The following is a 118,967-nucleotide window of genomic DNA, read 5'->3' as shown; positions in this document are numbered from 1 at the left end:
GATTCTCTGTTCAGTGTTCACACAGTTTTTGTCAGTTGCAGACAGTCCCCATCTTTGCCGGGAGTGTACCGGTAGTACGCACCCCCACTCTGTGAGAGCAGCTGACTGGCTGCAGTCCTGATAGCAAGAGAGCTAGGGAGGGAGGGAGGTGGCCCTCACTGTGCCTCTCTCTCTCTTTCTCTTCCAGGAAAATAAGGGAGGTGAGTAGACAGAAACAGATAACAGTTACACAGACAATCCATGTACCCTACGTCAGCACTGAGATGACGGCCTCACTCACAGCTAGCAAGCCCCTCTGGCAGTATGCAAGCCCCACCTGGCAAGAGCTATCTGCTTATCTCAGTTCAGCGGAGGTGGGGGGGCCCAGTTCTATTGTGGCCCGCACATCCTTCCAGTGGGCTAGGCAAATGTCTAGGGGAGAAGAAAGGGACTGTCCCATAGTGTCCGTCACAGTCAAGTCAACAATGAGAACAATTCAGACATGCACCAGGGGCTTCCACATCCCCATTAAACAGACATACACCAGGGGCTTCCATATTCCCATTAAACAGACTTACACCAGGGGCTTCCACATCCCCATTAGTCAAACATACACCGGGGACTTCCACATCCCTGTTAGGGCCCAAAATGTCTCCTGAGACCCCCATGATCCTGGCTCATCAATGTGTCCGCTGGCTCCCTGCCACAGGCACTGTCCATTACCGGATCACATCACAGACCTTAGTGTGCCTCAGAAAATGAACATACAGAGTCACACAAAGACAGGGACAGACAAAGACACATAGAAACTTACCAGATGGTTAGGAACCCCTCAGATCAGGGTCTGGGGGTCATGAAGGGTCCAGGACAAGTCCCCAAATGTTGTGGCTGCATCGTGAGACCCCCAAGCAAGACCACCACAGAGCCGATATCAGATACTAAACACACAGGGGTTTACTGATAACAAGCAAACCCAGGCTTGGTCCGTGTCCAACACTGGACACAGCGGGTGGAGGAGGACGGCCCTGAGCTCCCAGGGTGAGGGGTTTTCAAAGGGAAAAACCACAAGCAGGGTGGTACAAGCCTTGGCATCAGATGATTGGGTGAGGGTATGTAACCTTTGAATTTACTGGTTGGGGGTTACAATTATATTTTGGAGGCAATCCTGGACAAGTCCAAGGCTTTGTCCTTGAGCTGCCATGGGGGCTGGCTGGCCCAGCACGTACTGACTGTGGGGGTTGACTCAGTGGCCCAGGCTCTGTCCTTGAGCTGCCATGGAGGCTAGCTGGCCTTGCGCGTTCACATTGACCCATGCACATAGCTCTAAGCTGTTGAAGAGTCCCAGACAGTAAACAACGGCTGAACCTTGAGCAGTCAGAGTACGTGCAGAAAGGGAGCTAGTGCAAGCTACTGCAAGGACTATGTTTTGTTCATCGGCCTCCCAGAAACTGCTTGCTCAAGTCTCAGGAAACTGAAATTGAGGCCTGATCTCTGAGAGAAGACTGAGCAGCCTGTTATGGCATCTACTTGGGCCTTTCATTATGACTGGACCAACAGGAAATGCGAAAGGGGACAGATGAATTGGTCTGCAAGTGGGAAAATGGGCCACATCTACCCTCATTCTGCTCCTGGTTGGAGCTGGTATTGCTGGAGCAACAGCCACAAGAACATCTGCCCTCATAGTCGGTGATAGGAACTTTAGAGAATTAAGTAAACATGTGGACAAGGACTTAGGAATATTAGAGAACTACACTAGTAGTTGAAATAGTTCTACAAAATCAAAGAGGCTTACATCTTCTCTTGATGAAACAAGGATTATGTATGGCTTTAGGAGAAACCTACCATTTCTATGCTTAATAATCAGGTGTAGTTAGGGAAAACCTCAATGAAAGGGGGGAAAGGAGGCATAGATAAGATCATTGGTATTAGTCTCTGTTTACCTGGTCCCCGTGACTGACCACCTTACTGTCAGCATTAGCCAGACCATTAATTCTTGTTCTGATTGGGCTAATGGTAGGACCCTGCATCCTCAACTGCATGACCAACTACATCAGAGAATAAATTCAGTTAAGAATGTCAGTCGAGCCGGGCGGTGGTGGCGCACGCCTTTAATCCCAGCACTCGGGAGGCAGAGCCAGGCGGATCTCTGTGAGTTTGAGGCCAGCCTGGGCTACCAAGTGAGTTTCAGGAAAGGCGCAAAGCTACACAGAGAAACCCTGTCTCGAAAAATCAAAAAAAAAAAAAAAAAGAATGTCAGTCGAGAATGTGATGCAGCAAGACAGTGCAGAGGTTCCTCCATCTTGTATTCTTGCTGAGGCCATTCCATGTTTAACTAAAATCTGGTCTCCTTGATGGAGAATCTCATGAAAAACTACCCAACTCTATTCTAGGAACCAAAGATCAGGATGTCCTAGCTAACTTAGCTTCTGTTAAAATGCCTGTTTGTGCAGAACCTCCTCCAGCTAACCACTTGCTAACTTAGCTTCTGTTAAGCTGCCTCTGTGCAGGAGCCCCTCCAACTAACTGATAATCTTAGCTTCCGTTAAACTTGCCGGTTTCAAACTGCTTGCTTCTGCAAACCCTGCAGCATCTGCTGAATGAGATGCCAGGACATGGTTTCTGCCTTTAAAAACCCTGTGTTCTGGAAACCTGGAGCTATACCCAGGTCCCCAAACACTTGGGTGAGGTCCCAGCTGGCTAGAATAAAGACTTTCAATTGGCTATGTACTGTGTCTGAGTAGTCATCTCTGGTGAGCAACCTATAACAATTGCACAGATGCCTGCAACATGTATTATGGGGGATGGAAACAAATGGATTTCTGGTGTTTGCTGGCTGTCAGTTTAACCAAAAGAACATAAGCTCAAGTTCAGGGCATGACTCTACTTCAAATGAATAAGGAGGAGAGGAATGGAAGATAGCCAACACGATCCTCTGTCCTCCATTGTATACAGGTATACAACACTGTCACCCTTACACATGTGCATATGCTGCATTATTACACACACTAATTTCAACAAAGCCAAGATGGAGATACACACCTTTAATCCCAGCATCAAGAGGCTAAGGTGGAAAGACTGCTACAAGTTGAGGCCAATCTGAGATAAAGAGTACATTTTAAGCTAGCCTGAGTTGCACGGTGAGACCTTGTCTCAAAAACTAAAACATATATATGAAAAACCTTAAAAATTCAAAAAAATAAAATGGGGCCAACAAAATGGCTCAACAGGTAAAGATGTTTGCTATCAATGTTAAAGATCTTAACTTGATCCCCTGAGTTTGGTCCCTGGATCCTAATCCCTGTGGTAGAGGGAAAACCAACTCCTTCAGTTTGCCCTCTGATCTCAGTTTGTACACTGTAGCTCCCACACAAAATAAATAAATGTAAAAAAATTAAGACAGAATATACCATAGGAGTACCAAGATAATAACCATATTTATTTTTATTGTTACATTGGAAATGAAAATCAAGTGTGAGAAGCTGCAAACGTCTACAACTTCAGAATAATGAAAAAGCAATGGAGTCATCCATCCTAGGTTAAAACTGGCTTTCACTCTACAGAGCACAAGGACTACAAAGCACCATGGGTATTAGTGGTGAGATTACTGTCAGCATTTGCCATCTGCAATTTATTCATCAATGAGGAAGTTTAAAAACAAAGGGAATGCCTAGTCCTGATTACCGTTTAACTGGGTACTGATTAACACTTAACTGTCAGGTATAGGTGAGAAACCATCAGCAATTGTCATAAATCTCTAGAAACACATAGGATTCCAAAAAGCAAGCCCCAAACCAACACTGTTAGGCAATGTTGGAGTTTATTTTTCCAAAGAGATCCTCATTTCATGATCTTTTCACAAACTCCTTCTCTTGCTGGATTGCTAGGGGAAAAAATAGAAAAAAAATCTTTAGAAGGGATTTTCTTCTCTTTTTTTCTTTCTAAAAGATGGCTTTACTAAGTCACTGAAAGCTGATAAACATGCCTTATATTTAGAATGCAAAGGCATTAACTACTTATCCTCATAATGGAGGTGTGTGTGTGTTAGAGCACCTGAAGACCTTATTAGAATCTATATATTCTCTATATCTACTCTCTAGATTTAAGTGATAGATTTAGAATATTGTTAAAATATTGCTATTTTCCACTGAGTGTTCTAGGAAGAGGAGTAAGTGAGATTTTCCTTCAGTTTTATCCTTATACAACTAGAAGTTAGACCTTTTCAGATGATTTTGTTCAATTTTTGAGTTTTCTAACAAGACAAAAAGTGCCACTCAGCTTTTAAAAGTACGCTTTTAGTTTCTCTAGGAGGCGGTTATCCTGAAGAGCAAACTGATCCTTTGAATCTGAGAAACATAAACACACACAAGCTCTAAACTTATTCTTCCATTTCATTTTATAGCTATTTATAGAAGACCAAAACCACAGTTTGCATTATTTTTATGGATGAAATCATAGATTTAAACTGTTGCATCTTGAAAAAATGTCTAATTAACATTTATAATAAAATAAAAAACTAGGCAAAATCAAGATTATATAGCGCCCATCCAATATTCCAAGATTAGCTTTAATGTAGTTTTAGTAATTTTGTAAGAAAAGATTAATCTATGATAGCATTACTAATGCAACCTAGCATGAAAACCATGTACATTATCCAAATAAAAAAGCAACTATTTGATATTTCAATTGCTGAATTAATTATAAAGATTCTGTAACTACTGCATACATTTTGGCAATTTTAACTTTTTGGTTTGTTAAGTGAATACATCAACTTTCACCACTGTTCACCTTAACTAGAAACCTCCATGACTTACTTTCCTTTGGTGGGAGAGTATTTTTTTCTTCAGTATTAGTTTTCTTCAGTCTTGTTCTGTCAAATCTTTCCACTTCTGACAAGTCTAGGTTATCACTCATCTTGACTGAAAGAAAGACCAACAACAAAAAAGTTACCTACTAGATCTATGATCAGATTGGGAATAACAGTTAAAATTCATAAAAATTCAAAATATCAATGAATATTTTGCATGGTGACTTTCAACAAGACAGCAACCAATCTTAGAAAGTCATGTTTTTTTTAGAGTATTCTGATTGCAAAGCATTGGTCCATTTCTGGTGGCATTAAATGACAGCAGATGAAGATGCTCTAGAAAGCAAGATTCTCCTAGAAACCCAGGGCAATAAGCAAGTTAGTAAGTAAACAAATAAATAAATAAAAGCCCAACTTTTAAAATCCTAGCAAAGGTAAAACAGAAGTGATGAGCATTGGCAGATAGAGAGAGAAGAGCAAGCCGGGCGGTGGTGGCGCACGCCTTTAATCCCAGCACTCGGGAGGCAGAGGCAGGAGGATCTCTGTGAGTTCGAGGCCAGCCTGGGCTACCAAGTGAGTCCCAGGAAAGGCACAAAGCTACACAGAGAAACCCTGTCTCAAAAAACCAAAAAAAGAGAGAGAGAGAGAGAGAGAGAGAGAGAGAGAGAGAGAGAGAGAGAGAGAGAGAGAGAAGAGCAAATAAAGGGTTAGATTCGACTAGCAATGGTTTTGTAACAGAAGACAGGACTATCTGAGCATCTTCACCTTCTAGTCAGTTCCTTTTAGGGTATTTGGGAATGCGGGTGAGCATCACACACTAAAAGAGTGGCACACAACGCTGTACAAATTTCCACTGAATGTCCAAAGTCAGTAGATTAGAGCACTACAGTAGGAGTGAGGAGGATTTAACCTAGTCACTGTCAATTACAAGTCTCAATACCTTCTTATAGCCTTAGTGAATGTGTAAAAGAACAAAAAACCCAGCTATTTCAGATCAAGACTCCAAAACTTTAGTAGAACGTGGACCGCCAAATACAGCTGAATCCTATTTCCAAAGATAAGAAGGCAGAGCTCTTCAGTGAGTGCCTCCAGCAATCTTAGCGGGAGCAGGACACAATGTAGTCACCAGGGCAGTCCGGAGAGCTCTCTACCCCACCCCAGCCCCAGATCCGAAGCTTCCACACGTCTCAAACCACCCGGTTCAATCGATGGTATCTTAAGGTCCTTCCTTACTGGGTGAACAGTGCCAAGGTAAAAGCTGGGGAAACTGGGATTCACACGCTTGTAACTGCAGGGCGGGGCAGAGGCATTTGTCTGGATTGGGGCATTTGTCTCGACTGTGCCATTTACAAATAACTTGCCACTGCCCAGCGCCAGTCTAAGGGGCAGAAGGGCAAGAGCCAGCTTAGAAGGCCATACCCCCACCCCCATGCACACATGCCTCAACTCTCCTCCTGGCCTTTCCCCTTTCCTTGGAGTTGCCTGTCCCTTTGGGCCTTCTAAGGTGGGACCCCAGGATCCCGCTCTGTGTGCTGAAAAGACTTCAATGCAAGAAACAAAGACGCTGTGAAGTGGGCTTTGAGATGGGATTCCACCCCAAAGTGCTACCCGGCTGTGCTGCACCAGCTAGCCTCATCTTTCCCCTCCCCCCTCCCCCCTTCCCCCTCCCCTGTTCACTTCAAGGCGCCAGTTAGATGAAGAGCTAAGTCTACCTCTAGGTTGCAGGCCAGATTGGTGCTGCACAGCACAGTTTCTCATTTATAAGCTCCATAGCAAGGCCCGGCCCGCCCCGGGCCCCACCTATCACTCTGTAATTGGATAGATGACCATAACATCATACCCCAGAGTCACACACACACCTCTCTGATTGGATGGCAGCCCTGGCTTGCATCACCCCCTCCCCAGCTTTTAACTTCGTGGGTGCTGGAGTTTGTTCAATTTTAGGACCTCTGTGCTTATAAATGTAAGTATTTAGACTGTATGTAGCTGGAAGTTTTCCTGTGTCCTGCCTGTTCTGCAGTCACTGGGACAAGTAAACACACAGAGGCTTATATTACTTACAAACTGTATGGCTGATTGGCTCAGGATTCTCACTAGCTGGCTCCTATAACTTAACCCATTTCTACTAATCTATAAGTTGCTACGTGGTCATGGCTTACTAGTACTTTCACATTGTGCTTCTCCTGGTGAAGGCTGGCGTCACTCCTACCTCTCCTTTCTTCTTTCCCTGTATCTCTTGGATCTTTCCACCTGGCTCCACCGTGCCTTGCCATAGGCTATTGCAGCTTTATTTATCAACCAGTCAGAGCAACACATATTCACAGCATACAGAAAGACAGACATCCCACAGCACTTCTCCTCTTCTGTCTAATAAAAAAGGAAGGTTTTTAACTTTAACCTAGTAAAATTACATATAATAGAACAAACAAGAATTACAGTTACAGTATCTAGTCTATTCGTATTTGGTAAAATTAAAGAAAATACTCTATCATGTATTCTATATTTGTGAGTCTAAGGTTTCATAACTAATTTATCTTTTATTATAACCAAGGAAAATTATAACTATTTAGTCTTCAACTACATCAGAGACCCCAGAAGGATATAATATTACCTAAGTAAACAGGAAGAGCATTATAAGCAACTTCCAAAATTCTGGAAATGACAAAGAAAGCTGCTTTCCTAGACTGTCATCCAAAGTTCCTCTGCAACATTGGGGCATCCATCTTCAGCCCATAGGCCTAGTCTCTTAGTCACTTTTTCCTGTGTCCTGTAAAGTGTCTGGCAGTCTTCTCTGTGAAGCAAGGACCTGAAGGACCATTTTACCTTGTTTTGGCAAATTCAGTGGTCATTTTCCTATGGGTCCTGTATGTTCAGTTCATACAACATATTATCAGCAGTCCAGGCAAGAGCAGTTTCTTGCCCAAATGGCTATTTTTGCCAAAAAGAAGATAAACTCCATATAGAGTGTCTTTGATGACAATCTTTCTCTTTGAAGTAAATTGGTGCTGCCAGGAGCAGACATAGCTCACTGTCCAGAAAGGTCTAAGTTTTTAAAACGTTTTAAATGCTATATTCTGTAGGTGTTTGAAGTGTTTGAAGATTACCTACCTAATTGAAATATATCTATGTATATCTAGAAAGCTTAGCCTAACATGACTATAAGTTTGACTATAATAGAAGATTAATTATTAATCAGTATTTCTTAATTATCCATTACAATTTAAATGAGATACATAAACATAATACCTTAAACAAGAGTAGAAATATATACAGAGTATAACAAAATTAACTATAAATTTGTAATGAACTAAAATCTATAGCAATGTAAAACATTTTAAACAAATTGTTGCTCTTTAAAAGTAGGTTCAATAATCTACCCTTTTATCCTATCATATCTATATTATCCCTTTTTCTTTTTTAGAAAGAGATTGTGTTTATAATCAACCCCCTTTAAATAAAAATAAACATTTATGAACAATATTTTAGGAATTTGGGCATAGCTTCTCACACTACTTCCTACTGGATGGGGGTGCTGACAATCTTATGGGGATCCTGAGAAAATTAAGAATTATGGTCAATTTCTGACTGGAATAGTCTGTGAGGCTGCATTGTCTGATCCAGTTGCCTTGAAGCTGTTCTGGATGTTGGATCATATGGGCCATGGTGTCATTGGAGACCTTTCAGGGGGTCTTGGTTGATCAAACCAAAGGAGCCTGGAAGCAATCCATAGGTTCTCATCTTCTGTGGAAACAAAAGCAGAACCTCTTTTCCAAAGCAGTGTATCCTTAGACATAAATTTTGAAGTCAAGATAACTTTAAAATATACATATTGGTTTAACTCAGCAGCCTTTATAATCAAATGTCTCTCTCCAGTTAAAAATCCCAAAGACAACACAATCTAGACTCTCTGAGTAATTTCCATCTTTATGTGACTTATTTTTATATTACTTTTACTGTCTCTCTAAAGACTTTATTTTTTGAAACTATTTCTTTATATAACTGCATATATTCCTTTTCCTCTCTCTTCCAAGCCTATGTACATTTTTACATATAATATAAACCACTTAGGGTTTTATTCCATCTGAATCTGACTTATTGTGAATCTTTAATCCTTCTCTGACCAGGAGAGATTTTAAACTGCTAAACTATGTGTTTAGGACTGAAGTGGCAGCCTTGGCTGCTGACTCTGCCCATTTCAGCTTTTCAACATGGTGGAGGTAATTCACCTCCAGCTCTGGGAGCCATGCTCTCCATTGACTCTGGGAGGGTGTGGGTCTATGACTCCATCCAGCAGTATATAGCCCAGAAACCATTTTTTTTATTTGTAGTAGTAAAAGCTAAATCCACAACGCAGCGCAGCATATTGCATGGCTTGAAGACGCCTCTGTGCACCATGGCAGGAATCTGCCATGCTGCAGGTCAAGCCCGCACCCTGTGAACCTACCGTAGTGTAGCTCAAGCCAGCAGGCTGTGGCTGGCCTGAGAGACACATTAGGAAGCCGTTTTTAGCTCTGTTTTAGAATCATTTTTAAGTTCTCTCAAGCTTTAGGGGGAAAATCAAGCTAACACATTGGGCAGCCAAATGTAGCCATAAGTTTTTCTGTGTCCTGCCTGGCCCCACATGATCCAGAAAAATCTCTCTCACCTGCAGTCCTGCAGCTGCTTATAAAATAATCATTCAGAGGCTTAATATTAATTGTAAATTATATGGCCTGTGGCTCAAGCTTCTTGTTAGCTATCTCTTATATCTTAAATTAACCTATTTCTATTAATCTATTAGTTGCCATGTGTTCTGTGGCTTACCAGTCTCCTGGCATGTTGTTCCTCTAACAGCAGCTGGCATGTCTCCCCACCTTCTTCCTGTTTCTCTGCTTGAATTTCCGACCTGCCTCTAAGCTGCCTTGCCATAGGCCAAATGGCTTTATTTGTCAACCAATCAGAGCAACATGTATTCACAGCATTCAGAAAGATATCCCACAACAACTGCATTTGATAATAAAAACAAAGTCTTTATGATAGTCTCCATCTCCTTGTATAATAGTTGGAAATAATTACCATCTAAAAAGACAAATACATTAACCAGGCATAGGTGGATCTCTGAGAGAGTCCAGCCTGGTCTACATAGTGAGTTCTAGGACAGCCAGCCAGAGCTACATAGTGAGACGCTGTCTCAAAAAAAAAAAAAAAAAAAAACAGAAGGCAAATATTTTCTACTGTGTGAGAATTTAGATGAGAGAGGAATGTAGTTAGAGTTTTCCTGCCTTGCCTACAGTCAGGATAAATCTTTGTCACCCGCCAGTCCCAGAGTCGCTCAGACCCAAACAAGTAAACACAGAGACTTATATTGCTTACAAACAGTATGCCCATGGCAGGCTTCTTGCTAACTGTTGTTATAGCTTAAATTAATCCATTTCCATAAATCTATACCCTGCCACGTGGATCGTGGCTTACTGGCATCTTTTCATGCTGCTTGTCAGGGTGGTGGCTGGCATTGACTCCTTCTGCCTTCCTGTTCTTTCTTTTCTCCTCTCTGTTAGTCCCGCCTATACTTCCTGCCTAGCCATGGCCAATCAGGTTTTATTTATTGACCAATCAGAGCAACTTGACATACAGACCATCTCACAGCACAGCCAAGTGCAGACCATCTCAGACACCTGCACTCAGGCCCATGGTCCTAATCATCCTCTATGTGGACCTGCTGGGTAAAGCCACGAGGAACCCGAGATCGGGCTCCCACAGGACATAAATAACATCCCACAGCAGAGGAATTCAATGAAAATTGACTATTAACAAAATTTTTAGTAGCTTAGTTTAGTAGCTTAATGCCCCAGGGGTGATCAAAACTTTGTAATAATGATTTATTAAACATGCATCATATTTGATTCTACTAAATTTTGTTTTACAAAAATCAGCTCAAAGGAATTCCTTTCTTATTTCTTAAGTAACCTATCTTCCAGAAAATTATGTTTGAAATTTTATTTCAGGGCATAGCATACCAACTAGAGCCACTTGACTGAAGACTATACAATTGAACAAAAGTTAAATTCAACATTTAGTCTTGCACAGTCCTGTACTTTGAGCTGTTAAGCTCTAATATTTTAACATGGTTTCTACAATGGGATAGGAGCAAAGATTTAGGTAAAAGGTAGAACATTAAATTAGATAACAAGTTTGGTAGGTATCCAGATTAAATATATTCTAATCCTAGTTGTTTCCTAATTATATTTTTGTTTACTTATTATGTGTATGAATGTTTTGGCCACATGTATATATGTACACCATGTGCATGCAGAAACCTGTGGACACCAGAAGTGTGCATCAGATTCCCTGGAACTGGAACTGTGAACTGCCTGCCTTGTGGAGCCAAACCTGGGGCCTCTGCAAGAACAGGATGAACTCCTACCTGTTGAGGCATGTCTAGTCTCTGTTTCCTGGATTTAAAATCATATCACCATTAGACATATGGAACTACCTATTACAGCTATATAAAATAACATAATGAGTATGATTTTATGAATATGAATTCAATACAGATAATACATTTTATCTGGGAGTAGTTAAAACTCGAATGAATATACTTGAAGTTCTTAATAAATATATGTTTTTCTGGGCAATAGTGATGCATTTCTTTAATTCCAGCCCATGGGAGGCAGAAGCGGGAGGAGCTGAACTAGTTGGAGGTCAGCCTGGTCTACAGAGCTACTTCTAGGACAGCCAAGGCTACACAAAGAAACCCTGTTTCAATAACCAAAATAAATAAATAAATATAGGTTTTAATAAAAGAAAGAAAGGAAGGAAAGAAAGGAAGGAAGGAAGGAAGGAAGGAAGGAAGGAAGGAAGGAAGGAAGGAAAAAGAAAGGAAGAAAGAACTGGGAAGGACTTGTGCTTAATTGCATGCTGGTCTAAGTTAAAATAAACCAGTGGCTTCATGGACTACTATATTCAGTAATATTATTTCTTAGTATATGAGAAATATTATTGGGTATATTTTTATTGATTTTTCTGGGCACAGACTAGTGTAACAATTTGCCTCTCAACTATGGTGGTATTTTATTTGTACTGAAATGTGATTTTAATTGTATGTTAATAAATAAAGTTGCCCGTGGGTCAGAGCTATTAGCAAGCCATAGGAAAGCAGGGTGGTGGTGGCGTATGCATATAATCCCAGCACTTGGTAAGCAGAGCTAGGTAAGTCTCTGTGTGTTCAGGGATACAGCCAGCATTGGAGACACACGCCTTTAAGACCTACCTGGAGGGCTGTACTTACAGGCAGTGACGAGGACAGTCATGTGTTTGGGTTTACAACCAATGAGAAGGCAGAACAGAAAGACTATATAAAGACGAACACACAGGAAGTAGCCCCTTTTTTCGGAGAGGTCTCTTGGCTTAAGAGGCTAGCTGCAGGGTAAGGCTCTTAGCTCTGATCTCTTGGCTTTCTTCTATGCATTGGTTCTGTGTTTCTTATTTAATAAGACGGTTGGTTACATCTACACTCACCTCAATATTTCAGGCTTCTTAAACCTTGTAACAATAGACTTAAGAACCTTAGGGTTTGGGGCTGAAGAATTAGCTCAGTGGTTAAAAGCTCATGCTACTCTTACAGAGGACCCAAGTTTGATTCCCAGCAACCAAATCACATAGCTTATAACCACTTGTAACTTTAGCTCCAGGGTATCTGATACTGATTTCTGGACTCTGGTAGGACTTACACTCATACATGCACAGAGAGAGAGAGAGAGAGAGAGAGAGAGAGAGAGAGAGAGAGAGAGAGAGAGAGAGAGAGATTACAAATATAACTAAATCTTGAAAAAAGAAAAAACATGTTTTAAAATTGAGTTATGAGTGTGAAGCAGGGCTGAGGAGATGGTTCCTTGGGTAAAGGGCTTGATGCCCTAGAATGAGGACCTGAATTTGGATACCCAGCACTCACATAAGAGCCATATCTGGTCAGTAACCACAGTGTTGCAGGGGATAGAGGCAGGTAAATACCAAAGAATCACTGGCCAGAGAATTTAGTAAACAGTTCTTATTAACCATAGAACTTGGTTTCAACAGACCACTACCTACACTCTAGCTCATCCCATCCCCATCCCACAATAAATGAGTCCAAATCTCAGTGGATTTCGCTGAGGAAAATTGTGGAATATTCCTTTAACACTGTGCAAAATATGCTGTGATTGTTTTAATAAAGAAGTTGACTGGACAACAGATGGACAGGATAAGGTTAGGTGGGAAAACAAGACTAAGGACACTGAGAAAAGAAGAGTGCTCAGAGGAATCACCAGCCAGACATGGAGAGGAAACAGGAAGTGCAAGATGAAAGAGAGGTACCACCACATGAAAGAATGTAGATTAATATAAATGGGTTAATTTAAAATGTAAGAGTTAGCTAGTAACAAGCCCGAGCTATTGGCTGATAATTTATAATTAATATTAAGGCTCTTTGTGGTTATTGAGGAGCAGGCCGATGGGACAGAAAAGTCTGCCTCCAGAAAGTCTGTCCCAGAGAGTCTACTAAAGTAGTATTGGGTTCCTGGTTTGGAAATCCACTTGTGTTGTTTAATAAAGATATAACCTTTGAGAAAATGTGCCTTAACATTCTTAAACTGTAGCCTGGGAGTATTAATACACTTACAGTGGCTGGGGAGATCGTTCAATGAGTAAAATGCATGCACGAGTATGGTTTTACCCAGAACCCAAGTAAAAGCCAGATATGTTGGCATGGATTTGTAACTCTGGCATTGAAAAAGGTAGAGACATTAATTCTAGGGACTTGCTAGCTAGCTTGAACAGCAATCTCTGGGGACACTTTGAGACCTTGTCTCAAATAATAAGATTGATAACAACATTGAAGATACCTGGTGTTGACCTTTGACCTCCACATGAGCTTGTTTATGCACATATACACATAAATATAACATACACACATACATACAAATGTTAGGGTCCTGAAGAAGTCCCACAAAAGAACACCATCCACATATGCAATCAACAAGAGCATTTATTATTCCAGCATGCTGAGGCCTGCCATCCCATGCAAAGGCAAGATAATGAAGACATGGAGAGAGATGTGTGAGCTCCTTTTAAGCACAGCCAAGGGGAGGTCCTAAAGCAGTTAGGTCATTTTAGATATGATTGGCTTAAGCAAGTGGCAATCATATCAGTATGTCTTAATTGGCTAGGTCTAGTTAGGGGCTGGCCAGGGCTACAATTTTTCATTTGGGGGCAGGCCTCAGCAAGTCCCAGGCCTTGTCCTTATTTGGTTATCACCTTGAGCTGTTTATGGCTCAGGCTTGGACTGCACGTACCAGGTCTCCTTGTTCTTGCTGTTGGGGGTGTTGGAGATTAATTGTTCTTTGTTCATGGCTCCTCCTCAGAAACTGCCTGCCCAATCTCAGGAAACTGAAATTGAGGCCTGATCTCTGAAACAAGATTGAGCAGCCTGTTATTGGTCTACTCAGTCCTCTCAACAAACACACAAATAAAATATAAATTTAGAACACTATGTGGTACATTAGGCATTTTTTATTCACTTCTAACAGTTTCTTTATCTCAACTGAACCACTTTGGAAAGACAATCCCAGTTTGGTTCTTTATTTCAGGAACTTTTTATTCTGTATGTTACTTACTGAAATCTGTCTGCCTGTGCCTTCTGACTGGTAGGATTAAAGGTTAGTAGTCTAGGTACTATTTTTCTTAATGTATATTTGTGCTTTGCCTGCATGTGTGTCTATGCACTGTGTGCTTGCCTGGTGTCTGTGGAGGCCAAAAGAGGGCACCGAATCATCTAGATGTAACTGGAGTTACAAATGGTTGTGTACTATCATGTGGGTGCTGGGATTCAAACCTAGGTCTCCTGGAAGAGTAGCCAGAGCTCTTAGGCACTGACTTATCTCTCCACCTCTGATACTATTTTTACTGTTTTTATTTGTACATGGTTTAGCAAAGTAACTCAGGAGTTCTGTGCTGGGAGAACTGTGTGCTTATAGTGATAAATTAGACTGAGAAAAATATGAATTTTAATTAAAACTACAACTAAAATTCATAAAATATTGTATTTAATGCCTTACCCTGAGATGGCAAACAAGATTAGTGATTATTTGGTTGGGGAGACAATTTCCTGTTCATTTATATAAGAACCCAGGTGAAGTTGTTCACCAATATTTAGAACATAGATAAACCAGGCGGTGGTGGCACACACCTTTAATCCCAGCACTTGGGAGGCAAAGGCAGGTGGATCTCTGAGTTCAAAGTCAGCCTGGTCTACAGATCGAGTTCCAGGACAGCTAAGACTACTCAGAGAAACCCTGTCTCAAAAAACAAACAAAAGAGAGGAGCAGGGGAAGACACATATAAAAGGTTTACTCATGTTGCCACGATTCGCCTGCTGAGCATTCTTCTGCTCTAAGTGGTAAAAAAAAAATCATGAGCAGCCAACACTTTCTTATTAGATCTGAGGCCTGCTCCATAGGAGAGAATATATGCCTGTTAATATGCGCTGTAAAGATGGTCAAAGGACTGGAGAGGTCACAAGCCCTGGTGAGGGTTTACTACCGTCGTTTTGCTAAAATGAAATACAGTCAAGCTGCCTTCTAAATATTCATGTTTATACCTAAAGACTAATGTTGCTCTCACCCTCTGCCAGGAAAATTGCTTTTTATAGTAATCAGAGATTAATAGAGATCTGTACCAACCAAAGTGTTGAGAACAAGTAACTGTTGAATCTCACCTCTAAACAGGACATCTATAACATCCCTCACCAAGGCCAAAGAAACACCAAAGACCATGGGGGCAGAAACAAACCCCTTTATTCTCTAATTTGCCTTTTGTGAGGATACTTTACTATAGCAACATAAATAAAATGAGGGATGTTTATGGTAACATTCTTGAGTTGTTGACATGAAGGCACATAGAATAAGGCAGGAGGATTGTACTTTTGAGACTAGTCTGGACCTCATGATATTGTCTTAAAAACAAAAACAAACAAACAAACAAAACCCAGCCATGCCTAATGGCCCACATTAGTTCCAGGACTTAGGAAATATAAGAAAGTAGATTTGGGAAAATTAGAGGCCAGCTTCATCTACATGGTGAATTCCAGGACAGCCAAAGTGACATAGTGAAATACTACCTCAAATTTTTTTTAAAGAAACACAAAACAAAGTATTAGCATTCAGGACAAATCTCAGGCTCCCTTTTGTTATCCATGTGTGTATACGAATGTGTATTGTATGTGTACACCTGTGTGGATGTGTTATACCTTTTGGCATCCAGGAGACAGGTGTTCAATTGTTGAGAGCATTTAACAGTAATAGATTGTTATATTAAAGTCTGTTTTTGTAGAGCCCAGCCACTTTTGGGTCTTGGGGGTATAAATAACTTTTAGCTGTTACAGTTTCTTACTTTTTTTTTTTTTGTTGTTGTTGTTTTTGTTTTTTTGAGGCAGGGTTTCTCTGTGTAGCTTTGTGCCTTTCCTGGATCTCGCTCTGTAGACCAGGCTGGCCTTGAACTCACAAAGATCCACCTGGCTCTGCCTCCCGAGTGCTGGGATTAAAGGCGTGCGCCACCACCGCCCGGCACCAGTTTCTTACTTGTTACCGGATCTCTGGACTCCGGTTCTGTGGTGGTCCTGTACCATTAGCTGAACAGTGAGTTAGAACAGGGAACTGGGAAAAGAAAAGTTTGTGGTGCACGAGAACTTATTTTTGTTTTTTTTGGAATTGGAGACAAGGCAAAGATTAGGGCCCTGTCTGTGTGCACCTGAGAAACACAGGCAGGTAGGTCGAGGCACATGTAAGTTCCTATCTTAGCTGGAAATCTTTTCCCATTCTGGTGAGGTGGGTAAGGCTGTCCTCCCTATCCCTACAATAGGGAAACGAGGAGAGATGACATCCCAAAACTCCCAGTACTGAGTCAGTGGCTCTGGTGTCCAGAAGGAAAGAAATGGATCACTTCCATGCTGCGTTCTGGGTTCCCTGTGAGCCTATAGCCAAGCCTGGGTCTGCTGGAGGTCTTAGCTTGATGTTCCCATGCATCTTGGTGCCTGGGGGCAGTCAGCTGACTCTGTCTAGGCGGCACTTTCAACAAGGTTATTGATGGCCTGGCAGGGCACTCACTAGCCTGTTTTTCCACATTTAGAACAGGGACCCAACAGCTTTTGGGAGCCAGGTGTGCCAGCACTTGGCAATTTCATCCTCGGGCTTTTTTATCTCTTCCCTGGCACACCTTGAATGCCACAGATGACACTTTTGCCCGTGGGGTCAGGAGCCTTGGTCTCCAGATGTTTAAGTTTTAGTCAGGGAGGTCTGGGGAACAAGAGACAGATTTTTACTCCGTGTCTTGAATTTTTTTTCTTGATGATTACTGGCTTAAGGACAGCTTTTTGGAAGATCTGCCAGGAGGCAGACTATAAAGTGATCTCTGAAAAAAAAAGTAATCTCTGGATTAAGAGCCATCTTGATTACTGTAAACTTATTTGCATGGATCTTAGCCTGCTTCCAGACCGGTCTGTGCCTCTCACTGCAGCTTGAGAACGAGTGGGAGGAGTTAAGGCGAGTTAGGGTGAGAGTCAACAGAAGCAGCCCACCCAACAGTACAGGGCCCGCCCACACAACAGTAAAGAGCCCTCCCACTGCCAGAGAGCAGAAGGCAGAAGTCAGTCCGAAATGGTTGCACGTGGCAGAGAAAAAGAAAACATCAGAAATGGGGAGGGAGAAGGGTTCAGAGCTTTAGCAGAAAGCTTGGGGATAAAGTAACTCTTTTTATTTGCCTGTTCACTGGCAGAAGTTCCTGTGAAGCTGTTATGTGGCCAGATTTACTGGTATCCGACAATTTAAGTGGTATCTACCCCTTTGTCCCATGGCTGCAGCCGAGAGAAAAATAAAAAATTATACGCGGCACATGAACCACATGGTGGTCCGACGGCATTGACCTCCTCATCAAGAGAGAAAATGTGTCGTTGCTAGGACAGCCTAAGGACCATCTCTGGGGTATAGGTCAGGCTGCAGCCGCAGGAGGACTCACCAATTGCACGGTGGGGTGGGGTGGAGGATGTAGGGTGGGGTGGAGGATGCAGCAGCAGGAGTGGTGTGCGGGTCCAGTGGCTGGAAGCCACAGCCCAACAGAGGCTGGAGGGCGGCGGGGGGGGGGGGGGGGAGGCGGAGGAAACACACGGGACACGCGCCCCTTGTGATCTCGCTGGCTGGAGGGAGGCGGGGAGGGCGGTACGAGCGGCAAGCAGGGTCGCAAGCCCTTGGTGGTCCCCTGAGTCCAAAGAGCACCAATGAAAGGGTATACTGGCGCTGGAGGCTGGTGCTGGTTACCGCGGTGCTGCTGGTTACAGTCACGACAGAAGACAGAACCCAGTGGTGAGAGAGAGAGAGAGAGAGAGAGAGAGAGAGAGAGAGAGAGAGAGAGAGAGAGAGGTGTCTGGCTGGGACGCAGTCACCCACTGATGACATAATAAGGCGCCTGACAAGCCCCCTGAGCTGCGCATATACAGAATCCTTACAATACCCTTCTTGCACAGAGGCTAGGTGCCGTGCTCTATCACTCTCCACCTGACTCCTTTGGGACAGGAGCTTTCACTGAACCTGGAGCTAGGCTGGCTATCTGCAAGCCCCAGTGATGTTTGGGTCTTCCTCACTTTAAATTGTTACAGGAATCTGCATGGTCACACTCAACTTTTTACATGGATAGTTGGATCTAAACTCAAACTTCTGTGTTTGAACAGCAAGGACACTTAACCAATGAGTAACCTCTTCAGTCCTCAGTTAACAAATTTGTTATGATAAATTCCCAGAAGTGTTTCTGCAAGTTCAGAGGCCTGTAAATCACATAAAATTGAAATAATGAAATATTTCTCAAATATAATTTATGCTGTACAACTAATACAAGGTAAACTTCTAATTTTTACAAAGCAAATAAAATATGAACAAAAATATTAATGGTTATTCCCTTAACAATATCAACAATTTTCTTCTGCTTCTCCCCCCACATCTTTATTATTCTGAAAGTGTGTGTGGAGGGGTGGATGCAAGACACACAGAGAAAGAAAGCTTAAAAGTGAGTGTTGCTCAGCAAGTTTCAGGTTGTGAGAAACCTGTCTCAAAAAAAAGGGGTAGAGAGTAATAAAGACAGCAGGAGCAAGCCTGGTGGTGGTGGCAGTGGCAGAAGCGGCGGCAGCGGGCAGCAATGGCAACGGTGGTGGTGGTGGTGCACACCTTTAATCCCAGCACTCGGGAGGCAGAGCCAGGTGGATCTCTGTGAGTTCGAGGCCAGCCTGGGCTACAGAGCGAGATCCAGAACAGCCAGGCTGCACAGAGAAACCAGATCTCTAAAAACTAAAATCAACAAACAAACAAATAAACAAAATAAAATAAAATAAAACAAAAAACAAGCTGAGGCTGCAGAGATGGCGCCTCAGTTAAGAGCACTTGCTGCTCTTGTAGAGAACCTGGGTTCTGTCATACACACAACAATCTGTAACTCTAGTTCCATGGGATCCTGCACTCTCTCTGACCTCTGGGGGCACCAGGTACTTCTGAGACACGCCAGTTAAACTCCTGCATCTCATCAAATCATCACAATTTGGGGGAGCAAAAGCAGCAGGTGATGCTGTAGTTCGGCTTGAGTTCCACGAAAGTATATAGTCATCCGACACAGCTAGTCAGAAGTTACAGGCCCCCGGACTGTATGGAATCATCTTTGCAGGCCTCCTGGATGCAACAAACCACCTTTTGTGGGTCTGCTGAATATAAAGAACGACTTTTGCAGACCCCCATACTGTAAAGAGTGACCTATGCCGGCCTCCATACCGTAAAAAACTACCTTCGCCGGGCTGCTGAATGTAACGAATTACCCTTCAGGCCCCCTGAATGTAACGAACAACATCTGCAAGGGTTGCAGAAGGCTCGCTGAACGTTCCATTGCCTGCAAACACAGGGCGGGTGTAAGAACAGAAAGTTACATTTTCTGCCCCCGACCTCGTGATTTGATTTGGGAGAAGGCATTTCCTGTAAGGGTCCTATTTTCTTTGTGTGTCTTCTAGGAAGTGGTCGCAGGTCGCCATTGCTCGTTGCCACCTTCTTGGATCTCTAAGGTGCCAGATTGTGACTACACAGTTTCTCCTTATGGAAACTGTGTGAGGACAGTAGTGAAGAGTCACTGCCCTCAGAAGCCAGCCATGGGTGAGTTGGTCAAGCTTGAGGCAGAGAGGATTCTGCTTCCCGCTTTCAAACCCCCATGATGCCTTAGAAAATGGGTGCCTACTAGTGAGGACCCAGGCCTGTTGTTTTCAACTCACAGAGACCTAGTGAAGCTGCGTAGACGGGGATGGCCAGGGTCATGGCTGAGCTGAGCTCTTCTTAGAGTTTAAAGGGAAAGTTTTGAGACATTTGGTTTTCTGAGGTCCGCCATTTGAAGCCGAAAATTGTTTGCCGGCTGCGGCGTAGGGGTGGGGGTGGGGTGCGGGGAGGTGCGGGGAGATGGCGGGTGGTAAACTGAAAATTAACATTCATAGTGCAAGTAGTAGAGGGATGTGGAACCCACAGTCGCCCTTGAGTCCTCGCAGACACCAGGGGCGGGGAGACGGCTGGCGGCAAACTGAAAATTAACATTCGTAATGCAGGCAGAGGGACGCGGAACCCACAGTTGCCCATGAATCTTCGAAGCCACCGTTTGGCCCAGCTGGCCATCTATTCTAAAATGTCGAACATGTTGACTTGTTCACTTGAGGATATCTTTTCGAATATTATAACTGTTTGAATTTCAAAGCTTTACTGGAGCAGGTTTGGGTTTCGTTTCACTCCTGCTCCACTGTGACTTTTTAAAATTTCTCGAATATTTGATCTTGAAATTCCGTTTCGACACCATTCTCCTACCTTTTTTAAGGCCTTAAATGTTTCGTTTGCTTACCCCTTTAGTTTTGCCCCATCTCGTCGTGAATCTGTGATTTAATTTATCTCTTCATGTACCTCATTCTGAACATTTTCTTGAAATCCTTTCCAAATCCTCTTTCATTTCTTTTTTACTATGTCTGTTGTTATGTTGCTGATGTGGTTGTTCTTAATTTCTGGTACCACATTTTTTTTTTTTTGAGTTCTCAGAATTCTGCCCTTTTTATGTATTTTACAATTATTGGCTGAAGGTTTCATTTGATTTTATTTTATTGACAATAATACCATTAGATGGATTTCATGCTTAACTTTTAGTTGCTAATTCATTTCTTTTTCAGGGAACCACATATAATATACTGTACATTTTATTTTGATAGTAGGATGAATTCATCCCCTTCCAGGGGAGAATTTTGCTATTTTCTAGCAAGCAAGCAAACAAACAAAAACCCCTTGAACTGTGTACTGTGACCCATTGTGGTTGCCACAGGGCGCAGAACTAGGCCTAACTGCTAGGGTGAGGACTTCAGAGACCCTGAGTTGCCAGGTCTCTAAAGGCCCAGCCCTTAAAACCATATGCACACAGCTCCACCATGACCAGTGACTAGCTTGGCCAGTAGGCACTCAGATGTCGCAGGTGGAAGCCTCACTAAAAAATACTTTTGTTTGGGACAACACGCACAAAGCGAAACAAACCAAAGCCTGCAAATCTCCTAAACCTCATGAGTGTTTGAGTTATTCGGATGAAAATTTTGTCTGTCTCTTGAAGGATGTACCCACTTGATGTAATTGGTTTGGAGTTTTAGATTTTGGTACCACTATGACTTCCCTAGATGCTAGGAAGCATTTTCCCAGGGAGCTAGCTCTCTCCCAACCTTCAAAGATTAAGAGCTAAATCAGAGTGGTTTGTGCAGTTGGCTTTCTTTAGCAGGCACAAATTCACTTTTTTTTTCCTGTTACCACTATGGCTCTGTGGACATTTAGCATACATTGATTCACAGCGCTTCAGTGTCTTCTATGCCTCCTCAGGAAATCGACTACTGCTCTTTAAAATGTGCGCGTATGTGTGTGCATGTGTGCATGCGTGTGTGCCTCTGTGCTCTGTGTGTGTGCCTGTGCGTGTGTGTGTGTGTGTGTGTGTGTGTGTGTGTGTGTGTGTATGTTGCCTGTATGTATGTCTGTGAGCATCCTGCATGGCTGGTGATCATGAAGGCCAGTAGAAGGCATCAGATACCCTGGAAATGGAGTTACAGGCCGTTGTGAGTCGCCATGTGGGTGCTGGAAATTGAACCTGGGTTCTCTGCAAGAACAAGTGCTCTTAACTGCAGCCCTGGAGACTGCTGATAATTTTTTTTAAGACCCAAGGATTAAGGTCACTTTGAGTTTTCCCTTTTTTCCAGTCTTTGGCATGCAACATCTTACTACACTGTGAGTTCTTTGATATCTTGGGATAACTTTATTTTTTTAAAAAAAAGTCCACACTTTTCTAGGTGATGTAAATGGAAATTTGATGCAGTTTAGCTAGTATTTCATTGCTGGGAAACTAGTTTACTTTTTCAAACGCTTAGTTTGGTATATGCTTATGTTGTCTTCTTCCCTAATATTTATGAAATAAAAAATACATGAAATCTGCCTTCCAAGATTTTCGCACAGGCCTGTTCAGCAGCATATACTCAGTATCTCTTGTGTTTCTCTTATTTGATTGTACTGCCATTGTTCATCCATGACTTATGGCCCCATCCATCACTATTTGCTTCTTGTATGTGAGAATCTCATGCCTCTTCCAGCCTTCGATCTTTCTGTGATTCTAGCCACACCCATTCCCCCCAAAATATTGTGAACCCTTGCTTCCCACCATTCTCCTGACTTGTGTGAATATATGTATTTATTACAGGCAATGTTGTAAAAACATTATAAAGGGTAATTTTCAAAAATGAATATTTTTTCAAAAGATATGAATATTTTATATTTTTATTTTATTTATTTCAAGTGTATGAGTCTTTTGCCTGCACGTATATATGTGCAGCACATGTATGCCTGGAAGAGCCAGAAAGAGGTATTGGATTCCCTGGAACTGAAGTTACAGACAGTTATGTGCTGCCGTGTGGGTACTGTTAAGAATCGGGGTCCTCTGGATGAGCAACCAGTGCTCTTAACTGCTGAGCCACCTCTCCATCCCAGCATACTTGAATACGTTGTTAGTGAACTAACTGGTGAAGATAACTGCTCAGCATACTCACTTTTACTGTGCAAATAGGTGTAATGCTTATTGTTAAATGCCACTTTAAAAAACTCTTAAAGTGGAAAATTTGTGTTTTGACCTAAACCCACTCACAGGATTATTGCATACACTATAAAAATGTATGTAGAGTTTGTGTGTAATCCTGTGCTCAGTAGCATTTGTTATAGAAATTTTTATTTAGACCTTTTGGAATATTTGAAAATAGATATTTTTCAATTAAGAATATTAATTCTTTACTAAGCCTTCGGCCCAGTGAAGCTCAATTCTTGCTTCTTACTGTGGTAATCAAGTGATGGTAGCTTTAATTTTTTGTACAATGCCTTTAAAGGAATAGCACATTAATTTAGTAAATGACAAAGTTCAATTAATTACTATTATTTCTGAAAATTTAGCGATATGAAATTGTTAAATGAAAAGCAGGTCACAGGTATTTTGCCATATAATTGCATCTTGCAAACACATTTATATGCATAATGCACTCAATACACTGCAAATATACAGCATTTAGTATATTCATATACACCGCCTTCTCTTTCCCTCTTGATTGATTAATTTTTTTAAAGACTGAATCATTTATCATGCATTTGGTTCATTATACTCCATGATGATTAAAATAAATACCAAATTGCTGCTAAAACTTAATCAAATTAAAGTTTAATGTTGGGGTACAAGTACTTCATAAGTGGTACCCATATGATATAAGAGTCATGATATTTTGTTGCTTCCCTTTTTGAGACGTGAATGTTTTTACTAGATATTGCTATCCTTTTATATACCCTTTAATTATTAACTTTTAAATAATTATTATCAAATTTTATTTTAATTTCTTTATGTATTAGAATAGATATTCTTTTTTGTTTGGTTGGTTTTTTTTTTTTTTTTTTTTTTTCGAGACAGGGTTTCTCTGCGTAGTTTTGCGCCTTTCCTGGAGCTCACTTGGTAGCCCAGGCTGGCCTCGAACTCACAGCGATCCGCCTGCCTCTGCCTCCCGAGTGCTGGGATTAAAGGCGTGCGCCACCACCGCCCGGCTGGTTTTGTTTTTTTGAGACAGGGTTTCTCTGTAGCCCTGGCTGTCCTGGATATCTCTCTCTCTCTCTCTCTCTCTCTCTCTCTCTCTCTCTCTCTCTCTCTCTCTCTCTCAACCAGGCTGGCCTCATGGAGATCTGCCTGCCTGTGCCTCCCAAGTGCTGGGATCAAAGGAGTACACCATTATTACCCAACTTGAGAAAATATTATTATAATGGCATGCTCTTACCAACAGTGTGTCGTTCTTTGTATACAGCCTGTACAAGAAAGGGAGGGTAAATATTTGATTCTCCTCTTAAATTTTTCATAAAAGCAAAATGGCTTTCTTGTGTTCACCACATGTCACCAGTAAAGTTCTTTTCTGTTGTCTCTTTTTGAAGTATATTTTGATTGTACAGCTCTTAATGTAGTAAGGGCCTTCAAGCTTCTGAGTAAGATTTGACTTGTGATTTTGAAAAAAAAGTCACCGTTGCTACTACATTGTGGAGAAGAGAGTGATGAACAAGTGGGAGAGCAGGGGGCTTGCAGTAGGAAGGCTGTATAATCCAGGAGATAAGCAGTGGTGATCTGGCCTGGGGGCTTACAACGGAGGAGATGCGAAGTGGTGGGATTAGAGGTACACTTATTTTGAGGGGAGAGGAGGCATAAATTCTAAGTCAGTATTTACTGTTTTGTTGTGCCTGAAATGAAAACATAAAAAAAAAAAATAATAGCTGTGGCCTTGTGGAAGATTCTTGAAAACCAGCAAAGCTAAAGTGGTTCCAACTAACGTGTTATTTTCCATAGATGTACCCAGTATGCAGAAAATATACACTCACTGTCATGAAGTAATTCCCCCATCTCTGACCTGCGAATATGGATTATTTCGCTATGTGTGTTTAGACTCCAGATAGTTATCCTGGTTCCACATTATAAATAAGAGTGTGCGGAAGTGTTGGTAGACAAATGTAAAAAGACTGAGCTAGAAATTCTTAGGGCAGAAGAGGAAATGTTCCAGCTGAAAGTTTCACTTTACTCACAAGAACTTTAAGGCCAGAGGTGGAAATCCTTGGTGGAGGAGAAGACCCTGCAGAGATTGTGTCCTGCTGTAAGGTGCTGCATTCATTTCTGCTTCCCTCTGTGTCTTTACCACTGACAGCTTGCTGCTGTCCTTCATTCCCCATCTCCCATCTCCGACCCCTCCTTCTCCTCCTTCTCTTCTCTGTCTTCTTTGCCCTCCACCCTTTCCCTTTCGCCATGCCCTCCCTCCCTCCTCCCCTTCTCCCTCCACCCCTTCCCTGTCCTTTCCCTCTCCCCATGCCTTTCCTCCTTTCCCCTACTTTTCCTGCATCTCTCCACTCTCTTCCTCCCTCCTTCCCCTCTTCCCCATTTACTTCCCCTTTCCTCACTACTTGCTTGCTTTGTTTTTTTTTTTTTTTTTTTTTTTTTTTAAGGCAAGGTTTCACTATGTAACTCTGGCTGTCCTGGAACTATGTAGACCAAGCTGTTCTCGTAACTGTTTTTAGCCCAAACTAGCCCTGGCCATATTCTGTTAAGTAGACTGCCCTTGAATTTTAGGTCCTTCTTCCTCAGCCTTTCCAGTATCTTCATTTACAGTCCTGTGCCACCAGGTTTGATTTGATAGTATTTGAATCATCAGGATATGGGTCTACAGATTTCACTAGCCCTCCTTCCCTTTATCCTTGTATTCTTTTTCCCTCCCTCCCTCTTTTCCTTCCAACCTCCCCTGCTCTCTTTTCCTCTCCTTCCTCCCTGCCTGCTTTTAAATACTTCTTTTGACACGGTCTCCGAGTGTACTCTAGATTAGCTCCAAATCTATTGTTCTCCTGCCTCTCAACCTCATTAGTATTGTAGTTGTCTTTTGAAAAAATATCTTTAGTGGTTAAGCAAGGCTCATAGGGGCTCACAGAGACTGAATTGACAATTAAAAGGAGCCTGTATGGGTCTGATCTAGGTCCTCTGCATATAGGTTATGATTGTGTAGCTTGGTCTTCTTGTGGGAGTGGGGATGCCTCATCCAACCTTGATATGAGGGTATGTGCCTAGTCTTTTTTTTTTTGTTAAAGACAGGGTTTTTCTGTGTAACTCTGACTATCCTGGAACTTGCTCTGTAGACCAGGCTGGACTCAAATTCACAGAGATACTCCTGCCTCTGCCTCCCAAGTGCTGGGACTAAAGGTGTGCACCACCACCACCCAGCTGCCTAGTCTTATTATAACTTGTCATGCCATGTTTGTTGATAACCCTGGGAGGCCTGTAGCTAGAGTTTTCCTGCCTTGTCCACAGTCAGGACAAATCTTTGTCACCCTCCAGTCCCACAGCCGCTCAGACCCAACCAAGTAAACACAGAGACTTATATTGCTTACAAACTGTATGGCCATGGCAGGCTTCTTGCTAACTGTTCTTATAGCTTAAATTAATCCATTTCTATAAATCTATATCTTGCCATGTGGCTCATGGCTTACGGGCATCTTTACATGCTGCTTGTCCTGGCGGTGGCTGGCAGTGTCTCCTCCCGCCTTCCTGTTCTTTCTTTTCTCCTCTCTGTTAGTCCTGCCTATACTTCCTGCCTAGCTACGGGCCAGTCAGTGTTTTATTTATTGACCAATCAGAGTAATTTGACATACAGTCCATCCCACAACAGAGGCCTGCTCCTTTTCTGAAGGGAAACCGAAGAGGAGTGGATCTGGAGGAGAGGGGACATGGAGAGGAGATTGGGAGAAGTAGAGGGAGGGAAAACTTTGTAATGTATGAGAGAAGAATAAATAATAATAAAAGCAATCTTCTAATTTAATGTGCACACTTCTAGGTGGCTGTGTATTTGAATATGCGGTTCATTAATTCTACTCTTGCTGACAATATTTCAGAAAAAATGATGATTATCAAATTATATAAAATTGTATTTGCAACCAACAAGTGTCCCAAAGCCATGATTAACATCATCTATGAATAAAAACCCTTCAAAGGAAAAGAAAATGTCTTTAGTGGCATAGAGCACCTGCTGCTCTTGCAGAGGACCTGGGTTCAGATCTTAACACCCACATGGTGGTTCACAGCCATCTGTAATTCCAATTCTAGGGCATCAGGCATGCATGTGGTCCACATACATACATGCAGGCAAAACGCTTGTGTATATATATAAACTAAAATAAATTATTTTTAACTCTTTAGTTTTGTCATAAGGATTATTCTGGCTTTGTAAAGGAAATTTCTCAAAGTTCTTTTCATTATAATTTTTGGAGTGGTTCCAGAAAACTGGAGGTTAGTTCTTCTTTAACTGGCTTGTAGAATTCAGCTGTGAACCATCAGATTCAGAACATTTTTTACATAAATGCTTTTGATTACTGCTAATTATACTTTCTGTTTCTTCTTGATTCAAATTTTGTAGTTTGTATGTGTTCAGAAATTTCTCCATTTCTTTCAGGCTTTCCAGTTGTGGTATATAATCAGTCATAGTATTTTCTTAAACCCATTTGTATATCATTTCTAATGTCTTCTTTTTCATTTATTTAATTATTTGTCAGTTCTTAGGTCTTTTTCCTTTGTTAGTCTAGCTAAATATTTATTAGCTATGTCCTTTCAAAAACCTAACTCTTTTTAAATTGTTTTTTTTTATCATGCATGCCTTCTCCTTTTATTTTTTTTTAATTTTTTTACATACCATCCACAGTTTCTCCTCCCTCTTCTCTTTTTGCCCCCCCCCCATCCCTTCTGCACTCCCTGTTCCATCCACTCCTCCTCTGTTTCAGAAAGGGGCAGATCTCCCATGGGAGTCAACAAAGCATGGCATATCAAGTTGAGGGAGGACTAAGCTCCTCTCCTTGCATCAAGGCTGGGCAAGGCAACCCAGGATGAGGAATAGGTTTCCAAAAGCCAGCCAAGCATTCGGGACAGGCCCTGCTTCCACCGCTAGGAGTTCTACAAGTAGATTTAAATTGATCCTCTACATTACTTTTTAAATTTTTATTTTAATTTGTCTCTAATCTTTAAAATTTGCTTCTGCTGACTTTGAGTTTGCTTTGTTTTTAATTATTGTTTTTCAAACTGTGTTGAGTATAGCTAATCAATGTGTGCTGAAACTTGTGTCTTTCTTCTCAATTCCAGACCCAAATGATGAGACAATCCCTCTCCAAGAAAAGGAGAAGGATGAACTTTCCCAAGAAAGTTCTAGTAAGGAGAGCCCTCATGACGAATATCATGAGGACAATCTTCTATGTCCACAACTCCAGGACAGTGATGGAAACATTCAGATAAAGGATGCCTGCAGTGACCCTCAAATATTGTAGTAAGTAATATAGGCAAGCTGGCTTTCATGTAGTATCCCTCGAGATTGTACAACTTTTCCACTCTATAATTTTTCTCTTATTTCAAAACAAAGTGAGCAGTGATGAAAGTCTTGCTTAGAGAGCTGTTTATCAGTGAATCAAGATTGGTGCTTTTCAATAGACTGGTAGCAATTCTAAATATTTATAAATAGATCTTTCTATCAATTTCTCCACAGCAACTCTTCTCTCTTCCAAGTCAATGAAGATGATGGTACATGTTACGCTGAATGCCACGATATAATTTTTCCAGAGGACGAATTGAACGATAGCGTAGAGGACGAAGCCTTAGGGGGCTGGTTCAAGATCACAGTGAGTGTACTCATAGGTGAATAATGTGCAAGGGAGGCAGGTCAGGTGGTGTAACTTGGATCACATCTTCAGCAAAAGGAATAAAATGCCAGCAAGCTGGGTACAAGAAGGTAAGGTCACAGGAGGAAGCCGAAGATGGAGGTAACTCTAGAGAACATGGAGAAGCTCTCCCCCGCTTATCTCAGTGTGGTTCAAACTGAGATTTTGACGGCAGTGAAATCTTGTCAGACAGCCAGGTAAGTCTTACATAGTTTAGAATCACCTGGAAGCTTATAAAAGTGAGGTAAGTTTTGAGTAACTGGCTTTTATGGTTTGGAATATAAACATGGAAATATAGAGAAAGGACAATTTAAGATAGCTACACAGAGAAAGAAAGAAAGAAACTTGGGAAGGAGGGAGAGGAAGGGACGGAAGGAAGGAAAGAGAACTTGTGTCAATTGTCTCCACGTTACAAGTCTTTAGAAAGAGTAGGTCAGGATGAAACATTACATTTTATCTGCGTTCTTAATATTGTGTTTCTTTTCTCTATTATTCCTTGGTTTTGCCCACAGATTCCAAATGGGAGAAAGTACAGCAAGATGTGGATAATCAATTTACTCCAGAGCCATTGCAGTGTGGCCTTCACACCAGTTGATGTAAGAGATAACCTGAATCCCAGTGTGTGCACCCGGGGTAAAGAGGGGCCAGGGTCACTGCAGGATGACCTGCCTCCAGCATCATTGTTGTTGTCTCTGTTCCTTATAGTTCCAGTACAACAGAAACCAGATTCAATTCTTTGTCCAAAATCCCAGAAGCGCCTATGAACTGAAGAATATAAACTACCAGCTGAGTGATGAGGAAAACAGAAAGGTTGGTGTTGGTGGACTTCCGTTTAACTACTTCTTGCATAGATGAAGCCAGGCCAGGACTGAGTCTGTCTCTGGGACTGGAAGTCCTGATGCTTATCCTACCCTCCCTTTACACAGATTTCTATCTATGTTAATTCATCTACTGAGCCTTTATCTGTGCAGTACCAGTTAACATCAGATCAGATGAAGATTCTAAAGGTAAGTCAGACTCGAGACACTTCCTAGATTGCTTCCACTTCCTAGATTCCCCATTTCCCCAAGTCAGTGAAGTTTCTGTCACCAAGACCCCAGAGCCTCAGAGTCTCTCTCTTCATATCTGTCTCTGCAGCTGAGCATGAAGAAACGATATAATGTCTCCCGTAAATCTCTGTACCTCAAAAAGTTTCGCTTTGACCCAGGTAAGACAGGCAGCAATAACTGTAGGTCATAGGTCTTCTAGAAGGAAGACAATGGTAACCCCAGAAGGGGTCTGCACTGGTGCTGGTCCAGACAGACCTCTTTTCACCTACTAATTACTTTCTCATCACTTCCTGAAGACTTAATGGATCATGGGATTGACATATTTCTGAACCGAAGAAGCTGCATGACTGCTACCCTTCAGGTCATCCAAGAGGATTATCCTGAGGTGAGGCCATATAGCCAGTGATGATATTTGGTGGAGGGCTAGATAGGATGGAGCGCAGGGAGGTTTGTCTCTGAGGAAGTATATAGTAATGATAATGCTAAATCTTGCTCCCAAAAGCTCCTGTCCTTGAACTTGAGCAACAACAAAATATACTGGCTAGATGGTGTGTCTGAATTAATAGAGAGGGCCCCACAAGTCAAGATTCTGGACCTTTCAAGAAATTTGGTAAGAGGATAAGATTTGGGTTGCGGGTGGCAGGCAGTGTACACTGTGATGTGTGACTGCAAGAGGCAAGGAAGGTGCCTCTGTGTGAGGGTAGGGGCTCAAGGTGCGAGGTCCTAGATATATGTCTCTTCATGGGGCACTTTACTAGTTCTCCCCATTCTTTCTCAGCTGAAGACTGCGTGGGAGTTGGAGAAGATGAAAGGGCTGAAGCTGAAAGAGCTGTGGCTGGAAGGGAACCCCTTGTGCAGCACCTTCCCAGACCATTCTGCCTATGTGAGGTACTTCACGCCTGCTGACACCTCTTCCCTTTCACGGACACCATTGCCTCCTGGTAGCCTGAAAGATTCTCTGTGGGAGGAGGCAGGCCTGGTCCTCGGGAAGGATCATAGGGCCTGCCCTCTCCCCTCTCTCTGTACTCAGCTGTGCTCACAGGCCTCCTTGTCTCCTGCATGCCCACCCCCCCTCTATCTTGGGCCCTGTTTCCCTTGTGTGAGTTTTCGGCCTCCTCCAGCAGGCCCTGCCTTTCCTCATCTCGACAGCACCAGGCCTCCTCCCTGGTCCTGAGAGGAGCCTCCAGATCTTGTTCCTGAATGGTCCCCTCTTCTGTCCCAGGCTGCCCTAGAGGTTGTCCTGCCCTAGGCTGGGGCTGAGGTCTTAGGTGATGCTGATGTGGACATCGCTTCCTCTGATCTACTGCTGGGATCTCTGTGTTTTTTGGGGGGAAACCTGGGCTCTCTGGATCAGGGATGCAGGAGTGGGCCATGACTGGGGAGCTGAAGGCTCCTGTAGCAGGAAGGGAAGGCAGAGTGCAGCAGAGGTTGAGGAGACAGAAGGTCTGGCCTCACGATGCCTCCACCCCTCCTTCCTTCCCTGCCTATACCTATGGACCAACAACCTGCCTTGCTCATCATCCTACCTAGCATCTAAGGGGAGCCTTGGGTAGCCTGAGACAGGCAAGTTGATTCCTTGGATAGGACCCACATTCAGACAGGCACAGGTACACAAGAGTATTCAGGAGAGAACCAAGTGATCATAATGGGAGGCCATAGGGTTTCCATGCCATGCTGAGCTGGGAACTCACTCAAATCACTTCTGATTCTGGGGAATGACTCTTGCCTCCAGGGATGCTCTTTATCCTCAGCTCACTCGGGAAAATTAGAGGCTGTGTGTCCTGCCAGGCTCAGTAGGATGCTTGTTTTCATTCCTGCTTTGGGTCCTTGGACTAGCCCAGCAGGTATGAAGGAAATGCCCCTGCAGGGGAGCCCTTTTGTCCTATATGACCCTACACCTGCTGTCCCAGGCTAGACAGAACATCTCCCATTCCCTTCACATTGTTCCTTCTGTCTCCTTTGCCTTTCCTCTCCCGTGTCTCCCTCTTGTCCTTCGCCATTCTCCCCTTACCACTTCTGTCACCATCTACTATCCCCCTGCCATCTCCTCCTGGCCTCTTGAGCCCTGCCTCCCTCGACTCCATTTCCCAGCATTTCAAAGACACCCGGACCCCTGGCAAGGTCACAGGGCCCTGAGCTCCAGTTCTATGCCCTGCTCCTTTAAAGGCCTTCTCTGAAGACTCTGAGGAAGAGGGGGGATGCAGGGAGAGGAGGAAGCCCTGGGCCCTGGGCTCCCAATGTGGCTTCTTGTGGCCCTTGAGAAGGGGGCCAGTGAAATGTGGGTGGAAGTTACCCAGGCATGGGAGGCAGGTAAGAAGAGAGAGAAGAACAAGAGGGAGAACCAGGGGCAGGTGGGGACACAGGGAGAAAAGGTACGCTGCAAAGACTTGAACTGTCAGTCACTTCTTTTGGTTTTTGGTTTGTCAACAGTGCTGTTCTGAACTGCTTCCCAGAGTTGTTACACTTGGTAAGGTCCTAGCTTCAATTTGTCTCCTCTTCTTCAAATACAAGACCTTCATTCTTCCTGAATAACATGTGTGTGTCAGACTAGTATTCTTTTTAAGTGCTATGGATTCTTGAAAGAAAAAAAAAAACATGGATGTTTTCTTTCGAGGAGAGGGGAATCCCATAAGCAGAGAAAGACAGAAGGAGGAGGAAGGGGGAGATATCTTTCAGACATTCACTGTAATCTCACAGCCCATGCTATTTATTGGTCCATATCACACCTGGCTCTTATCCTTGTTCTTCGGGGTCTTTAGCTCCTAGGGCATCATATGCCATGTCCCTCTTCTGTGTTCCTAACTTCTTCTTTCCTGCAGGATGGCTGGAAGTTATTCCCAACAGTTGACGAAGACACCTTGGAAATAATAAAACCACGTAAGGTGAGAAGGGACCACCAAGATTCAAGGAGTTGCAAGTGAAGTTTTTGTCAACCATGTAGTTTAAAAGTGTCTTTCATTTCAGGAAAGCTATAGAGGATCTGAAAGTCTGAAGAATCTGGTCATGCAATTTATGCTTCAGTGAGTAACCCCAGGAGTATGAGAAAGTAGAAGGCTAGGCTGGGCTGTCTTAGCACAAGTTTGCTCTAAGAGTTTTCAGGTATCACTTGGGACTTGGACTAGAGGTAGACTGCTCCCTTGGCTGCCCTTCTCACAGGTATTACTTGATCTACGACTATGGTGATCGACGCAGTCTCCTCACTGCTTACCATGCACACTCCTGCTTCTCTCTGACCATTACCTTCAACTCCAACAAGCCAGACATGTGAGTATCACAGCTGAAGCTTTATTCTGGGACAGCAGGTTCCACCTCTAGCACACACAAGGGGGAAACACACCCATAATGACTGAAATACCTACCTACTTGTTCTTCTTTTTTCCCCTAGAAGAACTTTAGAAGAATACTGCAAGGATAGTAGGAATATGATGAAGCTCAAGGACTCCTGTAAGGATGTAATGAAGTTGTCAGGAAGGGAATGAAACGGGTCACGGTCCAGTGGGGTATAATGACCCCCATCTTTGATTCTCTACTTTACACAGATTTGCGGTTGCGGCTGCTGAAGCACAAGAAATGTAAAATTGTAACCTGCCTTCATGAACTGCCAAAAACTCAGCACGATTTATATTCCTGTGTAGTGGACATTTGTGCCCAGACAGTGAGTACCTCTTTCTTCCCTTAGGCATGATCAGAAAGGTACAAGTAAGTAAGAAGTTTTGGAAGAATAGTCAAAGCCTTAGTTTACCATTTTCTTTTCTTTTTTTTTTCTTTTGGTTTTTTCGAGACAGGGTTTCTCTGTGTAGTTTTGGAGCCTGTCCTGGAACTCACTCTGTAGACCAGGCTGGCCTCGAACTCACAGAGATCCACCTGGCTCTGCCTCCCGAGTGCTGGGATTAAAGGCGTGCGCCAGCACTGCCCAGCTACTATTTTCTTTCTTTTCAGGAAAAGATGATCTGCTTTTCTGTCAATGGGGTGTTCAAAGAAAGTAAGTGTTTGGGGGGCTCCTTTCTCTTAGCAGAGGTTCCTGCCAGAACCTTGCCAGCTCCCCACCCTCCTGTTCCCTTTTCGTTCTCTTCTCTTCCTTACTGATTCATTGCTTCCCACACGTTGTTTTCCACCCATGTCTGTCTGCCCTGCACAGTACAGGCATTATTATGGCTATAGAGCTTGATTGCTCTCATTTCAAGTCTTTACTTTCTGAACTGCGACCTATTAACCCTTTAGTTTCCTCATTTCCCCAACGCGGTTAATAATAGCCATTCCTTAGGCAGCTAGGACATAGGAATAAAGTGGATTAAATTTGTCAAGGACACTAGTCTACATTAAGGGGGCCCTATCATGGAAAACTGAGTATTTCTATTATTTCCCTCTTTCCCTGAATCTTCTCCTGACTCTCAGTGAAAATTGTCCCAGTATGACTTCCTTCTGAGTATCTGGTCAGACTCTCATTGGGGAATGGTGTGTGAGTTTTTAAATCATGTGCAACCCCAGTGGGTTTGTTTGTTTGTTTTGTTGCCATTGAAGTGGAAGGAAAATCTGAGGGATGTATTCGTGCCTTCACCCGGACATTCATCTTAACTACTGGCAGATATTCCAGGTGAGTACTATGTTATGCGTGGCTATAGAAATACCCATTTAACCAGTGGTGCATTAGTATACTCTTGGGAAACTCCCAGTACCATAGAGTGCAAACAAGTAGCTCTAAGAAGTTGTCTCAGTAAGTGATTATGAGCATGGACTGATTTTTTTTTTTCTTGACACTCACTAATTAGCTGTGTGACCTTGGGCAAGTTATTAGTCTTCTCTGTGAGGCAGTGTTCTCTGAAAATGTGCAATGTGCCAGTGGCCACTTCTTTTGCAAAGGGCAAGCAAGCTAGAGTTAAATCTACAATTTAATGAAGCTGATAGGAAATCTTTCAAAAGGTAATCCTATGACAGGGGAAATGGATATCAGCTAATGAAGCATGCAAAGAGAATAGGGGTTTGCTCTGAAAAGCCACTCTTCTTCCAGGCTTTGCATTGTGAATGATGAAATGATCCTGAGGAATGCCAGCCCTTCAGAGACCAAGAAGGCCTTCTCTACCACTATGCCCACAATCTTCTGTGCCCAAAGTCGTCAGCAGATGAAGGATTCCTCCACCCAGACTGATTTGAAGTGAGTTCTGGGAATCACTGGCAATAACCTTGAGTTAAAAGAAGTAGAGATTTAATAAAAATTTACAGCTATTCAGATGTTGTGAGGCCAAGTCATGGACCAAAATTTAAAAAATATGTGTTAATTGTATAGTGATTTTATAAGCAATTTAAAACAATGTAATGTTTATATCAGATAATGTGATATACTATGTGTCAAATTGTAAGGAATACATTAGAAGGTATAAATAATGAGATGTGTCAGCCTTATTTCAGGGTTAAAAATCTATATACAAAATTCAGTTGTGTTACTCTATTCTAGCAATGAACAATTAAAAAGTAAGTTTAGAGGGGCTGGAGAGATGGCTCAGAGGTTAAGAACACTGCTTGCTCTTCCAGAGGTCCTGAGTTCAGTTCCCAGCAACCACATGGTGGCTCACAGCCGTCTGTAATGAGATCTGGTGCCCTCTTCTGGCCTGCAGGGATACATGCAGGCAGAATATTGTATACATCATAAATAAATAAATCTTTTAAAAAAAAAAGTAAGTTTAGAAACCAATTCCATTTGCAATATCATGAAGAAGAAACATACCCAGGGATGTTTAGCAAAGATGTGGAAAAGTATTACAGAAATAAATAAAACTTAAATGGATGGGTATTTTATGTTCCTGAACTAGAACACCTAACAATATTAGGGGAGCAAACGCCCCAATTTTTTGTTCATGTTCTGTGCCCATGCAATCCATATAAAAATTTCAGCCACCGCCTTTGTAGAGACTTGCAGGTCAACCTGAAAATTCAAATGAAGGTAAAGTGAACCCATAATAGAAAAATAATCTTGAAAAATAAGAAGATACTTGGAAAACTCACTGCAAAGTTACTATAAACTTACACTAAAGTGTAAGGAAAAATGCTAGGTGCTATATATAGGTCCAAGAACAGATACATACAATAATTGACAGAGTTCAAGTCCAAAAATATGAAACCATGGATTTTCATATTGATAGAAAATTGATTTTCAAACCAAATACACCAAAAATACCAAGAGGGACAAATATCTTTTTCAGCAACTGGTGGAGGGACAACTCACAAAAGAATCACATATAAGAATAACTAGCGAGGCGGCAGTGGTGGCGCACGCCTTTATCCCAGCACTCAGGAGGCAGAGCCAGGCGGATCTCTGTGAGTTCGAGGCCAGCCTGGGCTACCAAGTGAGCTCCAGGACAGGCACCAAAACTACACAGAGAAACCCTGTCTCGAAAAACTGAAACAAAACAAAACAAAACAAAACAACCCCCCCCAACACATACACCAAAAACAAAAAACAAAAAATAAAATAAAATAAAATAAAAGTGGGTCTGGTGCCAAGTGTGGTGGCACACACCTTTAATCCCAGCACTCAGGAGGCAGAGCCAGGCGGATCTCTGTGAGTTCGAGGCCAGCCTGGTCTCAAAATGAGTTCCAGGCCAGTTATATAGCTCAATTGGTAGAGAGCTTACCTATGGAGCATACAGCCCTGGGATCAATTCCCAGCACCACATAAACTGAGCAGAGTTGTGCACACATGAAGTGCTAGTACATAGAAGTTCATTTTCAACTTCATCTGCATAACAAGTTCAAGGTATGTCTGGGTTACATGAGACCCTGTCTAAGAAATACGTGCATAAATCTCAAAAGCCAGGGCTCAAAACTGTAAAAGTCTCATAAGAAAACAGAGGATCTGTGTTATTGAATTAGACAATGGTTTCTGATATATAGCAACAAACATACAAAAAAATGTAAAATCAGATAAAGTAGATTTTATCAACTTTCAAATCATTTTGCTTCAAAAAATATTATCAGTGAAATAAAAAATGACCAAGAAGCTATTTCCAATTGATAACCTGTCCCAAAGAAAAAAAGATGGGTTTTCTCCAATGAAGTCTTATTGGCTTTATAAACCACACTTAAGGATAGACCCCATGCTCAGCAGTAAATGGTCAACACGAAACACTCAGTGGTGTATTTGAAGATTTTCTTTTGTCTCATATTGCTTTGTTTGGGCCTTTTTTTTTTAAATCTCATTGGATTGTTGCTGGTATATTATGGTTTCTGGTTGTTTTTTTTTTAATGGTGTGTGTGTGTTTCTTGTGCTTTTTCAGTTTTTTGAAATTCTGGTTTGTTAGTTTTTTAAATGTACCTGTTTTCCAAGTAGAGAGAGAAAGAAGACATGGAATCAGATGGGTGGGTAGGTGAAGAAGATATGGGAAGATATGGAGGCAGGAAACCATGATCAGAATATATTATATAAATTTTCAATTTAAAAATTCTAAAAAAAATGAAAGATGAATTCAATAAATCAGAAATATTTGTGTATGTTTGATAAAGAACTTGTCTCTAAAATACATGACAAATTCTTAAAATTGAATAATGAAAAGACCTGTATCATTTTTAAATAATTCACTACATTCACTTATATTTTGTAAATGCATGCTATGAGGACTGTGGAGATTGGAGGACACCTTTCAGAAGTCAGTTCTCTCTTTCCACCAAGTGCAGTTCAGGGAATCAAGTTCAGGTTGTCAGACTTGATGGCAGTGCCTTTCACCTGCTATCTTTGTTAAATTTTCCATTGTTGTGATAACGCATCATGACCAAAAGCAATTTGGAGAGGAAAGAGTTTATTTCAGTTTGCAACTCTCAGGTTAAACTCCCATCAGTGAGGGACATCAGGACAGGAACACAAAGCAGGAACTTGGAGGCAGGATCTAGAGCAGAGGCCATGGAGGGGTGCTGCTGGCTGGCTTATAACTCCTGGCTTGCTCAGAGCACCCAGGATCATCAGCTCAGGGGTGGCCCCATCCACAGTGAGCATGGACCTTCACATCAATCATCAATCAAGAAGATGTAGGCCAGGGGTAGTGGTGCATGCTTTTAATCCTAGCACTTGGGAGGCAGAGACCAGTGAGTCTGAGTTTGAAGTCAGTCTACATAGGGAGTTCCAGACCCGACAGGACTACAAAGTGAGACCATGACTCAAAAAACAAAATGAAATGAATAAACAAATAGGTCAGATAAATCTGAACTTTGTAATGAATGTATATAATTACAGCGCTTGGTAGGTAGAGATGGGAGGGGCAGGAGCTTAACACAATAGTTGTATACTACATAGTGAGTTCAAGGGCAGCAGCCTGGGGTACACAAGACCATCTCAAACAAAAGGACAGATCCACCGAAGCAGATCAGTAGTTACTATAGTATCTAGAAATGGAAATATAGGAGTAACTGCTAAAAGATAAGGGGTTATGTTTGTTCTTCATTTTCTATCTAAGATGAGGAAAACGTTCTGGAATTGGATAACTGTAACCGCTGTATAATATTTTGAATATATAGAAAATCACTGAATTGTTCACCTTAAAGTAGTAAATTCTTTTTTCGTTTGTTTGGTTTTTTTTTTTTTTTTTGAGACAGGGTTTCTCTGTGTAGTTTTGCGCCTTTCCTGGAACTCACTCTGTAGCCCAGGCTGGCCTTGAACTCACAGAGATCCACCTGGCTCTGCCTCCTGAGCTGGGATTAAAGGTGTGTGCCACCACTGCCTGGCTAGTAGTAAATTCTAAGATACGACTAAAATCTCAATTTAAAAACAATGGAAAATTTTGTAATTTTTAATTTCCACTTGTTATTTTCTTGGGCTTCTTTTTTAAGGTCTGCTATTAGGAATGTCCCTGTGTTTCTGCTTTGACTTCTTCTGGGCCTAAGTGATGACAAACATTGTGGGTTCCACCAGGTCTTTTTTCACCATTACAATAGTGCTAAGTCGGGCACACACGTCCCAGTAAATGAGTAGCATAGGTTAAGTGGTGGCACTTTGTGATCACTGCATCTTTCTTGTGTTAATAATGGATGTTACCTGTCCTTCTCTCCCCCCCCCCGCCCCCCCCCTGCCAGGTATCTTGAGGACGAGTGGGGCAGCATTGGAGATGATGAGGTCCTTGGTACAGTCCAGGTGAGGCCCGAGAATCAAGGGGGTGAAAGATAAATGTCCCTGGGCCTTCAGCAAGATGGAGTCCCAGTGCCTGCAGATGGAACTCAGGGTACCGGGCTCTTCTAATATTCCAACTCTTTTTCTCCAGACCAAGGACTAGCTCTCAAAAGAATTCTTCATGCAAAAGTCCTGAAAGGAGCCCTTGGAGGTCCTCTACATCTACATTATTGTTTCTGTTTCTTTCTAAACCCTCGCCCATGACCTGAAATAGAAGCCGACTTAACACACATAGGCCAAGAAATAGCCACCCCTGGGGCCAGTTGTTCTATTGCCCCACCCCCCACCCCGCGCGCCATTTAGTTTGCATAATAAAAGGCATTGTTGCATGTTGTGTCCTGTATTGCACTTTTCCTGCTACAGAGGAGCCAGGACTTAATGGCCCTGTGTACCTCCACTTTCACCACATTCACCTAGCCGGCTTGCTTCCATGGAAACCTGTGAATAAATCCTCATGGCAAAGGACACATGATACTTCCAGTAATGCCTTTGCAGACCAGGAAATCTGTCCAGATGCTCTATCTATCTGGAGGCTTGCAAGAAGCATACATGTGACAACCGGGGCCTCAAAGGGGCTGCCACCAGGCTAGGGAGTTGGTGAGTTGAGAGGGCACGCGGTTTAATTCTTTCTGATCATCTGAATTCATGCCTTCATGTGTTTTATGAGTTGCACATGAGTGGGTGGCTCCCAGAAATACTCCTGGCTTTTCGTCTTCTGGAAGTTGCTATGCAAGGAGTGGCCCACCAGTCAGCCCCTGCTGGGGATCAGGAGGGTCAGGTTGTCAGCGGAAGTGTTGCTCACAGAGAGGCTCAGGGTGCTACAGGCCCAAGTGCTTGAGGGAGGGCCTTCAGACACCTGTTCACAGCAGAGGCACACACTCTCACTTGTTGGCCAGGTCTGTGGAACTTCCCCAGAGTGTCAATTAGTAGTTCTGAATTCCAGCCAGGTATTAAATGGGAAATCTGCAAAATGTGTTTTCCAAAACTTGGATTTCCTCTATTTCTGTAATGCACGTATTTTGGACAACAAACTGGCATACTTTTTGAAATTCCACTAATAGTGGCACCAAGTTTTTAAATTAGAGGCCTGTAAATGAAGACACAGGTGTTGTGCCACCAGTTGACAAGGTATGCCTGCAATTTGTTGTGCTTGGCATGATTTCCTACCAATTGCCACTTATAGTTCTGGTTTTTTCACTTTTAAGATTTGAAGAATATGTGGTTAATTTAAAATGAAGAAATAAGCTTCAGAGTAGAATTCTCATACACAATCTGTTGATCCTTTTCCCTCTCCATCCCTTGAACCCCTTGGTCTAGGCCCCCTTCTGTTTTCCCTTATATGCCCCTTCCCATCCCCCTTCTCCTAAGACCCGTGGTTACTCTCAATTGCTCTCCTTTGTAGTTTGCAGACATATGCTCACACTTGCATGCACATACATATATATACACATATAAAAATTAAGAACTAGGATCCACCTATAAGAGAAAAGGCTGTATTTCACTCTCTGAATCTAAATTACTTTGCTTAATATAATAAATTTAAGTTCCCCACTATTATGGTTTTTACTAAATGTTCATGTTGTCAAACTGCCTTCTAAATACTCGTATTTAGTTCTGTGCCCACCCTTCATCAAAAAAACTTCTTATGGTCATGGCAGAAGTTAATGCAGAAACCCATAACCAACCAAAGTGCTAAGAATATGTAAGGTCGGGAGAGTCAGATGATAGGGACATGTACAACAGAAAGATGTCTTCTTGACATGACATAGCCATTAATTAATGAACTTATTGCAGCTGTGGTTATAGGCACAAGACCCATTCAAGGTTAGCCCCCATCAACATATCATCAGGGAATGGGGAGGGGACCACGAGGTTCCAGCCCTCCCTGAGAGACTGTTGCCAGTTAATGGTTGTTGAAAGAGAGATTGACATTTCATTCACTGATGAATAGTGGGTCATAGAAAGAAGACATGAAAGGACCGTTTGTTAGAAAGAGGGGTTTCAATGGGAGAGGGAGGGGGGATGCGAAGGGGGTGAAATATCTATAATCCACTAAATAAATATATAAAACTGTCAGGATAAAATCACCAAAAATTGCTATTCCACCCATTTTCCTAAAAATACCATGATTTTATTTTTCCTTAGAGCTGAATAAAATTCTACTGTGCATATGTCCTACACCTTCTTTATTCATTTATGTGTTAGTGGAAATCTAGACTGGCTCAATTTTCTACCTATTGTGAATAGTATGGCAATGAACATGATCATGCAGTTGTCTCTGGGGGTAGTAATGAAGAGTTCTTTGGAGTTTATACCCAGGAAAGACATAGCTGGGTCATATGGGGGTTCTGCTTTTAGTTTTTGGAGTAACTGCATTCTAAAATGGCTTCACTAGTTTACATTACCACCAGCAGTGTATAGGGCTCTTCTCCCCCACCATGTTACTCCCAGTGCCTGTGGTATTTATTTATAGTTTCAGTGTTTATTCATTTTTAGAATAGTAATTGATCATGATAGTGTGCCACTTTATTCTAAGCCAGAGACAAGCATGGATCAAAACTGATGTTCTAGCAGAAGACAATAAACCAACAAGTCAATTTTAAATGGTGATAACTGTTATGCAGTAAAAGAAGCAGAGAAGGGAGGTTTGCTGTAGTGGGTAGCCATTCCAGCTTTGATCTGGAAGTTCCAACCCCCACTGAGACTTTGGCAACTGTCACACCTACAAGGCGGGGCCAGGGGAGGCACCTGGAGACCAGAGAGCTGGATGGCCGAGTGCTCTCTCTGTTCCGGGACCCTTGATGGTGGAGGTTGACCAAGCAGAGCTCCAGAGAACACTGCTGGATTGCGATACACCTTCCCCAGACCCTGCGACCTACCTATTCCTTCATTTGTAAGTTACACACTAAATAAATCTTCCTTTTAACCATGTGGAGTGGCCTTAATAATTTCACCAATAGTTTGTAGAGATGTGAGACTGTCAGCTGTGACTCATCTGTAGTCACAGCTATTGGCAGGGGGCTGAGGCAAGATGAGTTTAAAGCAACCTCCACAGCAAATACTGAGATCTCAAAACAGACAAATCAGTCATAGTCATTATCCCAGTACTTGCAATGTGGATACAGAAGGATCTTAAGTTTCAGGCTAGCCTTGGCTGCATATCGAGATTCTAGTTGGTATAAGGCCCTGGTCTTTATCCAGCACCACACAGGAGGGGAAAGTTAAATTATGCATAAATATTACTTTGGTGTTAAAAGACTTGAACTTGCATTCCTTAAGGAATAATTGTGCTCTGAATGGTTACATTAATTACTGGCTCAGTCCTTTGAAAGAAGTGTCATAGGAACTCATTGGGCTCATTTTGGTTTCAGTGAGATGCCACATACATTGTGTACTATGGTATATGCCTGTAATCTCAGCACTAGGAAATTAGAGGCAAGGAGGATCAGGAGGTCAAGGCCAATCTTGGCTGCATAGCAAGTTTGAGACCAACCTAAAAATAGGAGAGGCAGATTAAAAAATAAAACAGGAAATGCCATGTAATTAGCCAGGTCTTGTGGCACATATCTGTAATCCTGGCATTCAAGGGGCTGAGATGAGAATTGACTTTTTCATGCCAGCCTTTGTTACAGGTTGCGATCTTGACTCAAAGGTAAAAAGATAAAGACAAAGCAAGACAGAAAAGAAGAGATGAGAAATGCCATCTTGTTGTAAAGTAGTTACAGAGGGGCTGGAGAGCTGGCTCAGCAGTTAAGCACACTGGCCGCACATGCAGAGGACCCCAATTCGGTTCACAGAACCCAGCCATCTGTAACTTCTGTTCCAGGGGATCCGATGCCTTCTGACCTCTGTGGGTACTAGGCATTCACATGGTGCACATACAGATATAAATATATATGCAGGCAAAAAACTCATACATACAAGACAAATCTAAAAAAGTTCAAAATTAGTTATACGTAACAGATAGTTCTTGTGAAAATACATGACTTGTGGGAAACTAGGTTTATTCATTTATCACATAAATGATTATATATGGATACATACACAAAAATATGAAAAGTGAGATTTTTTTCCCTTAGCTTGAATTTTTTTTTTATAGTTTTCATTTGGGTCTCCCCCTGCCCCAGAAATTAGCTTTTTGCATAGGCTGTAGTGGAGGTCATGGGACTTCCCAAGGTCAATTCTTTGCAGTGGGTGACATGAGTCACACAGTAGTACAGCTTTACGTAGCGTGTGCGATGCCCATAAGCATTGGAGATCCTTACTTTGGAAATGCTTACGATGTCTGTAGTCCCTAGAATGTTCTAAAGGAAATGGTTACGATGTCTGTAGTCCCTAGAATGTTCTAAAGGACCAAGTTCTTTGTGCACAAACGGCACAGTTTATGCATCAGATAGAGTACTTCCCTCCCCTTTTGTATTTTTAACATTTTTTCAATGTATTCTTCTCTCATATATTACTTCCCAACTGCAGTTTCCCCTCCCTCTTCCTCTCCCCTCATTCCCCATTTCCCCTCTCCCCAGATCCACTCCTCCCCCATTTCCCTTCAGAAAAGAGCAGGCCTCCCAGTGATATCAACCAAACATGGCATAACAAGTTACAACAAGACTAGGCACAAACCCTCATATTAAGGCAAGGGGACCCAGTGGGAGGGAAAGGGTTCCAAGAGCAGACAAAACAGTCAAAGACAGCCCCTGTTCCCACTGTCAGTAGTCCCACAAGAACACCAAGCTACACAATCCTAACATTTTTGCCAAGTGTCTAGGTCAGTCCCAGGCAGGCTCCCTGGTTGTTGGTTTAGTCTGTGTGAACCCCTATGAGCCCAGGTCTGTTGATTCCGTGGGTTTTCTTGTGGTGTCCTTGACCCCTCTGGCTCCTACAGCCTTTTCTCCCCCTCTTCTGAAGGATTCCCTGAATCTGGCTGTGAGTCTCTGCATTTGTTTCTATCAGTTGCTGGACGAAGGCTCTGAAGACAATTATGCTAGGCTCCTGTCTATGAATATAGCAGAACATGGTTAGGAATCATTACATTGACTTTTTCCCCCTGCTTCTATTCCAGGTCTAGGTCTCTGGGCTATCCAGTCTCTGGTTCCTGGACCTCCAGGCAGTGTCAGGGGAGCATTTATTTTCTAAATATTAGCCATTCTGACTGGGGTGAAAAGGAATCTCAAAGTAGCTTTAATTTCCATTTCTCTGATGGCTAGGGTTGTTGAACATATTTTCAAGTATGTATAGGTCATTTGTGTTTCTTTCTTTGAGAACTATCTGTTCAATGTGTAGCCCTATTGATTAGAAGATTAAGGATTTTTTATATTTATTTTTTGCAGTTTATTATGTATTCTGCATATTAACTTCTGCTTAAAATATAGCTGGCAGATTCTTTTTTTTTTTTTCTGAAGGCTATCTCTTCACTCTGCTTATAGTTTCTTCTGCTACAAAGAGCATGCTTAATTTCATAGAATCCTATTTGTCACTTTTTGGTATTTTCTGTGATAATAGAGTTCGGTTCAGGAATGCCCTGCCTATGTGTGTATCATTAAGGGCTTCCCTTATGTATGCCTCTAGCAGTGTCAAAGTTTCAGGTCTTACGTGAAGACCTTTTAGTTATTTTGATTTTTTTTTTTTGTGCAGGGTGCTATGATATAGTTTTAATCTTTTACATATGGAAATGTAGTTTTCCCACCATTGTTTGTTAAAGAGGCCATCTTTTTCTTTAATTGTATATTTTTGACAGCTTTGTCAAAAAATAGGAGTTCGTCTGTGCGGTTTTAGGCTTGTATTCTCCATTCTATTTCAATGGTCTTAATGTCTGTTTTTAATGTAAGTTCAATGAAGTTTCTTTTTTTTTATTCTTTGACAAATCCATACACATATATAATGTATTTGGATTTTTACCTCCCATTACCTTCTCTCATCCCCCTTCACTTGTGCTATACCTCTTCTTTCCAATAAGTTCTCAATCCTACTTTCAAGTATTTTATTATTGTTATTTGGAGGTTTGTTTGTTTGTTTTCTGACCTAGTAAATATAATTGGTGTTGCCTGCATGAGTATAGTTGGGACGCTATTAACCATACTATGGGCAAATTAGCAATGGCTATAACATCAAATATAATGACTCCCCCAACCTCAGCAAATACTTACCACCATAAGTTTCTCAGAGAGCTATGATACTTCATATGCCTCTATCTATTCATCATGAAATGTTTAGTGGTCTCATCTTGTGCCATTCTTCAGTTTAAAACTATAGCTACTGTGAGTTCATAGGTGAAAAGCCATATCACATCCAGAAGACAGACGACAGTGTTCCACAGTGCTTATCCTGCACCCAAGCTTTTATTTCTTTATACCCCCATTTTTGCAATGTTCCCTGAACCTTGAAAGGAAACAGACATGCTCCATTTATAGATGTGTAGTCAACAGTCATTTTCAGTTCTTTGTCCTGTTACACATCTCTTCATTGTCACCCACTGCAAATAGAAGCCTCTTATTTATTTATTTATTTATTTATTTATTTGTTTGTTTGTTTGTTTGTTTGTTTAGAGACAAGGTTTCTCTGTGCAGCTCTGACTGTCCTGGAACTCGATCTGTAGACCAGGCTGACCTTGAACTCACAGATCTGTCTGTCTCTGCCTCCTGAGTGCTGGGATTAAAAGTATGTGCTACTACTACCTGGCTGAACAGAAGGATGAAAAGAGCAGTATTATATGGGTATAAATGTAAAAATTTAGGGCATATGTGGTTGGTTTATGCCTTTAAACCCAGCACTCCAGAGGCAGAGGCAGGCACACGTCTGTGAGTTTGCCGCCAGGCCTGGTCTACATATCAAGTTCCAGGCCAGCCAGAGCTACACAGTAAGACTCCGTCTCAAAACAAAACCAAAAAAAAAAAATCTGTAAATATTTAGAAATCAGCTTGATAATGTTTATTCAGCAAGACAGCAGTAGGTTTCCTCCCTTGCACTCATGATTTCCTAACCATTGAGTATTGACCAGTATAACAGTACCAGAGATGGAGTCCCTCCTGTGAAACAGGCTTAAAAGACATTCAAAGTAGTTCATTACCCAAGTAGCTGTCATTCTGCTATTGCAACCTTAGGTAAATATTTTGTGACATGCCAATAATGTAGATTACAGGGTTCATAGTTGCATAAGACCATTAATAACATTTTTTTTTCTCCAGTAGCCTGAATAGCACCCTTTGGCACTATGAAAGGTAGCTAGCAGGTAAGACACTTTCAGCTCACTGCCAGCTTGATTCCTTGAGGTTTGGTGACAAAAATATCATAGTATTGGATGTCTTTAGCAGTAGGGGTTTAATTTCTAGTTCTGGTGCATAACCAAGGGCAATATTTGGGAAACCACTGGGACTTCTTTGATCAACAACTCATAGCGAGGTATCTGATGTCTGGCACTAAGATGTGTGTGGGTGGGGGGTGTTCCTTATTTCATTTTAAATGGTTTGTTTTAGTTTTAAGTGTGTGTGTGTGTGTGTGTGTGTGTGTGTGTGTGTGTGTGTGTGTGTGCACAAATGAGTGCAGATACTTTTTGAGGCAAGAGACATCATATTCCTCTGGATGTGGAGTTATAGGCATTTGTGACCTTCCCAATACAGCTACTGGGAACTGACCTTAGGTCTTCTACAAGAGCAGTATTCACTCTTAACCACTGAGCCATTTCTCCAGCCCCTGGGGTTTTCATTTAATAACCTCTGGCTTATAGAAATAGCATTATTTGTATATGAAGGTTATCTATCTGTATTCAAACACTTTCAAAAATTTTATTTTTAATTAGCTTATAAAATAGGTTTTTATGTGACTTTTTTAAAAAAAAATATTTATTTTACATCCCTGTCACAGTTTCCCCTCCCTCCTCTCCTCCAAGTCCCTCCCCCACCGTACCCTCTGTTCCCAACCCCCAATCCCCTCCTCCTTCGTTTATGTTTAGGAAAGGGCAGGTCTCCCATGAGTATTAACAAAACATGGCATATTGAGTTGCAGTAAGACTAAACACCTCCCTGTAAGTGGAGTTTTCCTGTCCCGGGGCCACTTCCAAAGTACCACACAGAGATTTATATTAATTGTAAATGCTCAGCCAATAGCTCAGGCTTATTACTAACTAGCTCCTACATTTTAAATTAACCCACATTCCTTATTTACACTCTGCCATGTGGTGGTACCTTTACTAGCATTGCACATTCATCTCCTGCTCCCTCTGTGTCTGGCTGGCGACTCCTGACTGCAATTCTCTCCTTCCCATCATCCCTAGTTTGGTCACCCCGCCTATGCTTCCTACCTGGCTACTGGCCAATTGGCGTTTTATTAAACCAATTCAAGTGAAAAATCTTTACAGTGTACAAGAGGATTATCCCACAGCACCTCTCCATGTATTAAGGCTGGGGCAAGGTGACTCAATATAAAGAATAGGGTTCCAAAAGTCTGTAAAGGAGTTGGAGACAGCCCCTGTTCCCACGGTTAGGAGTCCCATGCCAGGACCAAGCTACACAACTGTAACATATATGCAGAGGGCCCAGGTCAGTCCCATACAGGCTCCCTGGTTGCCAGTTCAGTCTTTGTGAGCCTGTGTGAGCCCAGGTTAGTTGATTCTGTGGGTTTTCTTGTAGTGTCCTTGACCCCTCTGATTCCTACAATCCTTCTTCCCTCTCTTCATCAGGACTCCCTGAGCCCTGCCTAAGGTTTGGCTGTGGGTCTACATCTGTTTCCATCAGTTGCTGGATGAAGCCTCTCTGATAACAATTGGGTGTAGGCACCAATCTGGTACAGGAGATGGCCAGATCAGGCTACATATCTGCTATTGCTGGGAGTCTAAGCTGGGGTCTTGTAGATTCCTGGGAGATTCCTTTGAGCCAGGTTTTTCCAGTAGTCTCTTTCAGTACTCTCCCCTCCCCCCACAACCTGGTCATGACTGAGGGTGGATGGGGATGGGATCATGAGTGATCTACATGGCTTTTTAATGTAACTTTAGTTTTGGCTAGCTGTCCCTTACCTCCTCTCTCTCCTAACCCCTTCCAAGCCCCACTTAAATCATTGGATCTCATTATTCTCTCCCACACTTCATTTAAGACCTCTTCTCCCTTCCCCTATAATGGCCTTTCTCTAGCATCCTGGCCTCTACAGACACTCAAATTTATTTTTCCCTTTCTTTTCCTCTTTCATTCACTTGTTCTGTTTTGTTTTGCTTTCTTCTTTTGAGTAAAACCAAAACTTATTATAAGCCACAGTCATCCTAGGGTCCCCCTTCTATATATATAGCCTCCATGATTCTGTGGGTTCAGATGCTCAAATTTAAATAAACAAATCCAAAGCTAAGGTCTACCTATGAGAGAGGACATATAATCTTTGTCTTTCTAGGCCTGAGTTATCTTACTCAGTATATTTTTCAGTTACATCCGTTGTCATGCAAATTACGTACTTACTTTAATTTTTCTTTACAACTGAATAAAATTTCTCTCTCTCTCTCTCTCTCTCTCTATATATATATATATATATATATATATCCCTGTTTCATTATCCATCTATTAATCTAATCTAGTCTGATTCCTTTTCTTAACTATTGTGAATATAGCCACAATGAACATGGATGTGCAAGTATCTCTGTAGTGGGATATGGCATTGTTTTGATATGCACCCAGGAATGGTATAGGTGAGTCATATGGTACTTCTAGTTTTAGCTCTTTGAGAAACCTCCACGCTGATTTCCATAGTGGCTTAATCAGTTGATATTTCCTGTGTAAGCCAGTGGATAAGCATTCCTTTCACCATAGCCTCACCAGGATTTCTTAAGAAAACAACTGACAACAAAGGCTGTTGAAAATGAAAGCATATGTTTAGGGGTTTAAGGACACCTCAAAGTTAAAGGGTTACTACAGGAAAGGGTAACAGCACTTTATGTATGTTCCTATGGTGAAGAAGTCCTGGAAGGTGGTTTGAGTGGACTCGTCCAGAGTTGACCACTACCACCTATTTTTCTTTCTCTTTTTTTCTTTATAGATTATTTTTAGAGCCCTGACCTGGCCCATCTAGAGGGACAATTACCACCTATGTTTACAATCATGTTTTATTAAACCTCCCACCAAATAGATTCACGTCTTGTTTTCTGGGTCCTGAATGTGATCTGTCTAGACTGACCATCACCACCTATTATTGTTCCTTATGGGCCAGTCATTCCCTACAAAAGTTAACCTCCTGCCTAATAACATTATTGGGTTTTCTTGTAATGTAGGTCGTGGAGTGAGTAAAGGAATCTTAAGAAATCTGTCTTTCAAATATAGAGGGAAAACTATCTACTTTTATTAATGCAATTTCAAAATTATAAACAATCCTAAAACAGGAAAAATTCCTCTCACCATGTAGCAGACTATAGTTGACAACTCTGCTTAGAGATGTGTAGGACTGATGTGCTGGAACATTTCTAAGAATATATGGTATACATGTTTGAAATACTTTCTGATTCTAAGGCTTATTTAATTAAATTTATTTTCTAATAGATAATACAAACATGAGGCCCAACATTCAAAATTCAAGAGTTTATATAATCACAGATTTGAGGGGCAAGAAATATGATGGATCAAGCCTGCAAGGAATTCATAGAACAGGGACTGGTGTTGGTTCATTGATAATAAAAGGTTTTTTTTTTTTTTTTTTTTTTTTTGGTTTTTCAAGACAGGGTTTCTCTGTGTAGCTTTGCGCCTTTTCCTGGAACTCACTTGGTAGCCCAGGCTGGCCTCGAACTCACAGAGATCCGCCTACCTCTGCCTCCCGAGTGCTGGGATTAAAGGTGTGTGCCACCACTGCCCGGCTTCCACCACTGCCCGACGATAAAAGGTATTTTGGTATTACTTCTCTTCATTAAGAATGTAGTTGCAGCCGGGCAGTGGTGGTACACTCCTTTAATCCCAGCACTCAGGAGGCAGAGGCAGGCAGATCTCTCGTGAGTTAGAGGCCAGCCTGGGCTACAGAGCTAGTTCCAGGACAGCTAGTGCTGTTACACAGAGAAACCCTGTCTCAGAAAACCAAAAAGAATGTAGTTGTTTTCCCTGTGCCCAGATCAAATCCAGGCCACTGCATCTTTAGGTGGTGTGGTCATCCTGGGGATGTGACTCATCTGCACAGAGACAGTTACTTGTTTTTTTTTTTTTTTCCACTGCCATTTCTCCCATATCCTTATCTCATGTTATATAAAACTATTTCAAAACAAGAAATACGCCAGGACATAAGAGCAAAAGATTCAAGAGATGGCAATAGGAGAAATAAAATGGGAGATTGATAACAATCTGGCAGCAGAGCAATTAACCTTAGGCTCTGCTGCTACACCATACATTTTATGTAAACAAACATTTACAAGTGCGTCACTGCAGGACTTTTCTTGTAAAGGGAACAGTTTAGAATTTGTTGGAATAATTTGGAATTTTTATTCCTAACTCAGTATTCAGAATTCTGCACCCCACCCCCCACTTTTCAACCTGGGTCCCTCCCCTTCCTAACCAGCCCACTTCAGTGGGCTGTGGAGTTTAGTGACGAACGTGTAAACACTAGAATTCTTTGCTATCCTTCCGCGCTGCCAAGCCACAGCTTTTTCCCTGACTCCATAGCGTGAAAACCGCATGAACCATATGCATTCCGCGACAAAGGAAAGACATGGTGAGCTTGGTGCGAGGCACTCCTAAGAGGTAAGCTAATACAGACATTTGGGAATAATCTGCTTTCTGATGTTTTGCGCTCTTTTCCCTAGTTTGGCACCAGAATCTTAGTGTCGCAGTGTGGGAGAAACGGGGCAATATATGAATGGCAGTAGTGTATCACTCCTCTTCCCGAAGCCGGATCTCCTTTAACAACTCTAGCCCCGCCCTCTGCGGGCTTCCGTAACTTGACGTAGCCGCGCCTAGTGCGTCCCGGCGGATGTGGGTGGATGTTGTTTAGCCGCTTCCAGAGGGTTCCCGAGGAGCCTTAGGCACCTGGGAGAGAGGAGAGTGCCGGTAGGTGATGGTAGTTTGTTAACCATGGCCCTTTATCCGGTAAAGTAAGCATTTTGTCCTAAGTCGCAAGTGCTCGGCCAGCCCCTAAATACAGTCGCCGCCATTGTCTCTGCTCCCTGCACCTCGCTGCCGATTGCGTTTGCCTGCCTCCTTTCTGTGAGGCAAGACACCTCTGGAGACACGCAGATAAGAAAACAGCCTCCGATTCAAGCGGAATAGGTTAGTAAGAAGGAGGGCATTGCTTGGGCGCGTGAATGCGGGTTCTGAGATTGGTGCGGGATATGTGACCTGGTTTTAGGAGGCGGATGTTGAAAAAAGAGAGCGAGACTAGGGGGATGATAAAAAGCTATCTACGTTTCCATAAACTCGCCTCACTTCCGATTACGTTTGGGAAGGGAGATGGATGTAATGGCATCACGCGGAGATGGCGTACTTGTCAGAGGAGGCAGGGCTGCCATTGCTGGTTAGGGCAATTGTCTGGGGAGCCTTGAGAATCAGGGAGGGAGTATACCAAGAAGTTTTAAATGTGGGGACATTTAAGTCTCAGAATCAGAGATTGCTTCATGTTCTGGTTACTTATATGACCATTAATTAATCACATCTTGTTCTTTTGATTTGGGGCTATCAAACATTCATTTGTAGATGTGTTGCCAATTTACATTCTCGACGTTTCAGGGCATCAGATCAGAAGGGGAGGGGAGAAGATAAACAAAATTGACCTTGTTTCTGTATAGTGGGAAAAACTCCAGCTATGTTACAAAACGCGATAGGTTTGTGGGGAGGAGAAACACTCATAAGAACCTGTAAGAAAATTGAAAATGATACTATTCATTATTTTCCCAGCTTCCTGTTATTGTCAGGCATTCATCCCTACTGACACCACTACGACCGTGCAGGGATGGTTTAGTTGTCTTCATGGAAAATTTCAAGCTTTAAGAACATAGCAGAGGAATGTGGAGATTTGGGGGTGGCATCTGGCCATGGCAAAAAGAAAGGCAATCAGAGAACTCTTGGCCTAACAAGTATCTATATCCCAAAAGCATTTATTCCTTAGGTGCTGTTTTCTAAAATAGACTCATTACCTATATTCTCCTGTTTGTGGATTTCCCTTGATAGACATAGTCATAGGTTTGTATAACTGTTGACTGTTGTGAACCCAACTTGAAGCTAGGAAATAATGAAGCTTCACAGGTTGGTGTGAAGCTAGACACACAAGGGCCACTGAGACTAGAAAATTATATCCTTCTGTTTTGTCAGTTCATCAGTGATCCCTACTTGGTCTGTGGAGTCTTAGTGTACTTTGGAGATAGATACAAGCTGTACCTATAGATACTTAGGAGTCTTAGTGTACTTTGGAGATAGATACAGGATGCAGATATCTCCCTTTTGTGCCCTCTTCCTTGTCCTGCTCTAACACTTTGTCATTATCTAATTTTCAACTAGGGCATTACCAGAACAATCACTGAAGAGGAAAATGGTGGGCCATAAGGGAGGAGGAGGAACAGCTTTGAAGATGAGTAATGGGAGGAGTGGAAGACCAGGAAGGAAAAGCTAGACAGACTGTCTGAGAGGGCAAGAGTAGAGGCCAGGAACCAAGGTCTGTATCCCAAGAGCTTAGGTTCTCTGTCCTCTTTGTCTGTCTGTAGGTCTACCACATCTGCTGCAGGACTTGTCACGAGTGGAAGCAAAGAAGGGAGGAGGAAATTACTTCACATCAGTGCAGGTTAGTATGACTATGGGGACTCCTTGAAGATAGAATAGTAGAGATTTGTTGGCTCCATCCCAGGTCAGGAAACAGCCTAGGGATTCTGCAGCCTCTCATGTCCATCCAACTTTCCTGTTCTCTCGCTCCCTGTTTGGAAAGACAGTTGGTAGCACATGGAGGTGTAGACAGTGGGTGAAATGAAAGAAGGAGTTTGCTAGTTGTCTACTTCTCTCCCATAGAGCTCTGAATTTCCATATGTAAATATCTCTCTGTGCTAATCAGCATGAGGAAAAAAACATTGGAAGAGACTTAAAGCCCCATTTCCTTCCTCCACCCCTAGGTCCAACTTCAGTGACAGATCTGGTGGCCTTGGAGTGGCTGAAGACCACCACCCTCCACAGGCCTGCGCCCAAGCACAGCTATCCTCCTTTATCTTGAGTGAGCTTCCTCAGCATGCTGTCTATATCATTGGCCGAAACTGTAGTTGGAAAGGGGGCCGAATGACTACTGGACTTTATATGAAAACACCAACTTGGGGCTGACTTTCAGGCAAGGCTGAGATAGGGGCACATTGTTTGACTTTGCCTTTGTCTTGAACCATGATTGGCTCTAAAAGTAAAGGGAAAGCTAGAGAAGAGTCTGGGGCTACCTTAAAACCTGGAAACAAAAGCCTTGCCAATGCTAAAGGAAAAGCCAAGGGTCAGACCAAGAAAGTGGTTGAGGCAGAACCAAAAGAATTGAGGAACAAGGCTGAGGCTAGGGATGAAGCAGTGGCCAGGAGACAAACAGTGACTCACACTGAGCCTGAGACTGTGACATGGAAAGTGAAAAAAAAGAAAGATAAGACTAATACTAGAGCCAATGCTCAGGCTAAGACAGAGCTCCTGGCAGAGCCTGGACTAGTGCCTCACACCAAGTCAGATGCCTCGTCTATGTCTGTGGTCATTACTGTAACCAAGTCTGAAGTCAAGGTTGACGCTGGTAGTGAGGCATCTGTCAAGTGCTCTGCCAAGGCTCGAGATAAGGGCAGTATGAAGCACAGATCTGAGGTAAAAAAAGAGACCTGTGTCAGATCTGGGGCTGGGGACAAGGCGAGTATTGTCATCAACGCCACTGATGAGGGTGAAGAATATGTGTGCTCCTGGTTTTGGACTGGAGAAGAGCCTAGTGTAGGGTCCTGGTTCTGGCCTGAAGACGAATATCCTCTTCAAGTTTATCAGCCCCCACCTAAGGTTGAGGAAGAACCCGAACCCCCAGAGGACACATTCGACTTTACTTTAAAAAAAAAAGCAGCAGCATGGGCAAGGGGCAGGTTTATTGTCCTGGTCCCAGTTGAGGAAGGCGAGAAAACTTTACCTCCAGAAGGGAACTGGACTCTGGTTGCGACCTTAATTGAAACTCCTCTGGGTATTCGACCGTTGACCAAGATTCCACCTTTTGAAGGACCTTACATCCAGACTTTAGCTGAAGTAAAAGAGCAAATCCGGGAAAGAGAAAAGTATGGACCCAACCCGAAGGCCTGCCGCTGTAAATCGCGTACCTTTAGTTTAGAGCCTGTAGAGTTTGATAAGCTTGTTGCCCTCCTTAGGCTAACCAGAGATCCTTTCATTCATGAGATAGCTACAATGATAATGGGTATCAGTCCCGCTTACCCATTTACTCAAGATATCGTTCATGATGTTGGTATTACTGTTATGATTGAAAATTTTGTCAATAATCCAAATGCTAAAAGATACCCTAAACATATAAATGTGAATGTGAGCACTGACACCTCTGGAGAAGCAAAAGAGGATGAGGCACATGTAAATAAAGTTTGTAGGGACATACTCTCTTGTCCTTTGAACTGCTCTGTACAAGTGGAGGAGCTGAAACTGTTAGCAAGCCTGAGTACGAAATTCGAGTATCACCACGTGATTGTCAGTTATGTTCGATATTTCATCTCATTGTTAAACAAAGGAAGTGTCAAAATCAAGTTTCAGATTTTGAGAGTTATTTTATGTTTGTCAAAAAACCAAGCCAATACAAGAGAACTGATCAGTGCTGAAGTGTTATCGTCATTGGTTGCCCACTTTCACAAGAATGAGTCAAAGGCTAATATTCTGCATATCATTGAAATATTCGAGAATATAAATTTCCAGTTCAAAAAAAGGGCAAAGCTGTTTACCAAGGACATGTTCACTAAATCTGAACTTATTTCCATATTCCATGAGGCAAAAGAGTTTGACCAGAAACTCCAAGACTTAGCAGACCATAGTGACCCTGATGTGAGAGATAAAGTTATCCGATTAATACTCAAACTCTGAATAGCTGTATATTCTCACAAAACCTTGAGCATTGTTTGTCTTTCCACTATAAATCTAATGCATATTATAATGATAAATTTGATACTTATGCTCTCTGTGTTGAGGGAAGCAATTTTATGGATGCTAGTCATCTTGAGAGATTGAACACTTGCTGGTTTTTATTGTGCTATATATAATATAAATTGAGGTATTTTTGGTATCTGTAATGTAACCCGGTACTGAACCTATTCATCCTAAATAAGCTATATTTCTGTGCATTATATTGATATGAGTGTATTTTCGTATTCCATTTGCGTGTTTTTAATAAAGCTGCATGCTAAACCTGATGAAGACATTGTCCCAATTCTTCAGTTGAAATGTAGTCACAGATGAACAATACAAAGATAGCCATGATCACTGTCTATCCAGTTTCCATTGGGGTGGCACAAACAGGTTCACAAATTAGCACCTCTTTTAGTTTCAACATGTTCAGGAAATACAATAAATCATTCCATGACCAAGACCATGCTTCTGGCTGTCTGGAGGTTGTAGATGGCAGGGTTATAAGTGAGGAACGATCCTCTATCTTGACAGCTTTGGGGAAGTGGGTGATGACAAGACTTAGGAGGAGAATACAGATGCCTTCATGCTCTTCTGAGTCCAAGAACTTGTACTAACCCTTTCACATCTGATGTCTCACCAGGATGCCTTGAAGTTTTCAATCCCGAAGAGAGTTTCTGCTTCTCAGCCAGTTCAGTTAAATTAAGGGCAATTGTGGGAAGTGCAGTTCTAAAGGGACACAGCCACATTGTATCCATATTAGCAACCTCCCTATCCAGGAATACCAGATTTACTACTTATAGTGAGGTTTTCTATCCCTGCAGTCCTGAGCCTCAGAGGAGGGCTTGGGATCACTTACAGAAACGGATTATTAATATCACTTCTTCAACTTTGGTGGTTGTTGGTTCTCATCCTTGCTTTTGTTTTCTGGCCAATACATTCGACTCGGTCATTTTTACCTATTCTTGATGGCAGCCCCTTGTTTGTGCTGATTCTCAAGGGTCAGGGCATGGCTGTATGTGTGACACAACCACAGAATGTCAAAGTCCTTTAGTAGTTAGTAAGAAATTAATTTCCCTGTTCTCACTGTCCTGCTTCTTTTCAGTTTACTGTTTGAAGCCATGTTGTTTATTCTACCTCAGCTTCCTGTTTATATAACAAAAGTTGGTTCAGAGCAGAGGGTTGTGGTACAGAACCACAGGTATAAGTACAGAACCACAGGTATAGATTTGGATCTGATACGTCTGCCTGTCTTACTCCCCAGATCCTTTGTTACTGTTATTCTCAATTTATTGTCCCAAATTGGGAATAATGGAGATGATGATCTCTGGAGGAGTGTGTGTGTGTGTGTGTGTGTGTGTGTGTGTGTGTGTACACGAATGTGGCTGTGATCTTTCTTTTGACCCACCTTTTCCAGACTTTTCATGTATTTGGGGAAGGTCTTAATAAAAAATATCAACATGCTGGACTGTATTCTAAGTTTTAACAGCTAGTCCTGGTTTAATTTCTATGGAGGTCAGATGTGAACCTATTTTTCATATTCCTAGAAATAAAAATGAAGAATAATTGTCCGTATTTGTGAATTAGGAGGAGGGAAAGCAGTGGGCTTTTTTCTTGCAATGTGCCACTTTAATTTAGATTTTTGAAGTTCTATGTAACTGTTTTTAATCCACAGATGTCCCCTAGCCTATAATACCTGCTGTGAGTACTTATGTCAGTGGAGCTCTTCACAGTGCAATCGGACCAAATCCTTTGGAAACATTCTATATCTCAAATGCCCTGTGGAGTACACAATCAGTTGATGGCTTGGAATTTCCCAGTATCAGCTAAGGAGAAGGGTGAGTTTGGGATATGTGTATATATTGGTGCCAAAGAAAGAAATCAATCTTCCTGCCTGAGTGGTAATTTTGCAAGTCAAAAATCGTCTCCTCTAAGTTTCTGACATGTCATCTATCGGTGTACACTTTAGTTGTTCCCACAGTTGGGCTATTATGACCAGTGATGCAATGAACATTGGAGTACAGGTACCTATTGGAGTCCCCAGTTTCTTTTGCATATACACTTAGAAGTGAAATTGCTTGGCAACATGATGATAATTCTGTTTAGGTTTTGAGGAATTGCCAAACTGATTTCCACACTGGATATACCATTTTGCATTCCTATCATCAATATGATCATTTGAATGTGTCTACATCTTTTAAAATACTTGTTAATTTTCCTCTACCTTTTAAGTTTTCTTTTAAGTAGATACATGAATACATGAATTTCTATTTTAATGGACTAACATGCTGTATTTTAGTATATGTATAACTTTTGTACATTTTAAATGAGGTTTCAAATCTGAAGCATTTATCTTTTCTTTCTGCTAAAAACTTTAAAAGTCTTCCAGGTTTTTGAAATATAGTGCATTATTGTTATTCATAGCTATCCTCCCATATAGGAAGATACCAGAACTTCTAGTTCCTAGTGCAACTTAGTGACTATTGTCCCCCATGATCTCCCTAGCCTTTAATAACAATTCTACTCTCAACTTCCTCGAGAGCAACCTTTTTAGATTACACATATGTGTAGATGATAAGGCATTTGTCCTTCTGTGCCTGGTTTATTTCACTTAACACACTGATCTCCAGTTCCAGCCCTGTTGTTAGGAATGGCAGAATGACTTTTATGACTGAATAATATTTTATCCTGTACATAAACCACAACTTTATCCATTCATCAATTTTTGAATACTTAGGGTTTTTTTCTATTTCTTAACTATTGTGAATTACAGTACTGCATTGAGTATGTGAGTGCAGATGACTTATTAGCATGCTAATTTAATTTCCTTTGTAAATATTCCTAATAGTGGGATTCCTAGGTCATATGGTAGTTCTATTGATATATTTTTACGATCCTCCATGCTGTTCTTCATACTGTGTATATTAACTTGCTTTCCCATAAACAGAGTGAAATATTTTTTTCTCCATAGTCTCACTAGCACATCTTATCTTTAAGCCTTTTGTTAATAGCGATGCTCATTGGTGTAAGGTGGCAGCTCATTGTGTTTGCAATTATTGCTAAAAGGTAGTGGTGTGGAGCATATTTTTCATGTACCTATTGTCCACTTGTATGGTTGTCTTCTTTTGGTAAATGCCTATTCAGGTATATTTGTTCATTTTTAAATGTGATTATTGGGAGGATTTTCTGAGTTTTTTACAGTTCTTAATATAGTCTGCATATCAGACCCTTGCCGATGTGTGAGTTACAAGTGTTTCTGCTATTTCTTAGGCTGTCTCTGCACTCTGTGGTTTCCTGTATTGTGCAGAAACTCTAGTGTAATGGAACCCCATTTTATTTTTGCTTTTATTTCTTGTGCTTTTATGATCCTTCCTAGAATTTCCTGTCAGTTCCAATGTCTTAAAGCATTTTTCTAATTTTTCTTCTACTAGTTTCATCATTTTAGGTCATATACATAGTCCTGTAATATATTTTGAATTGCTTTTTTGTTGGTGAGAGATAGTTGATGTTTATAATTTTCAAGAGACTCTTCTGTCTGTGGCTATCAAATTTTCCCAGCATCATTTATTACAAAGACTGTTCTTTCTCCATTATGTGTTCTTAGCAACTTTGTTGAAAAAGAGTTGATTGTAGATACATAGGCTTATTTCTAGACTTTATTATTTGAAGTTGTTCTGTGAATACTTTTTTATGTCAGACCATGCTAATATTTTAAAAAATCAATTTAGATTTGCAGTTGTTTTGAAGTCAGGAATTATAGTTCCTCCTATTTTTTTATTTCTATTTAACATATATTTGGTTTCTTGGGGACCTTTGTGGTTTCATGTGATTTTTATTAATGCTTTTTTTTCTAGTTCTGTATAGAGCATCTGTAATATTTTATAAGGTTTGAATCAGATTTGTAAATCACTTTTGCTAGTACATTTTAACAGTGTTGATTTTTCCAATCCATAAACACAGACATCTCATATTTTTACATCTTTCTCAATTTCTTTCATCAGTGTTTTATACATCTTACTATAGAGATCTTTTACATATTTGGTTAAATTTATTTTTAATATTTTACTTTTGTAGGTATTGTAAATGGAATTGCTTTCTTGTTTTTTATTTCAGGTAATTTTTGTATGCTAATTTTATATTCTTCAACTTTGCAGAATGTACTCACTCATTCTAATAGTTTTTTTGTTGTTTTTGGTGATTTTCTGTATGTAAGATCATGTTATCTCCAAACAGCAACAGTTTGACTTCTTTTTCAACCTGAATGAATGTTTGTTTCTCTGTCCTTATTGCTCTTGCTAGTATTTCTAGCACTGTATTGAATAAAAGTAGTGAAAGAGAACATCCCTCTCTTGTTCTAGGACTTAGAAAGAAGTCTTTTCAGTTTATTCCCTTGACCTTAATGTTAGCTATCGTTGTATTATAAAGGTCTTATTATGTTGTAGTATATTCCTTCTAGTCCCAATTTTTCAGTTCTATTATCATGATAGGGTGTTGAATTTTATCAAATGTATTTTCCACATTGATGTGATCATATGGTTTACAGTCCTTCATTTTCTTGATGTGACTTTTCAGTTTATTAATTTGAATACATTGGACCATCTTGCATTCATGGAATGAGTCCCACTTGGTCATAGTAAATATGCTGTAAAGTTTAATTTGCTGCTCTTCTGTTGAGGAATTTTTTCATCTGTATTGATTAATCATATATTGGCCTGTAGTTTTGTCTGTGTGTTACCATCTGGATAATGCTGACCTCATGGACATGGGTTTAAGCCTATAGAAAGCCTTTGTTAGCCAGCTGGTGACTACACTGGGTGTTCGGTATCCCAGTGTAGCTCTGAACCTTTCTCAGGGTGAGCTTTTAAGCACAAAAACCATGTTTTCAGTTGACATACTTCAGTTAACAAGAACAGTTAGCCAGAAGCAGAACTACAGAAGCAAAAACGCAAGGTTAGTACATTTAGAGACTTTCCCGGAACTTTGGACGTTGATGGATTAGGTCTTTGTTTTTGTTTTGGCAGGTGGTGCTGTCTACATGCTGAGTTTTATGGCCTGAATGGTACTTTCACTATGGAGTCTGGGGCCTGCTAAGGTCTGGGGCTCTGTTATTTTCCCCACATGTTACTTTTCCCCACTAGTCTTAGTGAATGAGTCAAATTGTGGCCCCCTCCTGCTTTAAAGAGGTGTAGTTGGTCCTAGAGGTCATTAATTTTACTGAATTGATACATAATTGACCATATAGTTTCAGATCCAGGGTCCTGCTGGTAATCCAATTAGAATGAGTACTAAAAGTTCAGCCAGTGCTGGTAGTAGAGTAGATAGCCAGGGGGACCAAGAAAACAGAGACTGGTACTAATAATTTGATTTATGTCTTTGTCTCTTTCTCTTTTTGAGGTTTTCTCCAACTATGGCAATATTTTTTCTTATTACTCCTGATCAGTTAGCATAGAAACAGCAGGTTTCTCCCAAAGCCGTACATAGTTTCCTTTTATGTCTAAGCCTCTCCAATTTTATAGGACCATTTCTGCAAGGTAGTCTAACTGTTGTTTTAATTCAGAAATGGAAATGTTTAATACCTCTTGGTCCTAATCAACCTGTCTGCTGAGATGAATAAAAAGAGTTTCTGAGGTTGGAAAGCATCAGAAGAGGCACATTTAGTTAAACCATTAGTACATGCCCACCAGGTAGTTTCAAGGGCCCAGTAATATTGCTGTTGTCGAGCTGAGTTAACCCACAAGACAGAATAGCAGGCCTCAAATAAAGGGAAGTGCCTAGGTTAAAGGTTTTGGATAGTAAACAAGTTCCAGCCAGCCTCTTGTAAGTCTCCTCATGTTATTTTGGACTGTCCCCAAGTCACTGAGTTTTGTCAATGGGATGACATTCTGGTTAGTTCCCTGTGTAGTATGAGGACCTGGGTGTGTGTATGTGTCCAAGCATATCCAGCAATCATGGTTGATTTCTGTCTGGAATGATTAACTATGTGGTGGACCTTATCAAGAGTGGAAAGTAGGGTGGGGATCCCTCAGCTTCCTGGACATCAGAAGGTGGGACTCTGGCTCAAGATGTGTTTAGGACCCAAAGGTGTGGGGACCAGGGTAGGGACAGTTTAAATCTATCCCTAGGGTCTCTTCCTGTGGCATAAATTCTGATTTCCCAGGTTTTCCAAAGGCTAGAACTTTTCTTACAGAATTTCCAGATTTGTAATTTTATGGCCACTGGGTTATATTTTCCTATTGTTCATTTCTTGGGAGGAGCTTTCTTTATATATACTCATCTGTGTGTTTTCAGGAAGCTTGTTTCACAACCCCAATTTTTGCTGTGGAAACTCCCCTGTTCCTGGCAACTAGGAGACCCAGCTGCAGGGTGTGCCTAGAATTTTAAATTCTGTATTCCTATCTCAAAGGATAAACTCCCACATTTTTCTTTTCTCTAATACAACCAAAGAACACTAAAGTAGGTATCAGTGAGCAAAAGTCAAGATGAATACCGGTTGTTGCTCTGTAGTTACACTAACTAATACCTTTCATGCATCTGTCTTCCTTAGTTCACAGGTCTGGGCCTGAGGGTGGTGGACACTGGACTATGACTCTTTATTCATACCAAACGTAAGACTCAGGAGGAGGGGGAAGTGGAAGGGCCTGGGACCCATTGAAATCTCAATTTTAAGAGTTTCATAGTCTGAGAGATAATCCATTTGGCAGAGGCATCCCTGGCTTCCACTTTCTTGACATGGGTGCGTGGATCCATGATGTACTGTCAGCTACCTCCAAAGTCATAGGAATGGAAAGAATTACCTTGTAGGGTACTTTCTAGGTTGGTTACAGTGCCCCTTTGGCTATTTGCTTGACCCAGATGTTATTACTAGATTTAAAGAAGGGGAAAGTGGTGGTATACTCGGAGGTCAGCTCAATTTCTCAGATAGTCCAATTTATATCCTGTAGAGAGAACTGCTGTTCTCTGAGCCTGGGAAGCAGTGGGAGAGGTCTTCCAAACTTAATATTAGGGGATAAATCCCTCCCTATACAGGGTGTAGCAGGCCTAAAGCAAAGCAAAGGAAGGAGGCCTATCCACCTTTCACTGGACTCTAATGTGAGTTTTATTAGAGTTTCTTTTAATATCCCATTTATCCCTTTATAGTTGTCTAGAACTCTGTGGTCTGTATGCCCAGTCAAGTTTTCAATCTATCCCTAAAGCTTTAGCTATTAATTGAGAGGTTTTGGCTATAAAAGGCAGGCCATTGTCAGACCCCATTCCTAGGGGGAGGCCCACTGGGGGACAAGTTCTTGGAGGAACTTTTTAAGCTACTATTTGAACAGTTTCAGTCCAGGTGGGGAATGATTGTGGTGGGGAAAAGGTATCTATAAAAACTAACATGTACTTGTATCCTCCCCTGACAGGTTGGATCTTGGTGAAGTCAGTTTTCCCAGAGTTTGCTGGGGTGTTGGTCTCTCATTCAGACCCCTTCCTGGGTAAAGGCTCTCTGTTTTGAATTTACTTGAATACAAACCTGGTATCTAGCTGAGACATCCCATGCTAGACTGTCCAGTCTAAGTATAACATACCTTTGTCTGAGGAACGTAGTGGACCCCAGATGAGTATCCTGGTGAAGGTCAGTTCCCAGAGTCCTACCAGTTGTTTCTGGGAGAATGATCTTTCCTTCTGGTGTCCTCCATCTATGGGTTCAAGCTTTCCATTTCATCTTCTATTTCTTCTTGGTTATACCATGAAATCTCCAGCAACCAGGTCAGGGTATGTCCTCAGAATAGCAACAGGCCCCACTGGTCTTAGGGCCATTTGTCAGGAAGCCAGGACAGTGGTCAAGTTACGTCTTGCCTCAGGGTAGTCACCTTTTTGATGTCCTCAAAGTAGAGCATTGTAGGGGAAGCCAAATGGACTTTAGAAGGGTCAAGATTTGTTTGTTTCATTTGTTTTTAATGGCCTCTTCCCCATTGGTCAGAGGCCCTCTTTATCAGTCACACCGTGGACATGCACAGTAGTAAAGGCACAGCGACTGTCCGTGTGAATGGTGGTGAACTTCCCTTTTCCCCATCTCAGAGCCTGGGTTAGATCGATCAGTTCTGCTCTCTGAGCTGAGGAACCTGGCGTGGGCCCAAAGCGTTCCAGTTAAAGTAACTAGTGCAGCTTCCAGCTACCCGGTTTCATCTTTCATCTTGTGATGGCCATGGATGAGCACCTGCAGGTCGTCATCAGGCAAGAGCGTAGCAGGATTGATGGCGGTGAGTTTATCTCATCTGACTAGAGGGTGAGCCAGGAGTAGGGCCTGCAACTGGGCCACGCAGGCATTAGACAGCCAACATTGGTGTTCCTCAGAGGAGGGCTTCAACCTTGTCTTGGGGTGCTGTGGGTATAAAATTTGATCTATAGTTAACTTGTTTGTTTTTTTTTTTCATTAGACTAGCAGTAGCCACCCCAACTCTTAGATAGGTAGGCCATCCTGTTCAATAGGGTTCAATTGTTTGAACAGGTATGTCCCACGGTATTTCCATGGCCCCAAAGTTTGAGTTAAAACCCCTTTTTATTCTAGGCAGTGGTGGCACATGCCTTTAATCCTAGCACTTGGAAGGCAGAGTCAGGTGGATCTCTGAGTTCGAGGCCAGCCTGATCTACAGAGTGAATTCCAGGACAGCCAGGGATACACAGAGAAACCCTATCTTGAAACAATGCCCCCCTCAAAAAAAAACTTTGTGTATTTGTGTAATGTCTTTTGTTTTTGTTTTTTTTCAAGACAGGGTTTCTCTATGTAGTTTTGGTGGCTGTCCTGGAAGTCACTCTGTAGCCCAGGCTGGCCTCAAACTCACAGAGATCTGCCTGGCTCTGCCTCCCAAGTGTGGGATTAAAGGCGTGCGCACCACCACCTGGCAAATGTCTTTTGTTTTATGAACAAACAGATGAAAATAAAGGTTTGGAGACATCTGGGAGTGCTAGGGCTGGAGCCGAAGTCAGAGCTGTTTTTAAAGACTCAAAGCCTTTTGTTTAGTCTCAGTCCAGATTAGGAGATCAGTGGCCAGCTTATGCTGGTGTATAGAGGCCTTGCTATTTCTGCAAACTCTGGTATTCAGATGCAGAAATACCCACCCTCAACTAGGAACTCTCAAACTTGTCTCTTAGTTGTTGGAATTGAGATCTGAAGGCCTTTTGCCTCTTCTCAGCTGACAGCCAAGATAGGTAGACTCTAATGGACAAAGTTGGGCTTTCTTAGCCAACGTTCTGTAGCCCAAGGTCTGCACCTCTTGCAGCAGTCCCTCAGTGGCCCTTTTATAATCTGTTTTCGTTTTAGTGGTTAGGAGAAGGTCATGTATATATTATAAGGGTATGGTCATGGGGAACCTCTTACAGAAGGGCAGGAGATCATCATTTCGTGTATTTAAATCCTTGGGGCAACCTGGTCCAGGTACATTGCACACTGTAACCTCCCTGTGGGTCTATGCATTTAAAAGCATAGATGGACTGACTCACCTCCATCATGGGTAGCTGAAGAATGCATCTTTCTGGTCTAAGACAGGGTACACATTTCTCTGGAGGAATCAGACTCATGAGAATCAGAGGTCCCAGCAGGAGAGGCGTATTCCAAGGTGACTGGCAGAGCACAAGGATGCCTGACTCTCCAAGCCAGGCAGTATGGACTGCAAGTTCTCTTTTTGTTTCCAGGATCATTGGGCATTGCGTAATCTGTCTGGGAGTAGATGAACTGGTTAGTTGAACAATTATAGGAACTTGGTATTGGCCAGTCTTGGGAGGTTGGTTTCTGCTCATACTCCCAGAAATCTTTGTTGTATACTGAGAGATAGTTTAACTCTATCTTTTTTAAAATCAGAGGCAGAACTTTCAGCTAAGAAATATTCTTCTAAAAGCAAGTGAGTCACCAAACTTTTGCCGGGTATCTAAAAGTAACTGTGTCTCATCACCAGAGAAGGTGGTGGTGACTTCCAGTTTTGCAAAAGGTCTGGTCCCAATCAGTTCTCTGTTGTTAAAAACCCTTTGAGCTATCTCCAGACACTAGAACCTACCTACTCATACCTTTAAATTTTTATAACTCTTTTCTAATATCTGGAACTGACTGGGTGACAAAGGAAATCTTTTTAGCAACTTACTGACTTTAATTCTTCTAATAAGGCAGCAAAATTGTATAAAGTCTCCTTGGTCAGTGTTGGACAGAAGGGAAAATCCATTCTATCCAGACTGCATTGTCCAGTGATTGCCCCTGCTCAGCCGAGGGCAGTTTTTCTACTTTTTTCAGAGAATGGTGGGTTTTGAGTTTTATAATTATACAGATTATTGGTTCAAAAGAAGACATAAATCATGAAAGAGGAAGTGGGACTTTCTCTTTCCCCCTTCCCTGGGACTGCTTAGGCAGGGGAGTAGAGGGAATGCACACCTCAGGGAACTGCTTAACCCCCCTTGTATGCATTCTGCTTAGATGACAGGGTGCCCTGGGTGAGAGGCTCAGCTTCTCTCTGACTCCACACAGGGACTGGGACCGACCAGGGATGACCCAGGATCATGAACGGGTGAAGGCAATGAAACAAGTGAAGGCGTGAGGACTGGACAGGCAGAGTTGTGAGGTTTGGGCTTTTTTTTCTTTTGTATGTATAGGAGTGTTCCTTGGATGACCTGGCAGAGCCAAAAGGAGTCAGATCCCAAACAAGAGGTACAAGCCTTAAGCAAGGTGGGGATCTCACATCAGAGGAAGCTACTGGTCAATACAAGGGACCAAAACTGACAGAAACACATAGACATGCACGTACGCATGCACACACACACTTAGACACAATAAAGATAACCAGGGGTGGCCACCTCCAGAGGTGGCAGACCAGTCAACTTTCTAATTTGTTTCCTTTTGGAGTGAAGGTGTCAGACTTCTCCAAGTTGTTAGGTAGTGATTGGTCAAAGGGTATCCTGGGGTCCTGGTTATACATATCCTAGGAGCCCTTTGTCCACCACTTTCTTACTTACTCTGAGAGGCTCTGAGACCCCTGATATCTTGAGGTCTTGTCCCTGGTGAAACCTCCAGAAATGTTGGAAAGTTTCTATCAGAGAAGACTGTGTTTTAAGCCAATAGAAAGTCTTTATTAGCCAGCCAGCAAATACACTAGGTGTTCAGGATTCCAGTGTAACACCAAGTCTTTCTCAGGGTGAGCTTTTAAGCAGAAAAAAATATTCTGGGTTGATATACTTCCGTTAACAAGAACAGTTATCCAGAAGTCAAACTACAGAAGCCAAAAAGCAAGATTAGTACATTTAGAGACTTTCCCAGAACTATGGATTCGATGGATTAGGTCTTTGTTTTGTTGTGTGCTGAGTTTTATAGGCTGAATGGTACTTCCATCATGGAGTCAGTTGTGATAAGGTCTGGGGGCCTGTTGCAATAATGTCTTTGCAACAATCCCTTCTGCTGCTGCTGCTGCTTTTTGAAATAACAAGGTGAACTGATAGGAGTTCTTGAATTGTTTCACAGAAGGCAGCAGTGCACCCATCTGATCCTGTTTGCTAGTAATTCAGTTTCTTTTTTTTTTTTTTTGGTTTTTCGAGACAGGGTTTCTCTATGTAGCTTTGCGCCTTTCCTGGAACTCTGTAGACCAGGCTGGCCTCGAACTCACAGAGATCCGCCTGGCTCTGCCTCCCGAGTGCTGGAATTAAAGGCGTGCGCCACCACCGCCCGGCTAGTAATTCAGTTTCTACTAATACATTCTGTTCTATTTTTCATGATTCCATCTTGCAAAGGTGTACATGTCTACAAATTGGTCCATTTATTCTAGGTTATCAAATTTGTTGACATATATTTTTTCCTAATCATTTTAATGATTCATTGTATTTTTGTGGTGTGAGTTATAATGCTTTCCCTTTCATTTTTGATTGTATTTGAAAGTTCTCTTCCTTAGTCTACCTAAGGTTTGGTTCATTTTGTTTTCTTTTCTTTCTTTCTTTTTTTTTTTAAAGGTTTATTTATTTTTTTATGTGTACAGTGTTCTGCCTGCATGTATGCCTGCAGGCCAGAAGAGGGCACCAGATCTCATGGATGGTTGTGAGCCACCATGTGGTTGCTGGGAATTGAACTCAGGACCTCTGGAAGAGCAGCAGCCAGTCCTCCCAACCTCTGAGCCACCCCACACCAGCTGTGGTTTTATTTTTCAAGAGCTAACTCTTTTTCAGTTTAATCCTTATTTCATTTATTTATGCTTTGTTGCTTCCTTGTGGTAATTTGGAGTTTGACTTATTATTTATCATCTAGTTAAAGTGAATTTTTAGTTGCGTATTTGCATTCTTTCTGATTTTTTATAGTATTTTTCTGTATTTTATTGGCTTTGGTTACTACAGCCCTCCCTCTTAATAGTGCCTTTTCTATATCTCATAGACATCATTATCTTCATTTTTATTTATTTCAAGAAGTATTTTTAATTTCTTTCTTGAAATCTTGTTTGACCTTGTGTTCTGAAATTTCTGTATATTTGTATAGTTTCTAAAGTTTTTCTTGACATTGACTTTTAATTTTACTAAATATGATTAGAAAAGATACTCCTTATGATTTTAGTTCCTAAAAACTTTTTGCAGTGCTTAGGCTTGAACTCAGGGTGTTACTCTTGGTAGGCCAGTAGTCTATCACTAAGCGACACTCTGTGTGTGTGTGTGTGTGTGTGTGTGTGTGTGTGTGTGTGTGTGTGTGTGTGTGTGTCAGGGGGTTTGTTGTTTTGTTTGTTTTTGGACAGTTATTTTACATTCATGACTGCAATGGTTGCTTTGAGCCTGGAGGATGACATTTCATAGTCTTTACCTTATCTTCAGTTTCTTACTACTATTCAACCCACCTTCTAAAACCTTCCCTGAGCCTTCGAGGGTATAGTGTAGGTGTTTTATTTAGGGCTGAGCCCTCAACTGTCACTTACTCTGCAATGAGACCTTTGTGATTAAGGCTGAGAGTATTTTTGACTCTAGGTATAAGCACTACATATTTAGAAGGTAATTTGATTCTGTATCAATTTAGTTAAGTAACAGTAGTAAGGTCCTACCTTGGACATGTGACTGCCTCAAGTATGGGTTGTTAATTGGACTTAGCATACCAGGCATAGATTCCCTCCTATAGAGTAGGCCTTACACCTAATCATAAGGAATCATTGTGTTTTATAACTGTCCATTTTTTCTTTTTGCTCATTACTACTTGTAGCTGGAGAATTTCTCTCCAGCTCCCATCAAGTCCCACCAGTCCCAGAGCCCACTTATAAAATAAACACACAGACTCTTACATTATTTAAACTGCTTGGCCATTAGCTCAGGCCTATCATTGTCTAGCTCTTACACTTATATTTAGCCCATTTCTATTAATCTATACTTTGCCACATGGCTCGTGGCTTATTAGTACCTTACATCTTCTTTGTCCTGGCATCGGCTCCAGGCCGTGTCTTCCTCTGCCTACCTGTTCCTTCAATTCTCCTCTCTGTTAGTCCTGCCTATACTTCCTGTCTGGCTACTGGCCAATCAGTGTTTTATTTATATAGAGCAATATCCACAGCAACTAGTTTTTTTTTTTTTTTTTCTGTCCAGTTTGAAGAAATTTCTGTAGCATTTCTTATGTGGTGGGTCTGATGGAAATACATTTTTTCAACTTTTGTTTGTCTGGACATACCTTTAATCTCTCATTTCAAAGGATAGGTTAGCCAGGCTAGTATTTCTGGTTGACAGTTGTTGACAGTTTTTCAGTACTATAAAAATCTGTTGCCAGGGGCTGGAGAGATAGCTCAGCAGTTAAGAGCACTGGCTGCTCTTCCAGTGGTCCTGAGTTCAATTCCCAGCAACCATTTGGTGGCTCACAGTTATCTAAAGTGAGGATAGATGCCCTCTTCTGGCATGCAGGTATACATGCAGACGGAGTATTTATAAGTAATAAATAAATAAAATTTTAAAAATGTGTTGTCATCATCTGCTTACATGTATGGTTTCTTCTAAAGTGTACTGCTAGACAAATTGGTACACCTCTATGTGTTGTTTATTTTGCCTTCAGCATTGAGAATCTTTATCTTTCACTTGTATGAGCTTGATTTGAGATGTATTAATAGAGGATTAATAGAGTTAAACCTGGATAGTAGCCTTTAACTTTCCTGTAAGTGATGTTGTTTCTTCCATGTAGATATGGGAAGTTTCTGTTCTTGTTCCTTTGAATTAAACTTATATCTATTTATCGTATCATTATTCCAAATAAATAGCTTTTTAAGATGTCTTACATCTTACATCATTCCAGCATCGCTTTCATTCCTCTTCATTATTTTTCTTCTCTACCCTTTTATTCCAACTGTGTATTTTCAAGTAGCATGTCTTCAAGCTCACTAATTCTTCCTTCTGTTTAAGCTGTGCTGCTATTGATGCCTTCTTTCTGTTTTTTAATTTCTTTAACTGTATTTTGCAATTCAAGAATTTCTCTTTGCCAATTCTGGATTACTTCCATCTCTTAAGTTTTTCACTGGAGTATCCACATGTTTCTGTGTTTTTTCTTCCTGTCATTGAGTTTCCTTAAAACAGCTCTTTTGAATTCTCCATCTGAGACTGCAGATAGTGTTTGTTTGCTCTATAGTTGGTTTTGGCATCTTGTGTTTAACCATTAAGCGAGGTCACAGTTTTCTGAAAGTTCTTTTTTTCCAAGTTTTAAAAAGTGCATGCATGTGCATGTACACGCACGCACGCACGCACACACGCACGCACGCGCGCGCACACACACACACACAAACACACTACAAATTAGCATGTGTGTTATAAGAAAAGTGTACAAAAGACAGAAGAAAATCATATGCAATCACAATCACTTCAGCCGAACACGTCCTTGTTAGCATATGATGATATTTGTGCATTAAAAGATTGGGTGTTTATTTTTGTCTTCATAATTTGGCTTTATTTAAATTTTTTGTAGATATCCTAAGCCAGCTGTTTATTTTCTCTGAGTCTGTAGCTACTTACACTATTTCAGCATATTATAGTGCTGAGCCCCCAGGCTGTTTTTAGTGTTTTTACACTAAAGGGTGACCCAAGCTCAAATTTGTCCTAAATATGTAGTTGTTGGATTGTTGCCTAAAATTAACAGTCTGCCCCCACAAGGCTCTGTCAGGAGCCAGGGTAGACACAGTTGGCTTGTTCACTATCATTACCCTGTGTTCAAGCACCATGGGATTCTGCCCTGATTAGAGCATGATTACTCTGCAAGGACCATCCCTATCTAACTACAGTGACTTGGCACTCAGCTCCCTTTTTGTCTCCTTATGGGAAAATTACTTTCTCCCTGTTGTGCTGTCTGGGGCTAGGGAAGGAGTGCAATTGGTAGTCCCATGGCCACCAGTGTTACATTGCTTAGTCTCACCCACAGCCCACAGTGCATTCAGACCTACACACCATAGGAATAGGACTCAGATCCATGCTGTTGTATGGGTTGCTTACTGCTGGGGCAAACTGGTCCTTGAATACTGTAATCAGCCATAGGTTATGTTTGTTAGAGTAGAAATATAATTGGTGGGCAACAAGTCTCTATCTAACACCAAGTTGTATATAGGGCCTCTGGCTTAGGAATACAAATTGTAAAGATTTGTCAAGTGTTAGGTTTCCCCAACACACCACTGAATTACAAGTCAAAATACTTGGATTGCTTTCCTGGGAGAAATAGTCCCCATTGCTGTCACTCAAGGTTAGAGGAAGGGTGGTGGAAATGTTTTCTTGGTTGCCTAGGCTGATGCTAACCTGAGATACACCCCAGTCTCACAGCTGCAAGACCTGCACAGTCTCAGGTATGCACTCCAGGTCCATGCTGTGGTTGTCTTTAATGCAGGATGAAGTCCAAGTCTCTTCTACCTGAGCATAAAGGACTCTGATGCCCAAGTTTGCCTAGAGGCTCCATGTGTGAGTGTATACCTAGGGAGGGTGGCCTTTGGGATCTGCCTAGTGCATGGACTCATTGGTCTGGGCTCAGTATTGGACTCCAAGGTAAAGATGTGTACTCATTTTTCTAACATTCTATAGAGGATAGAGTCTTGCTTCTTATTGAGCTGTCCAATGTTGGCTGACGAATTTTGGGGGCCAGACTCTCTCTTATACACATGGCTAAGGAGGGTCCATAAACTCATTCTACAAGTACTGGCTTGATCACAAGTCTGGTGGTCTCTGTCTGCCCTCTTGATTTCATGTTGATGAGTCTGGTACTGGGATTCAAGTCTAAGGCCTGGGCATAATTCCCTCTCCTATCACAAATCATAAGGTTGCTTTCTCTCTCTCTCCCTCCCTTCCCTTCCTCCTCCCTCCCTCTCTTACCCTCCCTTCCTCACACATATTCCTCTATGTGTGTGTTTTTTTTCCTATATTCTTTAGTGCTTCTCTAATTATTATACTAAAATCACACTGTGGTCTCCCAATTGACTTCCTTAGCTCTTGTGAGAGGTTTGTTCATGAATAGCTGTCCCATTTGATTGGCTTGGGAGGAGCACTGGAGGATCTCAGTGGCCATTTTGCTCTGCATCTATCCATTAATTTTTGATAACCATCCCCTTAGTTATGTGGTAGAATCTCACTGTGGTTCTAATTTGAATTTCTCTAACTATTAATGATGTTGAACACCTTTGTGTCCATATTGGCTATTTTCATATAAAGGTCTTTATAATAAAGATCTTTTGGGTTATTTTTTTGAAATAGGGATCTTTTATACTTAGGGCTGGCTTTGAATTCACTGTGAAGCTGGTGGTGACTTTGAACTTCTGGTCCTCCTGCCATCACTTCCCAACTGCCACATCACAGACATGAACTACTATCTCCTGGTTTAGATTCTCTGCCCATTGATGTGGATTTTTGTCTTTGTTGTTGTTGAATTGTAGGAGTTCTTTGTATACCCTAGATATAAGCCCTGCATACCACAGTGGTATATCTTTATAGTAAGGTTTTTTGTTTGTTTGTTTTTTGAGACTGAATCTCATGTAGCCCAGGTGAGCCTCAAATTTGCTAAGTAGCTTAGGCAAACCCTTTTGAACTACTGAGCCACCTGCATTTACAGACATGTACTTTGTATAGTAAGTTTTGAACTCAGTAAAGGAACATGCTCTATTTTTGTTCTGTTGCTTCAAGAATGTTTTTATTATTTTGAATCAATTTTGTATAAATTTGAAGGATCTGCTTTTTAAAAACATTTATCTTGCACAGGTCTTATTCAAGCTGCACAATTACTCTGAATTAATATGTACAAGATCATGCCAGACAAAATCCAAGCACAGAAAGGGGAGTGGGCATGAAGTCCATCACTAGCTGAAGACTTATTGGTAATTGACAGCTTCTGGGAGAGGAAGAGTTTTCTTTAGTGGTGTGGTCCCTGGTATATGACCACTCTCTAGTGGATGGCCACACAGCCAAGAATACATAGGCTGCAGAAATTGGATTTCACATCTTTTAAAAAGTGAGGACATGAAATTGGGTGGGTATGGAATTGGGAAGGAGTAGATCTGGGAGGAGTTATAAGGGGGTGAATATGATTAAAATGCAATGTATGAAATTCTCAAAATCATAACAGAGAAAAAATAACATTTATTCTTGGTCAATTTCTGTTTTTAAGAATCTATTTTTTAGCCAGGTGGTGGTGGCGCATGCCTTTAATCCCAGCACTCGGGAGGCGGAGGCAGGTGGATCTCTGTGAGTTCGAGGCCAGCCTGGTCTACAGAGTGAGTTCCAGGACAGGCACCAAAACTACAGAGAAACCCTGTCTCGAAAAAATAAAAAATAAAAACAAACAAACAAACAAAAATGAACTATTTTTTAATAAAAATATATTCTTCTCTCATATGGTACATCCTAACCACAGTTTCTTCTCCCTCTACTCCTCCAAGCTCCTCTCTACCTCCCCTCTTTCCCAGATCTACTCCCCTCCATTTTCCTTCAGAAAAAAACAGGCCTTCAAGAGACAACAACCAAACAGGACAAAACAGGGTATAGTAAGACAAGGCAAAAGCCCTTCTATCAAGGCTGGACAAGGCAACCAAATAGGAGGAAGAGTCCCAAGAGCAGGCAAAAGACTCAGAGACACACCTGCTCCCACTGTCAGAAGTCCCACAAAACCACCAAGCTAACAGCCATTATATATATATAAAAGCAGAGGACCTGGTGCAGACCTGTGCAGACCACGTGCTTGCCATATCAGTCTCTGTGAGCCCATACGCACCTTGCTTTGTTGATTTGGTGGGCCATGTTCTCCTGATGTTCCTCCATCCCCTCTGACTCCTACCATCTTTCTTCACCATCTTCCATGATATTCCCTGAGTGCCAAGGGGTGGGACCCAATAGAGATGTCCAATTTGGGCTCTCTCCACATACTGTATGGCTGTGGATCTCTGTACCTGCTCCCATCTGCTGCCCGAGGAAGTCTCTGCTGATGACTGGACAAGGCAGCTATCTATGAGTATAGCAGAATATCCCTAGGAATCACTTCATTGATTTTTTTTTTTAACCAGTCATGTTTGGTTCTACCCTAGGTTTCTTGGCTATCTAGTCTCCTGTTCCTGGCCATTCAGGCAGTGTGGAGCATGGGCTCCTTTTGGAGTGGGCCTCAAGTTAAAACAAACATTGGTTGATTGGCCACTCCCACAAGGTCTGTGCCACCACTGCCCCAGCACATCTTGCATGCAGGACAGATTGCAGGTCAAGGATTTTGTGCTGGAGTGGTGTCCAGGTTTCCCTCTCAGTAGTCTGTAGAGTACCTTCCTGCCCCAAGGAGATTGGGACATAGAGGTAAAGGTTCCATGCAGGCACCTGCTCATCCTCTCTCTGTTCAATGAGCTGTGTGGATGTTGTCTTCAGCAGTGGGACCCTGCTGTCAGTTTTTGGAGAGCAACCCTCTGCCCTAGCTTCAGCCTGGATTGTTTAGGGATCTTCACAGGCCGACAACTTGGCCAACAACTCAACTAAATGCAAACCAGTCCTGTCACTGGAGGCCTTGCCTGTCTAGTAGAGATGGACAGTTCAGACTCCATAACCCCCTTTACTAGGAGTCCTCACTAGGATCAACCTCAGATTTCAGGAAGTTTCCACTGCATTAAGTTTCCACACTGCCTCCTAAATGCCCTTCCAAACTCAGCTGTCTGTCCCAGCATTCTCATCCTCCATCTCCTCCCTTCCTCCTGATCCCTCCTGTTCCAATCCCCACCTGCCCCCAGTCCACCCAAAAAATCTACTCTATGTCCCCGTCCCAGGAAGATCCATGCAACCCCCTCCCCCACACACAGTCCTCCTCTTTCTAACCTCTCTGGGTCTGTGAATTGTAGCTTGATATCCTTTACTTAACAGCTAATATCCACTTATAAGTGAATACATACCATACTTATCTTTCTGGGTCTGAGTTACCTCACTCAGAGTGATTTTTTACTAGTTCATCTATTTGCCTGCAAATTTCAGGATGTCATTATTTTTAACAGCTGAATAATACTCCGTTGTGTAAATGTGCCACAACTGCCAGTTTCTGGCTATTGTGAATAGAGCAGCAATTAACATGGTTGAGCAAGTGTCTCTATGGTAGGATGAAGTGCCCTTTGGGTATATTCCCAAGTAGCTAGGTCTTGTGGTAGATCAATTTTCAGCTTCCTAAGGAACTGCCACACTGATTTCAATAGTGCCTGTAAGGGTTTGCTTTCCTGCTAGCAGTGAAGGAGTTCACCTTATTCCACATCTTGCCAGAATGAGCTGTCACTTATTTTATTGATCTTAGCCATTCAGATGGGTGTAAGATGAAATCTCAAAGTAGTTTTGATTTGCATTTCCCTGATGGCATGGCTAAGGATGCTGAACATTTCTTTAAGTGTTGCTCAATCATTTGAATTTCCTCTATTTAGAATTATCTGTTTAGATTTGTACCCCAGTTTTTTTCAATTAAAACATTTTTATTGTTCTCTCATACATTATGTCCCGACCATAGTTTTCTCTCCCTCCACTCCTCCCAGTTCTCCTCTCACCTCCCCTCTCCTCCATATCCACTCCTCTTCCATTTGCCTTCAGAAAAGAGCAGGCCTCCCAGGGATATCAACCAAACATGGCATAAAAAGTCACAATAAGACTAGGCACAAGCCGGGCGGTGGTGGCGCACGCCTTTAATCCCAGCACTCGGGAGGCAGAGGCAGGCGGATCTCTGTGAGTTCGAGGCCAGCCTGGTCTACAAAGTGAGTCCCAGGAAAGGCGCAAAGCTACACAGAGAAACCCTGTCTCGAAAAACCAAAAAAAAAAAAAAAAAAAAAAAAAAAAAAGACTAGGCACAAACCCTTATATCAGAACTGGTTGAGGCAACCCAGTAGGAGGAAAAGTGTCCCTAGGGCAGACAAAACAGTCAGAGACACTCCCACTCCAACTATTAGGAGTCCCACAAAACCACCAATTAATAACCATAGCACATTTACAGAGGACTTAGCCCAGACCCATGCAGGGCCAGTGGTTGCTACTTCAGCCTCTGTGATCTCCTATGGGCCCTACTTAGTTGATTCTGTGAGTCAGGTTCTGGTGTCCTTGATCCCTCTGGCTTCTACAATTCTTCCTCCACAGGTTCCTGAGCTCCAAGGGAAGGGATCCAGTGGAGATACATGTAGATAGTGTATTTTGATCTTATCCACCAGAACTTCCCTGTCCCACCACCACAAGCTTCCCAACACATTTCTTTCCCACCTTCATGCCCTTTTTTCTTTTTGCTGTGCTCCACTGAGTCCAATTAGAGCTGCTTGCTGGAATATTGACTGCTATCGCTGGCTTGATTATGTGCAGGTCACCAAAGCTACAGTGAGTTCATGACTGCCACAGCCATGTCCTGTCTGGAAGAAAGCATTACACAGAGCTTCTCCCCATCAGCTGAATCTTACATTCTTTTTGCCCCCCTCTTCCAAGATGTTCCCTGAGCCTCAGGAGGGGGTTGATGTAGATGTCACATTTAGAGTTGAAGACTCTTTAGTCACATAGTCTCAGCATTTTGATTGGTTGTGACTCTTTTTGCATGCCCTGCTGCCCACTGTAGAAAGAAGCTTCTCTGGCCAATGGTTAACAGCAGGACTGATCTATAGTTATAAACCAAAATATTTAAATCAATTTGACATTATCATTTAGCAAAATAACAATCGCAGATTCTGCCCTACGACTACCCCCAAACAACCATGGAATTTTAACCAGGATCACAGTCAAAACAGGCATAAAATCACTTCCTGTGGAGCAAGCTTCAAATTCAATCAGAAAGCAGTTGATTATCCCCATAGCCTTGATGCCATTATTACATTATGGGCATAGCTTTCCTGCCAAATTGGTATTGTAATATTCAGGGTTTATATATGCAGGATATAATCAGGTTTTTTGGTTACATAAGAAAGTCATTGGGAGCTTGTAAGATTGTTCAAGAGGTAAAAGCACTTGCCTTGTAACCCTGAAGACCTGAGTTTGATCCTAGGATCCCATAGTGGAAGGAGAGAATCAATCAACTCCTGAAAAGTTGTCCTCTGGCCTCCATGCATGTACCATGGCACATGCATTCCTGCACTCACACATATCATACATTCATCATACATGCATGATGATGATGATAAATTTAAAGAAGGGAGTCATTAGGATTTTGATATGAATTACATTGAAACTACAGATTACTTTTGAGATATTACTATCTTATGTATATAATACTAAGTTTCCAGTCCATGAATACAGAACATTTATTTAAGTCTTTAATTTCTGTTGCAATATTTTAGAATTCTATGCTTATAAATAGTTCATCTCTTTGCTTAAATTTATTCCTGAGTATTTTGTTCTTTTTCTATACTATTATAAATAGAGTCACTTTTATGGGTCAGGGTCTCACTAAATTGCCTAGCCTGGCCTGGAGCTCTATGTATCCCAGGTTATTCTGAACTTGTAGTTCTCTTTTCTCAGAGCTCCAAATAATAGAACTATAGGCATGCACTTCCAGTCACATTTTATTTGCAGTTAAAAAATTCTATTTCAGATTGTTTATTGCTAGTATATAGAAATATAACTGATATTTATGAGTTGAGCTTGCAGCCTGTAATTTTGTTAAATTTGTTTACTGACTTTCGTAGTTTTTTTGTGGATTCTTTAAGAATTTGTATTATATAGGACCATGTCATATCATATATGAATAGACATACTTTTCTTTCTTCCTTCTTCCCCCACCCCCTTATTTTAGAAACAAAGTCTCATGATGTAGCCTAGACTGGCCTTGAACGTCTGATCCTCCTGTATCTACCTTCTAAGGGCAGGGACTATAGGTATGTGCACTACATGATGCTATGGATTAGACCCAAGCCATCCTGAATGCTGAGTGCTGTGGATATCGCTATATGTAAATAACCACTGATTGACCAATAGCCAGACAGGAAGTATAGGCGGGACTAACAGAGAGGAGAATTGAGGAAGGAGGAAGGAAAGGAGAGACTGCCTGGAGCCGCCGCCAGGACAAGGAAGATGTACCGGTAAGCCACTAGCCACGTGGCAAAGTAAAGATTAATAGAAATGGGCTAAATATAAGAGTAAGAGCTAGACAATGATAGGCCTGAGCTAATGGCCAAGCGGTTTAAATAATGTAAGAGTCTCTGTGTTTATTTTATAAGTGGGTTCCGGGACTGGCGGGACTTGGTGGTGGGAGCTGGAGAGAAATTCTCCAGCAACAGCTGAGCAAGCATTGCACCAACTGAGCTACATCCCTGCCCTTTCTGCCTTCTGTTTCTTTATATATATATATTTGTGTGTGTGTGTGTGTGTGTGTGTGTGTGTGTGTACAGATGAGCATGTCTATGCATGTGTTGTGTTCATGCATTTGAGTATTCTCAGAGGCCATGTGAGCCAAGTGATGTGAGTTCTGGGAACCAAACTCATGCTGAGCCAGCTCTCTAGTCCCCCTCCTTCATCCAGTAACTATAGACATTTAATTAGATTTTAGTCTTGAAATCAAATTCATTGAGATTTCAGAAGAATATTAGGGTTGAGGGGTTTTTTTTTGCTATTGTTTGATACAGTGCTACATATATATACATATATAATGTTATTTGATACTGTGATATATATATATATATAACCTATATATATTTATATTTGGTACTCTATTTCTTTACTGATCTCCCTTCTAGATATTTTATTCACATTGGGTGTGGTATTTGCCGTTTTCTATTATCATTTTGAAAGTATTTATTTCTCTTTCCAATTCTATCAAATTTTCTTAGGAACTTTACTTTCCTGGTTGCCATCACTTTACTCCATTTTTAATAGACTAAACATTTAATTTAATTAATTAATATTTATTTATTGTGTGTGTATGTGTGCACACGCACGCAAGTGCACACACCACAGTGCCTATGTGTTAACTAGAGAACAACCTGTGGGCATTGGTTCTCTTCTTTCACCATGTGGGTCCTGAGGTTTAAACTCGGGTTGTCAGCCTAACCTGCTGCCCCTTTTCTCTAGCTCTGCCTCTCCTCAACTTTAACCCCATTCTTTCTATAGTTTCTTCCTTTGCTCTTTGGAAACTATCCATATTTTTCCCAATAGAAGGGCAAAAATTCTTTTCCCAACTCCACCCTGATATACTTTACAAGCTACTCCCTAACTCTATGATGTCACAGCAGTCAAATTGTCTTTGTTACTCTCTTATCTTTTAGTCTTCCCACAGTTTTAATCTAGTTTCTATTCTACTTGAAATTCTTGCTACAACTTTACTTGGTGCCACAGGAAATTCTGCAATCTTCGGACAGTATAATAAATTAGGAATTCGGTAGCCTTTATTGATTAACAGGGTTTTATTTCACTGGGATAACACAGTTGAAGAAACTTCGTGTTCTCCAAAGCAACTTAGATGAGAACTTCCTAAAGACTAATGAGCCTGTGATCAAATAAAAAAAATCATGTTCCTAGATAAGGGCTCTTTATTTTTTGTTTTTCTAAACAGATATTTCTTCTGAATTAAAACTAACCTATTATAAAAATCCAAATGAGTATATGTGTCATCCATTGGAGTGTTAATCCCAGGGAGATAAAGAAGCAAGACAGAAAGGCCTTTTTCATTTGAGATTCCTAGCAAAATAATGGTAATTCTCTGATATGTCAAAAATGATAATTTTGACATATTTATATAAAACCATAAATGTGGTTATATATATATATATACATATACATATATATATATCTTAAAATAAAACTTTTAAATTGTTAAGGATAAACAATTCACTTTTGCAAAAACTTTATAACTGTTTCCTTTCTTCTTCCCTGTGTATCCACTGATATAGATTTAGAATTACAGTTTTATTCTGTACAAGCTAGCTCTGTTGTGTAAAAAAAAAATTTTCTTTTAGGAATTGTGGTTATCCCATCAGATAGAATAGACCTTCACCCAGATCTTCCTTCAGATGACAAGGTGGGTTATATCAGGCACATGCCAAGAGGGTATGGAAACTTGCTTTTCTAATGTGACAAGAGTTTTCTGAATAAAGCAAGGCAGCTTAAAATGGCTTGAAAAAGTAAAGCGAAGTGGCTTTCTTGGGAATTTTTGGTAGTGAGGTGATTGGGATTAGTTTTTGTTTGTTTGATTTTTGGTGTTTGTCTGCTTTTGCATTTGGTTTGAACTTTTCACAGATGCCTGTGGAGAGAGCACCTTGATTTTCTTCTCAGTGTGCGCATATGCGAAAGGGACAGTTATCATCTTGTCCATATGTAAGACAGAGTGCACATAAGTGATTAAGATCAAAATATGTTGTATGCTTGTAAGACATGTTCAAAGAATAAATAAAAAATATTATCTTAAAAGAGGGAATCAATCTTAAAAGCTGTCAGTTGGTAAATATCAAAAGATGGAATCATGCTCTTTGTCATAATATTGCAAAATAGCTACTCCATTTGCCAGTCATAAGCATAGCATGTTCAGACAGAGTTCATTGTAACTGAAGCAACATACTAAGTGAAGTTGATCACTGTATTCTAGCATCTTGATCTACAAAGCGTGTCTAAGGCACCAAAACTACACAGAGAAACCTTGTCTCGAAAAATAAAACAAAACAAAACAAAAAGCTGTGTCTAGCAGAATAGCCTAGATTTCCAAGGGTTCAATAAACCAGTAATGTGGATATACTGAGCAATTGCAATCTCTGTTTCATTCCAAGAGTAACTTGGCTTGATGACTAGTATAATCATTAATTAGTATAATTATTATTTTCCTTTAGTGCTCTTGAGAATAAAAAGTATTGCTTGAGAATAAAAAGTATTGCTTGACATAAAAAGGAGAAAATATACTGATGCATCATATATATGAGATGTGGGTTAGTAGCCAGAATTTTTATTTTATTTTTTTTGCTTTTCACTACATTTTTCCTTATTTGTGTGCATGTTTGTATGCATATGGGTATGCTCCTAATACAGTGTATATTTAGAGGTTAGAAGGTAATATATGGGAGTTATTCTTTCGTTTCATCATGTGGGTCCCAGGGATTGAACTCAGGTCATTAGACCTGTTGGCAGGTGCCTTTACACACACTGAGCCATCTGGCTGTTCCTACTATTTTTAGATAGGGTTTTACTATGCAGCCAAGCTGGTCTTGCTATATAGACATTGCCCACCTCAAACTTGTAGTGCTTTTCCTGCCGTGACCTCCCAAGTGCTGGCATTATAGGCATACATCAGTATTCTCAGCTAAGATTTCTAAAGTAACTCATCAGTTGATAAATGGTTGACTAACACAATTGAAAACTGGGTAAATGATTTTAATAGATATTTCTGTAAAGAAGATATACTTACATCCAAAATATAGTTGAAAAGATGCTTAATATTATTATTCTTTAGGCAAATAAAATCTAAACCACAGTGCTGCAACAACATTCATGGCTTTGGGATTGGCCTGACTGAGCATTGGGAATGAAGACAGACACACATACAGAACACTTGGGATAGTGTGAGCCATGAATTCTGATGGAGACACATCAGCAGCTGGGAAACTCGGTGTGTTTATATGTAGCTGACGGAGGAGATGCATTTATTATACACAGCTGAACAAGGAGGTGTGCTAACTCTCTCCATAGGGGGTCTCTGTAGGGGAACAGTCTCAGGTTGCAGTCACCCGGGAGGAGGAAGCTTGGTTAGTACTTTCTGCACACACTGCCAACGTCAGTGCTTGTTAGTACTTGCTGTTCACCTGAACCTGACTCCAGGAAGGCCTCGTCATTCCTGTGGGCCTGAGGCATTTGGGGTCCATGACATGTCAACAATATACACTGACTCAAGGCTTCATCCACTCGCTACACCACAAATCACTTCAGAGCAATTCATATTTCTATTTTTTAAGAAATGGGAAAATATTGGCAAGGATGTGGAGAAATCAGAACACTTAGACATTACCAGTGGGAATATAAAATGGTATGGCAAATATGCAAGACAGTTGATTTATCTAGTATACTGCTTTCAGTTCTGTCTCTGTCTCTCATTTTCTTTATTTTTTGTCCTTTGAGATGGGGTCTCATGTAGTCTTGTCTGACTTTGAACTATACTACCTCTGAACTCCTGGTCTTCCTGCGTCTACCTCCCAGGTGCTGGAATTATAAGCACATGCCACCACTTTTTCTTGGTTTCCCCAAGTTTTTAGTTTTCTTTTAAGTAGTTAACGTGCAGATTAATATTAATATCTTAACTATATAACACTAAGTTATAATTAACACCAGCTTAGTTTCAGTAGTTACAGGACTCTTTGTCCTTTCAGAATAGTCTCCCTGTGTGTGCTGTACTTGTCATGAGTTCAATTTATATCTACTGTAGATCCATTCATATACATTTATGAATTTCATTTTTAAAATATCCAGGGAATGCATGAATAACAAAGCAAAGATATTGTAAATGCTGGATTACAGAAAAAAATAGTGAAAGTGCATAGTAGAAACCACATATGCAGTCTAATTATGAATACATAACCATGTTTCATTATAAGACCAATGATACATAAATTGTCAAGAAAGATTACATTACTATCTTAGTAGGGGTTTCTATTGCTATGGTAAAACACCATAACCGTAAGGAACTTAGGAAGAAATGGGTTAATTTCACCTTACAGCTTGTAATCCATTACTGAAGGAATTCAGAGCAGGAACGGGAACATAAGGTAGAAACTGATGCAGAGGCCCTGAAGGGGTGGGTGCTGCTTACTGGCTTGCTCCTCATGACTTGCTCAGCCTGCTTTCTTATACTGACCAGGACCACCTGCCCAGGAGTGGCACCACCCACCGTGACCTAGGCCCTCCTGCATCAACACAGACCAGTGTAGTGGGGGCATTTTCTCAATTGTCATTCCCTCTCCCAAAATGACTCTGACTTGTGTTGAGTTGTCCTAAAATTAGGCAGCATAATTACCATCTTAGTTTGTGTAAGCATACTTTATGATCAGTATGCAGTGATGAAAATGCTTAGTGTTGAATTTCTCAGAAGTTTTCCTGGTTGTTAAGCATTTACCTGTTGTTAAGCAATATGTGGCTGGACTTCTCCCGTTTCCCTAGTCTTTGCACACAGGTTCTCGTATTACTCAAACTTCATAGTGTTGTAGTATATCTTTACCAATGCTTGGTGAATACAGTGCGTTATTATCAACTCGAGTCTCTGGTGTACTTCGGAATATTCCCTTTCCATTGTGCACTTCAATTTTTAGAAATTATGGGTTTCTCTGTGTAGTTTTGGTGCCTATCCTGGGACTCACTCTGTAGACCAGGCTGGCCTCAAACTCACAGAGATCCACCTGGCTCTGTCTCCCGAGTGCTGGGATTAAAGGCGTGTGCTACCACTGCCTGGCTCAATCACTTTTAACTACACCTTCCAATAGCATGAAGTATACCTTGCTATGCAAATATCACCATTATTTTAAGAACAATTGATCATCCTAAACTGAATCTCTATACTCATTATAAAAATAACCCCTATTAGTCTTTGCCATTAGGTCCTGGAAGACACTGTTCTATTTTCTGACTCTGAGAATTTCCTAGATATTTCATATAAGTATTACAATATCTGTGCTTTTGGGTATTGTGTCCACATACTGTAATATTTTCAGCATTCATCCTTGTTACATGAATCACACTTTCTTTTCTTTTTCAAGGCTGAATAATATTACATTGTATGTATAGACCACATTTTATTTGTTTCTCCATGAATGGACATTTTGGTGTCTAGTTTGTACTTATCATGAAAAATACTGCTAAGGACATTGGTTGTACAAATATGTATTTTCACCTTTGTCATTTTAGATGAATCTAGAAGGAGAATTTCTGCATTATATGATAATTCTGTGTTTAATTTAGGAAACATCTTGTTTTCATAGAAGCTGCAATATTACACGTTCCCATAAGTAATGCAGAAATATTTTAATTTCTCCATGTTCTCACCAACATTGATAATTTTATGTGGTGATATAAAATGATGATGCCCTAATGTGGTTTTAATTTGTATTTCCCTAATATTTAGTGATGTTGAGCAACTTTACCTGTGATGATTCGTCATTTCCTTTGAAAAAATTCACAAGTACTTTATCCTTTTTACAATAGAGGTTTTATTGGAAACTTTTCATTATATAACCCTTGATATTTATTAGTCACCGTATTTTTGATTTGCAGTTATTTTTCCTATTTTATGAGTTGTCCCTTCTCTATTGTAATAGTGTATTTGAAGGTACAAACGTTTTGAATTTTGATGCAGTCTAATTTGTATATTTTTCTTATTGTTTCTGTGGTTTTAGTATCCAGGAAGCACTGCAAATCCAATGCTGACTACTTTTCCTTTGCGTTTCATTTACTTTATTTTAGTTCTGTGTCTTTGACTTATTTGTGTTCATTTTTGGTCTATGGTTAGGGTTGGAATTTCTTTTTTTGCATGTGGCTATATAGTTTCTCCAATATATTTTTTTGGTGAGTGTGAGTCTCTCTGTCTCTCTGTTTCAGTGTGTGTGCGTGTGCGTGTGCATGTGTGTGTATGTGTGTGCGTGTATGTGTGTATGTGTGTGTGTGTGTGTGTGTGTGTGTGTGTGTGTTGTGGGAAGAATTTGAGGCAGAGTCTATTCTGGAGCTCTGGCTGGCCTCAGACATGCAGTCATCTTCCTGCCTCATCCTCCTGCATGTTTATGTTACAGGCATGCAGGTCCATGCTTTGTCTAATCCCACTTCTGAAAGAATGTTCTGAGGAATGACTTAGTCAGCAGACTCAAAGATCTGAATTTGTAAAAATGCCAAGCGTTGTGGCATTGTAATCCCAGCTCTGGAGAAACAGGAGGATCCCTGGAATTCATTGACTCTCCATGTCTTGCCTGCTTGATGAACTCCAGGCCACTGAGAAACTGTCTCAAAGGAGGTAGATGGTGTTCCTGAGGATGTCATCTAATGCCAAACTCTGACCTCCACACACACATACACATACACTCATGTCCATGAGCACCTGGACAGACGTATACACTGCATTAAAAAAGACTGTCTTTGCCATATTAAATTATCTTGAAGCTTGTATTAGCTAGCTTTTTATTATTGTGAGCAAAGTCCCTGACATAAACAACTTGGGAAGGATAATTTTGCTCACAGTTTTAGATAATTCAGTCTACTACATCAGGAAAGGTACGGAGGAATAGTTCACATGGTGGAGAGGGTACAGAGCAACAGAAATGGTGATAGTGCAAAGGTCCTTTTCTCTTTTTTTCTCCTTTACATATATCTTAATGTAACAAAATGTCTGTTGATATCTTAATGTAGGTTTCTAATCACTGAGCGCAGAAGGACTTTCCATTAAATTATAGCTCTAATTTTCTTCAGCAGTATTTTCTAGTTTTCAGTATATAAATGTCTTTGGGCTCTTTAAGTGTATTTGTGAAGATTCTAATCTTTCAATGATGTTGTAATTTAAGTTTTTTGCAGAAGGCTTATATATGGACATGACGCATTTTAAAAGTTGTATTTATTTATTGTGTGTATATGTGTGTATTTGATGTGTGTGAATACAGGTGTGCATGTGCCACGATAAATGTGGAGGTCAGAAGACATTTTTCAACAATTGCTTCTCAACTCGCACCTTGTTGAAGCAGGCTTTTTTGTTCCTGCTGCTGGCCTGTATACTCCAAGTCAGCTAGCCTGTAAGCTGCCAGGCACTTCTCTCTCACTTCCCATCGGGCTCTAGGGTCACAGGTGCATGCCACCGCTTCCGGCCTTTTACACTTTTTATATGGGTACAGGGGCTTGAGCAGCTAGTTCCAACCCCACAACACATTTTGTATGTTGAAAATGTGTTGATATTGTTTATCAATATTAACTGGTTTTCTGTAAAATCGTGGGGTTAAGTTTTTACATATAATTAGGCCATTTGCAAAGAGATCATTTTATTTATTCCTTCTAACTTATATGGCTCTTATTTTTCTTGTCTAATTGCTGTATCAGTGACTTGAAATAACATGTTGAATAGAAGTGGGAAAAGTAGACATCCTTGCCTTATTCTTGATTTAAGAGAAAACTTTCAGACTTTGATTATGTTATATGAGTTTGCTGTAGGCTTTTCATGTGTAGCCTTTATAATGTTGAAGAGGTTTCCTCTTTTTTTTTTTTTTTTTTTTTTTGGTTTTCTGAGACAAGGTTTCTCTATATAACAGTCCTGGCATCCTGGCTGTCCTAGAACTCACTCTGTAGACCAGGCTGGTCTCGAACTCACAGAGATCCACCTGCCTCTGCCTCCCGAGTGCTGAGATTAAAGGCGTGCGCCGCCGCCGCCGCCACCGCCGCCGCCGCCGCCGCCGCCGCCGCCGCCGCCGCCACCACCACCACCGCCACCACCACCACCACCACCACCACCTGGTGAAGAGGTTTGAAATACACACGAGCCACAGTATAAAGACTGAACAGGTTATATTTAGGAATATATATGTGTATGTATACATATATATGCATGCAGTAACAATTAGTGAAAAAGAGGCTATGAATTTGAAGGAGAGCAGAGAGTGGTATTTGGGAGTGTTTGGAGGGAGGAAGGAAAGGGAAGGACAAATGTAAGTATATTATAATCTCAAAAATTATATATATATACATATATACATACATATACATACATATATACATACATACATATATATATATACATATATATATATATAATTTTTTTCCTGAGACAGGGTTTCTCTGTGTAGCTCTGGCTATCTTGGAACTCACTCTACACCAGGCTGGCCTCGAACTCAGAGATCTGCCTGCCTCTGTCTCCCAATTGTTGGGATTAAAGGTGTGAGCCACTGCTGCCTAGATGTATATTGTATTTTCATAGATTGTTATTTCTACATAAAAGGATAAATGTGTGCCATGATTTTTGAATAGGACATGTTACACTGATTTTTTTGTTTTTAATCACTTTTATACTTGTAGATAAGATTCATTTGGCCATAGAGCATTGTTCTTTAAATAGGCTAATGAATTTTATCTGCTAGTGTTTGGTTGATGAATTTTGCATTAGCAGTCACAGGAGATAGTTTTTTCTTCTGTGGTACCTTGTCTGAATTTTTTTACCTGGCTAATAGTAGTAGCCTTATGAAATGAGTTAGGCAGTATTCTCCACCTACTATTTTCAATTTTTTACAATTTTGTGGAGGACGATTATTAATATAAATATCAGCAGTTTACCCTTCAAATATTTGGTATAGCTTACCAATAAGGCCATTTTGTTCCTTGTTCTTTTTCTTTCTTTTGTGTGTGTGGGGGGGCAGGAGGGGAATACAGAGTTTCTACATATCCCTGGCTGTCCTTGAACTCGTCACTTGTGTAGACTAGGCTGGCCTTGAACTCACAGAGATCCACTCACCTCTGCCTCCAAGTCCTGGGGTTAAAGGCGTGCACCACCATGTCCAGCCTTCATTATTTTTCTTTTTTGAGTTTGTGGTTAATGATTCAATAACCTTGCTAGGTATAGGTCTATGCTGCTTTTCTATTACTTCATTATTCAGTCTTTATAAGTTGTGTTTCTAAAATGTGTATTTCATCTGGGTTGTCTAATTTGTTGGCATTCAATTGCACACAGTAGTCATAATTTTCATTTCTGTGAAAGTGGTAATTGTCAGGTCCAAAAGAATTGGCTATCTGTGGTGCCTATTAGCATACCAAAATGCATGCTGGCCTCCAGACCCACTTGGTACCTGTGCCTCTCAGCTCTTCTCACCCCACCCCCTACCCCAAACTTCTCCAGCTCATGGGCTTTCCTTCCCAGCTTCTCACTCCTGCATAACCTGCCATTTCAGCTATGTGCTCTCTTGGTCCTCTCTTTTGGCTTCCTCTCTTGGCCCTCCTGTCTCTCTCCTCACATGGCCTGGTCTAATCCCTGCTCTGGATCCTTCCAGATACCTCTGACTGTCCTCTCCCTCATAGCTACAATATAAACCTTCCCCTCAACCATATCTTAGAGTGGTTATGTCCTCACTTTATATAGTAATGTTTCTAATTTGATTCACGACTGTTAAATTTAGTCATTTTGTTTGTTTGTTTTAGTCAATCCAGCTAAAGATTTGTCTTTTTCCCAAGGCTTTTCATTGATTTGTTTTTCTATTTTGATTCCCTGTGTCTGCTGTAATGTTTATTACCTCTTTACTTCTGCTAGCCATGGGTTAACTTTATTATTCCTTTTCTAATTATGCAACATATATTGTTTATTGTTGATTTGAAGTCTTTTTAAAATGAATGCATTTATAATTTTCAGTGTCACTGAGTTATTTATTTCAGTATTTTTCTATTGTTTGACATTCCATTCAGCTCTCTCCTTTCCCCTCCCTCTTTAACTGAAACTTTCCTTCCTTCTGTCAAATCCCCTTCCTGCTTTCTTGTCTTATTTTTCTCAGTGTTTTCTCACCACAGCACTCCCCAACTTCTATGAAGCCGGTATCACTCTAGTACCCAAACCAGGTAGACAAGACAAAAAAGAAAGCTGCAGGCCAGTAACTCTGAAGAACGTAGATTTTAAAATGCTCAATAAAATACTTTCCAACAGAACACAGACATGCTGCAAAAAGAGTATTGCCTTTCTTTTTTTTTCTTTTTTTTTTTTTCCTGGAGCTCACTTGGTAGCCCAGGCTAGCCTCGAATTCACAGAGATCCGCCTGCCTCTGCCTCCCGAGTGCTGGGATTAAAGGCGTGCGCCGCCACCACCACCCGGCAAGTATTGCCTTTCTATGGGAAGTAAAAAATTAAAGTTCGTTTTAATTTATTTATGTGTAGGTTCTGTCTGAGTGTGTGTACATATATGTGAATGCAGCAGTCAGAAGAGAACACTGGGTGTCCTCCTTATCATGCTCTGTTTTTTCCTTTGAGGTGGGATCTCACCCTTAAACTTGGGCCAACAAGCCCCAACAATCCTAATGTCCTTACAGTGCTCAGAGCTAGGATTCCATGTGTTCATGGGGATATCCGGCTTATTATGTGGATGCTGGGGTCTAAATTTTGGTCCTCATGATTGCAGAACAAGCACTCTACTCACCAGTCCCTAAAGTACATTCCTATAGACGACAACATGGGCCCATCTTCATTTGTTTTCATTCACCCTGAATGTATCTATCTTTTAATTAGAGTGTTCAGAAAATTCACATTTCAAATGCATATTGGGGTCTGGAGAAATGGCTCAGTAGTTAAGATCAGGTCCTGCTTCTTTGAGAGGACTTGAGTTTGGTTTGCAGCATCCACATCAGGTGGCTCACAGCTCTAGGGGATCAGAAACATTCTTCCAGCCTCCTGGGCACTTGCACTCCTGTGCACAAACCCACACAGAGACATGAACACAAGCACACACAATTCAAATTTTAAAATCCTTAGATTGAGCATCAAGGTGTTCGCATTAGTACTTACCTCATTTGTTACCACTTTATGGATGCTCCCATGTTCTTAGTTTCATGTTTTTGTCTTCTTTTGTGCCTTATCTGTTTTTAATTTAGTATTTACAAAATTATTCCCTTTACTTATTAGCATATGTTATTCTTTTCTGGAATTTTTCTGGTTATTCTAGAACTTGTCGTACATGTTACCAAATATTTTACATCACATTTCAATTGATACCATACTTCTTATGAAGCGATACTTCACATGCTTTATGACAAAGTGTTCAGGTTGTCTCTCCTATCCATTATAACACTGTTTTCATTCATATCAAATATTCATGAGCAATAATATGGAATACATTAGTTTTCTTTTTTCTTTTCTTTTTCTTTTTCTTTTTTTTTTTTTTTTTTGGTTTTTCGAGACAGGGTTCCTCTGTGTAGCTTTGCGCCTTTCCTGGGACTCACTTGGTAGCCCAGGCTGTCCTCGAACTCACAGAGATCCGCCTGCCTCTGCCTCCCGAGTACTGGGATTAAAGGCATGCGCCACCACTGCCCGGCTGGTTTTCTATTGTTATTTTGGACAAACTTATTATTCAGTCAACTGTTAAAAATAAAATATATTAAAATTTAATTTACCCATTCTTCAATACCCTCATTTTCTCATATAGACCTACATTTCTAAGTTATGCATTTTTCGTTTTTTCTGAAGAACTTGTTTTAACATTTTTTTGCAAGACAAGCTTACTAGCATCAAATTCTTTCATTTTTTTCTGAAAAAGTATCTCACATTTACACAAGAACCATTGTTTTGTTGGATACAAGATTTCAGGTTGCAATCGGTGTGTTCTATTTCTTCAGTGTTTTATATATTCTACTATACTTGCTTCGTGACTGTAGTTTCCAAACCCAAATCCATGTACTTCTTATTTTTGTTCCTATACATCCCTGTTCATTTACAAATTCCTCACTACCATAAAAGTCCCCTGAACTGTGCATATTCACCCTTTTCTCCTTTGTGAGGGGCTAATGACTCACGGGGTAAAGTGCTTGCATGAGGACCTGAGTCCAAATCTCCAGAATCCTTGTCATTCCAGACATGGAAGTGTATGTCTGTAGTCCCAGAAGGAACTCCTGCAGCAAGATGCAAAGCAGAGCCAGAGAGTCCCTGGGAGCTTGCTCACTAGCTAGCCTGGTGTATGCAGAAATAAAGAAGAAGAACTTCTGTCTTGAATAAGATAAAAGGGAGGAACTGATACTGGTGGTTGTCCTTTGACTTCCACATACATGCCCAATGCATGCCTGTACACACACACACACACACACACACACACACACACACACACACACACACATACACACACATACACGCACACACACAAACACACACATACACACACACACACACACACAGAGAGAGGCATACAGACAGACAGACACAGAGACACAGGAGAGAGAGAGACAGACACAGGGGTTGGGGAAGGAGGAAGGAGGAGTGAGGGAGGAGAGATAACTAGGCTTGATGATGATATAAAGAAAGGGAATCTTATACATGCTTGTTGAGGAAGTAAATGAATACAGCACTTGCAGAAAATGGTACAGAGATCACTTGAAAGGTAGAATACGATCTAACAAACCACATACAGGTTGTGTGACAGATTGCTGGGGTGATGTGAACAAATGGGAACTGACAACAGACCAAAGTAAGGATACCAACAAAGTCCATCTTGGTGAGCCAATGTGTTTATTGGGGTTACTTTCAGGAATGTGGGTGAGGGGTTACTTACAGGAGCAGAAATGACCAAAAGACAGGTGTGTCACCAAAGCCCACCCAGCATAATAGCTTACAAATCATAGAAACCTGGAGCACAGTACACAGCCTGCCAGCAGCACAAGAAGTTGAAGCGTGTCCTTTCCGGGCAGCTCAGGTAGTCTGAGACTCTTCTAAGCTGCCTGGCTGTTCTTTGATTCTTCCAAGCAGCGTGGCTGGTCTGCTTCTTCCAGGCAGCTCAACTTCTCTCTGTCTCTTTTAAGTGACTTGTCTGGTCTGAGAGTGTCTCTCAGCAGTCCTTACAGCTTGTACATGCTTGGGAATGGGGCCGAGAGCTAGTGGATCTGGTCAGTATCAGAGACTTCCCAGGTCCCCTGAATTGTTTTCTTCCTGTGTTCTAGGAGCTTCCCTGCAGGATGGTATGATTCACATACCCACCTTAGAACATCCAATTGTTTCAACTCTGTGGTGGGTATTCCTTCCACCTGTGACCTTGGGGTGCCAGCTCCTAGGGCATGGCTTCTTGGCTAGCTTACGAACTAAGGAGCATGTACTCAGGCCTTTTCTCTCACACTCTTGGATGGTGAAGACTGGGCCAGGTGGCATGAAACAGCGTGGAACTGGTTCTCAGCCTTCCAGGGACTCTGTGACTGAAATTGCCATATCCTGTATCAGTGAGTCGATACCCCATATAATCTCTTAATAAATAGATTCATTAGCAGTAATCCGTGGATTTCCAGTGGTGGTGCTTGATGGTGGGATTTTGTTGTAGAGGGTTGGACAGATGTCACAGCAGTTAAGAGCACTGTCTGCTCTTCCAGAGGTCCTGGGTTCAATTCCCAGCAACCACATGGTGGCTTACAACCATCTGTAATGAGATCTGATTCTCTCTTCTGTTGTGCATGAAGACAGGTCACTCATATACATAAAATAAATAAATATTTTTTTTAAATGGAGAGAAGCCCTATGAATGTAAGCAATGTAGTAAATGGTTTAGTTCTTCTACTTCACTTCAAGTACAGGAAAGAACTCATAATATCTCACGAGAGAGAGAAGGCCCCTACACGTGCTCCTCAGGTCTTAAGCTATCCAAGAGGCCATGTTCTAGGGGCTGGTACTGCAAGGTCATCGGTGGAATGAATACCCCCTACACACCTCCTTAAAATCCTGTATCTTAAGATGGACAGTTTAATCTCAGAGGAATTGCTACACAATAATATACAAAGGGAATGAAATGAGTATGCTAAAAAGATATCTTCACTTTGATACTTAACTCAGCACTGTGTGCAACGAACGGCCTTGGGATTTAGAACCAAATGTAGTCTAACAACTCACCAATGAACAAAGAATATGCTTTGTTCTGAGGAAAGAATCCTTCCATTTGAGACAACATGGATGAAACTGGAGGATAGTATGGATGAGCCTGGAGTAGATAAGCAGGCGAAGGAAGATGGATAATGTATGTTTACCCTTAAATGTAGAATATAATAGAGCTGAACTCACAGAAGGAGTTGAATGATGATTACAAGTGCTTGGTCAAAGGTTCTAAATATATGGACAGGAGAAATAAGTTCAAGGGATCAGTTCCTTATGGTAACTATAGCTAATAACAATATATTATATACTTGAAAAAATGCTAAAAGAATGAAATGTAAGCCTAATTCTAATCAGAACAAGACAAATTTTATAGATTAACTGAATTTAAGCATTCTACAATATATATATATATATATATATATATATATATATATATATATACCTCAAAGGAAAATATTGTATATGATAAATAAATTAGAATTTTTTGTCAATGAAATAAAGAAGCCAGACCTGTTCATATACACTCCATTCCCAGCACTTTGAATCCAGACCAATTGCACAGTGAGATACTATCTAAAAAATTAAAAAAATTAAATAACCAAAAAAGCCCCAAACTAAACCCCAACATTTGCATCAAATGCGAATTGAAAATAAACTGAACTTATAATCAATGAAAATATCTTGCTCTCTTTTTGTCCCTTCCATTTAAATTGAAATACATACAAATACTTCAAGAAAAGGAGGCAGATTGCTCTAAAGCAATTTAAACTTAAAAAAGAAAGCATCAGCATAGGCACGGGCTGTCCTCCCATGGGGGCCTGAGCACAGGAGGCTAGCTGGGGGCAGGCTGGAGTAAGTGTGTGTTGAACACTGATCACTCTGAAGATCCTCATCATTGGCAAGAGTGGGCTGGGCAAGTCCAGACTGGTATTGAAATTCACAAATGATACTTTTGATCCAGAACCTGTAGCAACCCAAGGTGTTGAATTTAAAGTGAAAAGCAATTTCAGTAGATGGAAATGAGGCTAAACTTACAATATGGGAAATTGCTGGCCATGAGAGGTCTAGAAGATTAACTCCCAGCTATTACAGTGGTACATAAAGTGTTATGTTAGTTCATGATGTCACAAGAAGAGACACCTTCATTAAACTAGATATTTGGTTAAGTAAAATGGAAACGTAGCATACATGGAATGATATAGTTAACATAGTGGTTGGGGATAAAATTGATAAAGCAAATCTTGAAGTTGATAGAAATGAAGGCCTGAAATATACATGAAAGCATTCCAAGTTATTTATAAAGGAAAGGCTAAAAACCTGTGACTCTTCAATACATCATCGAGGAACTTGTTGAAAAGATCCCTTAGACACCTGGGCTGTGGAGAAGTCAGGAGCAGAACAAAGAAATCCAGCTGACACCCAAGGAAGAGAACCATGGAAGAGGAACCTGTGGTATTACTCTTCTGTGTTATAAACTGGGAATTCCATCTTTTGCATGTTTAATCAGATACTGCCATCTCTTAACTGCTTCTTAGAGGCCTTGAAGTTTGCACATAATTATTTTCGTCATAGTAATGAGTATTTTTAAGAAAACCCATTCAAAAGCTTTCCCACATGAAGTGATATGGTAAGCATGTGCAGTCTTCCATCTGTAGATCGTTTTAAAACATAATCCTTTATTGATTCTTTGGGAATTTCACATCGTGCACCCAAATCCCGCTCACTTCCCAGTCCCTCACCCCTGCAGCATGCCCCCCAATTAAAAACAAAACAAAAAAAAACAAACAACAAAAACCCCACCTTGCTCCTCCACCTCTCCAACACCTCTTCATTCATCCTAGTGGCATAAGGAACTACTTACTGTGTGTCACACAGTTATACCCTTTTGTTCCATCAGCCCCACCCACAGAATGTTCATTGCAATGAGTTCAAGGCCTCTGGCACACCATCATCAGTGGAACCTCACAGAAACTCCTCTCAGATATCCTGCTTTTGCCCCGTGTCATGGAGATCTGTGGTTATTGTTCTGCAGGACCAATCCCTTCATGCACCCCAGCAGGTTGTAGATGGGGTAGATGTTAGGGTGGGCCAACCCAAGGCTCAGAATATGTGTTTGGGTGGTAGCTAAGCTGCTCAGTCCGGACCACTGGGGCTGCCCCCCTCAGGCGAGGGGCAGAGCCAGCTCTCCTAGGCCCATGCCATTGGGACCAGCTTTCCCACGCCAGTGGTGAGGGTGGGGGGCCATCTCTTCTGAGTGCTGTGGTCAGCTCTCTTGGCGGGGGGGGGGGGGGGGGGGGGGAGGCAGCTCTCCTGCTGCAGTGTCCAGCGAGGGGCAGGGCCAGCTATCCCAGGACCAGCGAGAGGCAGAGCTGGCTCAGCAGGTTTCTCAGATTTCAACACACATGGTTCCTATGACCTCCTGTGGTAACATGGGCCATGGACATCATCACAGACCCCAGCTGCAGCAGGAACACGGACCCATATATGCCCTCAGCAGAAGCTGGGTTCTGGACATCACCATGGCCCCTGTGGCAGCACAGGCCACCCAGATCAGTATGGCCCTAGTGGCAGCAAGGCCCTCAGACACTATCATGATCTCAGGTGACTGTCCAGACACTAGGCTTCTGCACAGCCCTCAGTGGCATCAGGAGCTATAGATATCAACCCAGACCCTGGCTGCTGCTGGGCCATGGGCTCAGACATGGCCCATGACAGCAGCCTGGGCCCAGGCAACACCATGGCCCCAGGTGGCAGTGTAGGCCACTCAGATTGGCATGGCCCCCAAGGCAGAGTGGCCCTCAGGTGCCAGCGTGGCTACAGGTTGTGGCCTAGACCCCAGGCATCTGTATGGCCTTTGGTGGTATCAGGAACCATGCATATCAACCCCGACCTTGGCTGTGGTAGGACCACAAACCCAGACATGGTCCTCGTCAGCAGCCAGGGCTTAGATAGCATCTTTGCTCCAGGTGGCATTGCAGGCCATTCAGATCATACCATGGCTCCAGTGGCAGTGTGGCCCTCAGATACCAACATGGCCCCAAATAATGGCCCAGAACCTGGGCATTTGCATGGCTTTCAGTGGTATCAGGAGCCATGGATATCAACTCAGACCCTGGCTGTGGTGGGGCCACAAACCCAGACATGGCCCTATACCACAGCCTGAATTGGATGTCACCATGGCACTGGGTGGTAGTAGCACTGGCCGTTCAGATTAGCATGGCCCCAGTGGCAGCGTGGACCTCGGACACCAACATGGACTCAGGTGTCTGACCAGACCCTGGTCATCCACACAACCTTCAGTGGTTACTGAAGCTATGGACATCAACACAGAACCTGGCTGCTGCAGGGCCACAGGCCCAGACATGCCAGCCCTGGAGGTCATCACGCCCCCACCCCCACCCCCTGTAGCAATATAGGCCACTCAGATCAACATGTTTCCAGTGGCAACATGGCTCTTGGACACCAAAGTGGCCCCAGGTGGCAGCCCAGATCTTGGGGCATCCCTGTGGCCTTGGTGGCAACATGGGACATGGATGTCCACATAGACCCTGGCTGTTGCAGACCCAGATCTGGCTGTAGGCAGCAGCCCAGGCCCAGATGTCACCCTGGTCCCAGGTGGCAAGCAGGCCACCACCATCAGCCCATTCCTCACTGCCCTCGCTTCCTCAGAACTGCCTCTTACCATAGCTCATGAACCATTCTGCCTCTTTCTCCCCCATTTCTCCACCATACACTTGCTCATCATAATGGGCCCCAGTGGGCCTGTGGATGCTTCAGGTAGGCTGGGCTGTTAGGACAAAACTGCCCTATTGGTGAAATTATTAAGGCAACTCCACGTACTTAAAAGGGAGCTTTATTTTGTGGGGTAACTTACAAGTGAAGGGATAGGTAATGGTCTGGGAAAGGTGTAGCACAGTCCGACGGTGTTCTCTAAAGAACTCTGCTTGGTCTACCTCCAGCGTCCAGGGTCCAGGAACCAAGAGAGCTCCCCCATCCAGATGTCGGGTCTTCAGGGGTCCTCTCTCGGCTCTGCCTTCTAGATGTGACAGTTACCGAAGCCTCAAAGGGGGTGGTATTTCCAGGTCAAAGCTGAAATGGCTACCCACTACATCTCCCCCTTTTGTCTAAATAAGAAGGTTCTAACCTAATACAAGGCTATATACAAAGGAATGGTTATCAAATATTGTCCAGGAATAATGAGGGATAATGACCTAGATAAGATGGAACTACAACCAACGTGAACAATATCAAACAAGAGACACACACTAAAATCCAGAGATGTCTGGAGCATAGGTAAATGACATGCTACAAAGATCATTCCAAAAGGTGTCCTATCCTAAAGAACCTGAATCTAATACTTAATAAGTTTATCTAAGATTATATATATATGTTGTAACTATAACTGCTAGTCTTCAATCCCATCAAAGACCTGAGAAGGAATATAATGATACCTAAGAAATGGAAGATGGATGCAAGCAACTTTCAGGAGTCTTGCAAGAGTAGACAGAGACACCTGGCAGCCTGGACAGTCACTTAATGTTTCTCAGCATTGTTGGTGCATTCAAATTGGCTACAGGCCTAGAGTATCTGACAGACCATTTTCAAAAGCAGGAATTCTGAGAGACCATCTTACCCTGTCTTGGCAGAGTTTAGAAGTCACTTTTCCTTGTGTCCTGCTCATCCAGGAGTTAACCAGAGCTTTACTCCTGTGATGCACACATTGGATTCATGATCCATGATGTGAAAGATTAGTTACTTGTCACCTAACTGAATGGCAATAAGGCTTTCTCCCTCATTTGGGTTCCAGAAGAGCCTGAATGGTGCATTGTAATACTTCTACTTAAAACCAACATCTTTTTTCCCACAAATATTGGTAGTGTTTGTCTAGGTGCCTCAACTGTAGCTTGTGCAATATTTATGACTATACATAGCTTATGGCTTCTGTAAACAGCTATTTGATACTAAAGAGACTGTGTCTGTGTATTAAAGATGAGGGAGGAAAACACTAAATGACAATTTGAAAAAGGCATATTGCTTCTAGATTCTGATGTGGGAAAATGCTATTCTGATGATCCTTTACTGTAACAAGTACCTAATATGTCTTAGTCACTGTTCTATTGCTGAGAAGAGACAGCATGACAACGGCAACTCGTATAAAATAAAACATTTGATTAGGGCTGGCTTACAGTTTCAGAGGGTTAGTCCATTGTCATCATGGCAGGGAGCGTGGCAGCATGCAGGCAAACATGCTGGAGGAGAAGCTGGGAGTTAAACATCTGGATCCACAGGTGACGACAGGAAGAGTGAATGGCACTGGACCTGGCTTGGGCTTCTGAAACTTCAAAGCCCACCCCCAGTGACACACTTCCTCCAACAAGGCCACACCCACTCCACACTCACTCTAACTCCTAATCCCTCTGAAGTAGCATCACTCCCTAATGACCAAGCATTCAAATATACGAGCCTATGGAGGCCATTCCTATTCAAACTACCACATTCCATCCCTGGCCCCCAGTAGGCTTGTAGCCATATCATAATGCAAATATCCACTCAGTCCAACTCCAAAAGTTCCCATAGTCTATAACAGTCTCAACACTGTTTAAAGTCCAAAGTTCGCCAGGTGGTGGTGGTGGCGGCGGCGGCGGCGGCGGCGCACGTCTTTAATCCCAGCACTCGGGAGGCAGAGGCAGGCAGATCTCTGTGAGTTCGAGGCCAGCCTGGTCTCCAAAGTGAGTTCCAGGAAAGGCATATAGCTACACAGAGAAAACCTGTCTCGTAAAAACAAAAAGAAAAGTCCAAAGTTCAAACTTTCTGATATTCATGGGAATCTCTTAGCTGTAACCCCCTGTAAAATCAAAATGAAAAAACAGATCACATACTTCCAACATACAATGTCACAGAATATACATTACCATTCCAAAGGGGAAGCAAGAGAGCATAGTGAGGAAATACTGGACCAATGTAAGACCAAAACCCAGCAAGGCAAACTCCAAACTCTGCATCTCCATGTCTGATGTCAAAACACTCTTCAGATCTCCAACTCCTTTTTGCTTTGTTGACTGCAACACACTTCTCTCTCTTGGGCTGGTTCCACACCCTGTTATCAGCTTTCCCTGACAGGTATCCCATGACTCTGGCATCTTGTCTCCAACATTTTGGTGTCTCCAACAAAATCCAGGCTTCATTTTCACAGCCTCATGCAATGGCTTCTCTGGACCTCCATGCAGGGACACCCCTGATGTATCCCTGGGAATCCAGCTCTTTTCTGAAGGGAAATGGAGTGGATCTGGAGAAAAGGGGTGGATGGGGAACTGGGAGGAGTGGAGGGAGAGGAGGCTGCAGCTGGGATGTAATATATGAGATAAGAATAAATTAATAAGTGGTAATAACTGATATGGAGAAAAATGTCATAATGTACAAGGCTAGGGAGTGTTAGAATGTAGGAATGTTATTTTAGATGGGATAGTCAGAGAAGTTCTCTTTAAATAAAAAAAAGAGTGAAATGAAATGAAGGAGTGAGGCATGACTCTATGTTGTAGAGTATTCTAAGCCTGAGAAAGAACAAACGAACTTCTTGGGTTGCTTCTAAAAACAGTAACATGACTGGTGTGGCTAAAATAGAGACATCGGTGGCTGCTGAATGGTAGAGATGACTACTTAGCATGTACAACACTTTGGATTCAGTCCCAAGCACTATAGAAAAAAAAATGAAGAAAGCAAAGAAACAGTGAACAGACTTATTTTAGTGTGTGAGACAGAGCCAAACCATGTGAGATACAGATTCACTGTGAAAAGGAATTTGGATTTTATTCTGAGTCTTGTTGAAAACCATTAGAAGGGTTTGACAAATGGATCACTGTAATCTGATGTACATTTTTTTTAAAGGATGAATGATTCTTGCTACTATGTGGGAAAAAAACTGTACTTTAGGGAAACATGAATGGAAATTCAGAGAATTAGTGTAATTATAAAGCAACAGTTCTCCACACATTGATGATACTGGTTTTGGATGAGGAGTTGGTTGTGGATAATGGTGGTAGTGGGCACATTTCAGATATATTTTGAAGGTAAAGCAAATGGCTTTTCTAAGTGGGTTGAACATAAAGTAGAAAGTGGAATCAATAATTCAGATGCCAAGTGGCTCTGAATAAAGAACTCTTAGTGAGATGGGTGAAGACTGGCAGGAACAGATGTTGGAAAGAAGATAGGAACTCAGTTCAGAACATACTGAGTTTGAGATGCCTTTTAGCTGTCTACATGTAGTAGATTGAAAGTGAGCAGTTGGACATGTGCTTCTCAGATTTTTGAGTGAGATCCAAACTAGACATAGAAATTTAGGAAGCACCAAAATAGAGATGGTATATTTAAAGTTGTAAGAATGGATGTGATGACTAAGGAATATAAATAATGTTGAGCACTAGGGGAACACATTCAAAGAATGAACTTTGGGACATTTCAGTGTTGAAGTACATAAGATGTGAATGCACTAGCAAAGCCACAGAAAGCGAAGAAGCTTGTATGGTCAGCTGTAGCCAATAAGGTAGAAATGTATGAGAAATCCTTGCTCTCTAGGAAATGAAATGAAGGTATTTCAAAGGTGTAATGTCAGTGATACTCAACACCGGTGATAAGTAAAGTGGCCAAATAGTTTCTCAGGACAATCCTACTTTATGTTGGTTTCACAAGAGGTGATTAACAACACACTTTTATTCTCATTAGAGTCATCATTCAGATGGTGAATTATATGACCCCGATAGTGATAGGTCCGAAAACCTTTTCACTTTCACAACATAAAAACCATTGGCAGTCAAGATGAAAAAATTGCAGTGGAACAGTGAAACTTCATTGGATGTTGGAGATGAAAGAGTGGAGTGGTTTCAGAAGAAAGAAGATCATATCAATATGTTCATTACAGACACCTGTGCGAGGGTATTTGCAGCAAAAGAGGAGGAATGGGACAGTAGCCATGGAGTGATATGGGTATAGGGGAATTTTATTTTCAAAATGAGAGACAGTATAGCATATTTAAATGCTGATGGGACTGTTTTGGTAGAGAGGAGTCCATTTCAAAATTATTTTGAAGACAAGTTTTATAATCATAGCAGAAGTAAGTGGAAAGAATGGCAATATCCATATATCTTGTGTCTCTGTGTATATTCTTCCCCAGCTACCAACAACAGTTGTGCAAGTGTGCATTTGTTACAACTGATCGATCTATGTTGACACAGCATCATCACCCAAACTCTGCTCTTTACATCAGGACTCACTTATGATTTTATATGGTGTGTGTGTTTGGACAGATATATAATATAGTGACATGTGTCTGCCATCATAATATCATACAGAATACTTCACTGCTCTATCTAAAATATTTCTGTTCATCTTTCTCTAACTCAACCCCTGGAACCATTTAATATTTGTATTGTTTTGTTTTGAGACAAGCCCTAACTATGTAGACATGGCTAGCATGGAATTTGCTTTGTAGACCAGGCTGGCCTAGAATTTGGAGTGATCTTCCTGCTCCTGCTGGTATTACAGACATGCATCACCATGCCTTGAAAAATGGTGTCTTTTCTTGAAGTGTTGGAACTAGAACTGAAGACTTCTTGTATGCTAGGCAAGCATTCTACTGACTGAGGTACACCTCCAACCCTAAGCACTAACTTTTTTCTGTCTCCATAGTTTTACCATTTCCAGGTGTCATATAATCTTGGTATTCTACTTGCTGTGAAGAGACACCATGACCATGGCAGCTTTATAAAGGAAAACATTTAATTGGTGCTGGCTTACAGTTCAGAGGTTTAGTCCATTTTCATCATGCCAGAGAGCATGATGACACACAGGCGAACATGGTGCTGGAGAGTAGCTGAGAGTTCTACATCTGGATCCACTGACAGCAGGAAGAGAGAGTGAGCCACAGGGCCTGGCTTGGCTTTCTAAAACTTCAACGCCCACCCCCAGTGACACACTTCCTCCAACAAGGACACACCTACCCCCACAAGGCCACACCTCCTAATCCTTTGAAACAGTGCCACTCCCTAAGCATTCAAATATATGAGCCTATAGGGGCCATTCTTATTCAGTGAAGATTAGAGCACAATTTGTCATAGTTCATTCTTTCCCTCTACCATGTGGATTTCATGTATTGAACCCAAGTCCTTAATCCCAAGGGCAAGTGTCTTTACTTGCTGATACTTTGCTGGTCTACATGTTGTCTTTTAACATTGACTTATTTCAAGACAAATACTGAATACTTTTGCTACTGTGTAGATTCCAGATTTAAATTTATTTGTATGTGTATATGTTTGGAGAGGTTATGTATGTAGGACAAGAAATTAGAAAGGTGAACATGAGAAAAATGAAAGGTTTTGGGAGGATTAAAAGGAGGGTAATATAATGTATGTGACATGAAAATGGAAAGGGTAGAATATGAGTGGAAATGATTTGAGCATTTCCTAACCAAGGATTTTAAGAAAGAGAATTACTTCTATTTTCCTGCCTTTTCCCATTTGTCTGGCTGAAGGCAGGCCATGATGAGGTCTTCTCATGAAGAAGCAGAAGGTCATGGTTAGGTAATAAGAAATACCAAAAAAAAACCATAAAAACCAAAACGGTAATATGGACTTCTCACACTTTATATTTTGAGAAGTAATTTGGCATTCCATTCATTTATATCACTTTCTTTAATTGTGTACATTTAGAATTTCTTATCCATACAAATCTTGTTCACTCACCTCCTCAGTTCCTTTGATTGTAAACTTTTCAAGGAGTATTTCCCATGTTCAGAATTTCAGTGGTTTTGCCATGAGTCTTGCAGCTGCTGCTGCCATTCTGAGCTTTCTCTCCAGGCACTTAAGTGCCTCCATCTGTTCTGTTGCATTTTCCCAAACAACACGCCTCTACAGAGCCTAGATGATGTCAAAACTAAGTAATAGTCCAAACGTGAAGCCATGTTGGAGGATAGGATGTTTTCCTTTGTTTAGAATACACTTTATCCTTATGTCAATAACACAGTAACGTGCTTTAGAGTTTATTTGGAACTCAGTGTTTCTGAGATCACTTAGGAACATGCCTTTGTTGTGACAAATGTATAGTTGAGGACGTGTGCTGGAAACAGGACAAAGAAGATTCCTAATCCCAGTGCTGCCATTAGAACAGCTGTGCTTCCTGAAGAGAAAGCATTATTCATGGACTACAGACATTGTTCCTAGCTCTGTTTTCCCAACTCACACCAGTTTCATTCTTATTCTCCTTCTCTGTCTTCCTGTTATTTTTGAGATCGAAAAATCATACTGTGTAACCCTGGCTGGTCTGGTATTTAGTATGCAGATCAGGCTGGCCTTGAACATTGAACTTGTGGTGATCCTACTGCCTCTGCTCTCTACCCCAGGTGCTGGGATTACAGGTATGTATATAACTTGATTTGACATAGCCTGATATATATTGATATAACCTGAAAATATTCTTAGATGTGGCCTCTCCCAATTCTGTAAATGCCCCTTCTCAAGTTGTAGAAACAGACCAAGATACTGCCCAGAGCATCTCTCTCCTGCACTAGAAGTACATATTCTTTGGGCATATTTCACCCACCTTTATTTACTTTGTCTTGACTGGAGAGATTCAATTTTCTGTGTATAGCATGTTAGCTTTTTATCACTATAAGAAAGTACCTATGGTAATCAAACTATAAAGAGGCAACTTTTTTCTGGCTCAGGGTTTTGGAGGTTTTAGGCCATGATCAAGTGACTGCAGCAAACTAGCACACCATGGCGCACACACAGCAGAACAAAACTGCTCACCTCAGTGGCCACCTAGCAAGACAAATGAAAAAGGATATACAGACTTGGGAGGGGGTAGCCATAATTCTAATTGGAGCATGAAACTTCTGCAGTGTAAGTAAAGAAAAAAAAGTTGTAAGAACACACAGAATTTGGCTCATCCTAATCTCGACGAGAGTTTGTTAAAGAAGGTTTAACTGAGGGATTTGGAGGTCAGTAGAGAGGCAAGTTAACCTAAATCTACAAAAGCAGATCCTTGAGAGGTACAAGAGGAGAAGTTGTGAACCATAATGGCAATGGGTATGCTACTGCGCAAGTTTATGAGCGAACATGTGAGGTGAAGTGAGATGAGGAAGAGAAAAGTGAGTATGGTGATATAAGTGAGCATGGCTGCCTTTGTATCCCAGGGTTAATAGAATTTCAGAGACAAGGCCAGGTTGCACAGATACTAGAGATACTGCGTAGTAGAACAATAGTCATTGTTTTATTGTTGCACTTGAGTGCATTTTTGAAGGAAGTAAATCATGTCTAGTGGTCATAATACAGGTCAGCATCTTCTGTGTAGTATTTGATCATAGATCAATAAATACTAATAAAACACACAAAAAGCTTACCATAGGGCCTTTTTGATCAGTAACTGTTAGCCACTCAATGGCTTTAGTTTGTAAATGAATTGATGAGATTATCCAACAAATATTTCAACTATTGCTAGAACCACTCCTATCAATAAGTAAATTGGCGAAAAGATACTGGTACTTCGGGTTAGGGGCATGGTGCTCACACATCCCAGCCCCTCTGAAACAGAATTGTAAGTTTGAAGACAGCTTGGGCTGCATGGTAAACCTAAGATCAGCCTGGGCAGCTTGATGGGACGAGTTTCCCAATACGCTGTTTAAACAGTGGTATGGATCTAACTCACTGGCAGACTGCTTGTCTAGCGTGCTCAAGGGCTTGAGTTCAATCCTCAGCAGCACCACAGCACTAAAAAAAAAAAAAAAAAAAAAAAAAAAAAAAGACAATAAACCTCCACATATGTGAGCAAATTTTGTACTAGTGTTATTTTAGTTATGCTTGTGAAACAGAAGATTGGTGTTAATGCTGGTGAAACGTCAGACACAAAGTGAATCTTCCTGGGCATTGACTTGCAGTAAAGATAGTTAAGGGAGATCAACATTATGAATAAGGACGGTGTTTCTGTTTTGTTCCTGCTATTACAATTACTATAAATTTAGTGGCTTAAAATGAGAGACTTAATATCACAGTCCTGGATGCAGAAAGGGCCTTACTATTCTAAATCAAACAGCTCCTTTCCTTCAGGGATTTCTATGAAAGAATCTTTATCTTTTATAGCTTCTACAGACAGCCTGCATTCCATGGGCCTTGGCTTCTTTTCCTCTTGAAAGTCAACAATGGCTTTATTTTGCTTTACTAATGCTGCTTTCCTGAGACAGGGTTCTTAGGCCTCTGCCTGTCATACCTAAGTACCCTTGCAGTTACATCGGCAAGAATGACGCAGCATAATTTTGTGCTAAATTCCACTATTAACAACCTTAGTTCTACCAGAAACCCCAATGCTTCCTGGCCAAATAACATGTTTACGTATCCTGAGTATGGACTTGGGGATGTTACTCTGTGAAACACTGGGTAGGTGTTTAAATGAATTTCTAAATGGATGAGCCCAGCAGCTTCAGTGTGTGATTAATGCCATTGCTGTTTTTCCCACAAAGATATTGCTATTTAGAATGAAAAGCACACACACACAGGCACACACACACAGAAGCGCGTGCGGCACACACACATACACACACACACACACACACACACACACACACACACACACACACACACACACACACAGTGACAGAAAGAATTGATTGTTGGCCCAAACCTGTGGTTGATTTACCAGGCCAGGTGTAGTTTGGTCTCCCCTTTGGAATAGGGGCTGTGGTGGGGGATGTAAAGGCAGCCCCCACTTCAGACCCCTTAGAGACAGATGTGCTCTCCTCCTCTTCATGGTTGCATGAACCAAAGAAAACATGGGAGAAACAACAGGAACCTACTGGCTGGCTGTTGCTAGGTCACCTGTCCCCTCTCAGGCTGCAGTACTGAGCCCCCCCTTCCACTGGCGTCATAAGAGGGGGCAGAAGGGGGGAAGCAGAGAGGGAGTGCAGGGAGGGGCAGGCACTGTCCAGCCTCGTTCTGAGGTGCAGATGTACCAAAGGGCCCACTCAGTATCCATCCGCTGCTCCCTCCTGCTCCCCAACTCCAGACACCCCCCTTCATATAGTCCGTCCCCCCCCCAAACCCAAAGCCCTCCAAGACCCCAGCTCTCAGCCATCCCCCACACTGTAGTGGCTCCAGAAAAGTGGTGGTGGTCTCCGGTTAGGGCCGACAGGGGTCTGCAGAAGCCCACGGGCGCCACCCACCCCTCCGAGTGGAGGGGGCTGCCTCCGGCCCCGCCCACTCGGAGTCGGAACTAGGGTGGGCCCGGGAGGGGGCGTCGAGCCCAGTGCGCCATATCCCTCCGCCCCTTCCCGACACCCTCGAGGCGAGCTGCTCCTGCCGCATCCTGCGCAGCAGCCCCTGCCCGTTTGGTGCAGAGGCGTGGGGGCGGGACGCGGCTCTGCCATTGCACTCGCGCGCAAAGCGGCGGCCAGAGCACAGGGAGAGGAGCTGCGGAGGACGGAGCACAGGCAGGAGCAGACGGGGACGCGGGGCAGCCCGGGGACCTGGGCCGTGCGCCTGGCCAGGCAAGTGGGGGTGTGTCGGGGGCTGGGGTGGCCGCGCACCGCGGACCACCGCCCGGCCCTGACAGTGCGGTGGAGGCGAGCGGGTCGTGGGGGCTCCCTGGAGTGGTGGCGGATCCCGGAGATCCTAGGCGGTGAGGAGGAAGCGGGAGCCCGGGTCGGGCCGCAGGCACGGGGGTGGGGGAAGGGCGGCTGGGTGTGATGGTCTGGAGTCTGGCGCACCAGACAGCCTGACAGTTGGCTTCCAGGGCGTTGGTGGCTAACCCTCCACAGTGTCTAGGCCTTGCAAGGGTTATGTGGTAGGTGGGTGCAGGAAAAAGAGCGGTGCAGTAATGCGGGGGGGGGGGTGCGCCCCAGGAGCCCAGGGGTCCAAGGGAGGCGGCTGCGGGAGAAATGGCGGTGCGGGAATTGGGAGGGGGTCGCCGGGAGCCCACGGGCGTGTGTATGTGGGGGGTGCAAGGCGGATGTCCAGTTCTGGGGCCAGATCAGCCGGTGGGTGGTGAGTCGCCTTGGCTACTAGGGCTCTGATCTGTTTACGGAGAGGGGCCCTTGTACCCTGCGCCCTGGGTGCTGTCCCTTCCCACAGGCTCCTGCTTGATGGCAAAGTCTCCTCTCTGCGCGGTAGGTCTGGCGTATTCTGACAGGCCACAGTGAGCATCTGTAGACCAGAGGCTTGAGGAAAGAGGAACAGGAAAATGGCGTGGATTTCTGGAGGTGTGTGGCAATGGGAGTGGGCGCCAGACAGTGATTGGAGATGTGAAAAGGGTGGGGGTGACAGACCAGAACAGGTGGGGTATCCATTAGTATCTCCTAATCTCATTTCTCACAGCCTTTCAGGTATTTTCCCCAATGCCCTCCCCCTCCCTCCCAAATTTGGGGTCTGAAAAGATGGTTTGGGGATGATGACGGAGTCATAAATCCAAGGACCACTTCAGAACCTGCCTTCTAGAATGTGCTGCGCCCTTCCCCCATTTTTTGCTGCGCAAGGCGAGGAAATGTGGCCACCTAGTGGCGCATCCTCAGAATTGCAGAAGGACTAATAAGTATGACATCAAGAAGTGGGTGTTACCACAGAAACCCTGCAGCCAGGCAAAATGGAACTAGAATGTTCCAGCAGTAGGACCCTAAATGCTGAAAGACATTATCTGGTTCTTATCCTTGGTGGTGTTCTTCTCAGCTGGATCAGCTGCTGCCATCATTTCCTGATTGTCTTTCATTTTCATCTTTTTGTCCACAGGCCTGCTTTAAGGCTGGTAGTTCTTCAAGAAAGAAAGAAGGCGTTGAGGAGACTGTCTCAGATCTCTGGAGGTTGGTGAGGATCAGGGGCAGTGCAGGAGCCAGGTACTGAGGAGACAAATGCAGACTGCTGTAACCCAAGAGGGTGCATGATGTCTTTACTGCCCCCTAAATTTGCCTAGAGATGATGGCATCATTTGTAGATTGTCTTACATCTTCATTTCTTTGTCCACAGGCCTGCTTTAAGACTGGTAGTTCTTCAAGGAAGGAAAGAAGACATCGAGGAGATTGTCTCAAGATCTCTTGAGATTGGTGAGGATCAGGGGCATTGCAGGAGCCAGGTACTGAGGAGACAAATGCAGATTGCTGTAACCCAAGAGGGTGCATGATGTCTTTACTGCCCCCTAAATTTGCCTAGAGATGCTGGCATCATTTGTAGATTGTCTTACATTTTCATCTCTTTGTCCACAGGCCTGCTTTAAGGCTGGTAGTTCTTCAAGAAAGGAAAGAAGACATCGAGGAGACTGTCTCAAGATCTCTTGAGATTGGTGAGGATCAGGGGCAGTGCAGGAGCCAGGTACTGAGGAGACAAATGCAGATTGCTGTAACCCAAGAGGGTGCATGATGTCTTTACTGTCCCCTAAATTTGCCTAGAGATGCTGGCATCATTTCTGGATTGTCTTACATCTTCATCTCTTTGTCCACAGGCCTGCTTTAAGGCTGGTAGTTTTGCAAGCAAGCAAGAAGACATCGAGGAGAGTGTCTCAGCTCTCTCAGGTTGGTGAGACCCAGGGGCAGTGCAGGAGCCAGGTACTGAGGAGACAAATGCAGACTGCTGTAACCCAAGAGGGTGCATGATGTCTTTACTGCCCCCTAAATTTGCTCACTGCCAGGGCATCCTTTATTTCCTTTCAGAGATACTAGGAATGTTGAAGTAGATGTGAGTTAGTGTGTGATCCATAAGACAAGACCTGAGAGCTGAGACCAGGGAACATAAACTTTAGATAGAAAGCAGGTGTGGTTTTGTTATTGTCTGTTTGGGCTCAGAGATGTGTGCCTATATACCAAGCATCGAGACTCCATTTTCTTTTATGCATTTGTAGGACTCCGTGCCCTTATCTGTTGGTCTTAACACCACCTGAACATAGAAAAGAGGAGGGGATCGCACCACATCGGTGAAGGTTGGTATGGGAGAGGGTTTACTTTTAGAGGGGGGTATCACCCAAGAGTGACTACTGTGAGATTTGGGGGCTCCCCGCTGTCTTCATTTCTAGCGTGTGTCCTGTTTCCTCAACCCCGTCCCTGTTTTCCAGCAGGCAAAGGGAACACTGAGGTTTTCTCATAGCTGAGCTGTTCCGCTCAGCATCCTGCACCAGTGTCTCTGTGTAAGTTTCAACAGGAGGCAACAGGGTTGTAGAGACTGATTTCCTCTTTTTTTCTCTTCCTAGATCAGCTGCAGTGGCTGCTTGGTGGTGCCGGGGTTGCTGCTGACCAGCGCAGTCAACAGGTCTGCACCCACCTAGGACCTGTCCATCCTCCTCTGGCTTGGTTTCGCCTCTTCTGCACTGTATCTGTGTTATTGACTGAGACTGCTTGGGTAGGAGCCTCCTTGAGTGCTGGATTGACACTCGGGTCTTCTTTTCAATCTTCTAGCCTCGCGTACCAAAGAGTGTTGTGAAAACCAATCCTGTAACATAGCTGTAGTGAGGTTTACTGTTGTTAATTGGTAGACATCAGGGCGTTATCTAACATACGCAATGACTAGGGCAGAGATGGAGCCTGGTGCCCAGGCAAAGACTGAAAATAAGCCTGGGGATGAGAATGCCAATACCAATGCTGCCGAGGTAGAGAATGAAGCCCCATTGGTGGTCAGACCCAAGGTTAGGACACAGATAATGACCGGAGCAAGACCCAAAGTGAAGCCTAGAGCTCCTCCTGGAGCAAGACCTAGGATTGAAGCCAGTTCACCAGGTGGGGCATATCCTAAATATAAGCCCAAGTCAATCCCTGTTTCACGATCGAGAAATGATGCCCAGGTCTGGGCCCCAAATAGGTTTCGGGCAGATCCCATGTCAAAGATGGGCAAGCAGAGTCATATGAGTACTGCAAACTCTCCACTGGTCAGTACTGATTCTGGGGCGATTGCTCAAGCTAAGGGCCTGTCTGTTGATAGAGAACTTGGTAATATGGACACTGAGAGTTATCCCAGAAGGGCTAATTCTCAAGCAGGATTCCAGCATTCCTTTGGCCCAGAGGAGGGACCCAGTACAGGGACCTGGTACCGTTCCAGGCCTGCCCCCAAAGGAGAGGCTTCTGAGAATTCTGATTTCAGATGGGCAGATAAACCCTCAGGAAGTTCCTCCTTCTGGAATAGAGATGAACCCAGTACAAGATTCCGTCCTAGGAAAAACATGAAGACCAATAATCCCAGGTTCAGACACATGGCCAAACAGGAGGCAAATACCATGCCTAGGCACAAAAACAAACAAGAGTTCTATAATATTTCTAGTTCTGATTCTGAGGATGAGTCTGCTAAGACTCCCTGGTTCTGGGCCAAAGAAAAGACCAAAGTCTGGTCTAGGCCCAAAGAAGAGCCCAATAATAGGTCCTGGTTTAGGCCTAAGAAAGAAGTCCATGCTGAATCCACTTCTGGGTCTGAATGTGAAAATCATCCAAAGTCTTCATTCTGCTCTGGAGAAGAGGCCAAATCTAGAACCAAACCCAGAGTCAGGAAAGGGGTCAATATGAGGGCCAGACACCAGGCCAAGCGAGAAGCTTACAATGATGGCCCATCTGGATCTGTAGATACCAGTAAAAAAGAGTCCTGGTTCTTGCCTGAAGATAAGGCTGGTGCTTTTGCAAAGTCTAAGATAAAGAAAGAGCCCAGAACCAGAGCAATGCCAAAGGAAGAAGTCAAAACCAAGGCCAGAGCAAATACCAAACAAGAAACCAGGTCAGAGGAGGAAGTCCTCGTTGGAGCTTGGTTCTGGGATACCCAGGAATCCAGGATGGTAGATAGGGTAATCACCAAGCCCAGTCTACATGTAGAGGAGGAGCCCATTGTTGGAGATTGGTTCTGGAGTGAAGAAGAAGCCAGTGTGGACTCTGAGACTTGTTGTATATCCAGACCAAGGGCTAAGGAGGACCAAGTTAGTACTTTCTCTTTAGGTTCTGGGAAGAAGACCAGTATTGAAAATGGGCCTAAGGCTACCTCTAAGTCTCTGTCAGTAGCTAATGAGGAGGAGAACATTATTGGGTCCTGGTTCTGGGCAGATGATGAAGATGTCAGCTTGCAGGCTGAGGACGAGTCCATTTTTGGATCTTGGTTCTGGGGCATTGGCGAGAACAGCTTGAGATCTGTTAGAGTCGGTTGTGAGAAGATGATGCCAAAGTCTGAGGAAAAAGAAGTTACTGATTCCTGGTTTTGGGCTGGAGAAGTCAGTACAGAAGCCGAGGTTGAAGAACAGGCCAGGCCAGCATCTACAAAAGGGACAATCTTTGTGCCTTGGTTTTGGTCTGAAAAGCAGGCACATGTGGATTTAGGAACTGATCCTTGCTCTGACATCATGGCAGGAGCTGAGGAAGAACCCATAATTGGGCCCTGGTTCTGGGCTAAAGTAGACAATAGTGTGGAGGCCGAAGTTAACAGTAAGTCTAGCCTGGAGGATGAGGAAGAGCCCATTATATCACCTTGGCTTGGTGCCAGAGAACAAGCCAATATGAAGTATGCAGCTGGGGCCAGATACAAGCCTGTGGCAGAAGCTGAGGATACTAATAAAGAGTCTTGCCTGTGGCCAAAGGAACCCAGTTTGTATCCTACCAATAGAGAAAGCTCCAAGTCTGCTCTGAGAGAGCACGGGGACACTGTTGATCCATGGCTCTGGTCCAATAATTATCCAAGGACAGAGGCCACTGCAGGGTCCTGGTTATGGGCTGCAGAAGAAGGAAACATAGATGATGAGACTGGAGAAGAGATCAAGCTACCGACTTTAGAGGACAACATATTCAGTTCTTGGTTCTGGAAGGATGAGGAAGAAACTGTTGTAGAGGCTACCAACATACAGGAATCCCGGCCAGAAGCTGAAGAGGAAGATATTATTGGCTCTTGGTTTTGGGCTGGAGATGAGGACAAATTTCAGCCAGCTACTGAGATTCATGAAGAGAACAAGACAGCATCTGAAGAGGAAGATGCAGTTGGATCCTGGTTCTGGGACAAGGAAGAGGCCAGTCTAGAGCCAATGAGAAGGGGCACTTTTGAGTCCGCTCCTGGAATTAAGGAGGAGGGAATTACTGGGTCATGGTTCTGGAGTGGAGAAGCCAGAATTGGGGCTGGGTCACAGACAGTTGAAACTGGGTCAGAAACTGAAGAGGAGGCAATCTTTGAGTCTTTGATCTGGGCCGCAAAAAAGAACATTATAAGACCAGCAGTAAACCGTGTGTCCAAGCCAGAGGGTGAGGGCGAAATGGTTGTTGAGTCCCAGTCTAGTGACAAGGCCCCGGAGAAATCTGAAACTGTGGTTATCAGTGAGTCCAGTCCAGAAAAGAAGGAAGGGCCAGATGTCGAGTTTGGGTCAAGTGCAAAGGATGAGGCAGTTAACAAGCCTGGCAGTGGAGATAACTGTGAATTTAATATAGAAGCTGAAACCATGGTGGGACCCTGGTTCTGGGAAGGAGATGAAACTGCCTTTGAGTCAAATCCTACCCCTGTGTTCAAGGCCACTTGTGAGCCTATGTCTTCAACTGAGCAGGAACCTGATCCTTCCCGCAGACCCCAGAGCTGGGATGAGGTCACTGTTCAATTTAAGCCTGGTCCATGGGGAAAGGCTGGCTTCCCGTCCATAAGCCCCTTCAGATTTCCAAAAGAAGCAGCATCTCTGTTTGCTGAAATGTTTGGGGGAAAACCTAGGGCTGACAACCTTGGTGCAGAAGGAGAGCAGGGATCTTCAGGTCAACCTGGATCTGAATTCCCATTTCAGTATGATCCCTCTTACCGATCAGTCCAGGAAATTCGAGAGCATCTTAAGGCCAGGGATAGTGCGCAGCCTGAGAGCTGGTCCTGTAGCTGCGTACAGTGTGATCTTAGAATTAGTTCTGAGGAGTTTGAGGAACTTCTTTTAATAATGGACAGAAATCAAGACCCCTTTATTCATGAAATATCTAAAATTGCAATGGGCATGAGGAGCGCTTCTCCGTTTACCCGAGATTTCATTAGAAACTCGGGTGTCATCTCACTGATTGAAGCCTTACTTAACTATCCGTCCTCCCGAGCTAGGACAACATTTTTGGAAAATATGGTTCGTGTGTCTCCACCTTATCCAGATCTGAACATGATTCAGACATACGTGTGTCAGGTTTGTGAGGATACCTTTGATTATGACTTGGATTCCGCTGATCAGTTGTCTGGATTGACAATGATTACACATCTCACTGCTACTTCTGACTATCATAAAATGGTTGCCAAATATTTGTCTGGCTTTTTCTACCTACTAAATTCAGGCAATACTAAAACAAGGCTTCAAGTTCTGAAATTGCTACTGAATTTGTCTGAAAATCTTGCCATGACAAAACACCTGCTTACTACTGAGTCAATGTCAGAATTTATGGCCCTCTTTAATAAGGAGGATTCAAATGACAATGTTCAGATTGTTCTTGCAATATTTGATAATATCAGTAAGAATATACAAAAAGAAGCACTATTTGCTGATGATGATGATGATGATGAGGTGGTGGTGAATCTTGAACCACTTATTTCTGCATTCCAAGAGATTGAGAAAATTGCTAAGCAACTGAAACGCAATCCTGACAATCAGAAATCACCCTGAAGTAGAACAACAACAACAAAAATACGCTTAACCATTTGCCTATGATTGTCCTTGTGTTCCTGAGTCATATGATCCTCAAATAATGCTTTGGTTTCCCAGCTGATTGCCTGTGTCAGTGTACCTCTTTAATGCTGGTGATAATGTGCCCAATGCTTATGTAATCTGTATCGCTTTTCTGATGCCAAATGAATATACAGCTGAAAACACATTTGTTGATACTTGTTTTGTTGATTGTGATGTTCAGAATGTGAGTTGAAAGTGAACTGAGCCACTGTAAATAAGATACCCTTGTAATTGTTGTTCTCATGTGCATCTGTTTGAGTCTTGTGCTTCAATAAAGTTGTGTGTTAAAGTTAGCCGAAATCTCCCCTTCACTGTAAAATACGGATGCAAAGAGGACACATGACCATGCACACTGAGAATGTATGAGTAACATGCTTCTTCCACAGGCTTTTTCTCAGCATTGAATATCAAAGGTTGGAATGGACTACAACTCAGAGCATACTTCAGAGAGGACTCACTTTAAGTTGCACTCTAATACAACTTATGGTAAGGAGAAGAGCATGGGTAGGAAAAAGTGTTTCTATACATATATATCCAACTGCCTGGATTAGGTGGGAGGAGTATAAATTGAAGAAATATATTGAAAATGAAGTAAGTTTGAAGAGCAAGTTGGACTTTGCTGTTCAAACTACTATGTTCAAAATAGAATCCGTGCAACACAGAGAGTAAAAGAATAACACTAAAAAGCACAAAATTTCAATTCAGTCAAGTGGATGATTAAGCCATGATGGTTTTGGTATCACTTGATAAGCCCCTGTCATGTGTTATTAGGGCTGGGGAGATGGCCCAGTGTAAAAGGCTTGCTATGCAAGCATAATGTCCTGAGTTAGGACCCCTGTCACCCACATAAAAATACAGAGATGCTTGTGCATGGCTTTAATCCTGGTGCTGTGGGTCGAGTGGGGGGAGAGACAGGAAGATCCCAGGGGCTTTCTGGCTGGGGCCAGTCTAGCCAGTCTGTAAGCTTGAGGTTCTGGGAAAGACCCTGTTTCAAAAATGATGTGAATTACAATAGAGGAAGAAATTGGATCTAGTCCTCTGGCCTGTGCACATGTACACACATACATACACCACATACACATAGCATGAACTCAGGTGCTCTCAGATGTTTACTGCTTTTAAAATGCACTAGGCCGTGACCCTTTCAATAGTTTGTAGAGAGTTGTGTGAATGGAAATAATGGGAGGGCCTGGGAGTGTTGGAGGAGGAAGAAAATACGATTAAATCTGTCATACAAAAAAAGTTTTCAAATAAAAAGTTAAGAATAATTACATTAAAAAAATCAATGTAGGTAGGACAAATTTAGTCAAATTATGCTACTTGTTTATGAAAATTCTGCAGTTCCACATAGGAAACATCAAAGGGATAATGGTACAACTTCAGAACCGGGTTGTCAATAGAAGTACAAAATTATCTGTAAAACTACCGGAGTTTACTAATTCATTCCACACTTTTTGTTGTGGTTTCTGAAGATGGGGTGTTGTGAAACCCAGGCTGGCTTCAAACTTGGTATGTGCCTGAGACTCACTTTGAACTTCCAATGCTAAGGTAATATAGGTGGCTGTACTCAGATTCAGGCAGCACTGAGACTGAACCAAGGGCTTCCTTCATGCATGATAAGCAAGCGCTCTAGTTACTGTTTAAATTACACTCATATTAATCACATTTGTGGTATTCATAGATTACATTCACAGTATCCATTCAATTATAAATATATATATATTTAATTTTAAATGTCGAATGTCATTTCTTGAAGGGGGTAGGAGGTCTTAAATTCAGGCTTACAGCACAATGGGAGGACCCCGGAGGGCAGAAGTTCGCTACTGATGTTTTACAATCTAAGCAAGCACTCTTAAAGGCTGATTGCCATCCCTAATCACACACAATGTATCATTAATTCACAAAGGTTGTAGCATAGGTTCAGGCAGGAGTGATAGAGCAAGCACAACATAAGGGGAATGCCTGACGTTTTATTTTATTGGCATGCATACACGCATATAATCTATTTGGATCATATTAACCCCCATTTCTCTCCTCCACTCCCACTTCCAGTGATCCCTTTCTTTTAACCAACTAGCCACCCCCACCTTTCAAGTCCTTTTTATTTTCTGATGATCCAGTGAGTTTAGTTAAGGTTACTTAGGGGAGCATGGTCAACTTTGCCATGGTTACACCGTGGATAAAAATGCCTCTCATTCCCCCAGCAACTATTAACTGTCTAGAGAACCTCAGAGAGGGGTGGGCCTTGTTAATTCCTCCCCCAAGCAACCATTAATTAACTAAACCCTCAGGGAAGGGCAAGGTCTTAACAGGAACACCCTCCTACAATAAAAATTCTAAAGGCCCAATCTTGTGCAAGTAACCACAGCTTCTGGGAGTTCCAGAGTGCAACAGTCCTGTCCTGTCCAGAAGACATCATTTCACAGCACCCCTTACTCCAGTTCTTCCATTCTTCTTGTCCCCTTTTATACATGGGGGGATATAGATGTCCCACTTAGGGATGGGCATTCAACAGTGACATTCTCAGCACTGGAACCAGTTTTGAGTCTCTGCAGTGACTGCCGCCCAGTCAAAAGGAAGCTGAGGTGCTCTGCAAGGCTCCAGGGACTTGACTGCAGTGGCGAGGATGTGAAGAAGTGACAAACATGAGTACAGAAAGGCTGGAATCGGGTGGCTTGTGCTTGCTCGGATGGAGTAGCTGCGGCACCCCAGAAGCTGGGTGTTACAGTTGAATAGGAAGGCAGGATTATTAAATACAGCTGAAGAAGGAGGTGGAGTTCTTACATACAGATAAACAAGAATCGGGATTATTGTGTATAACTGAACAAGGTTTAGCTACATTTGTTTACCTCTGTAAGGGAGGTAAACATCTATGGGAGGAAGTTACACACTGTCAACATTCACACTCAGACCAGAGGAAGGCTTTACCATCCTTCTGACCATCACTCAGTCTTTGTCACTCTCTTGGGACTGAGGCATTGGAGTTCTTGTGCACGGCCATGCCCGTGTCAACAACACATGTTCACTCAGGACTTCACTCACTCTCTACATCTCTCTGAGCAGAACTGACATAATACTAATATACAGGTGTGTGTGTGTGTGTGTGTGTGTGTGTGTGTGTGTGTGTGTGTGTGTAGGCCTAGTGGTTCATGCTTATAATCACACTTTACAGGATTAGAAGGAGCAGTAGTAGTTCAAGGTTAGCCTTGGCTACCTAGCAAATTTGAGACCAGTCTGGGCTACATGAGACTCTGTCTCAAAAACAACAACAACAACAACAACAACAAAAAACAATACAGCCAGACAGTGGTGGCACATGCCTTTAATCCCAGTACTCAGGAGGCAGAGGCAGGTGGATCTCTGTGAGTTTGAGGCCAGCCTGGGCTACCAAGTGAGTTCCAGGACTGTTATGGAATAATCTTTTTGTACAGCGTGAAGATGTGTCTTTGCCAAGGTGTATTCTGATAGTTTTAATAAAAGGTCATTAGCTAGGCAGTAAGTGTAGGCAGGACAGCCAGATACAGGATGATGGGAAGAAGAAGGGTGGAATCTTAGGAGTCACCAGCAGACTCAGAAGCAAGATGAGTGTGCCTTGTTGAAAGAAGGTACCGCCACATGGCAGAGGGTAGATAAGAAATATTGGTTAATTTAAAATGTAAGAGTTAGCTAGGAACAAGCCTGAGCTATCAGCTGAGCATTTGTAATTAATATTGAGTCTCTGTGTGGTTATTTGGGAGTGGCTGCTGGGACATAGAGAAACCTTGCCTACACAGGATAGCCAAGGCTACACAGAGAAACCCTGTCTCAAAAAACAAAAACAGCAAATAAACAACAACAAAAATACAGAAACAAATAGTTAGAAGGCATTTAACATGCATATCATGTCCATTTAGCAAAACAGTAACAGTAGATTCTCCTCTAGGGCTTATGCCCTCCCCAGCCATGGACTTTTGACCAGGTTTACCATACCAAATGTGAATTCCTACCTGTGAAGCAGGCCTCAAATTCAGCCAGAAAGCAGCTGGTTACCCGATAACAATCATGCTACTGTTGCATCAGGGTGGGCACATCTTGCCTGGGGATCAACAGTGTAGAATGTAGGGTCGACAGCTAAGTAAGACTGTCAATGACAATTTTACCTCAGCAGCCTACATAGCACCTCCCAGAACTATGAAAGCTAGCCCACAGGGAAGACCTTTCCAACTCAGTTACAACTTGGTTTCTCTCTGTCCCATAGAGAGTGAATTGTCTTCAGCAATAGGGTCTTACCATTTACTTATGATGGGCAACAACGCATAGTGGTGATAGCCTATATTGGAAGAGGATGCATGAGCCTCCCTGGCCAGTACCCATCTCTGATACATGAATTTTATTTAATAACATTATGGCTTCTAGAAATTGTTTAGGATGTACCAAGCTTCCTTGTGGCTTTTTAAATGTGTACTTAGTTTTGATTGGCCCTCACACTACAGCCTCCCTTCTTCCATCCCCCTGTACTCCACCCCACCTAAACCTTTCTGCTGTCACCATTTCCCTTTCCAGTTTCACATCACACATGTTCTACTACCTCCTCTAGTTTAAAGCCCCATTTGTATAGCTCATGGGCCTTTTTTCTAGTTTCTTGGCCCTTACTCACACTCACTCCCACATACACACATAAAAACTAGAAGCTAGGGTCCACATATGAGAGAGATCATGTGGTGGTTGAATTTCTGGGCCTGGGTTGCCTCACTTAATATTTTCTAATCCCATTCATTTTCCTGCTAATTTCATTGTTCTTTACTGCTGAGTAAAATTCCATTTTGGGGGGCTAGAGAGATGGCTCAGTGGTTAAGAGCACCCACTGTTCTTCCAAAGGAACCAAGTTCAGTTTCCATTACCCACATCAGGTGGCTCACAAACACCTGTAACTCCAGCTCCAGGTATGATCTGAAAACTCTGGCTTCTGGGGATATCTGCACTCAGGTGATTGTGCCCACACACATATACATATACTATAACTAAAAAGAATAATTTTAATTCCATTTTGTATATGTTCCAGTTTTAACTGCCCATCCATAAGTTGATAGATAGCCAGTCTAATTCAATTTCCTTGCTATTCTGAATAAAGTAGTAGCGTTCCTTTATTACAACAGCTGTGAAGAAAGAGGACGTAGAAGGAACATACTTGAAGATATCAAAGGCTATGTGTGCATCATGCTGAGTAGGAGAAAGCTGAAAGCTTTCCCTCTAGGATCAAGAACAATATAAGACTATTATATGACCCCTGAAATGGCCTTTGATGTTATCTGCCCCTCCCCATATTTCCGACTTTACCCCCTTTCTTTACTCCTCCCATTCTACCCCCTCATCTCTCCCTAACCATCTATTCTATTCCTCCTTCCTTGATAAATTCACTCCCTCCTCCAGTTCCTTACTTTTTACCTAACCTCTGTGGTTATATGGGTTATAACTTGCTTATCAAATGCATACCATATATATATATTTTGGGGTCTGAGTTATCTCACGGAGGATAATTGTTTTTGGCTTCATCCATTACCTGTGAATTTCGAGATTTCTGTTATTTTTAACAGCTGAATAATTGTGTAAATGTACCACATTTTCACTATCTGTTCATCTGTTGACGGACATGTAGGCTGTTTCCAATTTCTGGCTATTGTGGATAGAACAGAAATAAGCATGGGTGAGCAGGTGTGGTGCTTTGAATCACAATGGCCCCCATAGGCTCACAGATTTGAATGTTTGGTCATCAGGGAGTAGCATTACTTGAGAGGGATTAAGAGGTGTCATCTTGGAGGAGGTGTGTCACTGGGGATGGGCTTTGGGGTTTCCCAGTGTCACTTCTCTTCCTGCTATCTGTCTATCTGGATGTAGAACTCTCAGCTGCCTCTCCAGCACCGCGTCTGCTTGCATGCTGCCAGTCTTCCCACCATCATGAGAATGGACTAAACCTCTGAACTGTAAGCCAGCTGCACTTAAACGCTTTCTTTTATAAGAGTTGCTGTGGTCGTGTGTCTTCACAACAACAGAACACTGACTAAAACAGCAAGTGGCTCTGTAGTAGAGTGTAGAGTCCTTTAGATATATGCTCAAGAGTTGTACAGCTGGATCTTGAGGTAGATCTTTTCCCAGCTTCCCAATGAGCCACCACACTGCTTTCCTCAGTGACTGCACAAGTTTGAAGTCATACCAGCAATGGGTGAGTGTTCCCCTTAGCCCACATCCTTGCTAGCACGAACTGTTATTCTTTTTATTGATTTTGGCCATTTTTATTGGTGTAAGATAAAATCTCAAAGTAGTTTTGATTTGCATTTCTCTGATGACTAAGGATGTTAAACAAATGTTTTTAAGTGTTTCTCAACCATTTCTGTTTCATCTTTTGAGAACTCTCTGTTTAGTTCTGTACCCCTTTGTTTGTTTTATTTTATTCTTGTTTGTTTTTTATTTGCTGTTTATCTTCCCAAGAGAGGGAGAAAGTCATGGAATTGGAAGAGTGGGGAGGATTTAGGAGAAGATTGTGGAGGTGAAACCATAATCAGAATATATGATGTGAAA

The 118,967-nt window shown here is 42.1% G+C and overlaps 4 protein-coding genes and 1 pseudogene across 29 annotated transcripts; 4 read left to right on the top strand and 1 right to left on the bottom strand.

The window, feature by feature from the left end:
- Positions 1-3,433: 3,433 nt before the first annotated feature.
- Tmsb15a (thymosin beta 15A) lies at positions 3,434-14,206 on the bottom strand. The gene is made up of 3 exons (XM_006997912.4): positions 14,092-14,206; positions 4,791-4,895; positions 3,434-3,859 (listed from the first exon to the last, which is right to left on the bottom strand). The coding sequence occupies exons 2-3, from the start codon at positions 4,888-4,890 to the stop codon at positions 3,822-3,824; spliced, it is 138 nt and encodes a 45-aa protein (XP_006997974.1). The 5' UTR covers positions 4,891-4,895; positions 14,092-14,206; the 3' UTR covers positions 3,434-3,821.
- Positions 14,207-19,834: 5,628 nt separating this feature from the next.
- Positions 19,835-39,146, top strand: LOC102915868 (nuclear RNA export factor 2-like). The gene is made up of 21 exons (XM_042269533.2): positions 19,835-19,971; positions 28,049-28,229; positions 28,446-28,578; positions 29,130-29,213; positions 29,323-29,427; positions 29,544-29,624; positions 29,755-29,824; positions 29,963-30,051; positions 30,169-30,276; positions 30,445-30,554; positions 32,097-32,133; positions 32,486-32,548; positions 32,631-32,686; positions 32,823-32,930; positions 33,052-33,110; positions 33,206-33,321; positions 33,606-33,648; positions 34,188-34,260; positions 34,675-34,818; positions 38,724-38,781; positions 38,909-39,146. The coding sequence occupies exons 1-21, from the start codon at positions 19,968-19,970 to the stop codon at positions 38,918-38,920; spliced, it is 1,734 nt and encodes a 577-aa protein (XP_042125467.1). The 5' UTR covers positions 19,835-19,967; the 3' UTR covers positions 38,921-39,146.
- An 11,818-nt stretch (positions 39,147-50,964) lies between these two features.
- Gprasp1 (G protein-coupled receptor associated sorting protein 1) lies at positions 50,965-112,705 on the top strand. 26 transcript variants are annotated; one of them, XM_076562799.1, is made up of 9 exons: positions 50,965-51,029; positions 52,457-52,533; positions 56,533-56,695; positions 106,529-106,599; positions 106,763-106,839; positions 106,999-107,075; positions 107,235-107,304; positions 107,631-107,708; positions 107,976-112,705. In XM_076562799.1, exon 9 carries the CDS (start codon positions 108,285-108,287, stop codon positions 112,347-112,349), a length of 4,065 nt encoding a protein of 1,354 aa, XP_076418914.1. In that variant the 5' UTR covers positions 50,965-51,029; positions 52,457-52,533; positions 56,533-56,695; positions 106,529-106,599; positions 106,763-106,839; positions 106,999-107,075; positions 107,235-107,304; positions 107,631-107,708; positions 107,976-108,284; the 3' UTR covers positions 112,350-112,705. The 26 variants fall into 26 exon arrangements, with proteins under 26 accessions (XP_076418914.1, XP_076418902.1, XP_076418899.1 ...); XM_076562787.1 differs by having other exon boundaries at positions 106,529-106,632; XM_076562784.1 differs by having other exon boundaries at positions 106,529-106,632; positions 106,999-107,104.
- Positions 53,062-55,144, top strand: Armcx5 (armadillo repeat containing X-linked 5). Its single transcript, XM_076562807.1, has one exon. It carries the CDS (start codon positions 53,115-53,117, stop codon positions 54,816-54,818), a length of 1,704 nt encoding a protein of 567 aa, XP_076418922.1. The 5' UTR covers positions 53,062-53,114; the 3' UTR covers positions 54,819-55,144.
- Positions 92,634-94,035, top strand: LOC102916191 (ras-related protein Rab-18 pseudogene; annotated as a pseudogene).
- Positions 112,706-118,967: the final 6,262 nt, after the last annotated feature.

Source organism: Peromyscus maniculatus, chromosome X (genome assembly GCF_049852395.1).
Source record: "Peromyscus maniculatus bairdii isolate BWxNUB_F1_BW_parent chromosome X, HU_Pman_BW_mat_3.1, whole genome shotgun sequence".
Classification (NCBI taxonomy): Eukaryota; Metazoa; Chordata; class Mammalia; order Rodentia; family Cricetidae; genus Peromyscus; species Peromyscus maniculatus.
Note: the sequence above shows the minus strand (reverse complement) of the source record. Positions and strands in the feature narration are given on the sequence as shown.

Bases quoted from the DNA above. Each gene is read 5' to 3' on its own strand.
- Tmsb15a (XM_006997912.4), bottom strand. From the start codon at position 4,890: ATGAGTGATAACCTAGACTTGTCAGAAGTGGAAAGATTTGACAGAACA. The intron at 3,860-4,790 runs GTAAGTCATGGA...TTTTTCCCCTAG, and splicing joins TACTCTCCCACCAAAGGAAA to CAATCCAGCAAGAGAAGGAG.
- LOC102915868 (XM_042269533.2), top strand. The intron at 33,649-34,187 runs GTAAGTGTTTGG...TTGCCATTGAAG, and splicing joins CAATGGGGTGTTCAAAGAAA to TGGAAGGAAAATCTGAGGGA. The intron at 34,819-38,723 runs GTGAGTTCTGGG...CCCCCCTGCCAG, and splicing joins TCCACCCAGACTGATTTGAA to GTATCTTGAGGACGAGTGGG.
- Armcx5 (XM_076562807.1), top strand. From the start codon at position 53,115: ATGATTGGCTCTAAAAGTAAAGGGAAAGCTAGAGAAGAGTCTGGGGCT.
- Gprasp1 (XM_076562799.1), top strand. From the start codon at position 108,285: ATGACTAGGGCAGAGATGGAGCCTGGTGCCCAGGCAAAGACTGAAAAT.